Below are 144,179 nucleotides of genomic sequence, written 5' to 3'. Positions count from 1 at the left end.
ACAGGCTATTGCCGTGACTTCATTGAAGATTATGCCGCGACTGCAGCACCTCTGTTCAGGCTGCTGCACAAGGGGTTGGAATGGGAGTTGGACAGCAAGTGCGAGTCGGCATTCGTCAGACTCAAGGAGGATTTGCAAAAGGCCCCATCTCTGGCAGCCATTGACCCGCGGGAGGATTTTTTTCCTGGAGGTCGCAGCAGGCAGTGATAGCCTGAGCACTGTACTCCTCCATGAACTGCATGGCAAGTTGAGGCGGGTGGTGTATTCCTCCCGAGTTCTCACACTGTGAACGGCACCTCCTCGCCACATACTGGGCGGTGAAGCGGGTGCAGTTTTTTATTAGAATGGCACCCATGACCCTCCTGACTCATCACACCCCAACCCAAATGTTGTTAAACGGCCGGATTAAAGATGGCACGGTCAGTAGTTCCAGGATCACCCGGTGGACTCTCTTATTGTCACAAATGGCGCTACGGGTGAAGTGGCTGACTGAGCCACAGCTCGCAGCCAACTTAGTATACCCAGGGGAACCACACCATTGTTCCCTCGAGGGGGTATAGGAGGTAGGTTTTGGTTTTCGGGCAGGGGTGCATCCCACGGGTAGGGAGATGTATGTAGACGGATCCAGTTCCGTATCGGGGTGCATCAGATTCACAGGTTGTGGGATCCGGAACACCGAAGCAGAGATAGCCCTGGCCCTCAAGCTCCCCCACACAATGAGCGCTCAGCAGGCAGAGTTGGCCGCACTGATGTATGTGGTCACACATTCGGAGCGTTTCCCCATTCCATACACCATCTGCTCGGACAGCATGTTTACGTGCACGTCAGTAGTGCACGGGGTATCTGACCATCTGGTCCAGCCGAGGGTACACCTCCTCGGATGGGAAGCCCCTCGCCACAAATCCCCTGTTAGAGAGGATCGTGACTGCTGTAGGAGAGCGCGGGGATAGGGACATCCATAAGGTTAAAGCCCACTCCAAGACAGAGCCACGGGGTGAGGGGAACCAGAAGGCAGACAGTTTGCCCAGAGAGGGGGCTAGGTACGGGGTCGAGTGGGATCCTGAAGGGGAAGGACAGGTGGTAGCAGTCAGGGTACAGCCCCGGAGAGGGGATCCAAGAGTGACCTTGGCCCCAGACCGAGCTACTGTTCAGGCACAGGACCCCCAGCTGAAGACCGCCATAACAGCCCTGGGTATGCAGGAAAGGGTAGAGGGTCCTTATGGAGATAAGGACATCACCTTAAAGGAAGGCATGGTCTTTAGAGGGGACCAGTGGATAGTGCCTTCCCAGCATAAGAGGGAATTCATAGAGGTAGAATTCATTGTCGGGCAATACAGCAGGATATAGATAGGCTGGAAAATTGGGCGGAGAGGTGGCAGATGGAGTTTAATCCGGATGAATGCGAAGTGATGCATTTTGGAAGAAATAAGGTAGGGAGGAGTTATACCATAAATGGCAGAGTCATCAGGAGTATAGAAACACAGAGGGACCTAGGTGTGCAAGTCCACAAATCCTTGAAGTTGGCAACACAGGTGGAGAAGGTGGTGAAGAAGGCATATGGTATGCATGCCTTTATCGGACGGGTTATAGAGTATAAAAGCTGGAGTCTGATGATACAGCTGTATAGAACGCTGGTTAGGCCACATTTGGAGTACTGCGTCCAGTTCTGGTCGCCACACTACCAGAAGGACGTGGAGGCGTTAGAGACAGTGCAGAGAAGGTTTACCAGGATGTTGCCTGGTATGGAGGGTCTTAGCTATAAGGAGAGATTGGGTAAGCTGGGGTTGTTCACCCTGGAAAGAAGGAGAATGAGGGGAGATCTAATAGAGGTGTACAAGATTATGAAGGGGATAGATAGGGTGAAGGGTGGGAAGCTTTTTCCCAGATCAGAAATGACGTTCACGAGGGGTCACGGGCTCAAGGTGAGAGGGGCGAAGTATAACTCAGATATTAGAGGGATGTTTTTTACACAGAGGGTGGTGGGGGCCTGGAATGCGTTGCCAAGTAGGGTGGTGGAGGCAGACACGCTGACATCGTTTAAGACTGACCTGGATAGTCACATGAGCAGCCTGGGAATGGAGGGATACAAACGATTGGTCTAGTTGGACCAAGGAGCGGCACAGGCTTGGAGGGCCGAAGGGCCCGTTTCCTGTGCTGTACTGTTCTTTGTTCTTTGTTATTTGTTCTTTCTAGCTCATGAGAGCCCCGGCGCGGGACACCCCGGACCCGAGACCACCTGGCAGCGGCTGGAGAAGGTAGGATGGTGGCCTGGCCTCCGGGAGGAGGGGGGTAGGGCCTGGGTGGGATTGTGGTCGGTGCAGACTCGATGGGCCGAATGGCCTCCTTCTGCACTGTAGGGTTACTATGATTTCTATGATTTCTAGGAAGTTCGCGACTTTTGTGCGAACTGTTTAATGTTTGCCACGAATAACCCCGATCCCCAAAAGAGGAAGGTTTCGCTGGGGCACGTCCGTAGGGTGGAGGGGCCCTGGCAGTCGGTACAGATCGACTATATTGGACCCCTTCCCACCGCCGCAGGGGGATACAAGTACTGCCTTGTATTAGTGGATGTGTTTTCGAAGTGGGTGGAAGCCTTCCCGTGCCGAACACCCACCGCTGTAGGCACGGCCAAGATACTAGTCAGGGAGGTGTTCTCCAGGTGGGGACTCCCGCCGTTTTTGTGGAGTCGGACCAGGGGAGTCATTTCACGGGGCAGGTCATGCAGGCGACCCTTAAATTCATGGGCATCAGGGCAAAATGGCATCTGGCCTATAACCCCTAGTCCTCGGGTCCTGTATAGAGGTTGAACCGCACCATTAAAGAGAGGTTGCGGAAGGAGACCGACAACTCTCCTAACCGGTGGGTGGAAGTTCTGCCCCTAGTACTCATGGGGATCGGGGCTAGTCAGTCCAGGAGTACAGGATATTCCCCACACGAGCTCATGACCAGACGAGTCATGAGGACTCCGTTTCATGTCATGGTACCTGCCCTGACAGAGGGACAGCTCAGGGAGGTCAATAGGGATATGTTCGCAAAACAGCTGTTGGAACAGCTGAAGCAGATTCACTGGCAGGCAGCCAGTAACATGGGGGCCCAGCAGAAACAGGCTGCTGCTGGAGCCCTGTACAACTCACGAGTGGGCCATAGGAGAGCAGGAAATGGTCCGCAATTTTGCGCATGTGGGGACCTTTGAGCCACTGTGCGCGGGACCGTACAGTATTGTGGACAAGGCCAGCCCCATGGTATACGCTGTTCAGCTCCCCGGCAAGGGGAAATGGTTTCATGCAAGCTCTTCGACCCCACCAGGGCCGGAAAGAGCAAGAAGGGAGTGAGGAAGGGGGTAGCAAGTGAGGAAGCCCCCGTAGAGGTGGAAACAGTAGGGGAAATAGCCGAACCCACCGTTACCCAACAGGTGACAATGTGCTGTCCCAGCTGGGCAGCACCGGAGGTAGCTGCTGCAGAGAGGTTAACGGTGATACAAGCACCCAGCCCGGGTAATTTTAAACTACCCGAGCATCAGCTCACCGGCCGGGTCAACTGCCTCAGTGAGGCCGCAGTTCGGGAGGCAGAGGAAATGGAGGTATCAACTCTGGTATGGGAGTCAGGGAGGGGTCGTCGGAGCAGCAGGGTCTCCAGACCCCCGGTAAGGTGGTCACCCTGACACATAGCACTCGGGACCCGACCCCGCAGCAAAAGGATCCGGGTGCAAAGTATAAGGCATGGGGCACTACCAAGTGCGGCCACGGGTAGCCCAGTCTCCGGAGGGAACGGAGAGGGATTCCGGAAACCCTTTGGGGAAGGGGAGGCCTGGGGCAGTCAGGACTCTCGGCCCTCGGAGGTCCGGACCGGACGGTCGGGCCAGGCAGACGACTGGCCTCAGCAGGGTGAGGATCAGTTTTAAGTTGGCCACCCGGAGACGGGTGGCGGTGGAAATAGATATAGGATTCACGTTCTGCTTGTTTTAGTAGTTTTCCCTGCAGATTATTCTGTGTATGTGATGTTTTCCGAATTGGGACGAGGAGTGTGGAGGTCGGGAACTTCCACATTTTAAAATGGATGCAGGGCACTAGGACCCTGGGGAGCCGGGCTGCGAAATACAGTACCGCAGGCGGCAGCTTGTGAAATTGCACGGCGGCAATTTCAAAAGCGGGAACTGCAAGCGAGGAATACAATGGTGCCCTTCCGTTTGAAGTGGATTCAGGAAGGGTGGGCGGCAATGTGGAGGCAAGGAGGTCTTCTGTTTTGTTTTACAGATAGGTCGTCCTGCCATATGGATACTGAGTATAACAATGTGCCTGGAGATGTGCGAGACCCGCAGACGGGAAATGGAGGAGTGGATGGTATATGGGTGCTCTGGCGGCAGGGCATCCCTCGTAACTACCGGTCAGGGAGACCTGGTGGCCTCGGAGCCGACACGCTACTCCCACGTGGGGAGGTGGCCTGGGTGGCTGTGGACCAACTCGACCAGGGACCCCAGCCACCAGAGCATCACATACGGAGAGGCCTCTGTACTCTGCAAAGATGCAGGTGGCGACTGACCGGGTTAATGTGACTGAGGGCAGGCAGGTGTGTTTAACCTGTAAGGGGGATGTTCCTTTGGGGAGGTGCTGGTGGCTCAGGAAACTGAGCCCGAGCATGAGGGATCGATCCTCGGACTGGGAACGACTGGACAATGATACCTATCGGACCATCACGGGGTCACCAGGAGGGATCACTATATGTTTGGAGAAGTGGTGGGCTTATGACCAGGGGATATATTTGTGCCTATGGGGGTCTGACAGGGTATGCCCACAAGGGGCATCGATCACCTTCGTGAGGTGGTGGCAAGACTCCGGGGGCGGGATGAATTGGGACCGCACTGGGAAGGGGTGCGTAACTCCGTGGGCTGGGATGACTGAAAGCTACCGAACTGTTGGTTTAGTAAAGAGTCCCCTGCCCTCGGCCCAACCGATCGACCCCCACAATTGTCCGACAACCACCAAGGGGCCCGAAAATGGCTTGTGCTCGCCCCCACCAAGAAGGTATTGTACCAGGGGGTACATTACGCTCTTGCCTCTGTTGTGTTAAATTTGACTGAAGTGCGTCTACCAGCAGGGTGCCCTCTCGAGACAGAGCTATTATACCAGGCGTTGTTAAAAGATAAGTGATTAAATCGATCAAACCTCCACAGCCCGAACTGAAACTCGCCAGTTTAATAAAAACCGCTACTATATCCCAATGCTGTGAAGTTTCTGTATGTATATATATATATGTAGGGGTTACCGCATATATATATGCGGTAACCCCTACGTTTGGGGGCCGCTGGTTTATTGCTGTACTTGTTGTATTTAATGTTTTTCCATCCCGCATATTGCAAGGGATTGTTGTAATGTATCTACCTATGTCACCTTTCTCTGTGTTGCTGTATATAAAAGGGGTGTAGCTCAGATTAAGGGGACTCTTCAGGGTACATAGCTTCACGGAGCCGGCAAGGGGCCATATAGCTGTTGAGGCTGGAGGAGTTGCCTACCAACTTTGAAACGATACAGTCCGAGCAAGTCTGGATGTATCGTAGGGGCATCTGTAAGTTTTAGGGCAAATCCTCCATAATGATAGAACCCAGGGATAAGGAAAATGGCCGGCTGGCTGTCAGGCCACATGAATATGCAAGAGGCTGGGAATAATGAGAAGGCCGAGACAGGGATGATCTAATCAACAGGAAACAAAGGAGAAACCATGGCCAGCAGACGAAGAGTAAATAGCCCAGCAGCAAGACAATGAGAACAGAGATCATTCCATCCACGGGCCAATCGAGACTCAGCTCGCTGATGGGATTCCAATCAGGCTGACTCAGGGAACATTGAAAATACATTAAAATATCAATTAAAGGCGGTCCCAACAGTTCCGGCCCTTTTGTTCCAGTCAATGAAAACTACCAATGATCAGAAAATGTTTTGTGTGACAGAATGACTTGTTCAGGTTTTAAAAAGGGACAAGCAAGCTCTGGTCTCTCCTCTCTCCACTCTCTTCTCCTGTTCCTGCCTGCCTGTCGTTCGTCTCCAGCACACAGCCCGAAGCCCACTGAGCAATTTAAACTAGGATTGTGAGTATCCTCCGGTAATTTGCGAAGTTCCCGAGATCATCATAGTGGATGAGGGTTTGGGGAAAGGGGGAGCGGGGGGGGGGGGGGGGGGGAGGGGGGGATTTTGCATGCACCTTTCATAGTTTAAGACACTGGTGAACTTGTGTAAAGTAAATTTTAGTGTTTTAGTCTTCCTTCCACAGCTATCGTCTTATAAAGCATAAGGCATTGTGTGTTGTTTTCCTGGTGTTTGGTGATCTTGACCTTGATGTTTTAACAAATATATATAGATATCTTTGACTTCCATTGGAGTCCGTTTTGATCTTTCCAATTTCTCACCAACGATCTCTGACCAAGTCACAATATTAAATATCCCTTACCATAATTCCGGAGTCCAGAACTGAGGGTACTCTGGGCACTTCGAAACCGCCCACTCAGGAAAGGCTGCCAGCAAGTGGATAGGCAGCAGTTTCCTTTTCTCTCTCTTGGGATCGCTACTCAAGTGAAGTAGGCGCAAGTTGCCCGTTGTTCCATGAGCGAGAGAGAGAATCACTCAGGCATTGGTGGGGTTTGCGTAACGGAGAACCAAACCTGAGATAAGCCCACGAGTGGAGTTAAGAAGGGGATCCCGCTACAGTAAGTGAATTCACTTGCAGAGAGAACATTGGCTAAAGCATTGTGTTGGTTTCAGGATTCAGAGCAGGTAAGCAGCTGATGTTCTGATGTCCATATACAGCTGACTGAGCCAGAGGAGGCAGAGGCGGAACATGTGCTACGAGGATCGTTCTTGTGATGAGAAAAGGAAACTTCCAACAGTTTCACTGAAAATGCTCTCGAGTAAGTCTTGACCCATACAGATTTCAAGTTTTAAAAAAAACAGTTGGAGCATCATAACATACCTGGGCAAATATAGGACTTTATAAGAGCCGTTGGTCTGCTTGTGGGAACCGATCACTTGCATTCTGATAGATGGGGGAGGTTTTATAATAAGGATCACGGAGAATACCAAAGAGTGCATTATGCATGGACAGGTGAGGAAATTTCTAAACTTAAGAACTATGCATATGGAAAATGCATCCTTCCTGGCTGCAGTGGGACTGCAAAAGTAAATAGTGTTTCACCGTGAAGGCTCGCCAATGATGGGGTCTCAAGAATTTACACTGTGGACGCTGGGGAGCGAATACCAACTTTGACATCGTATTTGTCCTGTAAAAAATGCAAAGCAGGCCAACTAAAGTCTCCCAGCGATGCTTTCATATGTGGTGATCATGCCCCTGGTTATTGATCACATTACCAGGGAGAAGTTTCTTCTCATGTTATCATAATTTTGTGCATCTTAATATGCACCGTCCTCCCTTAATATTTTTGGCCGAAGGAAAAATACCTCGAGCCTTTTCAGCCTCTCTTCATAGCTGAAACTTTCTAACCGACACAACATTCTCGTGAATCTCCTCTGCAGCTTTTCTAATACAATCACATCCTTCCCATCGTGTGACGACTGGAGCTGCACACAACACTCCAGCTGTGGTCTAATAAACATTTTTTACAACTCCAACATAATCTCCCTCCTACAATATTCTATGCCTCAGCTAATAAAGGCAAGTGTCATTTCCCAACCACGTTATCTACCTGTCTTGCAGCCTTCAGCGATGATTGGACATGCACACCAATGCCCCGATGGTCGCTTGTACGTCCTCGCGGCCTACAATCCATTGTATATTCGCTTGCCTTGTTAGGCCTCGAAAAATGAATCACCGCAGCTTTCGACGTTGCATTCCATCTGCCACAGTTCTGTCCATCGGAACAGCCCGCTTAAGTCATCCAGTAATCTAAGGCTTCAGTCCTCATTATTTACACACCATCAATATTCATGTATTCTGCGAATGTACTGATCACCTTCCCCCCGCCCCCCCACCTCCCCATCCCTCAACCCCCCGGCCCACACACACACACACACCCCCCATTCATGTCTAGATCATGAATGTACACGACACGCAGCAACACCTTTCTTTGTATTGTTTATGGATTTCACTTACGGCCTCTGGCCGATATCTCAAGCATTTCAACTTCACCTTTCCGTTCCGTTGTCAAATAATATTTAAGTTGTCAGATTTCAAAGAACAAAGAGCAAATAAATGTCTAACACTGGAACAGGCCCTACGGCCCTCCAATCATCTGCCCATCAAGATGCTCTAACTGGACTTAAAAAATCCTTTCACCCTTATTCAGTATGCTTCCCTCTATTCCCTCCCGATGCATGTACACATCCAAATGCCCCTTAAATGTTGCTACTGTGTCTGCCATCACGTCCTCCACTGGCAGCTCATTCCAGACACACACCAATCTGTGGATGAAACACTTCCCCCACAGTTCTCCCTTAAACCTTCCGGCACTCACAACCTTGAACCTGCTCCCATCCCTTGAAATTGTCACTTCCACCCTGGGAAAAACGCCCCTGAATATCCACCCTGTCTTTGCCTCTCATTATTTTGTACATCACTATCAGTTCTCTCGTCAGCTCCCGTCTTTCCAGTGACTATAATGCCAGTTTATTCAGCCTGTCCTCATATCCAACACCCTCAAGATCAGGCGACATCTTGGTGGACGCTCTTTGCACTGTGTCCAAAGTTTCCACTTCCTTCTGCTAGTGTTGCGACCAAAACTGCATGCAATAATCCAAATGCGGCCTAAACAAGGTTTTACAGTGTTGCAACATGATTTCCCAGCTCTTGTACTCAGTGACCCAGTTAATGAGGGCAAGTATGCCATGTGTCTTCTTAATCACCTTCGTCACTTGTGTTGCCACCTTTAGAGAAATCTGGCCGCTCAAATCCCTCTGTATGTTAATGTTCCTAAGGGTACGCCAATTTACAGTCTAAATCACACGTAAGTTCGATCCTCCAAAATGCTTCACCTCACATTTGTCCGATTTTAACTACCTGCCATTTCTGTGCCCAAGTCTCCAGTTGGGGCGGCACGGTAGCACAGTGGTTAGCACTGCTGCTTCACAGCTGCTTCACAGCTCCAGGGATCTGGGTTCGATTCCCGGCTTGGGTCACTGTCTGTGTGGAGTTTGCACATTCTTCCTGTGTCTGCGTGGGTTTCCTCCGGGTGCTCCGGTTTCCTCCCAAAGTCCAAAGATGTGCGGGTTAGGTTAATTGGCCATGCTAAATTGCCCCTTAGTGTCCCGGGATGCATAGGTTAGAGGGATTAGCGAGTAAATATGTGGGGATATGGGGATAGGGCCTGGCTGGGATTGTGGTCGGTGCAGACTCGATGAGCCGAATGGCCTCTTTCTGCACTGTAGGGTTTCTATGATTTCTATGATTTCTATGGATATCCGATTGTATCCTCTGACAATCTCCCGCACTATCAGCAACTCCACCATTATTCTTGTCATCCACAAACGTACTAATTTTCCTCCAGATCATTTATATATGCTACAAACAACAATGGTCCCTGCACTGATTTCTGTGAAACACCATTGAACACAGATCTCCATTCTGATCAAAAAAAATAGTTCCACCGCTATTCTCTGTCTTCTATGACCAAGCCAGTTCTGTATCAATCTAGCTAACGCACCCCGAATCCCATTTGATTTTAGTTTTTGTACCAGTCTGCCCTATGGGACCTTGTCAAGCGCTTTACTAAATTCCATATTAATTACATCCTTAGCCCTTCCCTCATCAATTATCTTTGTCAGCTCTTCAAAAACCTCAATCAAGCTGGTGAGTCATGACCTTCCTTGAACAAAGCCCTGCAGTCTGTAACTAACGACTCAATTTTATTCCAAATGTGCACATGTCCTGTACCTCGGTTTCTTCTCCAAAAGCTTCCCCATCACTAATGTCAGGCTCACCGGCCTATAATTTCCTGGATTATCCCTGCTTTCTGTTTAAAACAAGGAAACAACATTTGTTATTATCCACTCCTCTGGAACCTCACCTGTGGTCAAAGAGAATGTGAAGATATCTGTTAACCTCCAGCCATTTCTTCCCATGCCCCTCTCCCCAAAGTAACCTGGGATAGATCCCATCCGACCCCAGGGACGTGTCTACCTCAATGCAATTTAGGATATCCAACACGTCCTCCTTGGACATACTAACATTCTCTGTCGCGTTCAAACACCCTGGCGTTAGTATCTGTCATGTCCTTCTCCTTGATGAATACCAATACGAAATGCTCATTAAGGATCTCACCTACTTGTGCTTCCACGCATAACTTCCTTCTATTGTCCTTGACTGGGCCTATTCTTTCTCTTGCTCTTCTCATATGCATAAAACGCTTTTGGATTTTCCTGGACCCTGATGGCGAAATACATTTCACGGCCCCAATTAACCCTCCTACTACTGCATTTGAGTTCCATTCAAATTTAATTCTACTTATCAAGGGCTTCGTCAGTTTTTAGATGCCTAGACCTATTGTATGCTTTATTCTTTTGAATAAGCTTAGAAATTTTCCTTGTCATCCACCGTTCCCGAATCATGCCAAGGCTATCCTTTAGTTTTATGGGGGCATGCCTGTCCTGCACAGAAATCAACTTTAAAAGCCTCCCACATGTCAGATTTGTCACCAAACAGCCGCTCACAATCCACATTTCCCTTTTCCAGTCCAGTTTGTATGTATTTGGCCCTCGTCCACTTAAGCGCACTTACCCGAGGGCCACTCTTGTCCTCACCCCTGACTACCCGAAATCTTATGGAATTATGGTCGCTAAATCCAAACTGCTCCCCCATTGAAGCATCCATCACCTGGCCCAGCACATTCCCCAATGCCAAGTCTAGTGTGACTCATTCCCTGTTTGGATTTCCTGGAGATTTTTCTGCTCCTTCATGTCCTGACGAGTGAAGTGAATGAGTCATGATGAGCCAATATTCTGTGGCAGTCCACAACGTTGGAAACCTTACTTACTAAGATGGTTTTCATGTGCATAGAAGAAAAGAAACAAACAATTATAATCGAAAAGTGTTACTAACTTTCTGAGTCCATTGAAATGGGTGAATGTAACAAATTGTCAGTTTTTCTTCACTAACCACTAGATGCTGAGATATGCCATGTGCATTTAATTTCAGGACATGAGGGCATACACAGAATGAAATTCATTGTCTGATCTAGACAAGTCACCAAATCTGCTGAACTTGCCCTTGGACTGGATTGTCATATTAGGCCCAATGTCATTGCAAAGTGATTGTCGTGCCACCCATCTGTTCTTGGAAAATAACATTTTCCCTGTCCGATCAATTTGACCTTTCTGTTCAGACGATATTTGGGTCACAACCTTTGAAGGCTACCAGAACTGAGTGAATTAAAGGGAATTGGATCTTCACCTTTGAAAAAATGAAAGGGAATCTTTCACTTTCAGTTTATTCATCAGGTTGTGTAAAGAAAAGAGAAGCTGAATTCTACAGAAAAAGGGAACTTTCTGGCTAGTCCATCTCTTTTACTGTCTTCATTGACCCAGTCGTTTATTTTAGCTGAAACTTAACTGCAACAGAACAGGACATCTGACTCAACCATTGTTATTGTTTTTTTTTGTACGACAACAATAAACGACCTGCACAATCCTTCTTTCTGAGGAAGTTTTTTTTTGGTCTTGAGCGATGAATACTTGGAACACGCGTGGAATAGTTTGGTGCGAAGAGAGGTTATCAATAATTTAGAACTGAAGGTGGGTGGGCTGGCGAAGGAATTAAACTGTCTGATACGTTGATAGGGTAGGGAAATTGGCCTTACTTGATTTCTCCATGGAGCAGCGAAACCATCTACTTGACATTCTCTGCACTCCCTCTATGGCAAATACAATCTGTCTAACCTAAGGAGGTCAAAACATACGTAACTGTCCAGCTGCAGTTGCATCAGGTCTATGAAAAATTATGGTAGCAATTATTTACTGTTTTACTCGAATCCACTTGCACTAAATGCCAAAACACAGCCTCCCTTCCTAATTGTTTACTGATCGTGTCAGCTTTAAGTGACTCGTGAACGATTACAACCAGGTCCCTTTGGACATCAAAACATCCTAATCACTCACCAATCAAGAAATGCCCCGAACTTGTACTTTTTTTTCTACCAAGTTGGATAATTTCGTATCTACTCGATTACATCCCTGTCTTTATACTATTCATTTCACTTCCTCATTCTCACTGGCCCGTTGCTTCTCCACTCCTTCTGGGAAGCTTTTGCACCTTTCTCCGTGAAAAGAAGGCACACAATATCGGGTTAGTTTCTCTGCCATTTGACAGCAGAGGAGATACGGTGTCTTTTAACACTGGCCGGGGAACCGATTTGGAAGGACTTATCGCCAATTCCTTCTGCTTGTGATCAAAGCCAATGTCTATAAAACGCAAATTTATTTTGCTATTTTATGGAGTTTTCCTCTGGCAAATTCACTTTCGAAGTATGCGATATGCAATACATTAGTGTTGGATGTTCATAATGAACATTCAGTTGCATTCCATTTTCCCTGGCTCCTTGACGTTCTTCACAGATTAAGGCAAGATGATCACGAAAAAAAAACTAAAAGTTACAATTTATTTTCAGTTTTTTCATAGAATGTCCAAATGCCTTCGATGTTAGTTGCAAATTATTTTATTTCGTTGCAGACATTCAGCTGAACACCAAGCTATAAATACATTTTTTAATTGGCCAGAGAATTATTTTTTCATCAACAATATTGGTAATAGTTTAATGCCAAACCATTCATTTTTGTATTCCTTCATTACATTGGGCAATTTATTAATTCAAAATGACAGTAATATTGCCCACGTTATCACTGTACACGCCACTGACTGATAAATGCGAGGCAGAGGTCAGCGTCAACTCACGACTATAGCTAAATAGTTAGGATGGGAGGAGTGGAACATCACAAGGATGCTCTGTGTGGGCTGTTTAGCCAAGGTAAACACGAATCACTTGTCAATGCGGTTAAATCGCGAGTCCCGGGCTTGCAATATTCACACCAAAGTACCGGGAGAATTAACAAGTTCGGCTACCACAAGCTCTTATATTGCTTCAGCACCAGATGAACTTTCTCGTGATCTTAAATTGGCCTCCTCGATGCTAGTATCTACAGTGAATTCTTCTGTTATGTCCGACACAGCCGCTGAAGCCCACCGCCATTTAATTTTGATCCTTGAGTTTGAAATGTCTACATTTAGAGGAATGTGTTATCTTTACTTAACAAAAAATGAAATAAAATTGGGAAGTGGAAAATTATGCCTGCATCAAAAGAGCAGTTGTAATGGAAGCGAGATGTACATAACCTTTACCTATTCTCAGATTAATATGTTCTAAAATGGATGAAGGGGGCGAAATTCAGATTTTCAAGGACGATTTGCTAAACTTGATTACTTATATCCGCGGAGAGAGAATATACCCAGCGTTTCCAGTCTGGAAGATCCTGAATTGTCATTCAGATTCGTAACATTGGCTCCATTCTCTCTCCACAGATGCTTTCAGACTGTCTGAGATTTCCCAGCATTTTTTGTTTATTTTTCAGATTCTAGTATTTTGCTTTTATTCTTAGATCTGCATTTTTCAACAAATTTGGAAATTAGTCTCCATTGACATTTCATCACATTCCTCAGCTCCTCTCTGAATTTGCTCTGTGTCGCTATATAAATACATGGGTTTTGAAAGCAACTCAACAACTTCAGGAAAGCTCCGCTTTCAGTGGCGATATATGCAGGGGTCGTGCGGTCACCTCGATAATAAACGCTGTTTGTCAGTCTGGTAGTTACTAAAGTCACGGCATTTGTGAACCAGAGCAATATAAACGTGATAGATATGGTGAATAATAAAATTATGGATTTCCTTCTGTTCTCTTTCTGCGAATCGCCGTGATTCCCACTCCTGTGACACTGGAGTCCTCTGCGCCTTCTATTGGCTACAAATATACGTCGGACGGTTAAAGAATTAAAGAAAACGATTAGAGTACAAGGGAGCCAAACCACCCAGGCGCTATGAAACCAGACGTACGCTATGCCCGGACGTGAAGAAAAAAAAGCCACACTTGACAGGCAGCCCCATTGTACCTTGTTAATTATGTGCTGAGGTTCATATGCAAACAAAACCGGGATGTCCTTTAACAAGATCAGGACGGAAGCGGCAGTGACAACAATGGTTGCAGCAGTTTTGGTGCAGTACTTTGTTTTAAATTTCTGGCAACAAATTGCTACACATCGGTCAAATGTGAAGCATACGGTGAACCAAACAGACAAATCGATCGTGACAGCAGTCATATATATATTCGTCCTGCAGACAGGTGTTTGCGACAAGAATGAAAACGGGAAATGATAACTGAATATATAATATATTATTATATTGTTGATAATGACCAGGAGATCTGCTGTTGCCATAGCCACCATATAAGTAGAGATGCATTTGGAAAGGCCGCAGTTTCTCTGGGACACAATACAGATTGTTAATAGGTTTGCTGCAAGAGAGGTAGAGAAAAGAAATAATATTCCAATATCCGATTGAAAGGGATATTCAATCTGCTGAGACTATTTGAAAAATAAATTGTGATCATAACGAATAGGAAGCCTAACCACACATTTACTGAGCTGCTGCAGGTTCCACTCTGCGCTGGATTACAAAGCTGCCGAAAATCCACTGCAATCTTAATACCTTTTACAAATAATATGTCATCGGTATTTTTTTCTGATGAAGGAGAAATTGCGAGGACATGGTTTATAACTTTGATTCGCTAACTATCCAGCATATAATGCTGACAACGGGAGGAATGGTTCCCTGATTCTGTGGGAAATATGAACAGGAGGATTAACAACATTCAGGTTACAATGACTCACCAGGAAAACCAACAGCTGCGAGAATCGGGTAGTAGATCTCTTTCACCAGCAGAATAGCTGGTTTCCCCATTTTCTCTGAGAGTAGAAGGCTCCTGCAGGAGTGGAAAGGCACTGACGAGACAATGGGAGGGAATCTATGTTTATGTATGCAGCAGGACTCGAGGGAGTCAAACCTGTTACCATTAACATTAGTCATCGAATCCGACAGTGCAGGAGGCGGCCATTCGGCCCCATGAGGCTGCACCAGCAACAATCCCTCCCTATCCTATTAACCCCATATTTACGCTGCTAATTCCCCTGGCACGAAGGGGCAATTTATCATGGCCAATCCACATAACCCGCACATCTTTGGACTTTGGCAGGAAACCGGATCACCCGGAGGAATCCCAGGCAGACACGGAAAAAAGTGCAAACTCCACACACAGTGCCCCGAGAATGGAATTCAACTCGGGACCCTGGCAGTGTGAGGCAGCAGTGCTAACCACAATGCCACCGTACCACCCATCATTTAAAAAGTGCATCAGATTAAAATACAAAGCCGACATTGATAGTGGATAATTCATTTACTTACATATAGAAATGGAAGGTGAAACCTTGACGTTCAGGCAACCACCGTTACTGTATGGAAATATTAATGTGAGCCCTTCCATCCAATTGACATTAATCTTAGACACGATCTGGAATTCCACAAGCTGCTGTCAATCCTGCTTCTCAATACATAATGTATGTATGACTACTTCCGGAAAATTTCTGATGGATTTTTTAGAAATTGGCATAGACTTGTGCTGTGTGATACCTTTGTTGTGATTTGGCTATCGAATGGCCATTTACGTCTTCCAGAATGGTATGAAGGGATTCCTGAGTCAAATTGCAAAATTCAACGATTCAACTGTATTCCTTGAGGTTTCATCACATCACCAAATATGTGGAGGTTAGGGTTATTGGTCATGGTAAATTTCCCCTTAGTGTCAGCGGGATTAGCAGACTAAATATGTGGGGATATGGGGATAGGATACTGGTGACATTGTTGTTGGTGCCGGCTGATGGACCAAGTGGCTTCCTTCTGCCATGGAGGGATTCTATGAATCTATCACTTGCTACCCGTTCCATCCGCTAATTGTCCAAACACATACACATTCATCATGGTGACTTCCTACGTCAATTGGAAAGTTAAAAGATCCATTACCAAATTTAATGACATTGAGTTGTCGCTCCCAATTTTCAATATTTTTATGTCTGAAAAAGAGAAATGTATTTTTTAAATTTAAACAACATTTTAATATCCTGATGTACGTTTTCCGGATTTGCACATAGCAATGCTTTGGAATTAATTTACAATCCCTCGAGGCTCCGGGCCAACCTTCCAGGCTTGGCAACACTAATTTGCCCTCGCACAAATCATTCTGACACTGTTCTTCTCGAACAACTTGTGCCGACTTCTTCCTGATCAAGCGGTAATCCAATATCTCTAATCTGCTCCAATCCATAGTCCTCTTCCATACCTGTGTTTTTCCTATTCCTGTCTCTCAAGCATCTCTGATTTTAATCGTTGCAACTTTGCCAGGCATTGTTTCTCTCCATACAGATGCTGCCAGACCTGCTGAGATTTTCCAGCATTTTATCTTTTGGTTTATGTTTCTAGCATCCGCAGTCATTTGTTTTTACCCATTGTTTCACTGCTTTCCCTGCAACAAAGTTACAGTCGCGATGTATCCTTCCAGTACAGAGCTTTCCTCAGTCATGATTGAAATTGTCCCTTGCTAGGCATTGTCATCACATTACTCAGCTTAACCTGTCCCTTATTTACAGTATTCTGTTCATCATAATCCGAGATACAGGGGGTCTCATCACATTCTAATAATTACTCAGACTCTGCAAGCCTATTATCAATCCGATTAACCGAGATCAATGGGTATTAATAGACTCACTAACATGTTGGACAATTACTGACTTCCTATCACACTCCATTAGCAGAATATTTCCATGCTTTTTCGCATTTTTTTACTCTATATATTATCCACATGAGTTTTCACTGACGATATTCTGTGATGCTGTAAAGCACGCTATGTTTTCTATGAGAATGTTGCCTTGAGGAAGATCCCTCTCCCTTTATATACGGCAGAGCAAAGCTAGAACTAACTCCATTCGTTTCCATGGCGAGGGGCGGTCACACTGCAAACAACGTATTTAACAATTCCTCTCATAGACCAACTGCCACAGAATATAGCTCTCAACCGTTTGCAGTGAATATCTTCCATTACTGGCCACGGCACAACAGATCATATTTGTAGTTTCATTGGTCAGCTCAGGGTTTGTAGAGCATTTAGTCAATCACTGTGACTTATTTCTCAGTGTCCATGGCTGAAAGGATATTGTGCTGCGATGTTCACCTTCGCAATATTCACATTTGCACATATGTCTCGACAAGTTCCATCCCCCATGACCCACTCGACCTTTTACATGGTCAATCGGGAACTTATTGGACGCCCTCAGTGCAGTCGCTATTCATTCCCCATGATGATCTATACACCTGTGTTTTGTTTATAACCAATTAGTTGCAAAAATACGACTGAAATTTGAGGCCTTGTTTTTGAAATTTAAAATGAAGATGTTGCCTCCCTTGACCCATATCCTCAAATCCATTGTTGCAACTCCGTTACTGTCTCATATTATTGAGCGACTTACAGAATGCATAATGTTTGACCAGCCTTCGAATTTTCATCTGATAAGTCACCAATTTGTCTTTCAATCGGGCTGAATTTAAGTCTCTCACCATTGTATCGTTCCACCCGGCCTTACATTTTCCTCTTCTCCTATCTCCGTTACTCATCTCACCACCTTCCCCTTCTTTCTCCACAACAGGCTACCACACCATTGCAATATCCGTTCAGTTAGATTATTTGATGCGTCCATAATTTTCATGGACCTCTGAAACATTGATCCTAAGTTTGTTATTTCTAACACATCCATATTTACATCTAGAAATCACGACTGTCCAGTCATTATATTCTCTTCTCGCCATTGATCAGGTTTCTGCAAAATATAAGAATGTGGATGCACAAACTTCTCGTCGATTTAGTTTTGTTTTCAGTATAGGTAAGCCTCGTCTATCACTCACCACTCCACCACACTAGTTCCAAGTACATCAACCAGAGATAAGTTGTGCCTTAATTTTAATTTCGTCACTTCTAACTGTTGACAACTCTGGCAGCGGTGGACTTTCATTGAAACACACCGTGCCTAGGCACATGGTCCCGACCAATTTGGGCGAACGCGAAAGGGGGGGGGGGGGGTGCTCTGCACCTGCTGGCCAGTGCCTGCGAATTATAACTAGTTTACATAGTGACAACTTTCAAGATAGAGGCAATACAGAGAAAACAGTCCTGTGCGATTGGGGCCTTTGCCTTTCAGTGGGCGTCTATATAGAGCCTGTGAGTCAGTTTCTTACAGTCTCACCTCATATCCCAGTTTAACTCTTGAAACCACATCGCCGAATAAAATGAAGCCAATTATATTCCAAGGGCTGTTTCTGGGAACATGTTGCATAAATTGCCTGCAACGTTTCAAATACAACAGTGAACATGTTTGAAAAAAAAACCTCAGAATGAAGCTATTCCTAGACATAGTGATGTGAGTTGATTAAATGAGATACACATTTTCCACGTTAGTGCAATATATGAAGTTCAGGGCTGATTTACCGGACATAGCTCTCTCTCTCCTTCTGCCTCTGGATGTTCCCCCATCCCTCTATTTCATTTTCTCGCTCTTTCTTTTCCTATGCCTTTCATTATCCAACGTGCCCACTATCCTGTTACTTTTAAACTCAATTCATTTCAACCGATAGTTTTACTATTGACTTCAGTTTTAATCGGAGTTCAACTCCTTCTTCGTCTGAATTTGATTGGGAGTTATCAACAAGTCTTCCCCAGCAGTCAGGCAGGACGTGCCAGTTGTTTTAATCCGCTCAGGAATTAGCTGCTGTTGCATGCGAGTGAGAAATGATTTTGATTCATTTCATGCGCTCCCCAAATTTAGTGACAAGAAAGGATGCACGTTCTGACTGTCCGAATATGTTTCGAAGCATCTCAAGGCTGTTGTGGTGCGGGGAATGTCGAGTGAACCGAGACTGATCTGTTTATTGTTCGGCTAAAGCCGTTTGACAAATTGCGACTTCGGTTACTGACATGATGTAGCACTGCACTGCAGGCAGCATTTAAATTATTTTAATAATAATCACTCCCAAAATATTTTAAAATATTTTCCTTCATATTCCTGGGCATAGTGATATGACTTGATTAAATGAGACATATATTTCCACGTCAGTGTTTATAAAAGACTCTCAGAAACAATTGTTTCAAATTCCAAGCGGATAAGAAACGATTCCGTTTTAAAAGCCAGCTCACATTCGGAGCTGCCTCGAATATGGAAATACAAAACTCGCTAACTGAATATTCAGTATTCTGCAGTATGTATTATACAATGCCACATGCCCTCATCAATAGATCAGTGCAGTGCATACCAATGAAATAGTGCAGACTTCAATATATGTTGAGCACATTAGAGTGCTCTCTAATGTTTATCAGGAAATGTGCCCCCTCAGTGTATATTAGAAACAGAAACAGAAACCCTACAGTACAGAAAGAGGCCATTCGGCCCATCGAGTCTGCACTGACCACAATCCCACCCAAGCCCTACTCCCATATCCCTACATATTTACCCAACTCATCCCACTAACCTATGCATCTCAGGACACTGAGGGCAATTTTTAGCATGGCCAATCAACCTAACCCGCACATCTTTGGACTGTGGGAGGAAACCGGAGCACCCGGAGGAAACCCACGCAGACACGAGGAGAACGTGTTACTGGTGGTCATCACAGTGAACGACAGCATTACTGCCACTGAATTTGAAGTATCCAATCAAACCAAAGCATTGTTGTGAATCCATGGCGCATTCGGTTATATTTCAGAATGCCAATTTCAGCTGTAAAAAGTACAAAATGCCAGTTTAAAATGATTACTGTGAATATATAACAGATTGAAAGAAATATTGTTCCATGGCATGTAGCCTTGTAAACCACACCGTGGCCAAATATTACACACACAGGAGGTCATTCATGTCCATGGTGCCTGCATTGCCTCTTTGATAGAACTAACTAATAAGCCCCACACTCTGCACTTTCCCCAAAAGCCTGTCAATGTTTCTGAGATTGTGTTTTGTGAGCTGATATTGACCGAACAATGAAGCAACTGCCTCTCACTTTGGTTCTTTCTCTCTCGCTTCTGACTTCCAAAATATTTGTTCCTCTCCACCGTTCTACCTCGACTGTTTTCCGGATTCCCGGATTTGTTTCAGCATTTCAAAGATTTAATTAAAAATAAGGTGACTAATTGTAATGAAATTGGCTGTCAATTTAAGTGGCGGAATATAGCTGAAGGATTGGGACACATCTTCCTCTTGCTACTTTCAATTCTTTGGGCGTAATTTTACCGGCACATCCGCCTGAGGATCGTATGATTCCGCGCGAGGACAATGAAGAACGTGCCGGTAAAATTCCGGTCAGTGTGTTCACGTTGTGAGCTGTGGATGGAATTGCCTATTTGACTGGGGCCTGCTCTTGTCAGCGAGTGCTGTGTAGAGCCTGTGAACGGTTTTTGCTTTGAGATATTAAAACTACAGTAATATTCATCTCTTCTCCACTGTGATCAATGCATATCACACAGATAATATTACTCCAAAGGTTTGATCTGAAAATATAATCATAGTTATCTCTAGAAGCCTGCTGCGTGAAATTTGCCTGTCAAAGTTGCTACAAAACAAGAGGAATAATATATTAGTCAAAAGGCATGGAATGATTCTGGACAGTGGTATAAATCTGTGGGTGAAAGCTGGCACACAATATTAATTTTGCTTCAGTATTATGTGGTCCCTGGGGGTGTGAGTTCGGGGAGGAAGGTATGGTGGTCTGCGGTCCTATTGTTATACCCTGACTGCCACCAGGTGATCAGATGTTACAAACTATGCACCAAGGAAAACAACCGAGCCCCTGATTAAAGTGGAAAGATTTTATTTAATTTTATTGCAATCTCCAAAAAATATCGGTGTGCCTGCAGCAAATGACATATCCTGGTATTCTGATATATCCAAGTATTGCTACTCTAACACGTGGCATAGGTGTTAATCGTGAATTCACTAATTCTGAGGTTCTGCTTTTCAATTTACATTCTAACTCCTGATATTCACCTTTTAGGACCTCATCCTTTTTTTTAGCTATGTCATTTCTATGGATATTTCGAAGGAGGAAGTGTTGAGCATCTAAATTGCATTATAGATAGACAACTCCCCGCGGCTGGATAAGATCTACCCCAGGTTACTGCGGGAGGCAAGGTAAAACATAGTTGGGGCCTTAACAGATATCATCACATCCTCTTTGGCCACAGCCGAGATTACCTAGGAGTGGAGAATGGCCAATACTGTTCCCTTGCTTCAGAAATGAAGCAGAGATAATCCAGGAAATTATAGAATGGGAGCCTGACTTCAGTGGTGGGGAGGCTTTTGGAGATGATACTGAGGGACAGCCTATATGCATATTTGGGGAAAACAACGAACTAATTAGTGACAGGCAGCATGGTTTTCCCACGGGGAATGTCATGTCTCATCAAACTGATTGCGTTTTTCGACTAGGTAATAAGACAATTGATGAATGACGGGCTGTGGATGTAGTCTATATGGACTATAGGAAGGCGTTTGACAAGTCATACATGGTAGATTGGTACAAAATCTAAAATTACATGAGATTTGGGGTGGGCTGGCTAGATGGATACAGAACTGGCTTATTTATAGAAGACAGAAAGCAGCGGTGGAACGGTGTTTATCAGAAGGGAGGTCTGTACCTACTGGTGCACCACAGGGATCAGTGCTGGGACCTCTGTTGTTTGTAGTATATATAAATGATATGGAGGAAAATGGGGGCGTGAATAGTAAGTTTGCGGATGACATGAAGATTGGTGGAGTTGTGGATAATGCCAGAGATTGTCAGAGAATACAACAGGATATAGATAAATTATAAACTTGGGCACAGAAATGGCAGATAGAGTTGAATCCTGATGCAATTTGGAAGATCAAATTTAGGTGTGAATTATACTGCAATTGGCAGAACCCTTTGGAACAATGACAGACAGAAGGATCTGCGCATGCAGGTCCACATTTCCCTAAGAGTGGCAATGCAGGTGGCCAAGGTGCTTAAGAAGGCATATGACATGCTTGCCTTCATTGGACGGGGCACTGAGTACAAGAGTTGGGAAATCATGTTGCAGCGATATAAAACCTTGGTCAGGCCGCATTTGGAGTCTTGTGTGCAGATCTGGTCACCGCAATATAGGAGGACGTGGGAGCTTTGAAGAGAGTGCAAATAAGGTTCAGCAGGATGTTGCCTGGTCGCAAGGGTGTTGGCAATGAGGGGAGGTTGAATAAACTAGGATTGTGATTACAGGAAAGACGGGGGCTGAGCGGATATCTTATAGAGGTCTACAAGATTATGAGAGGCGTAGACAGGGTGGGTAGTGTAAATTGCAAGGGGGCAAGGTTCACGGTGAGGGGGGAACGTGTAAGGGAGATGTTCGGGGTCAGTTTTTCATGTGGGGAGTGGTGGGTGCCTGGAATACGTTGCCAGAGGAGGTGGTGGAAGCAGACACATTAGTAGCATTGAAGTGAATGGGTACATGAATAGGAAAGGAATCGAGGGATGTGGACCGAGTAAGGACAACAGTTTTTTTTTTAGATAGGGCATCATGATCGGCATGTGCTTGGAGCGCCGAAGGGCCTGTCCCTATGTTGTGCTGTTCTTTGTTCTTTGTTCTTGATGTGTGCCACAATGACTGGCTGTTCACGCTTATCCTCCAGAGTGTCCTTGAGCCTAGCACCAGGGAGGCAACATAGCATCCCAGAGTCGCGTTTGCCACCACAGTAACGCCTATCTATTCCCCTTACAATTGGATGCCCTGTAGCTGTTGCATTCACACACTTTATCCTCTTGTTGTTTGCAGCAGAGCTGACCGTGGCTCCAAAAGTTGGGCTATCGCTGCTTTCTACTGAGGCCATTCCCCCCGACAATATTCAAAGTGATGTATCTGTCCTGCAGTGAAATGGCCACAGCGGATTCCCGCACTGCCTGCGTCGCCCTTTTGCTCTGCCTGCTTGTCAACCATTCGCTTTCTGCGTGTGGTTTCTGAGCTTGTGGTGTGACCAGCTCTCTGTATGTGCATCCCACGATTCTGTCAGCTTCACGGACGCTCCGTAGTGTCCCCAACCACTACTCCATATCTGTAACCTCGGCTTTCAGGAGCTGCAGCTGCAGCCACTTCCTGCACACATGCTCGCCCGGCTGGTGTATTATCACAAATTCTAGACATCATACTTTTGGAAATATGACAAGATCCTGGAGTCAGTTCAGATGAGATTCATTACAATCGTCCAAATGATACAGTTGTTTGGAAAGTGTTGGAAGGTGGAGTGTTCTACCTCTAGCAGAGGAAGTTAAGTGGAGGTTTACTGGAGCAGGTCAAAATGCTGAAAGCATGCTCAAGTAAATTAAAATACCTTTGTTTTTCTATTGGGAGAAGAGGAGGGAACCAGAAGATAGAAACATCCCAAAATAACAAGGAGCATTTGGGAAGACTTGCTTGGACACAGTCGATTCTTTTGCTGCAATTCACTGCCTGAAAGGATGAAGAAAGTAATTTCAACCATAGCATTGGTATTCGATTTTGGTAAATCTAAGATATTAGAAGGTTTCTGGTTTAAGGGGAAACCAAAGGAGAGTGGAGCATTTCCAAAGTTCTCTTACACAGAATCTAAAAATACTACAGTGCAGAAGAGGCCGTTTGGCTCATCGAGTCTGCATCGATGCATGAAATGCCCTGAACTTCTCACCTCAGCCCACTTGCCAGCAATGGGCCCATAGCCTTGAATGTTATGGCGTACCAAGTACTCATCCAGATAATGTTTAAAAGGATGTGTGGCATCCGACTCCACCACCCTCGCAGGCAATGCATTTCAGACCGTCCCTACCCTCTGAGTAAAAACGATTTTCCCTCAAATCACCCCCAGACCTCCCACCTCTCATTTCTAACGTGTGTCCCCTCATAACTGACCCTACAACAGTTGCTCCCTATCCACCCTGTCAATGCCCCACACAATCTTGAACACTTCAATCAGGTCGCCTCTGTTCCAACAAAAACAGCCCAAGCCTATCCAACCTGTAATCATAACTGAAATGTTCCCTCCCAGGTAGCATCTTGGTAAATCTCCTCTGCACCCCCTCCAGTGCATTCACGTACTTCCAATAATATGACGAGCAGAACAGCACACAGTACTGCAGCTGTGGCCTCAACAAAGTTCAATGCAACTCCATCATGACCTTTCTGCTTTTGTAATCTCTACCCCGATTGATAAAGCTGAGTGTGCCATATGCCGTTTTCAACATCCTATTAGCCTGCCTTTTCGCCTTCAAAGATATATGGACAAACACGCCAAGGTCCCTTTGTTCTTTGGAACCTTCCATTGTCAGACCTTTCATTGTTTACTTCCATGTCAAGTTCCTCCTCCCAAAGTGAATCACATCACACTTTTCAGGGTTCAGTTCCATCTGCCACTTATCTGCCCAGTTGGCCATCATATCGGTGTATTTGATTTGATTTGATTTAGTATTGTCACATGTAATAACATACAGTGAATGGTATTGTTTCTTGCGTGTTATACAGGCAAAACATACCGTTGATAGAGAAGGAAACGAAATAGTGCAGAATGTACTGTTACAGTCATACCTAGGTTGTAGAGAAAGGTCAACTTAATGCAAGGTAAGCCCAGTCAGAAGTCTGATAGCAGCAGGGAAGAAACTGTTCTTGAGTCTGTTGGTACATGACCTCAGACTTTTGTATCTTTTTCCTGAAGGAAGAAGTTGGAAGAGAGAATGTCCGGGTAACATGGTATCCTTAATAATGCTGGCTGCTTTGCCGAGGCAGCAGCAAGTGTAGACAGAGTCAATGGATGGGAGGCTGGTGTGCATGATGGATTGGGCTACATTCCCGAACTTTTGTAGTTCTTTGGGGTTTTGGGCAGAGCAGGAGCCATACCAAGCTGTGATACAACCAGAAAGAATGCTTTCTATGGTGCATCTGTAAAAGTTGGTGAGAGTCGGAGCTAACATGCCAAATTTCCTTAGTCTTCCGATAAAGTAGAGGCGTTGGTGGGTTTTCTTAACTCTAGTGTCGGCATGGGGGAACCAGGACAGGTTGTTGGTGACCTGGAAACCTCAAAACTTGAACTTGTCGAACCTTTCTTCTTTGTCCCCATTGATGCAGACAGGAGCATGTTATCCTTTACGCTTTGTATTGGAGGGGAATTTGGCCACACAGTCATCGGTGTATAAGGATTATTGTAGGCGGCTGAGAACACAGCCTTGTGGGGCACCGGTGTTGAGGATGATCGTGGAGGAGGTGTTGCTGTCTATCCTTACTGATTGTGGTCTGTGAGTTAGGAAGTTCAGGATCCAGTCGCAGAGGGAGGTGCCGAGGCCCAGGCCACAGAGTTTGGAGATGAGTTTCATGGGAAGAATAGTGTTGAAGGTTGAGCTGTAGTCAATAAATAGGCGTCTGACATAGGTGTGCTTGTTATCTAGGTGTTCCAGGGTTGAGTGCAGTGGCGTATGCTGTGGAGCTGTTGCGTTGTTGGCAAACTGTAGTGGATACAGGTAGTCCGGGAGGCTGGAATTGATTTGTGCCATGACTAACCTTTCGAAGGTTACAGGTCTTCCTGTAACCCAAGATAATCAATCTCACTGTCAACCACCCAGTCAATCTTTGTGTCATCGACAAACTTACTGATGCTACCCCCCACATAGTCATCTGTGTAATTTATATAAATGACGAACAATGGGGGCCCAGCACGGATCGCTGTGGTAGGCCCCTGGTCACTGGCGTCCAGCCACTAAAGAACCCGTCCGTCACCACTCTCTGTCTCCTACCGCTAAGACAATTATGGATCCACCTTATCAGGTCACTCTGTATCCTATGTGCGTTTGTCTTCTTAATTAGTCTCCCATGTGGGACTTTGTCAAAGGCTTTGCTGAACTCCCTGTAAACTACATCAACCACACTACTCTCATCCACACACTTGGTTACATGCTCACAAAATTCAAACAAATTTGTTGGGCATGACCTCGCTCTGACAAAGCTGTGCTGACTATCTCTTATTTAGACAGATGCAACTGCAAGATGCACCGAATGACCTCCTGAATGGAACTGAATTTAATCTTTAATCATGATAGAATCCTTCCCACTCGCAGCAGAGTCCAGCTGAGATCTCACCAGGATCCCGACATTAGAATTTGAATCATCAGCAGTCAGTTCACCTCGTGTTAAAATCCAGAAGTTGAGCAGAATTATCGACAACAGGAGTGACCGAGTCCTCACTAACAGACAGCGAACTGGAGAGTCGGGAACAGAACAACAGATAACTGTGACACTCTGGTATTTTCAATGACTCTTTATCCCTCTCAGTGAAACGAGTGTCAGGAATGTTTAAAACTAATGTATCCAGGAATAGCATATATCCTTCCGGAAATGATCCAGGTGAAGCTTCAGTTTTAAAGGGTCTCAGTCCTTTCTCGCAGACTGGGACATTTGTTCAGTTCTGATCACAATGAAATGTGAAATGTCCCAAGTGGATACTATGTTCCTGAGATACAGAAAAAGTAACAATTCTATTATTAAGCAACGTTGACGAACATGACATCCGTTTCACTCCCTACAACACTGAATAACTGGATGATGTTACACAGACAGACTGAATGTTATCAGATTAATAATTGTACTTCCCCATCCTAAACATTGTTGTCCAACTCCGATCGTTCCACAACCCATCTGTTCCTGAAACCCTCATCAATGTCTTTGTTTACTCTAGATTGACTGTTCCAATGATCGTCTGGCTGGACTTCCATCTTCCTCCTTACATATATCAGTGTTTATTCAAAATTCTGCTGCCTTGAACTTCACCTCAACCACGTCCAGTTCATCAATCAGCCCCGTGTTTGCTGACCGACACTGGCTCCTGGCCCGGCAATGCCTCGATTTTAAAATACGTATGCTTACTTTCAAATCTCTGAATCAGTTCGCCCATATCATTCTCCAGCTCAACAAATCTTCCAGATTTGTAAAGTTAGTTATTAGTTACAAATTTGACCACTTCCGCCTCCACTGTCGATTTAGCAAAACACTCAAATTGGAGATGAACTATAGCTCTAGTGTCATTAGCACTATCACTTCTGAGGAAACAAATTCATCTCGAGTAAATGTGTTACAGCAAATTACGATCGAAAGATCATAGTCACCCTCAGTGTAACTGGAATCAATTAATGTACAAGAATTTGTGAGAATGAATTGCATGTGTCGGTTTCCCACCGATATAAGAGAAACAGGATCACCACAAATGCTAGTTCATGATCCCACTAGTTCCAAAGCACCAGTGGCCTCTCATGGCTAAGTGTAGCGCTTGCTGATATCGCTGGGAAAAAGTCACCACCAGTGTAAATAAAGGAGTATTAGGAATCCTGAAGATCATACTCTAAGCCAGTTCCAGTGCTATGTGGCGTTCGCACTGTGCGATAATGGGCATCCCTGTTGTTACTGATGTTGGAGAAATACATTCTCGGGAGTGTTTCCTTCATAATATTAGAATGTTTGATTTGCTCCTCGATCTGGAGTAGTTCAGGCAGTAGGAGTGACTTACGGGCCAGTGAACGATACTTCGCTTCAACCACTCTGTCGGAATATTGAGAGATTTTGAATTGTAAACATTCTCAGGGAGGAACACGCAGTATTACGGTCAGGTGAATTACAGTGTACTTTCATTCAGATAAGACTTGCCCTGAGGATGTACTGCCTGGCCTGGAACTTACATTGTACTTTCCCGAATTGAATGACAATTGTACTGCAGCTTTGTAAAACCCTGGTTACACTCCACATGTAGTAGTGTGAGAAGATCTGTGCAGCACACATTCGGAAGGATACATTGGCTTGAGAAGGAATGCAGCATAGGTTGAGAAGAATGAAAACTGGGCTTCAGGGGTTCAACTATGATGAGAGATTATACAAGTGAGACCTGTTTTTTCTAGAATTTAGAAAATTAAGGGTTGATCTGACCGAAGCAGTCAAGATACGAATAGAAAGAGCTATAGTATTCCCATGGTGTGGAGATTTTAGAACTGGGGGGAAAGACTAAAAAGCAGGCTCAGGCCTTTCAGGAGAGATTCAGGAGGATTAGGAAGCACTGCTACGCACAAAGGGTGGCAGAGGTTTGGAACTCACACCCAGAAAAGACAACTTTTAGAAGTTCAGTATTATTTTTAGATCTTTTTTGTGAAGGAAAGGTACTGAGGCCCAAAGGCAGGTATTTGTAGTTAGGCCACATATCAGCCACGATCTCATTGAATAGCAAGAACAAAGAACAAATAAAATTACAGCACAGGAACAGGACATTCGGCCCTCCAAGCCTGCACTGACCATGATTCAGTCTATCAACCAGAAAAGGCTTGATGGACTGCATGGTCTATCCCTGTTCCTATTTTACAACGTTGCTATTATTGCACTGAAGATTGGACCACGTTGTATGGAGAGAATTCGAATATTAAGGCAGCATCTGTTCTTTTCATGTTGCAGTGCTTCATGAGGTGCTTCTGCAAGTAGAATGAACAAAGTATATTTACTCAAAACAAACAAATGTGCAAGTTTAACTATACAATGAACAGTTTAACTTCCGCTCTTAATCTAACACAACATAAAATCAATGTTTTGTTGCCGTTGTTATTTAAAAATGCAATAAAAATGTTAACATGCTATCTTAATCAAACAGCACAAGCTAAACAATTGCATATATCTATTTGTTAAACGACTATAAGTAATGATAATGATGACTTCAGCTAATTGACAACCTGGGGGTTTGATGTATATATAAATGCAGTGTGCACTTAGAGACTTTAGCATCTACATTATTCATCCATTTACACAAGATGGGGAAACCTATTATTCTGTTGATAAAAGAGATTTACTACCCAATTCTAGCAGCTATTGGTGTCCCAGGTGAGCCATTGCAAATTGTTTGTTTTTACTGAGATTTAGCTCTCTCAATTTTTTTGCTACATTTTGGATGAATTAAGTCTACACATCTGTTAATCAAATGCTCGAGTACTATCTAGTTTTCTTTTTTACTTTCAGCAAACTTGGTGACCATTGTGATTTTTTGCCGAGGAAAATGTGGGCTTTCCAATTGTATCTCATTAATCATGTTCGCCATGGTGACAGCAGATCTATTGGTCATGATTATCAATGTAATGATGTATCATACATTCAGTTACAATTTTACACTTTCCTTTCTGCACTTCACTCCCGTGTGTAAGTCGGTGCTGTACATGGCCGCTGTCGCACTCGATTTGTCTGTTTGGTTCACTGTCTTCTTCACGTTTGACCGATTTGCTGTTATTTGCTGCCAGAAGTTCAAAGCAAAGCATTGCACTGAGAGAAATGTAGCTGTGGTTCTAATAATTTTATCTGTTTCGATCATTTTAAAGGATATCCCATTTTTCGTTGAACATGACTATCAACAAATAATTAACAATATGCAGTGGGGCTGCCAGCCAAGTGTGGCGTTTTTGTCATCACCTCAGGGTATAGCGTTCTTCTGGTTTCACATATTTTCGCTTGTTTGGCTTCCCTTTACTTTAATTGTCTTGTTTAATTCATTGACGATTAGACGTATTATATTGGCAAATATAGCCCGAAGGAAACTCAGATCTCACAAAACTGAGAAAAACGCTGACCCAGAGATAGGGAAGCGGAGGAACTCTGTCATCTTACTCTTCGCTGTGTCAGGCAGTTTTTTATTGCTGTGGTTGCCGTCTGTCATTGGCGTTATAATTTCGAGAGTGATAAGCATCAATTCTTATCAGGGTGACCGTAAAAACCTTAAATATATCTCCATTGAAATTGGAACAATGTTAAAGTTTTTGAGTTCCTGTCCAAATACGTGCATTTATGCAGTGACTCAGAGGAAATTCCGAGAGGAGCTTAAGAAGGTGCTGAAATCACCCTGTGCATTGATTATGTGGTTTGCCAATAATGAAGGAGATAAAACTTCCAGCTCGAGGTGAAACATTCGAATTAATGTGAACCAATATGCCAGCTTAAATTGGAATTTTCTCTTATTTTAGCAACATGAAACTCGTTCATGTAAATAATGACACATTTTAAAGGATATCCCTTTTTTCGTTGAACATGACCATTAGCGAATAATTAATAACGTGCAGTGGGGTTGCCAGCCAGATGTGGCATTTTTGACATCACCTCATGGTATAGCGTTCTTCTGGTTCCACATATTTTCACTTGTTTGGCTTCCCTTCACTTCAATTGTCTTGTTTAATTCCTTGACGATTAGACGGATTATATTGGCAAGCAGAGGCCGAAGGAAACTCGGGTCTCATAAAACTGAGAAAAACGCTGACCCAGAGGTAGAGAAGAGGATGAACTCAATCATCTTACTCTTTGCTGTGTCCGGCAGTTTTTTAATGTTGTGGTTGCCGGCTACCATTGGTGTTATAATTTCTGGTGTGGTAACTGTCAATTCTTACCAGGGTGACCGTACAAATCTTAGATATATGGCCACGGAAATTGGAATAATGTTGAAGTTTTTGAGTTCCTGTCCAAATACGTGTATTTATGCAGTGACACAGAGGAAATTCCGAGAGGAGCTGAAAAAACTGGTTAAATTTCCCCATGCTTTGATAATGCGGTTTACTAATGATAAAGGAGGTACAACTTCTCGCTCCAGGTGAAACTTTCGAATTTATGTGAACCAATATGCCAGCTTAGATTGAATCACTCTCTTATTCTAGCTATATGAAACTCATTCACGTAAAGAATTACGCATCTGTATTCAAACTCAAATTGTGTTGACCAACATCGTTGTAGAATAAGGGTTTCCACAGTTCATTGGATGAAAGCTGCAGCCAAATAAAGACATCATGCATTAAAAGTTAAACGTGCGAGTGGTGAAGTAATAGCAGAATGGGATATTTGTTCACAGTTATTTGTTACGTGACCAAAGTGAACTGATTATTTAATTCGGCCATGCAGTTGCTGGGAGGAGATTGATCCAACAAAACGTTTGGAAGTGAGGGTTGAAATTGGAGGGGAAATGGGCCATACTTTGATCTGCCGGGTAGTCTCAGGGGCTGTGATAGAGGATGGGGGATTCAGAAACGGCATACCTTTGTTCAGCCAATGGTATCAAATTAAATTCAGCAACTCTAGACATGATAGGTAAATCTCGGTGTAGGGAAGCGTTTTAAAACATTCACTCAGAACAGAATTGGTAACATGAATGTAAATTATGGAAAGCAATCATACTTTTGTTAATGAACAATTAGATTAAAATTCATTAGCTTTCAATTGCATTCGCAATTTTTAGTGAAGTAACGCAGGGCACTTTTGGGTTGCGGGGAGGGGATGGAGAAGTACGATTGTCAATAGACTAGAACATAGAGACCCAGGGTAATTCCGTGTGCAACCAGTATCAAATCAAACTACAGAAGGTAGCAAAAATTTGAATTCAGTAGAAACCTGGAATTAAAAGTCTATTAATGATCACAAAACCGGTGCCAATTATCGTAAAGTCCATCTGGTTCAAAAATACCGTTTGCGGGAGGAAATCTGCCGTCCTTACCTGACATAGCCTACATGTGACTCCAGACCCACAGCTATGTACTTGACTCTCAAATTTCCTCAGAAATGAAGGGAAATGGGCAATGAATGCTGGGCCCAAGCAGCGGTACCCATGTGCCTTCAAATGGAAACAAATTTGGAATTTGGTTGATTTGATTTGTATGACATTCCAAAAATCATTTAGCTCTATTCTCCACAATAAACTTCTGAGCAACGATTGAACGAGTGGCAAAAATTGGCCAGAATCAACATGGGTACGAAATTAGCTCAGTGTCAGCAAAAGATTGGTTCAGAATTTAGTGGTTGAAAGTGACATTCAGACTGAAGGAAGGTTTATTCAATTGTTCCTCGGGGATCAGTGTTAAAACCCTCCCTCTTCCCGATATATATTAATGTCCTAAACATTGGGGTACAGGGTATAGTTCTAATCAGTGATTACCAACTAATGTTGAGCAAGTATTCCCTGGGTAAATCTGCGCAAGGGAGCACCAGCAAATGGAACTTAGTCATGAAATGTGTGGGGTGATGCATTTTTGGAGGACGATAAAGGAAGGTGAATACAGAAAGCATGTTAATACGCCAGGATGTTCAGAGTTCCAGAGGGAGCAGAGGGATATAGGCATGCATGTCTAAAGGTCCCTGAAGGCAGCAGGACAGGTAGAGAAAGTCGTTAGGAAGACATATCGGATATCTTCCTTCATTGGTGGAGACGTAGATTACACAAGCAGTTAGGTCAAAATGGATGGGCAATATGCAACGAGACCCGAGTGTCACTGTAAACAACTCGCAGAAGGTAAGCATGCAAGTGCATCAGGTGGTACAAAAAGGCACATAATATGTTGGTCTTCAGAGCGAGAAGATTGGAGTGCAGGAGCAGGGTTGCTTGCAACAAAAATACAAGGCCTTGGTGAGGTCACACTTGGAATATTGGCCGCAATTCTCCCAAAAGTGCTGAATTGGCTGGAAAACAGTTCTAAATCCCGACGGTTTTCTCAGTTCAGCTTCTCACTTGAGTCCCCTCACTCGGTGCACTGCAGAGGTCCCATTCATGAATATCCTTAAAAACACAGGGAGGCGTGTCCGAGTTGCGCTGGAGTCTGACAGTTCTGGAACTCTGCGCATGCGTGGTGGTCCCGATCTCTCAGACTCCGCGGTTGCAGGCCAGCCCGATCACTGGCCAGCCCGGGACTATCGCAGTGCTGCCCCTCCAGCACCCCTCCCCCCATGGCCCGATCGCGGCGACCTGAGCAATTCCCGGGCCAGCCCTGACCACAACCAGCTCCCCTCCCCCGCCCCAGACCACTACGATGCATGGCCCACCCTCCCCATCAGTGGCGATTCCCCCACACCCATCACCCCGGCAGATGTCCCACGCTGACCCTTCCGGGATCAGACCCCACACCGGAGGCAGCCCCCACCCCCCTCCCTCGCAGACCAAACCCCCAGCCCACACCAATCGTTGCCCTTCCTCCATCCCAGACCGATCTTATCTGCAGGGTGGCAGTGGGACTCCCCATCCTCACTAACTGTCCCTATGCCCCATCCACAAGAGGCCCCGCCCCATTGGCACTGCCCGATGCCTGGTGGGCAGTGCCAAGGTGACCTGCGCATGTGCATGTTGCTCTTGGGCAGTGCCAGGGGACACATGCTTGCACTGTCAGGGTACCCATGCCAAGCGGGCACCACCCCCCGCCGCCCGACCCCCTGGCGGGTGCCCGTTGCCCTCCCCCCTTCATTCAGGCGGGGTTCAGACTAATTCCGGGTGACACCGCCGGAATGACGTACTCCTGGCGGGGTGGGAGATTGGGACCTGAAAGTTCCCGATAATGACCTGCTAAACATATTTAAAATACATTTTAAAAAGATTCAATTTACTTACCTGTCTTCCCACCGGTTTCCAGTGTGTTCTGACCGGCGACTGTTCGCTGGTTCTGGGAGATGCGCATGTGTTCCCGGCGCATGCGCAAATCCCGGTATAATACCGGCTCTGCGCATCTCCCACCTTGATCCACTAGAAAAGCTGTGGTTCACAATGGGAGAATCGTGGCCATTGTGTGCAGTTTTGGTTTTATCTGAGGAAATGTATTCATACTGTAGAGGACTAAAGAGAATATTTACCAGACCGATTTCTCGGATTGTGGGACTAACATGTGAGGAGAGATTGAGTCCGTTAGGATTATATTTGCTGGTTTTTAGAACAATGAGTGGGGGATTTCATGGATGCCTATAAAATTCTAACAAGACTAGAGAGGTTGGATGCAGGAAGGATGTCCCTGATATAGGGATTGTCCAGAACCAGTGTTCATCATCTGAGGACATGGAGTAAACCTTTTAGGACTGGGATGAGGAGAAAATACTTCCGTGGAGACATGTGAACCGATGGAAATCGCAATCACAGGAAGCAGCTGAGGACAAAACATTGTATGTTTCCAAAAATAAGTTAAATACCTCTCTTGGAACATAGAAGATCAAAATATGAGGCGGGGGGCGGGGGAAGGGGGCGGCGGGGGGGGGGGGGATGCTGGTGGGGGAGAGGCAGGATCAGGATATTGATTTGGATGACCAGCCATGATCGTAATGAATGGTGTAAAAGAGCTCAAATAGTCGAATGGCCTACTCCTGCTCCTAATTACAATGTTTCTCTGTCTGAAACCGTCGGTAAGTCGCAGCTAGTGTTGTGTGTACAGTGTTGATCACCACATTATCTGAATGATGTGATTGCACCAGAAATGATACAGAAAACGTTCACCAGAATGATTCCAGGACTTCAGAATTGCAGCTGTGCAGAAACTCTTTTTAGGCTGTTTTTCTTTTTTTCTATCTGAGAACAGTGAGTGATTTTGTGAAAATTGTCGAGAGCGTCCATGTTCAGATCATCAATAACCTGCCCTGTTCCCTCCACACTGATGCTATTGTTGGAAAGCCACCAACGCCTCTACTTTCTGTGGAAGGTGAGGAAATTTGACATGGCCGTTAAGACTTTCACCAATATTTAGAGATGTAACTTAGAAACCATCCTTTCGCAATGTATCACAGTGTAATATGGCTCTTGGCAAGACCAAGGCCACAAGAAACTACAAAGGGCCGTGAACTAAGCCCAGTCCATCCTGTCCACTTCCCCTCGCCTCGGAAAAGCGGCCACCAGAGCCAAGGAACCCAAGCATCCCCGACACCTTCCCTTTCATGCTCTTTCGTCGGGACAAAAGGATACAAAAGTCTGAAAATACCAACCGATTCATGAGCAGTTTCATCCCTGTTGCCATTCACCTTTTGAATGGTCCTAATATCTGAAGCCGATGTTTTTCTTCACCCAATCTGTAATTGCAGCACTATATTCGATCCCGTTTCCTTTCCTTACCGCCATGAACTCTATGAATACAATGTTTTTTTTTCTGTATAGAGCACAAAGAAACAATATTTTTCATTGTATCCCAATATATGTGACAACAATAAATCAATTCAAATCAAATCAAAAGGCTGACTGGAGACATGAGATATGAGTACAAAATTATGAGGGATATAATTTGGTTAGGTGGTTCGAAACATTTCCGCTTGGCAGAGGGTTCAATAATCTGGGGGTGGGGGGCGGGGGGGGAGCGGTTGGGGGGTTGGTGGGCGGGTTGGTGGAGGGCTCAGGTTTAAGGCAGGCAGGGGATTTAGAGAGGATTTCGTTAAAAAAAAGTTCACCCAGATGGAGGTGGGAATCTGGAACTCGCTGCCTGAAAGTGTTGCAGAGTCGGGAAAATGCGTCTAAGAACAACGTCTAAGAAACAAGGCGAGCACTTGAAACGCCATAACATACAAGGTTACGGAGCAAGTGCTGGAAAATGGGATTAGAATAGAAAGGTGCTTAATTGCCTGCTCAGAACCATAAAGGGTGTAGATACGCAGAGGGACCTGGGTGTGCAAGTCCACAGATCCCTGAAGGTGACCTCACAGGTGGAGAAGGTCGTGAAGAAAGCATATGGCATGCTTGCCTTTATACGACGGGGCATAGAGTATAACAGTTGGGGTCTGATGTTGCAGATGTATAGAACGTTGGTTCGGCCGCATTTGGAATACTGCGTCCAGTTCTGGTCGCCACACTACCAGAAGGATGTGGATGCTTTGGAGAGAGTACAGAGGAGGTTTACCAGGATGTTGCCTGGAATGGAGGGGCTTAGTTACGAGGAGAGCTTGGGTAAACTGGGGTTGTTCTCCCTAGAAAGACGGAGGATGAGGGGAGACTTATTAGAGGTGTATAAAATTATGAAAGGCATTGATAGGGTGAACGGTGGGAAGCTTTTCCGCAGGTCGGTGGTGACGTTCACGAGGGGTCATAGGTTCAAGGTGAAGGCGGGGAGGTATAACACAGATATCAGAAGGACATATTTTACTCAGAGGGTGGTGGGGGCCTGGAATGCGCTGCCAGGCAAGGTGGTGGAGGTGGACACAATGGGAACGTTTAAGACTTATCTAGATAGCCACATGAACGGAGTAGTCTCGTTTGGTCAAGTGTGGACCAGGGAGCGGCACGGGCTTGGAGGGCTGAAGGGCCTGTTCCTGTGCTGTATTGTTCTTTGTTCTTTGTTCAGATGGACGGCACGGTCTGTTTCTTTGCTTTAATTGATCTATTTCTAATTGCATTCCATCTGATGCAATCATACCACGCATGAACTTGGTGGACTACCCTGAAAACTACAACTCGTCATTTTTTAAGTCGTCGATTTGTTTGGAAATTTCACCAACTTTTTTTGATATCTCGACCACGTTTGACGAACTTTCGAGGTTGTTACAATCCTCCAACTGGGACATCATGAGTATCCCTAATTGTAAGGATCCCGCCAGCAGCGACCGTTGACTTCAACTGCTTTCAACCTGACCTCTGGAGTCACTGGCTGGAAACTCCAGTTACTTGCTGTCACATTGAGACTTATATACAGAAAGGTGAAATCCATGCCATCGGAGTCTCTAACTTGTAGTGAGAGGTTTCTTCAATGTCAGCGGCAAGTGACCCGACTGTGACACTCTGCTGACTGTGAAACCTGGCCAACGTTAAAATATCATCCAGTAATGCTTATTATTCTGTGATATATAAATAATTATTATTATTAACTCTATTCATACATGTCTAAAATTCCCACTCAAAACAATAAATAGAAGTGTATGGACGAAATGACTTAATTTGAAAACATTTTTTCTCAAGCTTCTTCTTATTAGTTCTATCGTAATAAATATAAAACGTTCGATAGTACACTTTAACATAGAAAATATCCCAGAGAATTTGCACCCACTATTCCCAAAAGTCCCTTTTATACTTGAGATAAGGCATACACAATGACGTTTTATCTCACAGTCATCTGAAAAGCAAACTCTATTGGAACAACTGAGTGTTCGATCTCGATACTTGTCCAGCAATTTCAAGGAGTTATGTCCATATCTATGATGGTTGCTGGGCTACTGGCAACATAGATCTCGAAATGTTGTAACTCAGGTTCCAAGCTTAAATTCTCCTTCTCAGTGGTTGAATACTTCTGTTGGTGACGATTTAATTTACTTGAGAAATATTGCACTACCTTCTCAATGTCAAGTTCCCATTCTTGCAATAACACTGAACCTGCACCAATGTCTGTGGTATCAACGGCCAGTGTAAGCTGCTTGTCGTGATTGGATGCTGCTAACATGGGGTTTGCAATCAACACAGATGTTAAATGGTTGAATGTCAGTTTGCAGTGCTCCGTCAAGTAAAAGTGCTTGTTCATCCTTCAGAGCTCCATGAGTGCTGCTGACATACTGCTGTAGTTTTCCATGAGTTTAGAGGAGAAACAGCTCATGCCCAGAAATCGTAAAACCACTTTTCTGGTCGTGGGCTCTGGGAAGTCCAAAATGGCCTGTATGTTTGCACCTCATGGTGCCATTTGACCATGTCCCGCTATGCGTCCTCGGTACGAAATTTGGGCCTTAGAAATTTCGCTTCTTGCTGGATTAATGATGGGTCTGGCTTTTCTTTCGGGGTCAAACAGTTTCTTCAGCCCAATCAAATGCTCTTCCCAACTGCGGCTGAAAACCACTAAGTTATCAATGTATAGGACACAATGACTCAGTGCTTAAACCACTCTGTTCATCAGCTGCTGAAAAGTTGTGAGGTTTTCTTCATGTTGAACAGCATAACTTTGAATTGATAAAGCATTTGTGGCGTCACAAATGAATATATCTCGTTTGCCCTCATAATCATAGCGACTTGCCAAAAGCCTTTTGGCAAGCGTATTTTGGTGATGAATTCTGACTGCTTTCGATGCAGTCGACCAAACGTGGAATAGGAAATGAGTCCTTATTTGATACGGCATGTAGTCCACGCTCAGTCTCTGTGTTCCATACAGATTGGACACCGACAATATGTGGGAGCTCCACTCAATGGAACTTAATTTAATAATGTCAATTCGGAGCATATGCACACTTTCCTTCTGCACCTGTGATAACCGAGCTGATCTGAACTATATGTGTGTTCCTTGATGGAAGCGGTGCCCCCCATGTGTCTCTAACCCTGTACGACTTAGGTTATACCCACGCATACATTTACAGGAATGCAGGAACTCTGTCAGCTCGCTCCAGCTCTTTTCTGGGAGATGGCTTAACCAGAGGTTTAAATGTTTCAGTACTTCGTCACTGTCCACATGAATTATAAGGAACTCACTGTCAGAATTTCATTTGTTGTCTCCACTCTACATCCACACTATCAAGACCTCATGCTTATTCTCATATCCTCGAACCCAACACTTCATGAACATGTTCACTTGACACAATGTGTAATTTGTGTGTACCTGGGGTGCATACCAGATAGTTTGCCTCACAAAATTCCCTTTCAGTAATGCACTGCCCACTGAATCTAACTTTCAGGGGTTCTCCGAACACACGAGCATACCCTCTCCAGTTGTAAAACTATGACGCAGCGTCTTCCTATCCCCCATCACTTTCATTGCCTGATGAGCTGCATTTATAATGTTTTCTCCTCACCTGACAGCCCCCATTCAGTCGTTCCCTGAAATTAGCACATAGTCTAAAAATTAATCTTTGACTTTTTATTCAAAAGCTTTTCACAAATTAATTTCAATGTGCACATGCCCATAGACCAATGTGAAACGACTGAATTCGGTAGACTCATTTGGTGCAATGATAATCACAAGTAATTGTGACTAATGCTCTTCGGGAGGGTTTAAACTCATTCAGCAGGGGGGTGGGTACCTGAATTGTAGCTCCGGTGTACAGGAGGTTGAGAATAGTGAGGTCATGTATGAGGTTTCAGAGTCGCAGGAGTGTACTGGCAGGCAGGATGGCGTTTTGAAGTGTGTATACTTCAACGCCAGGAGCATCCGGAATAAGGTGGGTGAGCTTGCAGCATGGGTTGGTACCTGGGATTTCGATGTTGTGGCCATCTTGGAGACATGGATAGAGCAGGGACAGGAATGGTTGTTGCAGGTTCCGGGGTTTAGATGTTTCAGTAAGTGCAGGGAAGGAGGTAAAAGAGGGGGAGGTGTGGCATTGTTAGTCAAGGACAGTATTACGGTGGCAGAATGGACATTTGATGAAGAATCGGCTACTGAGTTAGATTGGGCTGAGGTTAGAAACAGGAAAGGAGAGGTCACCCTGTTGGGAGTTTTTTATAGACCTCCGAAAAGATCCAGAGATGTAGAGGAAAAGATTGCAAAGATGATTCTGGATAGGAGCGAAAGTAACAGCACAGTTGTACTGGGGGACTTTAACTTTACAAATATTGACTGGAAAAGCGATAGTTCGAGTACTTTAGAGGGGTCGGTTTTTGTCCAGTGTGTGCAGGAAGGCTTCCTGACGCAGTATGTAGATAGACCAACAAGAGGCGAGGCCACATTGGACTTGGTACTGGGTACTGAACTAGGCCAGGTGATAGATTTGGAGGTAGGTGAGCACTTTGGTGACAGTGACCACAATTAGATTACGTTTACTTGAGAACTGGAAAAGGATAGGTATATACCAAAGGGCAAGAGTTATAGCTGGGGGTAAGGAAAATATGATGCGATTAGGCGAGATTTAGCTGGCATAGGTTGGGGAAGGAAACTGCAGGGGATGGGCACAATTGTAATGTGGAACTTGTTCAAGGAACAGCTACTACACGTCCTTGATAAATATGTACCTGTCAGGCAGGGAGGAAGCAGACGTGTGAGGGAACCGTGGTTTACTAAGGAGGTTGAATCTTTTGTGAAGAGGAAGAAGGAGACTTATGTTAAGATGAGACGTGAAGGCTCAGTTAAGGCGCTTGAGAGTTACAAGTTAGCCAGGAAGGACCTAAAGAAAGAGTTAAGAAGAGCCAGAAGGGGACATGGGAAGTATTTGGCAGGTAGGATCAAGGAAAACCCTAAAGCTTTCTATCGGTATGTCAGGAGTAAAAGAATGACTAGGGTTAGATTAGTGCCGGTCAAGGACAGGAGTGGGAAGTTGTGCGTGGAGTCTGAAGAGATAGGAGAGGTACTAAATGAATATTTTTCGTCGGCATTCACACTGGAGAGGGACAGTGTTGTTACGGGAGTACTGAGATGCAGGCTGTTGGACTGGATGGGATTGATATTCATAAGGAGGAGGTGTTAGCAATTCTGGAAAGGGTAAAAATAGATAAGCCCCCTGGGCCGGATGGGATTTATCCTAGGATACTCTGGGAGGCTAGAGAGGAGATTGCAGAGCCTCTGGCTTTGATCTTTGTGTCGTCATTGTCGACAGGAACAGTGCCAGAAGACTGGAGGATAGCAAATGTTGTCCCCTTGTTCAAGAAGGGGAGTAGGGACAACCCTGATAATTATAGACCGGTGAGCCTTACTTCTGTTGTGGGCAAAGCATTGGAAAGGATTATAAGAGATAGGATTTATAATCACCGAGAATGTAATAAGTTGTTTAGGGATAGTCAGCACGGTTTTGTGAAGGGTAGGTTGTGCCTCACAAACCTTATTGAGTTCTTTGAGAAGGTGACCAAAGAGGTGGATGAGGGTAAAGCGGTTGATGTGGTGTATATGGATATCAGCAAAGCGTTTGATATGGTTCCCCATGGTAAGCTTTTGCAGAAAATACGGACACATTGGATTGAGGGTGATTTAGTAGTTCGGATCAGGAATTGGCGAGCTGTAAGAAAACAGAGGGTGGTGGTTCATGGGAAATATTCATCCTGGAGTTCAGTTACTAGTAGTGCACGGCAAGGATCTGTTTTGGGGCCACTGCTGTTTGTTATTTTTTTAAATGACTTGAATGAGGGCGTGGAAGGATGGATTAGTAAATTTGCGGATGACACTAAAGTCGGTGGCGTTGTAGACAGTGCGGAGGGAAGTGGCAGGTTACAGAGGGACATAGATAAGCTGCAGAGCTGGGCTGAGAGGTGGATACTTGGTAGTGTGGATGAACAGAGGGATCTGGGTGTCCATGTGCATAGATCCCTGAAAGCTGGCACCCAGGTTGATCGGGTTGTTAAGAAGGCGTACGGTGTGTTAGCTTTTATTGGTAGAGGGATTGAGTTTCGGAGCCAGGAGGTCATGCTGCAACTGTACAAAACTCTGGTGCGGCCGCATTTGGAGTATTGCATACAGTTCTGGTCACCGTATTATAGGAAAGATGTGGAAGTGTTGGAAAGGGTGCCGAAGAGATTTACCAGGATGTTGCCTGGTATGGTGGGAAAATCGTATGAGGAAAGGCTGAGGGGCTTGAAGTTGTTTTCGTTCGAGAGAAGAAGGTTAAGAGGTGACTTAATAGAGGCATACAAGATGATCAGAGGATTAGATAGGGTGGATAGTGAGAGCCTTTTTCCTCGGATGGTGTTGGCTCGCACGAGGGGACATAGCTTTAAATTGAGGGGTGAGAGATATAGGACAGATGTTAGAGGTAGGTTCTTTACTCAGAGAGTAGTAAGGGCGTGGAATGCCCTGCTTGCAGCAGTGGTGGACTCGTCAACGTTTAGAGCGTTCAAGTGGTTATTGGATAAACATATGGATGATATTGGAATAGTGTAGATTAGAGGGGCTTTCGATTGATACCACTGGTCAGCGCAACATCGAGGGCCGAAGAGGGCCGAAGAGGGGGAGGTGTACGACGTACTGCGCTGTAATGTTCTATGTTCTAATTTTTAAAAAATATCCCTTTCTCTCAATCATGAGGGTTGTCTTGGCTCCGCTCTACAGGGACCGCAGCTATTCAAGAAGGCAGCTCACAGACATCTTCTCAAGGAAACTAGGAATGGGAAATAAATGCTGATCTAGCTAGCGACTCCAACATCCCATCAATGAGTAAAATAAATCAAATCTCCCACATAACTCGTGATCATATATGTCAGTGACTGGTGTGTGCTGAGAGCGGAGGGGAGATCCTCAGTACAGGAATCAGTGAGAGTGTTAGCTTCCAGTCTCGGGATCAGGGAGAAGAATACCAGAAATCAGAGAAAATACCTAATGTTTCACATAATATTAACATAATTACTGAAACTATTAATAATGCAGTATTCACTAATAACACCATTAACACAACAAATTGGTGTTTAATATCTTCATTTTTGATGATAACACAGGAGTGTTGAGTAAAAAGATTACTGAAACCGAAATACACAGTGTCCAACAGCCAGTTATTGTCATTACAATCTCACACAGTCTGGTCTAGTGTATGGCCCAGATTCTGTGTTTTATATCCGGATTCCACAGAGCCACAGACTGTAGTTTCCTTCCTTAATCACAGAAGCATAAGATTGTTACGGTGCAGAAAGAGCACATTTAGCTTATCATGTCTGCACTGGCTCTCCAAATGAACATCATGATTTATCGTCATCCCCCTGTCTTTTGTCCATACCTCTGCATAGTGGTTCCGTTCAAGCAATCATCTCATGCGCTCTTGAATTTTGCTTCCACCACCCTTCCAGGCAGTGAATAACAGAGTCAAACGACACTTTGTTTGAGAAAGACGTTCACACATCATATTTGCTTCTTTTGAAAATCACTTTAAATATGTACCTTCTCATTTTTGATTGTTTTAGGAGTGGCGACATTTTATCCCAATCTACTCTGCCCAACCTCGAAATGTTTTGAGCATATTTATGAAATCTCTTCGTAGTCTTCTTCTCTCCAAGACTAACAGTCCCAACCTCTCCAATCTATCATCATAAGTTTCTCATCACTGGAACCATTCTTGTAAACCTCTTCTGCACTCTCTCGAATCCAACACATCCTTCTTATCGTGTGGTGCATGGAACTGTACTAAGGTCGACGAGTGTCTCGTTTAAGATCTTCGTTGTTCTTGCAGTGCATGCCTCTATTAATAAAGCCCAAAATACTGTGCTTTATTATCTGCTCTCTCCACTTGCCCTGCCACCAACAAAGATCTATGCATAGATACATCAAGGTCTTTCTCCTGCTGCACCCCTTTTAGAAAGTTACCCCGAAGTTTCTATTGTCTCCCCATGTTCTTTCTACCAAACTGTATCATCTTACAATTCTCCGCATTGAACCTCATCTACCACGTAACTGCCCACTCCACCAAAGGGTCTATGTCCTCTTAAACTTCTAAACTGTCCTCTTCACAGTTTACAACATCTCCATGGTTTGTGTAATCAGGCATTCTAATATTCTTCCCGGCTCTCAGAGGCGGATTTACACTTCTTAGAGTCACGCGATCACCGCCACTTCTGCCCCCGCCACCCCCCCTCCCCCCAGCCTCCCCCGTCCCCCCGCAATAACGCGATGCCCAGCCCCGAAAAATACCACACCCCACTCGCCAAGTCCACTCCACGGTGTGAACAAACTATGCCAGAATATAAAAGGAGAAGTCAGTGCATGGCCTCGATGATTTTATTTTAAGTTAAAAAGAAACAACATTGATCAAACACATCTCATTTCTTTCGACAGTAAATTGTAGTTTTTGTGATCCCAAGCAAAGTGCAGTCTGCAGACGGGATCAAACTCATCCATTCAATATTTATCTGCTTACACAGTCGTTCTCGACTGTTTTCACTCTGTTACATAATCAACAGTGAGACTATTACGTGAGACAGTTCACAGCATCACCAGAGAGCACTGAAACCACAGGTAGCCACTACTTACTCAACCTGCCCTGAGTAACGAGATTCGCACTATCAGCCTCCTCGGGATTATATATAATTATCTGGGTTTTATTCCTATTTGATGTAAGCATTAATCCCCGAGAAATACCAATGCAGAGAGCTGAAGAAAAAATGCTACTCTGTTGCTATCCACCCCTCTTCTAAGTCGCATTTTAGCATTATAAGTCGATGCAAACTTAAAATAATCTTTAATCATTTACAAATGAAATTGAAAGCCACAGGGCCCTCTGTGAATGGGGTTTCTGCCAGGTGGCAAAGATTCACTCACGAAGCCAATGCCACCGGTACAAAAGACAACTTTATTTTGATCAGTGACCGTTGGGGAAGTTATCTCGAGAGTCACAGATACAGAGTACCGTGCCCGCTCAGACAAGCTCTGAATTATCGGCAAAAGGTGTACATTTTCTTTATCAAATTATCCGCCTTCTCTTCGCATTAAATCAAATGATTCGTAAAATACACAAGTCAATAATAAATACCGTCATGTATTTCAGTCAGTCAGCAATTCGTCCTTCAGTATTGTGGTTTCTATTTGGACCTCAACTCCCCGATTGGTAAAACCTCATTTTCCGCGTACGATGCCTACCAGGAAGGCTATTCTCATGCGTTCGAATTCAGTTCATTGCAAATGCAGATAACAGTTGATACCCAGCGTCAGGAAACTTGCCAGCTGAAGTAAACAATGAACTCCAGTTGAAACATATTTAAATGTATCCTTTTTCTGTCCTTGAACTAAACTAGTTTCCATACGGTTTTTTTTTATGCCAGCGAACATCTTTATCTGGGCCATAATTCCCAGCGACTTCTGTCTCTTGGCTGAAATGGTCAAATTTAAACTGAAAAGATATATCAGAGAAAATTATTAAAATCGTTTAAAATCAATTACTGTTTTGGCATGTATTAAATAACTGGCCCTGTAAGCTTCATACGACAAATTTGAAGTCATTACTCCTTACTGGTAATCTTGTTGATGCCTTAACATCTACAAAAAAAACATGTAAAATAATCGCTTTCCAACTCCTGGAAGATTTCAAACCACACCACTCTCTACTTTCGCTGCCAAGCCATGAATCTTGGAACACCCCCTGTCCTTTGAACACATTGTTAACCGGTCGACGGCGCTATTGGCTCAGAGTTTGGCCATGTGTTTTTTTAAGTTCAATCATGAACTTGATACAATGTTTGTAAACGCATTAGACCACAATCACCTGATCTTTATTGCAAACTCTCAGTCACTCACAAACTCTGAAATCTCCCACACACAAGCTCAAACTCTACCTCACACACAATCTTCTCAATCTCTATAGTTCTCGCATGCACACTCTTAAACACGCCTCATTAAAAAGGCTTAAACAATTCATGTTAAACCTGGTCTAATTGAGCCTCGCTGTGCAGAAACACCTTTCGTGACCACATTTATCTACTGCTGCATCTCCCGAAGTGGGAGTTCAAGATGTGATAGAAAACGCAGCACCTTAAAGTAGTTCCCGAATTGGATGCTGTTCGCATCAGTAATTAACTGGTGCAATATAATTTACAACTGAAAAAAATATCGTTTGTTCTGATTTTCTCCCTTCCCATATCTAATTTAGAATTGACTCCTCTTGTGCATTTACATTTACCAGCCCCAAAGCACCGGTGTTTGTTACTGACCGTTCGCACACTTTTAAAGGTGGGTGCCGTTCTATTTGCTGAACTGCCTTTGGACAATGTTTCCTTTTCCACCTCGTAACAATGAGCACAGATCTCAAAGCGAAGAAACGAAAGGCGGGCCTAGTTATTTCGCAGTGCCCTCCAACCCGTTTGATTCCACCTTCCTTAGAAACAATGTGGGGAAATCGGAAAGGATTTGAATTCAGAAAAAAGGTTTTATCGTTGAGTTAGAGACAAGGCAGTAGCAGCGATGGAAAATAGCCAGCTATAATTTTGAGTGGGTGCATTAAGATCTAGGTACACAATATTCATCATCGTTGACAATCTGCCCATTACTGGCACACATCGAAGAGATTCCTTAACCTGAGCATACGTTCTCTTTGTCAGCCCAAATTAGCGGGCGAAAGGCCCTGAAACTTCAATTTTGAAACGGTGACTGGGGCAGCTCTGAACGCCAATCACTCCAGATTTACCTGAATGGAGAAGTAGGGTTACAGTAATTTAATTGTTGGTGCACTTGTACAGTGATGCCTTTTCCAACCCTGGCGAGTCCCTCGATTCAGTGAATCTGATTTGGATTTCGTTCGGGGTCCAGTTGCCTCTGTATAGACCACCAGTAAGCAAGGGCCACGCTGGAGAGTTTAAAAAAACACATGTGATTGTGATAATTAGCCCCTGACCTGGACTGACCACACAATATTGCCGATTGCTCGGAACAATAGTCATGCTGCTTCGTGTAATAGTGCGTGATTGTTCGAAACTTCACTACACCCAGTGTTTGCTCAAATTCTAAATAACTTGAATGATTGTTAAACAGACACTGTTCCTTTGGTATAGCGCGGAACAATTCATTTTATTTCTGAAAGATCATTGCATCAAATCCTGCAAATTTATAGCAAAATGTCGGTGAATGGAATGCCTGTTCCAGACACTGCATCTAACAATATGTCTGATCTTTTTCCCACATCGACAGAATTGCAAACAATTTTTAATTTAAGTTACAAAGTGAAAGACTTAAAGATCTGAGCAATACCACCTGCATTGTGTTGGAAAACCAATCATGCATCACAGGACTGGAGACTTCGCCATGAACAATACATCCTGAAATAAGCCAACACTCTCTCTGCTCAGATATAGTTTAGAAGATAAACACTGAGATTAAAAGTACGACTTCACACAAACGTAGAGATGGCACAAAACCACTTTTCGTGGGGTTTTTAACCATGTTGCCAACAAGACAGAATCCTAAATGTCACTTAATCTCATACATGCAACGGATACAAAATGGGTTCAGTACCTTTATCCTTATTTCAAGCTCTTTAATGAATAGCCGAACAGCCCTTGGTCTTCGACCTGTCCGAGCCTATATGGCACATGCAGCAGGCTCTTTCTCCAGGGGACCCCCGATAGCCTGCAGGGGGCAGTGTGGGGCAGGCTGCACTCACTCTCCGTCCCGAGGCTTTACTCGGCGGAATTTCAGAATTTCGACTGTTTTTTTAACATAAAGCCCAGTCTAAATGATTGCTTTATATGTCAACATTAAAGCACAACTGTTATTTAAAATCGCCGTGAAAAATACTTGTCCAGAAAGAAGTCATCTCATCAACTGCGGATTAGCTTTTTCCCACTTTAATGGACTCAACCAATCAGACGCCGATCTTGCTCTCCATTGCCTGCAGATAGGCTCAGGAAATGCAATTGAGCCTATCAGCAAACTCAGAGCTCTCAGGCTCTGATTGTTTACCCCACAGACAACGGCCAGCACGAAGTCCCCTGTGCCGAGGCACGACGAGCTTCACTGTAAATCCACCCCTGGTAAATTCACAAATGACACGCAAATTATTCGTCTGGTAAACAGAGAGGAGCAAAGCCTTCGATTGCAGGATGATCTAGATGGGCTGGTTAGAAGGGAAAAATGAATCTCATCCTGAAAAGTGTGAGGTGATGCATTTTGGGAGAATTAACATGGCAAGGGAATACGCAATACGAAGCTCGGAACGACAGAGGACCAAAGGAACCTTGAGGTCCATGTCCAAAGCTCACTGACAGCTACAGGACAGGTACATAAGGTGGTTAGGACGGCATGTGGACAGTTGCCTTTATTAGAAAAGACATAATCTCTAAAAGCAGGGAGGTATTCAAGGCACTGAAATGAACGTTAGCCCACAGGAAGCGAATTGTGCGCAGTTCTGGTCGCCAGAACTGGAAGTGTTAGAGGTGCAGAGGGGATTCACCAGGATGTTGCCTGGCTGAAGTATTTCGGATAAGAAGAGAGCCTGGTTAGGCTAGTGTTATCTTCCTTCGAACAGGGAAGGCTGAGGGGGACTGCTTTGAGTTTTTAGTGGGGTCAATACCCAGGGGCATAGATTTGTGGTCGGGAGAGTAGATTTGGAGGATTTGAGGGTGAAAGAAACACTCAGAGGGTGGTGGGAATCTGGAACTCATCTGAAAGGATGGGAGAGACGATATCATTTTCGACATTTAATAAGGAAATTAGATGAGAACTTGAAACACCACAGCACACAAGACTGCGGAACAAGTGCTAAAATGTTATTAGGATAGAAAAGTGTTTGATTGCTGGCACAGACACGATGGGCTGAAGGGCTTCTTTTGTGCAGTAAAACTCTGTGACCTCCTGCCGTACAAAGTTACCTTGTGCTCTCTCTTTGTAAAATGCTACACCAGTTTTATTCTCCCTCCGATCCCTTTCCAAATTAATTGAATGTATATTTTCGTTTCCCCAAACCGTGGTTATCTTACCCCAACTCCATGTCTGAATATCTGCAGTCAGTTTTCTGCCTTTAACACAGGAACAAAAGAGGCACCCTCAGTAAAGTCACAACAGGGTGATGCACTCATTCTCCCTTCTTTGACATGGGTCACTCCATCCTCCTTCAAAGTTAGGGCTCCATTTTACAGACGGATTTCACTGCCCTCGCCTGGTCCCACTCACACTTCTGCAGTCAGAAATAATCCTGCAATGCCTCATCCTCAAGTACCGCGATCTGCCGTCTCCAATTATTGTATCGTTCATCTTGCTAATTCTCATTTTATATGCTTATGCTTGTTGAACTGATCCAGAAACACATCATCTGGTTTCACATACACATTAATGACATTCTGTCTCGACATCACGTTTCTCGATCTCTCAATTGCCTCCGTGTAATCAACTTCTTTGGTTCGATGAGGTAAAAGGTGGGTGAATTTTGGGAGGCTGTGCTCCCTATATGGGGCACCATTAGATGGTAGTTTGAACAGGGGATATGGTCATCATCCTGTTGGGCTGTTGCTACAACCGGCCCTCCAATCCCGTGTGACTGCACCAGGAGCAGAGACTGCACCAGGAGCAGAGCCTGTCATGTGACCCTGCGTTACTTTGATTGGGCGGGGCCAGCTCTGGCTGCTGTGTGATTGGCTGCTGCCTCCCTTTGTGATGTCACCTGGAGACATGTTTTATCCCCTGGTGACAATTCATCAGTTGTAGTTACTGTGGGCGGGAGGTGGAGTTGGCTGTTGGCACAGGGCAAGATTAATTCAAATAAATAGGACAAATCAAGGAAAAAAAACAACCCAATGTGAAGTGTGTTGATGAAGGTTGGGCACTTGATGTCATATACATGGATTTTAGTAAGGCGTTTGATAAGGCCCCCCATGTTAGGCTTATGGTGAAAGTGAGGAGGTGTGGGATAGAGGGAAAGTTGGCCGATAGGTTAGGTAACTGGCTGTCTGATCGAAGACAGAGGGTGGTCGTGGATGGACAAATTTCGGATTGGAGGCAGGTTGCCAGCGCAATGCCACAGCGATCAGTGCTTGGTCCTCTGCTCTTTGTGATTTTTATAAATGACTTAGAGGAGGGGGCTGAAGGGTGGATCAGTAAATTTGCTGATGACACCAAGATTGGTAGAGTAGTGGATGAGGTGGAGGGCTGTTGTAGGCTGCAAAGAGACATAGATAGGATGCAATGTTGGGCTGAAAAATGGCAAATGGAGTTTAACCCTGATAAATGTGAGGTGATTCATTTTGGTAGGACTAATTTAAATGTGGATTACAGGGTCAAAGGTAGGGTTCTGAAGACTGTGGAGGAACAGAGAGATCTTGGGTTGCCACTCAAGTGGATAGAGCTGTGAAGAAGGCCTATCGTGTGTTAGCTTTTATTAACAGGGGGTTGGCGGTTAACAGCCGTGGGTTTATGCTGCAACTGTACAGGACCTTGATCAGACAACATTTGGAATATTGTGTGCAGTTCTGGTCACCTCACTATAAGAAGGATGTGGAAGCGCTGGAAAGAGTGCAGAGGAGATTTACCAGGATGATGCCTGGTTTGGAGGGTAGGTCTTATGAGGAAAGGTTGAGCGAGCTAGGGCTGTTCTCTCTGGAGCGGAGGAGGCTGAGGGGATACTTAATAGAGGTTTATAAAATGATGAAGGGGATAGATAGAGTTAACGTTCAAACACTATTTCCTTGGGTGGATGGAGCTATTACAAGGAGGCATAACTATAGGGTTCATGGTGGGAGATATAGGAAGGATATCAGAGATAGGTTCTTTACACAGCGTGGTTGGGGTGTGGAATGGACTGCCTGCAGTGATAGTGGAGTCAGACAGTTTAGGAACATTTAAGCGGTTATTGGATAGGCACATGGAGCACACCAGGATGATAGGGAGTGGGATAGCTTGATCTTGGTTTCAGATAAAGCTCGGCACAACATCGTGGGCCGAAGGGCCTGTTCTGTGCTGTACTGTTCTATGTGAAAAAAAAAAATCAAAAGCGAGTAGTTATGGATATGGCGATATTAATTACAATGATACTTGGAAAACTAATTCTATTGAATTTCAGATACAGATTCCCAAATCCAAGATGGAGATGAGCAAGTCTTTATTTTTTCTCCGAAAGATACGAAGGAATGATATTCTCCAACCCAGAAAACAGAGGAGATTGGATCAATGAATATGTTGAAGACTATTTTCGATCGACTTTTGCTGTACAACTGAATCAAACGTTGTGTCAATGGGCAGATGGAGTTAAAGCCACCTATGAGTAGATTGAATGGGAGAGTAAACTCGAGGGGCTAAATGACATACGCCTGTTTTTTATGTCTTATGTCTTTCTGGCATGCTCTCTCCCAACACGCATTCATCTGCTATATCCTACATTTTATACACAGTAGAGACAGTGCCTGAGAGTAATTCAGAGCGTCCTGCTTTTGATTATTTAATTGCTCTCTAGAATCTGTCTGTCGGGCCTCATATTTCTTTCTAACTATAAAATTAGTACCAATCTGGACACTGACAACTAGCTGTTTGACCTTATTCAGAATGTCTGCTGCTACTCAGTCATATCCATCACCTGAAGAGCAGGGGTAGGAGTGGGGGAGCATTGGCAAGATAACATCCTGAACTTATATCGACAGATGCAGGAACACCTCTCTGCTCCCTTAATTAGAGAATCCCATTTCACTGGAATGTGTTAGTTTACCTCCTGCCTCGTATGCATCTGTGCCGTGCATTTTACCATGGACGAAGCTTTGGCTTCATTCTCCAGATGAACAATCATTTTCAGTAATCCTGAATGTCTGTTGTGGGAGTGAGATGCAGACATGTATCCTTGAAAAACTGATTTGTCATTTTTGACTCCTTGGAGGTCAGCCATTCCCAATAAAGACCCAATAAACTGAGCATTTTTGCTTTGGAACAGAGAAGACTGAGGGGACATTAAGTTTAGTTAGATATCAATATGAAGGTCCATTTAAAGATTATTTATTAGCGACACACGTAGCTTACGTTAACACTGCAATGAGGTTACAGTAAAAATCCCCGGAATGGATATGAGGAACCCTTTCTGTTAACAACGGTCAATAATTAGGAGTGGGGCAAGGTGAGGGAGGAGATGTAAAGTATTAGTGGGCAAATGAGGATGATTCTTTTCATCCAGAGCGAGTGAGTATTTGGAACTCTGCTGAAAATTCAGGAGATGCAGAAACCCTAATCACATTACAATCAAGCTCCTTGAAAATACACCTGAATGGCCATGACATACAGATCAAATGCTAGAAAGTGGGATGAGGCTGGAGGCCTTTTTTCTATCAGCACCAATCATTTGGCCAAGTGGTCTCATTCCGTGCTGTGAAATGTCTCTGTTTCTATGAGCATGGAGTATTTTTACCGAGACACCTGCATTCAACTTTTCCTGACCTAAACTCTCACCAAACACTAGTTCAGTTCCCAATACTTCAACTGGAGTCTTGCCCAAGACAACATTCTTGAGATCTTTATGTACATCGCAATTCCATTCCTTGACGTCTGCAACACAGTTCATTCAAGCAGTTTGGTTTATATCTCATTCCATATCACTGTTAGTCGTGACTCAGCAAGAAATACAATCATTTCTGAAGCAGACGGCTATCTATTATCAACACCTATTAAGAATGCTGATTGCCAGTGTCCCGCAAACACACAGCAGAGGAGCAGATTAATCGAGACCTCTTGCCAGTCATCACTGAGAAAACATCAAAGTTTTACTTCACAGTCTATTTCAAAAGGTGAATGTTAGCTAATAAAGGTAAAGTCGCCAGAGTCCCAGATGATCGTAGGCTGGTGGTGATATAACCTGTGGATCACCACACCTTTGGGGGCAGCGCAGTGGCACAGTGGTTAGTATTGCTGCCTCACAGTGCCTGGGACCCGTGTTCGATTCACGGTTCGATTCACTGGATTCACTGTCTGTGCAGAGTCTGCACGTTCTCCCCATGTCTATGTGGGTTTCCTCCGGGTGCTCTGGTTTCTTCCCATAATCCAAAGATGTGCAGGTAGGTTGATTCGCTGTGCTAAATTCACCCTTCATGTCAGGTGGATTAGGAGGGAAAATATGTGGGATTACGGGGATCGGGCCTGGATGGGACTGTTGTTGGTGCGAGCCCGATGGGCCACATGGCCTCCTTCTGTACTGTCGGATACTATGATTGAAGCAAGGGCCAATGCTGAGGAGTCGTGGCATTTATGAATAACCACAGCTGGTAACAGGAATTGAATCCGTGCTGTTGACTTCATTTTGAGTCACAAATCAGCAATCCAGCAAACTGAGCTGAATGTTTGGCTAAATTGCCTGATATTATCCAGTTCCTGCTCAGCCTGGGTTGGGCCGATTAGCCTGACTTTGGTCATTGGCAAGATTTCAGGTCCATTATTAAAGATGAGATCGCGGAGTACTTGAAAGTGCATGATAAAATAGGACTGAGTCAGCATGGCTTCGTCAAGGGGAGGTCATGTCTGAGAAATCTGTCAGAGTTCTTTGAAGAGGTAACAAGGGAGTTGGGTAAAGAAGAACAAGTGGATATGATTTATTTAGATATCCAGAAGGCCTTGGACAAGGTGCCGCATAGGAGACTGTTAAATAAGTTAAGAGCCCATGGTGTGAATGACAAGATCCTGGCATGGCAAAAGAATTGGCTGACTGGCAGAAGGCAGAGAATGGGGATTAAAGGGTCGTTTTCAGGATGGCAGATGGTGACTAGTGGTGTGCCTCAGGGGTCAGTGCTGGGACCACAAAATTTCACACGATACGTTAACGATTTGGAAGAAGGAACTGAAGGCACAGTTGCTAAGTTTGCAGATGATAAAAAGATATGTAGAGGGACAGGTAGTTTTGAGGAAGCGGGGGGCGACAGAAAGACATGGAAAGGTTAGGAGAGTGGGCAAAGAAGTGGCAAATGGAATACAATGTGGAGAAGTGTGAGGTTATGCATTTTGGAATGTGGAATGAAGGCAAAGACTATTTTCGAAATGGGAAAATGGTTAGGATTTCAAAAACACAAAGGGACTTGGGAGTCCTTGTTCAAGATTCTCTTAAGGTTAACGTGTAGGTTCAGTCAGCAGTTAGGAAGACAAATGCAATGTTAGCATTCATGTCGAGAGGGCTAGAATACAAGAACACGGATGAACTTCTGAGGCTGTATAAGGCACTGGTCAGACCCCATTTGGAGTATAGGGAGCCGTTTTGGTCCTCGTATCTTCGGAACTATGTGGTGACTTTGGAAAGGGTCGAGAGGAGGTCCACAAGACTGATCCCTGGAATGTAGAGCTTATCGTGTGAGGAACGGTCAAGGCCTCTGAGTCTCTACTCATTGGAGTTTTGAAGGATGAGGGGGGATCTTTTGAAATTTACAGGATACTGCGAGGTCTGGATAAAGTGGACGTGGAGAGGATGTTTCCACGAGTAGGAATAACTAGAACCACAGAGCACAACCTTTGGCTGAAGGCACGACCTTTAAAAATAGTTGAGGAGGAACTTCTCCAGCGAGAGAGAGGTGGATCTGTGGAGCTCTGCCGCAGAAGGCTGCGGAGGCCAGGTCATTGAATGTCTTTAAGACAGAGATAGATAGGTTCTTGATTAATGAGGGGATCAAGGGTTATGGGGAAAAGGCAGGAGGATGGGGATGCGAAAAATATTAGCCATGATTGAATGTCGGAGCAGACTCGATGGGCTGAATGGCCTAATTCTGCTCCTATGTCTTCTGGTCTAACGTCAGCAACGCTCAATTCAAATCCGTACTGGCTCCTGTGTGAATGAATTGACCTTTTCTGATCAAATCTTCAAAGGACAAATCAGACAATAAATCATCGACTGAAACTTTAATTGATTCAATAACATAATCATCATAACTTCAACATAAAATATAGCAATAATTATTTTTTAAAACACTGTGGGCAAGACTATCCAGCAACATTGGTAACACAATTATCAGGTAGGTAAGTTGCAATGTGAATAAGAGAGGTTGCCAGCTCAGTCTATTAATATCAGAAAACATTGACTCGGTCACTGATTATCAAATTAGAGTTCAGGTCAGTGTCTGAGATTCATTTTGTATCAACTATTTAGGAATCTAATTAATCCAATCAGTATTATGCCTATCCAATTCTGTTGATTAGAGGATAAGTTTGTCTTGAGACTTTGTCCAAAATGGCGGATATCAAATGGGCCATATTTGTACTGAGCCCGATTCTCTTTTCGAGTGAGTGTTGCTTTCACTGCTGCCTCACAGTGCCGGGGATCAAGGTTTGATTCCCTTCGTATCCAAAGATATGCTCGTTCAGTGGATTGGCCATGATCAATGATCGGTGTTATGGGCTGGGGTAGAGCAGTGAGCCTTAGAGGAATGGAGTTGGTGCAGATTCAATGGGCCAAATGACCTCCTGCACTGTAGGGGTTCTAGGAGATGTTAATCCATGACGTATTCTGCCTATTCAATTGGACACAACATATAGTCAGTTATAAAGCATAGAAAGAGGTCCTTCAGTGCATCATTTCTGTGTGAGCCATCAAGCACCAGTTTATTCAAATCCCATTTTCCCACATTTGGTCTATTGGGTTGTATGCTATGGTGTTTCAAGTGATCACGTAAATACTTTATAAATGTTGTGAGGGATCCCGCCTCTATCACCCTTTCAGACAGTGAGTTCCAGATCCCAGTTTAACCTCAAATCCTCTCGATCTCCTCACCGTACCTAAGCCCCCTAGTTACGTATCCTTCCACTATAGGGAAAAGTTTCTTCCGATCTACGCTATGTAAAGCCATCATAATTTTCGACACCTCAATCAGGTCCCCGCTTAGCTTTCTTTGCTCTAAGGAAAACAACTCGAGCCTAATCAACTTCTCTTCATAGCTGAAACATTCCAACCCAGACAACATTCGGGTGAATCACCTTTGCACCACTTCTAGTGCAATCACATCCTTCCAATGGTGTGATAACCAGAACTGCACACAGTACTCTCGCTGTACCCTAACAAACATTTTATACAGCTGCATCATAACGTCCCTGCTATCATATTCTCCTAATTGCAATTATATTCTATGTCTTGGTTGATAAAGGCAAGCATTGTACATGCCTTCTTAAGCACCTTGTCTACCTGTCCTGCTGCTTTCCATTATCCAAGAATCCCTCTGTATTTCCTAATGTCCTACTGTTCATTGTGTATTCCCTTGCCTTGTTAGTCCCCCCAAAATGCATCTCCTCAGACTTTTCAGGTTAAATTCCATTGGCCACAGTTCCGACCATCTGACCAGCACAACTATATCATACTGTAATCTACGTTTTTCTCCTCGCAACGTAACTGAATAGGGCCGATAAAAGGTGAAGAATGGAAAGTCTGCACGGAACCAGTAGAAATGGCAGAGGTGCTCAATGAGTATTTTGCCTCTGTTTTCACAGAGGAGAAGGATCTGGGTGGATGTACTGCGGGCGTGCGGTGGACTTAGAGGATTGAGTATGTGGACTTTAAGAAAGAGGTTGAGCTGGAATCTTTGAATGGCATCAAGATGCATAAGTCGTCGGGTCCGGATGTGATGTATCCCAGGTTCATGTGGGAGGCGAGGGAGGAGAATGCAGAGCATCTGGCGATGATCTTTGCGTCGTCGATGGAGACGGGAGAGGTACCGGAGGATTGGAGGATTGCGGATGTGGTTCATATGTTCAAGAAGGGGACTAGGGACAGCCCAGGTAATTACCGACCAGTCAGTCTTACCTCAGTGATTGGTAAACTGATGGAGAAGATCCTGAGGGACAGGACATATGAGCATTTAGAGAGGTTTAATATGCTCAAGAATACTCAGCATGGCTTTGTAAAGGGCAGATCGTGCCTAACGAGCCTGGTGGAGTTCTTCGAAAATGTGGCTAAACACATTGACGAAGGGAAGGCGGTGGATGTGGGGAATATGGATTTTAGCAAGGCGTTCGATAAGGTCCCCAATGCAAGGCTTCTAGAAAAAAGTGAGAGGGCATGAGTTCCAAGGGACTGCTGCCCGGTGGATCCAGAACTGGCTTGCCCAAATGAGGCAGAGAGTGGGTATAGATGGGTCTTTTTCGAAATGGAGGTCGGTCACCAGTGGTGTGCCCCAGCGATCTGTTCTGGGACCCTTGCTGTTTGTCATTTTCATAAATGACCTGGATGAGGAAGCGGAGGGATGGGTTGGTAGGTTTGCCGACGACACGAAGGTTGGTGGGGTTGTGGATAGTCTGGAGGGATGTCAGAAGTTACAGAGGGGCATAGATAGGATGGAAGAGTGGGTGGAGAAGTGGCAGATGGACTTCAAACCAGATCAATGCGTCGTGGTCAATTTTGGTAGGTCAAATGGGATGAAGGAGTACAATATAAAGGGAAAGACTCTGAGCACTGGAGAGGATCAGAAGGACCTTGGGGTCCGGGTCCATAGGACTCTAAAATCGGCCCCGCAGGTGGAGGAGATGGTTAAGAAGGCGTGTGGTGTGCTGGTCGTTATCAATCGAGGGATTGAGTTTAGGGCGGCACGGTAGCACAGTGGTTAGCACTGCTGCATCACAGCTCCAGGGTCCCGGGTTCGATTCCCGGCTCGGGTCACTGTCTGTGTGGAGTTTGCACATTCTCCTCGTGTCTGCGTGGGTTTCCTCCGGGTGCTCCGGTTTCCTCCCACAGTCCAAAGATGTGCGGGTTAGGTTGATTGGCCTGGTTAAAAAATTGCCCCTTAGAGTCCTGGGATGTGTAGGTTAGAGGGATTAGCGGGTAAAATATGTGGGGGTAGGGCCTGGGTGAGATTGTGGTCGGTGCAGACTCGATGGGCCGAAAGGCCTCCTTCTGCACTGTAGGGTTTCTATGATTTCTATGAGGAGTCCGGGGGTAATGATGCAGCTATATAAGACCATCGTCAGACCCCACTTGGAGTAATGTGCTCAGTACTGCTCGACTCACTCTTGGAAGAATGTGGAAAAGATTGAAAGGGTGCAGAGGAGATTTACAAGGATGTTGCCTGGATTGAGTGGCATGCCTTATGAGGATAGGCTGAGGGAGGACGGTCTTTTCTCCTCGGAGAGACGAAGGATGAGAGGAGACCTAATAAAGGTGTATAAGATGTTGAGAGGCATAGATCGGGTGGACTCTCAGAGGCTTTTTCCCAGGGTGGAAATGTCTGCTACGAGAGGACACAGGTTTAAGGTGCTGGGGGGGTAGGTACGGGGGAGATGTTAGGGGTAAGTTTATCACACAGAGGGTAGTGGGCGTGTGGAATCGGCTGCCGTCAGTGGTGGTGGAGGCGAACTCAATCGGGTCTTTGAAGAGACTCCTGGATGAGTACGTGGAGCTTAATAGGATGGAGGGTTATAGGTCGGTCTAGAAGGTAGGGATGTGTTCGGCACAACTTGTGTGCCGAAGGGCCTGTTTGTGCTGTAGTTTTTCTATGTTTCCATGTTTCTAATTTACCGCTCCAGCACTTTTTATGTCATCTATGAACTTACTGATCATACCTCCCACATTCACATCTCGATCATTAATGTACACTATGAACAGCAAGGGACCTAGGACCGATCCCGGCAGTCGGTTACCACAGGACACAAGTTGCCAGTCACAAAAGCAACCTTTGACACTATGCCTCCTGCCACTAAACCAATTTTGGATCCAATTTGCCAAATTGCCCTGGATCCCATGGACTCTTAACATCTTGGTCAGACTCCCACGCGGGACCTTGTCAAAAACCTTACTGAAGTATATGTAGACTACATCAACTGCATTGGCCTTACCTACACACCTAGTCACTCCTCGAAAAATTCAATCAAATTAGTTGGACAGAATCCAGCCGCTCTAACACAAGAAGAAATGGAGAGTTCCCTGGTATTTGCAAATACATTTTTCTCTCAACCTGCTGCTCTGGTGAGAAACTGACATTAGAAATTAGTGGCTTCCCAGAAACATTTCAATTTCCATTTCAAGGTTCTGAAACACCAGTTTTATTCAAGTGACAATTTATTTTCCATCCAAATCCCAGCTGTGAATGCCGCTGGCAAAGTCACTATAATTGTTGACTCAAATTGCCCTGAGATGTTTTGTTGGGCCATCTGCTTGAATGATTGATGTGACTGTGTGATAAAACTAAGAACAATGGGCACTTCAGAGACAGCTAACAGTTAATCACAGTTTGCAGCAGATCATTTATTCAGAGCAATAATGTAGCTCAAGCAACTTCCTTCTCACTGAGAAACAAATTTTGTGGGAATAAACAGGGAATAATGTTTATGCATGAAATAAGTCAGTAACTGTTTACATCTTATGTCATCGCACTGCCAAATAGGTAATCAGATCACAATTCCACAATAAACCATGAGCTTTCATGTACAAAGTATTATTTACTTAAAGTAACGTTACAAATCTCTCAGACTGCTTTCAGCAGCCACAGGGTGATTGACACCAATTCCGGGAGACCCCTGGCTATTCCAGGAGGACTGGCAACCCATATCGAAGACCATACATGGACCCTGTCCATTGACTGCAGTGTAGTTTACACTGGGTCACTCAACTTCCACAACTTGTTGCACTTTCAGCAGGCGGGTGACAGCTTTATTTGACACACTCCAGTTCCATGTGTCATTCCAGTTATTTAGAGACTCAGCCTTCAGTGTGTAAATGCCAGCAATACCAATAGGGCTGAGTCTGAATTAAATACATTGTTTCAAAAACTTGTTTTTATAGTTAGGGACGACAGAAATACAGTGATGCTTTCATTCCAATGCCTCAGTTGCACAATCCACTGGAAACCTACCAACGGGGCACTTTCCCAGGGTCAACCCATAGAGTTGTTGTTTGTCCCGATTGTACGGTGGGATCTATCTCGTCTGAACAGGCCAGGTCCCCATCCTGAACCCATACAGGTTCACTTCCCAGTCGGGTCACTGGGCATTGATACTGAGCAGAAAACTGGGTAACTTAACCTCAAACGCAGGAATACTGAGTGCAACTGTCAGTGTCTCACTGCAGCCCAGACTGAACCCCACCCTGGCTCCTTCCTGTGTGTAGATTTAGCCACCGCCCCACTGGGGAGCATTGAGCCCCTGATATCCTGCAGAAGCAGTGCTGTGCGGCCGGGCGGCTGAGTCACGTGACTCTGTTGCTGGGCATATTACGTAACAATGGGAGATGACAATCATTCAGCACGAACTGGAAACTGGGAAACGGCAGAAATGATTATAAACTGAAAACTTCACACCGTCACTCAGTCCCTGTCTGGATCCCTGCAGTGATGTCAAGTGCCTCTTCCCGTTTGGACTGAACCAATTCCCCTGCAGTCTGTAACCGATTAAATATTGAACAGAAAGGAAACAGATTGAACAATCTGCAAATACATAAAGATTGGAGTTAATACTTTAACTACAATTACAGGCAACTTTTATGATAAACGTGTCCAAATTGCATTCATATTTTATTAGTTAAATAAGAAATTAAATACTCACTCAATCTGCTCCAGACTCCTACAGGTCAGTATGAGGTGGCAGAGAATGGAGACAGACTGGTCTGTAAAGAAGTTTGATTGCAGGTTTAGAAACATCAATAACTGGTTTGTACTGAGGGCGGAGGCAAGATCCTTTGCACAAGAATCTGAGAGTTGGTTCTTTTCAAGACTGTGGATCAGAGGGAAAAGTAAGAGGAATCGCAAACATCATAAATAGTTAAAATGTGGACTTTAGCTACCAAATGTAGACTGGGATAGTGGCAATGTAAAGGCAGGAGAGAGGCAGAAGATCCTAGCCTGTGTTCAGTAGAATGTTCTACAGCAGTATGTGTCCTATCCAACAAGAACGGATGCACTGTTGGATCTCTTTTAGGAGAGGAGATACACCAAGTATATCAAGGATCAGTGGAGGAATATTTGGGAGACTGCAATCATTTTATTAGGTTTTGGATGACAGTAAAAAATGGAATTGATTTACCATTGTCACATGTATTCTGATACATTGAAAAGTATTGTTTCTTGCGAGCTATACAAACAAAACACACCGATCATAAGAGTACATGGGGAGAAGAAAAGAATAGGGTGCAGAATAGTGTTGCAGTTACCAATAGGGTGAAGAGAAAGACATCTTGATATGTGATAGAACCATTCAAAAGTCTGATGGCAGCAGGGAAGAAGTTATTATTCTGTCAGTTGGTACGTGTTTTCAGACTATTGCATCTTTCTCCCAACGGAAGAAGATGGAACAGCAGAAAAGGACAATGGGCAATTCAGAGCAATTCGGGGAGAGGCGATTTCAATGAGACAAGAACAAGGTTTGTTCATTTCGCCTGAAAGGAAAGTTTGGTTGGTAAAACTATGGCTGAACAATAGGCCACCTTAAAAAAAATGTTTCAGGCACAGGATATATTTCATTCAAAACGGAAAGTAAGGACAAACAAAGCGAGAGTTAACCGGATGAAGAGAGATATAAATTAAGATAAGGAAGAAAAAGTGTGTTTATGACATGTGTCAGGGAGAAAATGCATTCAAAAATCAAGAGGAACACAGAAGATTCAGGAGGAGAGTGACATAGCACATTAGAGAAGGAAACAGGGATTATGACAAAAGACTGAGAGCCAACATAAAGGGGAATCCGAAGTCTTCTATCGGCAAATAGATAGTAAAAATATGGTAAAAGAAGGACATTAGGGGGCTAAATTCAATTTACTCTGGGAGGCAGCAGCATGGCTTAGATAGCAAATTAATAATTTGCTTCTGCTTTTCTAAGGAGGTAATTGGTGATGAAATGCTGTCCTTAGTCGGGTTCAAAATTGATAAAGAGGAAGTATGGGAAGTTGACAAGGCATAGGGACTGAATGAGATGCATCCGAGGATGTTGAAGGAAGTGAGAGTGAAAAAGGCAGGGACACGAGCCATGATTTCTCAGATTTCTCTGGATTCAAGGTCGGTCCCAGAAGACTGGAACATTGCAAACATTACATTCTTGTTCAAAGAAGTTTGTAATGATAAGCCTTATAATTACAGGCCAGTCAGTTTAAGTTCAGTGTTGGGGAAGCTTCTAGAAACACTTATTCGGGATAGAATTAGTAGTCACATGGAAAAATATGGGCTGATTAGTAAAAGCCAGCATGGACTTCTAAAGAGAAAATTCTGTTTAACGAACTTGCTGGAGGCTTTGAAGAAATAACAGAAAGGATCAGTAGGGGTAACAGTGTTGATGATGTTAATGCTGTTAATGCGGTGCATATGGACTTTCAGTCGGCAATTGATATAGTGCTAAAAAACAGATTTGTGAGAAAAGTTAAAGTTCATGGATAAAAGTAGTAATGTGGATAGAAAATTGGCTGACTCGTAGGAAACTGAGAATAATGGTCAATGGGTTTTTTTGGGTATGGAAGAAGTTTTGTAGTGGAGTTCCCCAGGGATTGATGTTGGGACTCTTCCTTTTCCTGATACATATTAACCTTGAACTTGGAGTACAGGCGATAATTTCAAAGTTTGATTGTGACACACAACTTAGAAGCATTGTAAACTGTGAGGAGGACAATGCAGACCTTCAAAAGTACATAACGTACCAATTGGCAAGCAGGAATATTTTATAAAGCGGAGGTTGATGCCCCTTTGCGAACTAACACCAAAACACTCAAAGAGGAGTACCTCGCCTCATAATCTGTAAAAGTGTGAGAGAAGGGGTGTGACCTGGTCTTCAGTAACTCCGAGTGGTTAAGTACAAAATAAATTCCTGATACTCACTAAAATCAATACGCAACAATTATTTACCTATCGAACTGTGAAAAAAGTAACTAAACTATGAGCAAATTGAATAACTCCCTCCTAAGTATTCCCCAATAAAACACGATTCTAATGGAATGCTGTTCAGATAAATACAATTCCGATTCATTAACAAAATAGAATTTAGTCACTCTCAAAATTACAACCAGGTTTGGCATCTTACGGAATACTCTGGACCTTCTCTGTTGATTCTTCTCTCTGGAACTTCTTTCTTCTTTGGTATGTTTGCTATTGAGATGGTGCTTTCTCTAACCATAGATGAAGTTATGAGAGCCAGTGATTGTCACTCACTCTCTAGCTGTTATCTCAGGCAGGTGGCAGTTGTTCTTTCCTCTTAGTTCCACTGCCCCCTTCTTTTATACACCTGATGACATATCAATATTTCCCACAATAGGATTGGTCCTAGGTTGTCAAACCATCAGATTTAAATTTAATAGGTTTTTGATATCTGAGTGCCTGATTTAAATTGATTAGCTAAATTCGAAAACCTGTTGTCTTGGTAAAAACGGCTGCTGGCCTTTCAATAGAAATGTTTCAGTTTGGGGTTCGCTATGTATTGCATTTAAAAATCTCTAAGCACAGAAAAAGCACCACATTTTAAAGGGACAACACAATGCTTTCCAGTTCAGCATTTTACAATTTTACAAACACCAAATTCAACTATCTACTTCCCCCCTCCAGTCTACAGTCAGACTACCCAACTTTGCAACAGACAGTATAAAATAAGGGGAACAATTTTAAAACAGTGCAGCAGCAGAGGGACCTGTTTGTATATGTGAATGGACAATTGAAGGTGACAGGATAGAGATAGATGGAGAGTAGTTAATATGGCATACAGTACCCTGGACTTTGTAAATGAGGTATAAGTATAGGAGCTAGGAGATTATGCTGAAGATATACAACACACTAGTTAGACTTCATCTGGAGTACTGAAACAGTATTGGGCACTCCCCTATAGGAAGGCTGTGACCACATTGGCAAGAGTGCAGAAAAGGTTGACTGGAATGTTTTCAGTTATGAGGTTAGCTTGGAGAAGTTGAGACTGTTCTCCTTGGAGAGAAACTGCGAAGAGAGATTTGATAAAAGATGTTCAAAATCACGAGGAGGCTAGACAGAATCGGTAAGGAGAAACAGTTCAAACTCATAAAAGGATCAAAAACGAGAGCATACAGATTTAATATGATTTGCAAAATAAGCAACTGTGATGTGAGAAAAAGCTTTTTCACAAAGCAAATGGTTAAGGTCTTGGATGCACTCTTTGGAGGTGTGGTGGAAGCAGGTTCAATCAAGGCATTCAGGAGGGCATTAGATCAGTATTTGAGTGGAAAGTATCTGAGAAGTTATTGGGAAAAGGCAGGAGAAAAGCACTCAGTCAGAATGCCCACTTGGAGCATCATAACAGACACAATGCACTGAATGGCCTCCTTCTGTCCAATGCCAACCCTTAAGAAACTGTCAGACAACTTGCTATTATCAACAACATTGCGCACAATGTGGTACTTACTCCAGTTTCTGTATTTTACTGTCTGGATTCGTCAGAGCCTTAGACAGTAGTTTAACTCCTGAATCACCCAGTTGATTATTTCTTAGGGTGAGAAAGATCAGTCACCTGTTTGTACTAAGAATGGAGGCGAGATGCTTGGCACAAGCATTTGTAAGTAAGTAATTATACAACCTGGGGATCAGAGGGAGAAAAATAACAGGAATCATAGTAAACATTCAGTATTCTGAAGATCATTGACAATAATAATGCAAAATGTGATCCATTCAAGAATCACAGCTTCCGGTGAGTCCGGGTGCTAAGGGTTGACCCATAATGCCATTAGGGAGTGAATTCCAGGATTTTGACCAGGCGACAGCAAAGGAATGGCAATATATTTCCAAATCAGGGTGGTGAGTGTCTTGGACAGGTGATGTATGTGCTATGAATGCAGCCCTGTTTCTGGCAAAAGCATGCATGAAGTGCTGCATCGAGAGATTGACACACTTCATGGAGAGCCACTTCCAAATTTGACGGTTAACATTAGACCTTTAATTTTTTATTGATTTCACATTTCAGCATCTGTGTGCTGGGATTCAAATCAAGGGTCCAGAGCATTATCCTGGATCTCTGAAACATGAGTCCAGTTTAATATCACTACATCATCGACTTCCCAGTTTGCTGTTGATATATACCAAGAAAAGTGCTCATACCGTACTCGCCACTGAGGAACCCCACTGTCCATCCTCCATCTGAAAACTACCTTTCACCCCTACTGTTTATTTCCTGACACTGAGACAACTTTATACCTATGCTGCCACTGTCACTTTTACTGGATGGACTTCAACATTTCGACCAAGCTAATTACGTGCCGATGAATAATTAACGGCATTTTTTTGTTCAATCATGGGACATGGGCTTCGCTGGCAGGCCAGCATTTATGGCCCATCCCAAGTTGCCCTTGTGAAGGTGGTGGTGAGTTGCATTCTTGAAACGCTGCAGTCCACGTGCTGTGACTTGAGCCACAATTCCATTAGGGAGACAATCCCATTATTTGTGTGGCACGAATGTCATTTGCCACTTGTCAGCCCAAGTCTGTATATCATCCAGATTTTGTCGCATTTGAGCATGGACTGTTTCAGCAACTGAACAGTCACGAATAGTGCTGAACATTATGCAATCGTCAGCAAACATCCCCAATTCTAACCTTATGACAGAAGGAAGGTTTTTTGTGAGAGCAGCTGAAGAGGATTGGACGTAGGACACCACCCTGAGGGACTTGTGCAGAGATATACTTGCACCTCCTCTAATCAAATGGGGGTGATTGAATTTCAGGTAAGCTCTTTCCTTCATTTTCTTGTTTTATCCACAAGCTATCGAGAGGGGATGGCAGGCAAGGCAGTGCAATGTTCCTCCTGCAGAATGTTTGAGGTGAGGGACGCCGTCAGTGTCCCTGCTGATTTCACCTGTGGGAAGTTCACACATCTCCAGCTCCTCAAAAACCGCGTTAGGGACCTGGAGCTGGAGATGGATGAACTTCGGATCATTCGCGAGGCAGAGGTGGTCATAGATCGAAGCTTCGGGGATGCAGTTTCTCCGAAGTTTGAAGATAGATAGGTGACGGTGAGAGGGGCTGGGAGGAAGCAGGCAGGACAGAGATCACCTGTGGTCGTTCCCCTCGGCAACAAGTATACCGCTTTGGATGCTGTTGAGGGGGACGACGTACCAGTGATAAGCCACGGTGACCGGATCTCCAGCACAGAGTCCGTCCCTGTGCCTCAGAAGGGAAGGGGGAAGAGCAGGAGAGCAATAGTCATTGGGAACTCGATCGTGAGAGGGACAGATAGGAGGTTCTGTGGCAGCGAAAGAAACTCACGGATGGTAAGCTGCCTCCTGGGTGCCAGGGTCATTGACGTCTGGGCCGTGTTTTCATGATCCTTAAGGGGGAGGGGGAACAGTCAGAAGTTCTGGTACATATCGGTACAACGCCATAGGTAAGAGAAGGGACGGGGATTTAAAACAGGAATTTAGGGAGCTCGGGTGGAAGCTGAGAGCCAGGACAAACCATGATGTAATCTCTGGTTTGTTGCCGGTGCCACGTGCCAGCGAGTTGAGGAACAGGGACAGAGTGCAGATAAACACGTGGCTGCAGGGATGGTGTAGGAGGGAGGGTTTCAGTTACATGGATAATTGGAACACATTCTGCGAAAGGTGGCACCTGGACAAACAGGATGGTTTGCACCTGAACCAGAGGGGCACCAATATCCTGGGAGGGAAATTTGCTACGGCTCTTCGGGGGTGTTGAAACTAATTTGTCAGGGGGATGGGAAAACGAGCTGTAGTCCAGAACCAGTGTTGAGTGTAGTGAGGTACTGAAGAGGATATCAAGGTGGCAGGACTGTACCGGAAGGTGGGTTGAAGTGTGTCTACTTCAATGCAAGGAGCATCCAGAATAAGGTAGGTGAACTTGGGGCGTGGATTGGTACTTGGGATTGCGATGTTGTGGCTATTACGGAGACATGGTGAGAACAGGGACAGGAATGGTTTTTGGAAGTTCCGGGGTACAGATTTTTCAGTAAGAGTAGGGAAGACGGTAAAAGAGGTGTAGGAGTGGCATTGTTAATCAAGGTTAGTTTACCAGCTGCAGAAAGGCAATTCGAGGGGGATCTGCCTACTGAGGTAATATGGGCTGAAATTTGAAATAGGAAAGGAGCGGTCACGTTGTTGGGAGTTTTCTATAGTCCCCCAAACAGGAATAGAGATGTGGAGGAAGAAATTGCAAAGCATATTATGGATAGGTGTGGAGGTCACAGGGTAGTGGTCATGGGTGACTTTAACTTTCCAAATATTAATTTGAACCATTATAGGTCGAATAGTTCGGATGGGGCAGTTTTTGTACAGTGTGTGCAGGAGGGTTTCATGACACAATATGTGGGTAGGCCGACAAGAGGTGGGGCCACATTGGACTTGGTACTGGATAATGAAACAGGCCAATTGTTAGATTTGTCCGAAGTGGTACAGGACAGAGGGAGAGATTCTCAGCAGGAGTGCTGAGGGTGAGTAAAGTGCTGTGAATTATTTATTTATTTAATCCGTTTTTTCGCGGGCTTTTTTCAAGGGTTTAAACTGAAGGAAGTGGGAGTAGGCTGCAGGGGATTCTGGGAGATTGTGTTTTTTGGTACAAATGTCACTCGATACAACGGGCAGCGTCGGGAGCGGGCTGCGGAGTGAGTGGGAAGCTGAGTGAAAGGTGTAAGGGCTTTGGCTCACAGGGCTTAGGCAGAAAGGGCGAGCAGGGGTGAGTTAGATTCATTTTTGCTGTTTCTACCTGGGACTGGCAAGGTATCTTGAGGGGATGGGAGTGCAGGCAGTGCACTGTTACTCTTGCACTATGTTCGAGGTGAGGGACGACGTCAGTGTCCCTGCTGATTACACCTGTGGGAAGTGCACCCATCTGCAGCTCCTCCAAAACAGTGTTCGGGAACTGGAGCTGGAGTTGGATGAACGTAGGATCATTAGGAAGGCAGAGGTGGCCATAGACAGAAGCTTTAGGGATACAGTTACTCCGAGGAACGAAAATAGATGGTTCACGGTGAGAGGGGCTGGGAGGAAACAGTCAGTGCAGTGATCCCCTGCGATCGTTCCCCTCAGCAACAAGTATTCCGCTTTGGATACGGTTGAGGGGGACGACATACCAGTGGTGAGCCGCAGTGAGAGGATCTCCAGCACTGTGTCCATCTCAGTGGCTCGGGAGGGTAAGGGGGAGAGCGGGAGGGCAATCGTTACTGGTGACTCGTTAGTTAGAGGGATAGATAGGAGGTTCTGTGGCAGCAAAAGAGACTCGAGGATGGTATGCTGCCCACCGGATGCCAGGGTCCGTGACGTCTCGGACCGTGTTTTTCGGAATCTTAAGGGGGAGGGGAAACACTCACAAGTCGTGGTACACATTGGAACCAACGACACAGGTAAAAGAAGGGACGGGGATTTAAAACAGGAATTTCGGGAGCTGGGCTGGAAGCTGAGAACCAAGACAAAACATATGGTCATTTCTGGTACGTTACTGGTGCCACGTGATAGCGAGTTGAGGAACAGAGAGAGAGTGCAGTAAAACATGTGGTTGCAGGGATGGTGTAGGAGGGAGGTTTTCAGGTACGTGGATAAGTGGAACACATTCTGGGGAAGCTGGGACCTATACAAAAAGGACGGGGTGCACCTGAACCAGATGGGCACCAATATCCTGGGAGGGAAATTTGATACGGCTCTTCAGGGGGGTTTGAGCTAACTTGTCAAGGGAGTTGGAAAATGAGTTGTAGTCCAGATGTCAGTTTTGAGTGTGTGAGGTATTGGGGAAGGTATCAAGGTCAAGGGTGGGTACTGACAGACAGGAAGTTGGGTTGACGTGTGTCCACTTCAATGCAAGGAGCACCCGGATCAAGGTAGATGAACTTGGGGCGTGGATTGGTACGTGGGACTACAATGTTGTGGCCATTCCGGAGACGTGTGTAGAACAAGGACAGGAATGGTTGTTGGACGTTCCGGGGTATAGATGTTTTAGTCAGTGTAGGGAAGCTGGTAAAAGAGGTGGAGGAGTAGCATCGTTAATCAAGGATAGTTTAATGGCTGCGGAAAGGTACTTCGAGGGGGATCTGCACACTGAGGTAATATGGGCTGAAGTTAGAAATAGGAAAGGAGCGTTCATGTTGTTCGGAGTTTACTATAGGTCCCCAAATAGTAATAGAGATGTGGAGGAAGAAATTGCTAAGCAGATTATGGATATGTGTAGGGGTCACAGGGTAGATGTCATGGGGGAATTTAACTTTCCAAATATTGACTGGAACCTTTGTAGGTCAAATAGTTCGAATGGGGCAGTTTTTGTGCAGTGTGTGAAGGAGGGTTTCCTGACACAATATGTGGAGAGGCCGACAAGAGGTGAGGCCACATTGGATTTGGTACTGGGAAATGAACCGGGCCAAGTGTTAGGTTTGGTTGTGGGAGAGCACTTTGGAGATAGTGACCACAATTCGGTGTCTTATGTTATTGCAATGGAGAGGGATAGGGCCGTACGGCAGGACAAGGTTTACAATTGGGGGAGACGTAATTATGATGTGATGCGGATTAATCCGGGATAGTCAGCACAGATTCGTGAAGGGCAAGTCGTGCCTCACACATTTGATAGAACGTTTTGAGGAGGTAACTAAGTGTGTTGATGAAGGTAGGGCAGTTGATGTCAGACACATGGATTTTAGCAAGGCGTTTGAGAAGGTCCCCCATGGTCGGCTAATGATAAAAGTAAGGAGGTGTGGGATAGAGGGAAAGTTGGCCGATTGGATAGGTAACTGGCTCTCTGATCGAAGACAGACGTTGGTGGTGGATGGACAATTTTCGGACTGACGGCAGGTTGCTAGCGCAGTGCCACAGGGATCAGTGCTTGGTCCTCTGCTCTTTGTGATTTTCATTAATGACATATAGGAGGGGGCTGAAGGGTGGATCAGTAAATTTGCTGATGACACCAAGATTGGTGGAATAGTGGATGAGGTGGAGGTTTGTTGTCGGCTGCAAAGAGACATAGATAGGATGCAAAGCTGGGTTGTAAAATGGCAAATGGAGTTTAACCCTGATAAATGTGAGGTGATTCATTTTGGTTGGATTATTTTAAATGTAGATTATAGGGTCAAAGGTAGGGTTCTGAAGACTGTGGAGGAACAGAGAGATCTTGGGGTCCATATCCACACATCTCAAAAGGTTACCACTCAAGTGGATAGAGATGTGAAGAAGGCCTATATTGGGTTAGCTTCTATTAACAGGGGGTTGGAGTTTAAGAGCCGTGGGGTTGTGCTGCAACTGTACAGGACCTTGGTCAGACCACATTTGCAACATTGTGTGCAGTTCTGGTCACCTCACAATAAGAAGGATGTGGAAGCGCTGGAAAGAGTGCAGAGCAGATTTACCAGGATGCTGCCTGGTTTCGCGGGTAGGTCTTATAAGGAAAGGTTGAGGGAGCTAGGGCTGTTCTCTCTGGAGCGGAGGAGGCTGAGGGGAGAATTAATAGAGGTTTATAAAATGATGAAGGGGACAGATAGAGTGAACGTTCAAAGACTATTTCCTCGGGTGGATGGAGCTATTACAAGGGCGCATAACTATAGGGTTCGTGGTGGGAGATAAAGGAAGGATATCAGAGGTAGGTTCTTTACGCAGAGAGTGGTTGGGGTGTGGAATGGACTGCCTGCAGTGATAGTGGTGTCAGACACTTTCGGAACATGTAAGCGGTTATTGGATAGGCACATGGAGCACACCAGGATGCTAGGGAGTGGGATAGCTTGATCTTGGTTTCTGATAAAGCTCGACACAACATCGTGGGCCGAAGAGCCTGTTCTGTGCTGTACTGTTCTATGTTCTATGTTTTAGGTTTGTGGGAGGGCACTTTGGAGATAGTGATCACAATTGGATGTCTTTCATTATAGCAATGGAGAGGGATATGGCCATAGTGCAACGCAAGGTTTATAATTGGGGGAGGGGTTTTATGATGCGAAAAAGCATGAATTAGGGAGCATAGGATGGGAACAGAAACTGTCAGGGAAAGGCACAAATGAAAAGTGGAGCTTGTTCAAGGAACAAATAATGCGTGTCCCTGATAGATATGTCCCCGTCAGACAGTTAGGAAATGGCCGAGTGAGGGAACAATGGTTCACAAAAGGGGTTGAATGTTTTGCCAAGAGGAAAATGGAAGTGTATTTAAGGATGAGAAAACAAGGTTCATTTGGGTCGCTTAAGGGTTACAAGGTAGCGAGGAATGAGCTAAAAAATGGCTCAGGAGATCTAGGAGGGGGCATGAGAAGTCCTTGGCGGGTCGGATCAAGGAAAACCCCAAGGCTTTTTAGCCTGATGTGAGAAACAATAGAATGATCAGGGTGAGGTGAGGGCCACTGAAGGATAGTAGTGGCAAATTGTGCATGGAGTCAGAAGAGATATGAGAGGCGATGAATGAATACTTTTCTTCAGTGTTCACCAAGGAGAGGGGCCATGTTTTTGAGGATGAGAGAGTGATACAGACTGATAGGCTGGAGGAGGTAGATGTTCTGAAGAAAGATGTATTCACAATTTTGAAAAACCTGAGGGTCGATAAGTCCCCTGTTGGGATAGATGGGATAGATCCTAGGTTGCTTTGGGAGGCAACGGATGAGATTGCAGAGCCTTTGGCTTTGATCTTTGGGTCCTAACTGTCTACGGGGTTAGTGCCAGAGGACGGGAGGTTGGCGAATGTTGTTCCTCTGTTCAAGAAAGGAAATGGGAATGACCCTGGTAATTATAGGCTGGTTAGTCATACTTCGGTGGTCGGTACGTTAATGGAAAAGGTCCTGAGGGATAGGATTTATGAAAATTTGGAAAGATGCACCTTAATCCGGGATCGTCAACACGGATTCGTGAAGGGTAAGTCTTGCCTCACAAATTTGATTGAATTCTTTGAGGAGGTAACTAAGTGTGTTGATGAATGTTGATCAGTTGTTGCCGTATACATGGATTTTAGTCAGGTGTTTGATAAGGTTTCCCATTGTCGGCTCACGAGGACAGGAAGGAGGTATGGGATAGAGGGAAATTTGGCCAATTGGATAAGTAACTGCCTATCTCATAAAAGACAAAGGGTGGTGGTGGATGGACAATTTTCAGACTGGAGAACAGTTACCAGCGGCGTACAACAGGGAACAGTGCTGGGTCCTCTGCTATTTGTGATTTTTATCAATGACTTGGTGGAGGGGGCTGAAGGGTGGGTCAGTAAATTTACTGATGACACCAAGATTGGTGGAGTAGTTTATGAGGTGGAGGGCTGTTGTAGGCTGTGAAGACGGGAACGGGTTAATGAACCTTGTAATACTTAGAGATTTGTAAACGTCATTGTCGAACTTGTTTTCATGCATCCAAAAACAGATAAAAGAAGCAGCTGTCTCTGCTGTTGTACACAAGCTTATGATTTTTCCAGCTAATTATGTTCAGGAATGTGGCTAACCCAGCTAGTGTAAGCTAGTATCCATTTTGTGTTCTTTTATATTATGTACTTCTGTTTAACACAGTGGAGCTGACATGCATGCCTTCTGTGATTGGATAATAGATACATATATATTTATTACATACTATTCATCCTTACCAATATAAATTGTTATATAGGCCCCTGTACTTCAGTTAACTTGTTTGTGCAAACTTATAATCTTGTATGCTGGATAAACAAACCACAGATGTCCGGAGAGAACAGATAGTCGCAGCCTTGAGATGGCTACAATTACACGGACTACACAAAGGATGGAACCGCCAAGGCAGCAACAATCATGAGAAAGTGCGGACGTGACAAGGGGTGAAAATATATGTATAAATATTTCCTCTTAACTTGTATTCGGCGAGAGAAGTCTGGACACCGCGTTAGGAATCGGACTTCTCCCACAAGCTTGTGAAAATAAACCACTGTACTTTGACTCACGACTGGACTCAGCGGTTTTATTTACCTGCAACAAATTGGTGCCCAAACCCGGCATCTGTTCATGGGTCCGGTCGAATGGCCACGATCGGGACACCGGAAGAGAATACCGAACTTAATAGGTTGGGTCAAACTACAGTCGGTGATCAGCTGTGATGAGAGAATGTGAGGGTGAAAGACGTCGGAACTGAGCACATACGGAGAAGGAGGCAATTGACTCGAACACACAGCCTTAGGCCAGCTGTTAAGAGGGGAAATCCCCCACGCGATGGTCAGGACCCTGAAGTGGGTGTAGAGTCTGGAAAAAGGTTGCCTGAGGTGTGATGTTCAGATGTGAGTGAGAAAGAGACTATCTGAGTGATCGCCGGGGTAGAAGGAAAAGCCTTCATGTAAAAGCCGGCTTAATAGTATATGCGCTGGTACGGAGGGATCTGATTACCCCTGACAGGTATCACCGGACTCTAATAAGAGCGACCTCGGAGGGGGAGAACGAGAAGGGAGAATAGAAGACTCCAGGTGGTGAGTATAAAATTGTCGGTATTATGCCGGGATCACAAGGAAAGTGTGGACCCCCGGGATCCCTGATAAACGAATATATGACGAAGAGGGAGATACTCACTAAACAGATGATAAAAGTGGGGTGGATTTCATTCCACCCGCCAGACCAACAACGGAAATGGTTGGAAAAAGCAAAGAGAAACAAGACAAAGAAGATAGGAGTATTGTTAATACATCAGTTAGCTGGACTAATTGAGCAAGTAGTCGCCTCTACAAAAACGTGGAGTAAAGATAAAGAAAAGATTAGAGAGTTGTAATCCAGAGTAAGGGAACTGTAGAAACAAAACCATGTGTTGGAAGAAAAGTAATGGAGAGGAGAAACTGTTCCTCTACCTCGTTATGAGTCCACGCAACAGGGACCAACCGGTCCTCCAGAGGAGTGGGACGTGCTAGAACACAACTTAGCGCCAGTAACCCGAGGGGGAACTGATGTGTAGTCAAAGGCACATTATAAACCCTTCACCCCAGGTGAGAGACAGCAAATAATGGCTTCCCTCGGTATATTACAAGCTAGAAGCGCAAACACTAAATTCTGGGAAGAATAAGATACAATCTGGGTGGGACACCAATTACACCTGAGAGACCTACACCAGCTGGTCAGGGCAGCCTGTCCACCGGATAATTGGAGGCAGGTAGCAGGTGGTACCGCCACTCCTCCAGCACAGGATTATAGTGGGGGACGGTGGACACATGTAGTCGCCCCAACATCAGAGATAGATGCTCAAAAGGCACCCTTCACCCAGTTTAAAGCAGAGATTCAGAGGGTATTAGGGGATGCTCCCAGTAACTGGACCAGAATTACCCCAACAAAACAGTTGAGAACGGAATAATGCACGTAGAAGAGGGATCAGTGTATGTGATAATGGGGGAAACCCTAAAGCTTGGGAAACGTTGAAGTGGGAATGTGAGAAGCATGAGAAGGACAAAAGAGATAGAGCAGAACAAGAGAGGCTGCAAAGAAAAAGACGAGACCGAGAAAAAGGGTTAGAACGGCATGCCGAACAAAGTAAAGATAAAAAAACAGAGGTATCTGGCTGGCCAATGTTGTTCCAAAATACCGATGTCGATGAACAGGAGGAGGAGGATTTGTGGAATAGACCCAGTGCCGCTGGGACTCAAATCAGGTAAAATTGGTTGGTCTGAAGCGTGATACACCAACGAGGGGAGTAAAGACTTAAAAGAAACAAGCAGGCCCTGACTCTGTATGGCACAGAGAGAGAGAGAGAGAGGATGTAATTGTGCGAATGAGAACCTCATGTGGTGGAATAGGGTATAGCAGGTCAACGTGAATTGCTTCTCTGTCTGCAAGTTTAATAAATTACTTTCCCCCAGTTGACATTTTACGATAGTGCAATTGAGAGCAGGAGCTGTTGAAGCCTGGAGTGGAGTGATTGTTACAGGCAGTGGATGCAGTGTTTTGCACCTTTGTTTAGCCTCGGGGGGCTGGGGAAGTGTGAAAACTGTTAAAGATTCAAGTGATAAGATTTCTTGAATTTACTGCTGTTTTGAGTTTAATTACAGTTTGGAAGAAAGAAGAATAAAAGCGACCGTCTTAATCAACGTTCTGTATTCTCTTTGAATGTTTTACTTTCTTTAATGTTTTAATGTTAAAAAGGATTTAAACCTTGGAAGGAACCATGTGCTCTTTCCTTTGTCATGAAGAAGAAATTATAAGAGACTTAGTTGAGAAGTTAGGAGAAGAAAATAAGTAATTTTGGGGAGAAGTAGAAAAGCAGGAAAAAATAATGAGGTGAATATATTGTCTGTGAGTCAGTTTGAAGTATATGAAGTTAGTGAAATGAATCGTAGTTCTGATTACTCCAAGTTCCAGCAGGAGATTAATCAATTAAAACCTCAGTTGTCAATGCAGATAAGCGTGTTGTCATTAAATATTTTTAACCTGCATTTGTTGCCAAACATTGCTAAACTTTGTAACACCAAGAATTTTTGGAACTTGTGTTACCATCAACTGGCTATCAGTCATTTTACTAGTTCTAAATAACATTTGGACCAATGTGAAATTCAAGGCTTGTATTATGTTGTTTCGTTAACATGCGACAAATTACATTGATGATATTTCTGACTGGCCCATGCAAAGGAAAACCTGATTACAATACGAATGTCTGGAGACCAACACCAATGCAAATTGCCCAGTTAGAATGCAGTATTAAGCTCCACAGAATATAGTGATGTACGAACGTCTGATAGTTTGGTATTCTGTCACTGGTTAAAATTATGTACTGCTGTTGGAATCTCATGTGCCATCGATTGTTCAAGGTTTCGCAAATATAAAAACACTGCAAAGCTTAAAACCTAGCCAGTTAAGAATCAAACCAAAACGTTTCTAATCAATTAGCTGGTATGTATTGGACCTACTTTGATTTTGATTTGGCGCCTGCAATTTTCAGAGAGTGCAGGGGTTTAGATCCGGAGCTCAGTTTAAAAATGGAAACGGCTAAAATTAAAAGGGTTTGGATATTACAGTTATGATGTGTAAAGCGGCATGATACACAACTGTTGGATTATTTTACGGATTATTAAACAGCGTAAGTACTGCCATATAGACCCGAGAATAAAATCAAATTCTGGAAAGCCTTAACCAATTTTATATAATATATATTGTGTATTAATAAAAACATAATTCTGTCGGAGAAAAGGCTATTTATTCCAAGCAACATGTTGGTGCCAGGCATTTGAATGCCCTTCTTTGTATGTAGCACGCACGCAAACAAATGATCAAATTAGATATAATGGAAGAGTACGTCACATAAAGATCGGAGCTGTATGGCACGTGATTTTAATGGGGAAAGCGATGTATTTTGATAGGATTATATACAGATGAATGGATGTCCAGCTGCAGCCAAAAAGCCAGTGCAAAGTGTTATTTGATTCACACCAAGTTTTCTATGGAAGGGGGATATGTCATTAAATGTATAATGCACTAGCGAAAGCCATACAAACATCGGGAAAAATGTGGACAGAGTTATTGCCCACTATTCTAATAAGATTAAGGGCTATCACAAACTGACAACCGGATTAACCCCTGATTAACTAATGACAGGACGGGCGATGCAATTACCAGAAAGAATCATAACAGGTGGGACCGAGGTACGTCCACTAAATGATAAAAACAGGAGATCTGTTTTGGAACTAAGCACCCAACTAAAAGGGATGCACAAATTGGTAAAAGACAATCAGGAAATAAGAGACGCAGAGAGAGAGCTTGAAATGCTCCCTGACGTCCCAACACCGGGAAGTCGCATCCTAGTGAGAACACTACCTGGAAAACCTGGGTTTGCCCCCAAATGGAAAGGCCCCTATGAGGTTATCATCAGTGGAGACACCTGTGCCTGCATAGATCTGCAAGGCAGGGGCGCCTGGAAACATTGGACTCAGTTGAAAGAATACACTGGCACCCATTTTAAAACATATCATGTGCTCAATTCACAATACGTTAGTCGGCTGACCTCCAAGCAAGCTGAATGGGTTTGCGGGAAGTTGCACGCGGGCGATATCGCCTTTGAACCATTGTATAACGGTCGCGCGGATTATTAATAAGTGATAAGATGCTTCACATGCTGCTTCTGACGACCCTGGCCCTGTTAGCCATAACGGGAAAGTATAGATGGAATTATGAGGATTCGGCGTGAAGCACAATGAACATCGCTGTAACAATGAATCTGTCTATTGTATGAACATCTTTGTGTATATGCCTCATCTGTATGCATCACAATCAAATCTGAGCAAGTGCTGTGTCTGTTCACACATTCCCACGCACGGAGGAAAGGGAGGAAATCCTTTATTCACTCTCCCTTTATCAGCTCGGGAAATGATAGAATGGATCTTAAATCAGAATGGAACCCAGGAACGGACAAGGAAACTGACATTCAAAACCCCATCGGGAACCAGCATGCAGGTTACGTTTAATATCAGCAACAGTGATGTTGTTTTAGGGCTAAGGGCCGGAGGGTGCACTCTATCGACCTTTAAGAAACATTACCAACCCAGCTATGACAGATCAGATTCCCCACCCTACTTCTTTGTGAAAAATCAACAAAGGGGATCGATCTGCCTGACAAGAAATGGAACCATACCTGTTGGCCGGAGCTACTGTATACAGCAGACTAATGTCAATAATGACACTTGGGCCATGGCACAACAGGTCACAATCCAATGCCCCACAGCCACTGTCCCGGTTAGCCTCTCCTCTGCTTATGTGAGCAGCATGACTGCATATAATGGTATCTATTTTGTGTGTGGAAACAATGCCTACCCGTGGCTTCCCTGGGATTGTGCAGGATCGTGTTATTTAGCATATGTGGTGCCCTATATTCACCATTACACTTACTTCCGGGATCACCCTGTGACACACCTGCTTAGGGCTAAGCGAGCCATTAGTGAGACAGAACACTTCTTCATGATAGCCTATCCACTTTATGGGACGGCAAAGGCAGCACAGGAACTGATACGAATGGCCGAGACCCGAGACAAAATTGCAAATGAGACAAAAGACGGGTTCGAGGAGGTGAGCACGGCCATCTCTGAAATAAGAGCAGAGGACGTAGCTACTCGGACAGTGGCTTTACAGACCCGGTTGACACTCGATTATGTGCTCGCCTCCCAAGGAGGAACATGCGCTATAGTTGGCTCCGAATTCTGAACGTATATTCCAGATGCTTCGGAGAATATAACTCGCTTGGCAGTTCGTATTAAACACGTGGCGAAAACAATACAGAATGCGGGGAGCCAATATCACAATTATAGCCCCCCGGGCTGACTGGGGCAATGGTCCGCGTCGTGGGGTTCAGACCTAATGCATGGATTGATTGTATTAATTGTAATTGCTTGCTGTGTTTGTTTGGCATTATTGAACGCCTGTTGTAAAACGGTAACAGCGCGGATTATGCCGTGCGCAGGTGTACAGGCAGAGGGGGAGACATTCTGCCAAAGGAGCGAGGCCCATATGTTGACAACATTTGGTTCTGCATTGGTCATGGGGCCATGCCTGGACCTGGCCCGACCATAGGTGGGGAATGAAGACGGGAACGGGTTAATGAACTTTGTAATACTTCGAGATTTGTAAAAGGCATTGTAGAACTTGTTTTTGTGTGTGCAAAAACAGATAAGAGAAGCAGCTGTCCCTGCTGTTGTACACAAGCTTATGATTTTCCCAGCTAATTGTGTTCAGGAATGTGGCTAACCCAGCTAGTATAAGCTAGTATCCATTTTGTGTTCTTTTATATCATGTACTTCTGTTTTACACAGTCGACCTTACATGCATGCCTTCTGTGATTGTATAATAGATTCATATATATTTATTAGATACTATTCATCTTTAAATCAGCCCCTGTACTTCATCGTCGAAATCATAGAAACCCTACAGTGCAGAAGGAGGCCATTCGGCCCATGGAGTCTGCACCGACCACAATCCCACCCAGGCCCTACCCCCACATATTTTACCCGCTAATCGCTCTATCCTATGCATCTCAGGACTCAAAGGGGCAATTTTTAACCTGGCCAATCAACCTAACCCGCACATCTTTGGACTGTGGGAGGAAACCAGAGCACCCGGAGGAAACCCACGCAGACATGAGGAGAATGTGTAAACTCCACACAGACAGTGACCCGAGCCGGGAATCGATCCCGGGACCCTGGAGCTGTGATGCAGCAGTGCTAACCAGTGTGCTACCGTGCCGCTTCAGTTAACTTGTTTGTGCAAACTTATAATCTTGTATGCTGGATAAACAAACCAGAGATGTCCAGACAGAATAGATAGTCGCAGCCTTGAGATGGCTACGATTACATGGACGACGCAAAGTACGGAACCACCGAGGCAGCAATAATCGTGAGAAAATGCGGACGTGACCAGGGGCGAAAGTATATGTCTAAATATGTGCTCTTAACTTGTATTCAGTGGGTAGTCTGGAGAACCACATTAGGAATCGGACTTCTCCCACAAGCTTGTGAAAATAAACCACTGTACTTTGACTCACGTCTAGTCTCAGAGGTATTATTCACGTCCAACAGGCTGCAAACAGCCATTGATCGGATGCAGACCTGGGCCGAAAAATGGCAGATGGAGTTTGCCCCTGATACGTGTGAGGTAATTCATTTTGGATGACAAATTTGAATGCGGATTACAGGGTCAATGGCAGGGTTCTGAGGAATGTAAAGGGACAGAAAGATCTTGGGGTTCATATCCACAGATCTCTGAATATTGCCACTCAAGTGCATAGAGCCGTGAAGAAAGCCTATAGTGTGTTAGCGTTTATTAACAGGGGGTTTGAGTTTAAGAGCCGTGGGGTTATGCTGCAACTGTACGGGACCTTGGTGAGACCACATTTGAAATATTGTGTGCAGTTCTGGTCACCTCACTATAAAAATGATGTGGAAGCATTGGAGAGAGTGTAGAGGAGATTTACCATGATGCTGTCTGGTTTGGAGGGTAGGTCTTATGAGGAAAGGTTGAGGGAGCTGGGGGTTTTCTCTTTAGAGCGGAGGAGGATGAGAGGCGACTTAATAGAGATTTATAAGATGATAAGGGGGATAGATGGCGTGGACGTTCAGAGACTATTTCCTCGGGTGGATGTAACTGTTACTGGGGGGCATAACTATAAGTTTCATGTTGGGAGATATAGGAGGGATGTCCGAGGTAGGTTCTTTACTCAGAGAATGGTTGGGATGTGGAATGGACTGCCTGATGTGATAGTGGAGTCGGACAATTGAGGAACTTTCAAGTGGTTATTGGATAGGCACATGGAGCACACCAGAATGATAGGGAGTGGGATAGCTTGATCATGATTTCGGACAAAGCTCGGCAGAACATCGAGGGCTGAAGGGCCTGTACTGTGCTTTACTGTTCGATGTTCTATATCCTGGTGCTGAGGTGACTAACCCCCGTGGAGAGTTTGCCTCCTGATGCCCACTGAAATCAGTTTTGCTAGGGCTCCTAAATGCCACTCTCAGTCAAATGCAGCCTTGAAGTCAAGGGCTGTCACTCTCACCTCACATCTGGAACTCAGCTCCTTTGTCCATACTTGAACCAAGGCTGTAATGAGGTCAGGAGCTGAGTGGCCATGGAAAAAACCTGGGCATCACTGAGCAGGTTATTGCTGAGCAGTTGCTGCTTGACAGCACTGTTGATGATCCCTCCCATCACTTCACTGATGATTGATAGAGGACCGATTGGGCAGTAATTGACTGGGTTGGGATTGTCCTGCTTTTTGTGAACAGGACATAGCTGGGCAATTTTCTATATTGTCAGGTAGATGCCAGTATCGTAACTGTACTGGAAAAACATGGCTTGGGGAGCGGCACGTTCCGGAATGCAAGTCTTCAGTATTATTGCTGGAATGTTGTCAGGACCCATTTCCTTTGCAGTATCCAGGGCCTCCAGCCATTTCTTGACATCACGTGGAGTGAATCGAATTGGCTGGAGACCTGCATCTGTGATGCTGGGGACCACTGGAGGATGCCGAGATGGATCAAGCTTCTGGCTGAAAATTGCCTCAAATGCCTTATCTTTGCACTGATGTGCTGGGCGCCTCCATCATTGAGGAAGGGGGTATTTGTGGAGCCTCCTCCTCCAGTGTTTTGTTTAATTGTGCACCACCGTTCAGGACTGTATGTGGCAGGACTGCAGAGCTTAGTTCTGATCTGCTGGTTGTGGGATCACTTAGCTCTGTCCATCACTTGCTGTTTTTGCTGTTTGGCAAGCAATTAGTCCTGATTGGTAACCAGCTTGACAGCTCATTTTTAGCTATGCCCGGTGCTGCTCCAGGCATACCCTCCTGCACTCTCCTTTGAACCACGGTTAATCCCCTGGCTGGATGGTAATGGTTGAATGATGGGTACGCCGGGCCATGAGGCTGCAGATTGTAGTCTGCTACTGTTGATGGCCCACAGTGCCTCATGGATGTCCAGTCTTGAGCTGCTAGATCTATTGAAATTTTATCCCATTCAACACAGTGATAGTGCCATAAGACATGATGGAGGTTATTCCCAATGTGGAGGCAGGACTTGGTCACCACAAGGACTGCGATGGTCACTCTTACCGAACACTGTCAATAACAATATTGTGTGTACAATAATGAACATAATTTATCATTAAGCATGTTATGTACAATGATTATTGCTATTGACATATGTGTCCTGAACACGGGCCTGAAGTTCTGGAATTCCGTTCCTAACATTCTCCACCTCTTTACCTCTTCCTGATCTGAAACAAACAAATTCTTTGATTTGGCTTTTGGTCACCTCTTCTAATCTCTCCTCATTTTCCTTGGTGTCACAATCTATTGGATAATGCTCCTGGGAAGTGCCTTGGGGAGTTTTACTTTACTAAAAGTGCTCAATAAATGCGAGTTGCTGTTGCCATTAATAACACTGTGACTAATAGTAATGATACAGTACAGCGTTAGGCATCCCATTTTCATAAACACAGTTTCAGTATTTTCCAGTGGGGTTTATCAGAGCCATGGACAGTGACAGTTTGTTAGGTGTCTTACCAGCAATTATCTGCTTTTAAGCACATAGGATTTCAAGTTTAAAATCTATAACAGAATGTATAAAGTTCATAAAAATGTACAGTGCAATACCACATGTGGTAATGATAATGTTCTAAATATTTAATTGCTTCGTCCATCCAATTACTCTGATGTAGGTTTTGAGAATATTGTTAGATAATTTAAATGTTTCACTCAAGAACCTCTCAATTTGTTGTAACCCAGATTCAGACCCATCAGTGACCAGTTTGTACTGAGAGGGGAGGTAAGAAATTGTGACACTGTTACGACCCAGCCTGTATATATGAGAGAGAAACATTACAGGAGTTAGAATAAATCCATGGTTTGATTAATAATAATAATCGTGATGATAATGTGCAGTGTTTATTAATGACACTATTACTGATAAGTAAACTCTTTGAAGGACCAACGTGCACTGTCAGTAAAGGGCAGCCGATAGACACACTATACTTAGATTTCCAGAAGGCATTTGACAAAGTGCCACACCAAAGCTCATTCTGGAACATACAAGCTTAGGGTAAGGGAAACATATTGGCTATGGACAGAAGGTTGCTTGGCTGGTTGAAAGGAGAAAGCATGCAGAAATGAGTCTTTGTCTGATTGGCCGGATGTGACAAGTAGAGTCACACAGGGCTGTGTCCTGGGGGCTTCCACTTTTTACAAGTTAAATCAACGGCTTAGATGAGGGGACGAAGGCATGGTAACTAAATTTGTTCATGACTCACGATAGGTAGGAATATATGTTGTCAAGAGGACATATGCAGGACCAAATAAATAGATTGAATGAGTGGCTAAAAATCTGGTAGATGAAGCTCAATATGGGAAAATATAAAGTTGTTCGCTTTTGACAGGATGAATAAAAAGGATGAATATTATTTCAATGGAGAACAGCTGCAGAATTCCGAGGTACAGAGGGATAGAAGGCGTTCGAGGGCATGAGTCACAAAATATTAGTACCAGGTACTGTAAGTAACTTAGAAGGCGAATGAATGCTTTCCTTTATTATGAGAGGAATTGAAAATAAAAGTAAGGATATTAGCTTCGCTTATCAGTTAGACTGTATTGCGGATATTGCATGCAGTTCTCGTCTCTTCATTTAAGGAAGGACGAACATGCATTGGAGGCAGTTCAGAGGAGATTTACTGGGTTGATACCTGGAATGAGCAGGTTGTCTTATGAAAAAGATAGACAGAGTGGGCTTACCTCCACTGAGGGGGTGACCTGGCTGAAATATATAAGATGCTGAACTGTCTTGACAAAGTAGACTTGGGGGAACTGTTTTAAAATTAGGGTTTTCCCGTTTGGACATAGATGAAGACATTTTTTTTCTCTCTGAGGGCTGTGTTAAATTGTAACTCCCTGCCTCAAAGTTTTTAAGGCAGAGGTAGATTCTTATTCGGCAAGGGAATTAAAAGTAATTTGGGTAGTTTGGAATGTGGATTTCAAAACACAGTTCAGTGGTGTCATAGAGATACATAGCACAGAAACAGGCCCTTCAGCTCAACTTGTCCAGGTCGACCAGTTTTCCAAAACTGGACCAGTCCCATTTGCTGGCGTTTGGCCCATATCGCTCTGAACCTTTCCTATCCATGTACCTGTCCAAATGCCTTTTAAAAGCTGTCAGTGTACCCACCTCTGCCACCTCCTCTGGCAGCTCATTCCCTATACACACTACGCTGTGAAAAAGTTGCCCCTCTGGTCCCTTTTAAATCTGTCCCCTCTCACCTTAAGCTTGTGCCCTCGAGTTTTGGACTCCCAAACACTGGGGAAAAACCTTAGCTATATCTATGCCCCCTCATGATTTTATAAACCTCCATAAAGTCATCCCTCATTCTCCTCCGCTCCAGGGAAAAAAGTCCCAGCCTGTCCAGCCTCTCCTTGTAATTCAAACATTTAAGTCCGGCTAACATCCTTGTAAATCTTTTTAGCACCATTTCTAGTTTAATAACATTCTTCCTATAGCACGGCAACGAAAACTGTATGCAGTCCTCAAAATGTGGCCTGACCAACGCGTTGTATAGTTGTAACATAATGTCACACTCCTATATCCAAGGTGCTGAGCGATGAACGCAAATGTGCCAGACAGCTTCCTCTTCACCATGTCTACCTGTGACGCGAGTTTCAAGGAACTATGTGCCTGCACCCGTATGTCTCTCTGTTTGACAATATCCCCCAGGGCCCTATCATTAAGTCCTCCCTGGTTTGTCTTACAAAATGCAACACTTCGCATTAATCTGAATTAAACTCCAGCCGCCATTCCTCAGCCTGCCGACCCAGTTGATCAAAATGCCGTTGTAGTCTTAGACAACCTTCTTCACTGCCCACCAAACCACCAATTTTGGTGTCATCCGCAAACTTAATAACAATGTCTCCTACGTTTGCATACAAATCGTTTATACAGATGACAAACAACACTGGACACAGCACCGATCCCTGTGGCTCACTGCTGGTTACAGGCTTCCAGTTTAAAAATCAACCCTTTACTACACCCTTCTGTCTCCTAACGGCAAGCCAATTTTGTATTCAATTGGCTAGTTCTCCCTGGATTGAATCTTGCTGACCAGTCTATCATGCAGTACCTTGTCAAAGGCCTGATGAAATCAATGTAGACAACGTCTACCGCATTGCCCTCATCTATTTTCTTGGTTAACCCTTCAAAAGACTCTCATCAAATTTTGAAGACACATCATTCTATGCACAAAGTCATGATGATTATCCCTAATCAGTCCTTAACTTTCCAAATGCATGTAGATCCTGTCTCTCAGAATCCCCTCCAACAATTTACCCACCACTGACGTTAGAATCACCTATAACTCCTTGCCTTTTTCCTGACGCCTTTCTCAAATAATGGCGCAATATTTGCCTCACAAGGGGCCTCATAGGGGCCCCAGAATTTATTCTCTCGCTTCCCACAATGTCCTGGGATACATGTGATCTGGTACCGGGGATTTATCTACATTTGTGCATTTTAAGACCTCGAGCACCTCCTCTTCTATCATGAGGACGCTTATCAAGACATCACATTTCCCCGAGTTCCCTCGCTTACATGTCTTTCTCCACGATAAATACTGTCAAGAAGTATGCGTTTAGGACCTCACCCATCTCCAGTGGCTCCACACATAGAGAACCTCGTTGATCTTTCAGGGGGGCTATCCTCTCCCTAGCCCTTTGCCCTTAATATTCTTGTAGAATGTCTTTGTATTCTCCTTTAACTTATCTGCCAAATCTGTCTCATGTCCCTTTTTTGCCCTCCTGATTTCTCTTTTAAGTGTATTCCTACCTCCCCTATACTCCTCAAGGAATTCACTGACGCCAGCTGCCAATACCTGACATATGCTTCCTTCTTGTTATTCACCATGGCGTCAATACCTTTCGTAATTCCGTGTTCTCGACTCTTGCCAGCCTTACCCTTCACACTAACAGGAACATGCCTACACTGAACTCTTGTTATCTCGTTTTTGAAAGCTTCCCACTTGCCAGACATTCCTTTCCCCACAAAAGCCTCTCCCAATCAACTTTGGAATGTTCCTGTTTAATACCATCAAAATTAGCCTTGTCACAATTAAAAAGGTTTGACTTGTGTTTCAGTCCTATCCTTTTACATACTATTTTAATACTGATAGAATACAGGTCACTGGTTGCAAAGTGCTCCTCCATTACCACTTAAGTCACTTGCCCTGCCTTTTCCCCCCAAGAGGAGGTCGGGTTTTATCCCATCTCTAGTTAGATCTACATATCGATTGAGAATGTTTTCCTGACTATACATGACAAGTCTCTCCCCATCCAAGCCTTTAACACTATGGCAACCGAACTCTATGTTTGGAAAGTTAAAATCTGCCAGGATTACAACCGTATTACTCTTGCAACTCTCCGTGATCTCACAAAATATTTTCTCTTCAATTTCCCACTGACTATTGGGGGTCCTATAACACAATCCCATCAAAGTGATCACCCCCTTTCTTATTTCTCATTTCCACCCATATAGCCTCACTGGATCATCCCTGAAGAATGCCCTCTCTAAGTACTGCCGTGCAGTTTTCCCTATTCGAAAACACAACTCCCCCTCCTCTCTCACTTCCATTTGTTTTCCTTCATAGCATCTGTATCTTGGAACATTGAGCTGCCAGTCTGGTTCCTCCCTCAGCTATGTTTCTGTAAGAGTTATGATGTTCCTGTCCCATGTACCCACCCATGCCGTCAGTTCATCTGCCTTACCTACTGGACCTCTTGCATCAAAATAAATGCAGTTTAATTGATCAGCCTTCTCTCGTTCCCAACCATGTCCATGCCTGCCTTGTCTATTTATCTTACGCTCTTTAAATTCATATTAACCTCAACGTCCCCTTTTGTCTCACCAAACTGACCCCCTAACAGATTAGTTTAAACCCTCCCAAGTAGCTTTAGCTAATTTCCCCGCCAGCATATTCGTCCCCCCTCCAGTTCAGGTGCAACCTGTCCCTCTTGTACAGGTCACCTCTCTCATGGAATGGTGAAGCAGGTTCGAGGGGCCAAATGGCATATTTCTGCTCCTGTTTCATATGTTCCTATGCAATGTGCACTGTCAGTTGTTAAAAACACAGTCTCTCTCAATCTTGTACTTACTCCAGGTTCTGTATTTTACAGTCTGGATTCGTCAGAGTTTGCAGACAGTTCTTTCACTCCTGAATCTCGCAGTTGATTTGAGCCCAAATCCAGATTTGTCAGTGGCTGGTTTGAACTGAGAGCGATCTGGCACAAGAAACTCAGAGATGATTATTATCTCGCCTGGAGATGACAGATAGACAAACCAAAGGAAATCTGGGTCATATATGTCAGAGGTGAAACTGGAAATGCATGGGGTTACATAATAGACAGTACTGCATCCGTGATGTGGTTCGGCTTGAATAGACTTGAATATCCAGTGTTCCTTTAGCCAATCGAAATGTTACTTTCTTGATTTGGATCCCTGCCCATGTCCAATTTCACCCTACTATTTAATATTAATATTATTACTGACATTAATAATACAATGTCTGTTATTATGAGTAACAATATTCCTGATGACAGTAATTTACAGTGTCAAACATTCATGATTATAAACATAATCACACAGCGTGTTACTTAATTCAGCTTCTGTATGTTGCAGTGTGGATTCCTCAGAGCCACACAGAACAGTTTCACTTCTGAATCTCCCAGGTTATTGTGACTCAGTCTAATAGAGGGAGGAAGAAACAGTTGAAAATGGGTTAATCTTTCAACAGCGAGCAGAGAAAGAAGAGCTGGATTTATTTTGGGGTCTAAAACCTAGGACGGGTGGGAAACTGCTTATTATGATATTTATGCGGAGGTATCATTAATTATCATGAAGACGGCTTTGCAGTTCACTTAGAGAGAGTGGGGTGAGAATGGAGGTGGGTCAGATGAAGAACAAAGAATACAGCACAGGGACAAGCCTTTTGGCCTACCGAGCGTCTGCTGACACATGATGTATTTATAAACTAAACACTTTTTGCTGCTACACGATCTGTATCCCTTCATTCCCTGCCTATTCATGTATCCGTCAAGGTGCCTCTTAAACGTTGCGAATGTATCTGCTTCTACCACCTCCACTGGCAATGCATTCGAGACACACCACCCTCGATGTAGAAATGCTTGCCTCTCACATCTCCTTTAAACTTTGTCCCATTTACTTTAAACCCATGTCCCCATATAATTGAAATTTCTACCCTGGGAAAAAGAATCCAACTACCATTATATCCATGCCGCTCATAATGTTGTAACCTCTTTCAGGTCGCGCCTTCAGCTCCGAATTTCAACTGAAAACAGACCAAGTTTGTCCAATCTCTCCTCATAGCTCATACCCTCCAAACTAGGCAACATCCACTAAAAATACTTCATACAGTATTCTGCAAACAAGTCAAGGTCCCACCCTAAATCCTCGCACTGTACTGCTCTACAACTATCCTAAACCTTCTCAAGTCATCCTCTCACTCTGAAGGTGCTGTTGACTGTCTGTCTTGGTGTCCTCTCACATTCTCCTCAAGGTGCTGAAGGAGAGACTCATTTAGACACACACAGCAGCCATCACGGAGGCTGCTGGTTGTCCTGAACGAGAGATTTGTGTCAAAGTTTCTGCAGCGCCAGAGGCAAATGAAATGTTGCAGGGAAGCCAGAGGCCTGGTATGGACATCGTCTTGTCTCATCATTACTGAGCTGGAAGCCTTGAGGGAGAGGAGGGAACACCCCTCTTGGAGCATGCCATCTCATCATGCAGCAGGTTTACCACTTTGTTCAGCGTCATTTTTCTTCACCTCGTTTTCATCCTTCTCTCTCTCAGCCTGCTGCCCCCCCCCCCACCCCCGCCGCCCCCCCCATTGAACTGTCTCCTTCCAATGCATTACTGTCCTCAAGATCCACACCTAATATAGAACATAGAACATTACAGCGCAGTGCAGGCGCTTCGGCCCTCGATGTTGCGCCGACCAGTGGTACCAATCTAAAGCCCCTAATAGGAGAGCATGTTATGAAAAGTGCAACAGACTACCATAACAATAGAGACCCCTAAAATATGGTATTGTGGACGTCCATCCGACTGGCCAGGCGCTGGAATCACATCTTCAGAAGCTCGATTGCCCATTCAGTGGCTTTTCAAGCAGTAGGGACACTGGTTCTATCACCACTGTACCTCTTTCAGAGGCTCCCCCAAAGGGCTCAATAACATCACTTCATGGGATATCTGTTGTCCTCTAGGACATACATTTGGGAGTTTCAAGTGTTGAAGTGGAAATTCTCCGGCTTCCTAACTGTGAAAGATAGGTTCTACAAAATTGTTCCCTCAATGTAACAAGCATTTAGTTACGAATAACTGCATGCAGTATATGGCTGAAACCTGGGATCAGAGAGCAGTTGGTACAACTGCTGATTCTTCTACAAGTCCGCCATTACACAGAAAAACTGTTCAGTATTGACACATAATTGCTTTCAGTTTTTGTGACCAGAGCATATACAGGAATTCGATTATTAATAGAATCATGAGCAATATCATTAAGCAGGTTTTAAGTTGCTGTCCTCCCAGAACTCTTTGTCTCATTATTCGTACCCTTGTCTTGTCCTTTGATGTAACAGAAAAAGGACGGTGACTCCTTCATCTCTGACCTTGTCTGGTCTTGGTCATAGTGGCCGAGTTCATCTTATCAGGGCTTCTTGAGGTCAGGAAGCCTGACCTTCTCTGGTCTTCGTTATGTCTTAAATTATGTGGAGTCAGCTTTATCAAATCTTACAGGGATCTGGCCTTTTGAAATAGTTTGGTCAGCGTTCTTACATTATACCAGTGAGTCGAACAATTTTCCAGTATGCTACTGCTTAGTTCATAAAATTTCACACAAGTGGAATTTCAAAGACATTTTCCTCGGGTGGATGGTGTTATTACAAGGGGGCATAACTATAGGGTTCGTGGTGGGAGATATAGGAAGGATATCAGAGGTAGGTTCTTTACGCAGGGAGTGGTTGGGGTGTGGAATGGACTGCCTGCAGTGATAGTGGAGTCAGACACTTTAGGAACATTTAAGCGGTTATTGGATAGGCACATGGAGCACACCAGGATGATAGGGAGTGGGATAGCTTGATCTTGGTTTCAGATAACGCTCGGCACAACATCGTGGGCCGAAGGGCCTGTTCTGTGCTGCACTGTTCTATGTTCTGTGTTCTAAGTGTCATGGCAGCTGCCAGGAAAGCGTGTGCACACATAGAGGAAGTATATGGTCACAGACCAGTTGTGTGAAGAGGGGATGGAAGGTCTTCATGCTGATGTACCTCATTGGCCAGTCAGTTCGTGCCTGGATCAATAATAAGTGCCCTCAAGAAATAGAGGAGAAACCCAAAGCAAGGCTACCAGTTACTAAATGTCTGTGCAGTCCAGCATAGAGTGAATCTGTGAACTGTTAGATGGAGTGTTGTACGCCAGTGTGCGGAAGGTCACCAACTGATACTTGGAACCAGCCAGCAATGAAGAAGCTCAAGGCCACAATGATTGCGATTAGTGATGTGACGTCTTCAGCAATGAGGGCCGAAATGTTTATGACCATCTGTCTGCAGCTTCACATTCTCCATCATCAGTGGGGCTTGAGCATGTTCAAATAACTCCATCTTCAGTGATAGCTCCTCTGTTGACGATTCTGAGACTTGCCTTCCTGCCCCTCTTTCCTTTCTTGTGCCCTTGTGATGCCCAGGATTGAGTCCTTCCTGCACAAGGCAGAGCCTTTCTCCAACATTGGACAACTGTGCCCTCATTGCCAGCTGGAACCTTCCTTCTGTACAGCTGGTGACCCAATTATTCTTGGCAGCATTTATAGAATCCCTACAGTGCAGAGGGAGCTCATTGAGCCTGCACCAACAATAATCCCACCCAAGCTCTATCCGCACAACCACATATATTTACTTCATCAATCGCTCTGACACTAAGCGGCAGTATAGAATGGCCAGTCAACCTAATCAGCACATCTTGGACTGTAGGACGAAACTGGAGCATCTGGAGGACATCCACGTAAATATAGGGAGAATGTGCACATTCCACAGAGTCACCTGAGGCCAGACCTGAACCTGGACCCCTGGAGCTGCAAGGCAGTAGTGCTAACCACTGTGGTGCCGTGCCATACTCGCAATAATGGTTATCATTTGATATTAATTCCAGATTTTTATTTAATTCTACTTTTACCACCTGCTCTGGTGGGATTTGAACCCAGGACCCAGAGCTTTACCCTGGGCTCAAAAGAGGAAATGCTGGGGAATCTTAGCGGGTGTGGAAACATCTGCAAGGAGAGAAAAGAGTGACGTTTCAAGTACAGATGAGGCTTTGTCAAAGCTAAAAGGCATTGAAAGTGGGAGAAAGTTATACTGAGGGGTGCGGGAATGAAAGAGGAGTCACAGCCACAAAAACAAGGAGAAAGGCTGCTAATGACAGTCCATAGAGAGAATAGAGGTGTGAAAGTCCAAATGGCAGAGAAGCTGAAATCAGAGGGTAAGCAGTGACAGATGAAGATATTGAGGGAGGGGGAGATGGGTGGAGGAGAGGTAAAATTGAGAAAAAGGGGGAAAGAGGAAGCAAAGGAGAAAATATAAGAAAAGGGTAGATTAAATCGGGGGAAAAGAAGGGGGAAAGAAAAATAAACAAAAACAATAAAGAAATATAAGTTCGAGAACAGTTACATTTAAATAAAATGAAAACAAAGGGGTCGAGGTGGGGTAGATCTAATCATCTGAAGTTGTTGAATGCGTTATTGTCACCGGAAAGCTGTAGCATGACTCGCCGGAAGATGACCTGCTGTTCCTGCAGTTTGCATTGAGCTTCACTGGAACTTGCAGTAGGCCAAGTACAGACATGTGGGCATGGGAGCTTGATCGTGTGTTAAAATGCAAGCATCGGCAAGGTCAGGGTCCTGATTGCACACAGTACGAAGGTGCTCAGCAACGCCATCACCCAGCCTACGTTTGGTCTCTCCGATATAGAGGAGACCGCATTGGGAGCAGTGAATGCAAAAGACCAAAGTGAAACGCTGCTTAAATTGGATTAAGTGTTTTGCACGTGGGATGATAAGCATGGAAGAAGTAAAAAGGCAGGTGTTACACCTGCATTTGCACGGCAAGGTGCCATCCGTAATGCGAGAGGTGTGGGGTATAGTGGAGGAGTGGACTGGGTTAAGACATAATAACATAAGAAATAGGAGCAGGAGTCGGCCATCTTGCCCCTCGAGCCTGCCCCGCCATTCAATAAGATCATGGCTGATCTGAAGTGGATCAGTTCCACTTACCCGCCTGATCCCCATAACCCCTAATTCCCTTAACGATCAGGAATCCATCTATCCGTGATTTAAACATATTCAACGAGGCAGCCTCCACCACTTCAGTGGGCAGAGAATTCCAGAGATTCACCACCCTCTGAGAGAAGAGGTTCCTCCTCCACTCTGTCCTAAACTGACCCCCCTTTATTTTGAGCCTGTGCCCTCTAATTCTAGCTTCCTTTCTAAGTGGAAAGAATCTATCCACATCTACCCTATCCAGCCCCTTCATTATCTTATAGGACACTATAAGATCCCCCCTCAGCCTTCGAAAGTCCAACGAGTACAAACCCAATCTGCTCAGTCTCTCCTCATAATCAACACCCCTCATCTCTGGTATCAACCTGGTGAACCTTCATAGAATCCCTACAGTACAGAAAGAGGCCATTCGGCCCATCGAGTCTGCACCGACCACAATCCCACCCAGGCCCTACCCCCATATCCCTACATATTTTACCCACGAATCCCTCTAACCTACGCATCTCAGGACACTAAGGGCAATTTTAGCATGGCCAATTAACCTAACCCGCACATCTTTGGACTGTGTGACGAAACCGGAGCACCCGGAGGAAACCCACGCAGACACGAGGAGAATGTGCAAACTCCACACAGACAGTGACCCAAGCCGGGAATCGAACCCAGGTCCCTGGAGCTGTGAAGCAGCAGTGCTAACCACTGTGCTACCGTGCCGCCCTAATCTGCACTCCCTCCAAGGCCAACATATCCTTCCGCAAATACTGCACACAATACTCCAGTTGCGGCCTCACCAATGCCCTCTACAGATGCAGCAAGACATCTCTGCTTTTATATTCTATCCCCCTTGCGATATAGGCCAACATCCCATTTGCCTTCATGATCCCTGAGGGAACTGCTTCTGCGGAATGCGAACAGTGAAGGGAAGATGTCTTTTGTGGTGGCATCACACTGTAGTTGGCGAAAATCGCAGAGGATGATGCTTTGCATGTGGAGGCTGGTGGGGTGAAATGTGTGAACAAGGGGTCTCTATCCTTGTTTTGGGAGGGAGGGGAGGGGGTGAGGGTGATTGGAAGTCGAATCAGCTTGGAAGTCACCAAAAGTTACAACACATTTCAAAAAAGGAGGAAAAGAGAAATAAGTTAACAAGCCAATTAGCCTCTTATCAGTCATTGGGTACATTTTGATATTTGTTATTAAGGTAATCTTAATACAGCAGTTAGAAACGAATAATATGATTGGAACAATTCAAGATAATATAATGAGAACAAGTCGATATGGTTACTAAAAGGAAATCTTTTTTGACAAATTTATTTGAGCTTTTTAGGAATGTAACTAATACAGTAGATGAAAGGGAACCAGGAGAAGTAGTATGCCTGAGCTAAGTGGAGATTGACAATGATGTCATGGATACAAGACAAAGGCTGTGTTAATGGTGCAATTAAAGACTAAAGAGGGAGCAGGTAGTGCCATTATGGTAAGCGAGAATAACGTGTTGATAGGAGAACGAAGGTCAGCGTTCATTGAAAGAACAAGTGACAAATGGTCCTGTAGGAGACAGGAAGGAGATGTTTACATTGGAACAAAAGGGCTCATGAAGTTGGGGGTAATCTATTAACATGGATAGAGGATGGGGTCAAGATGGTAGGCTGTCAATTGTGGAGTGCTGAAAGGATCAGTGCTGGGCCCTCAGCTATGTACAAGCCATATTACTGAATGAGGGAAAAAGATAGGAAGTGATATTTGCTGATGATTCCAAACTAGATAGAAAGGTAAGCTGTCAGGAGGACATTAAAAGGCTGCAAAGAGCCACAAACAGGTTAAGCGAGTTGGCAACAAAATGGCAGATGTGGTATAACGTAGGGAAGTGAGACGTTATTCACTTTGATGACTATTGTTACTCGAGAGGCAGTGCTTGTGAGACTAACGGGACTGAAGGTAGACAAGTCCCCAGGCCCGGATGGAATGCATCGCAGGGTACTGAAATAAATGTCAGAGGTAATTGTGCATGCGTTAGTGGTTATTTTTCAAAATTCACTGGACTCTGGGGTAGTGCCGGCTGATTGGAAAACGGCTACTGCTACGCCGATGTTTAAAAAAGGAAGTAGACAAAAGGCGGGTGACTACAGGCCGGTAAGCTTAACGTCTGTCGTTGGGAAAATGTTGGAATCCATCATTGAAGACGAAATAGCAGACCATCTGGATACGAATGGTTCGATCAAGCAGACGCAGCATGGATTCATGAGAGGAAAGTCGTGTTTGACGAACTTACTGGATTTTTATGAAGATGTGACTAGTACAGTTGACGGAGGGGAACCGGTGGATGTGGTGTTTTTGCATTTCCAAAAAGCGTTCGATAAGGTGCCTCACAAAAGGTTGCTGTGGAAGATTGGGGCACATGGAGTTGGGGTTAGGGTGTTATCGTGGATTGGGGATTGGCTATCCAACAGGAAGCAGAGAGTTGGAATAAATGGGTGCTTTTCTGGTTGGCAGGTGGTGACTCGTGGCGTGCCGCAGGGATCGGTACTGGGGCCTCAACTGTTTACTATTTACATAGATGATCTGGAGGAGGGGACTGAGTGTAGGGTAACAAAGTTTGCTGAGGACAGGAAGATAAGTGGGAATGTGAATTGCGTGGAGGAAGTGGAAGGTCTGCAGAGAGATTTGGATAATCTGAGTGAGTGGGCGAGGATCTGGCAGATGGAGTCCAACGTTGGCAAATGTGAGGTTATTCACTTTTGAAGAAATAATAACAAATTGGATTATTATTTAAATGGAAAAAAATACAACATGCTACTGTGCAAAGGGACCTGGGAGTCCTTGTGCAGGAGTCGCAAAAACTCAGTCTGCAGGTACAACAGGTGATCATGAAGGCAAATGGGATGTCGGCATTTATCGCGAGGGGGACAGAACACAAAAGCAGAGAAGTCTTGCTGTATCTGTACAGGACATTGGTGAGGCTGCAGCTGTAATACTGTGTGCAGTTTTGGTCCCCTTATTTGCGAAAGGGTATATTGGCCTTGGAGGGAGTGCAGAGAAGGTTCACCAGGTTGATATCGGAGATGAGGGGTGTAGATTATGAGGAGAGATTGAGCAGATTAGGTTTGTACTCGGTGGAGTTTAGAAGGCTGAGGGGTGATCTTATAGAGGCATATAAGATAGTGTAGGGGCTGGAAGAGGTAAAAGTGGAGAAACTCTTTCCACTTAGAAAGGAAACCAGTACTAGAGGGCACAGCCTCAAAACAAAGGGGGGTCACTTGAGGACAGAGTTGAGGAGGAAAGTCTTCTCTCAGAGGGTGGTGAATCTATGGAATTCGCTGCCCAATGAAGTGGTACCTCTTCGAATATGTTTAAGTCACGGATAGATGGATTTCTGATCGGGGGTGAATTAAGGGTTTTGGGGAGCAGGTGGGTAAGTGGAACTAATTCACTTCAGATCAGCCATGATCTTATTGAATGGCGGGGCAGGCTCGAGGGGCTAGATGGCCTATTACTGCTCCTATTTCTTAAGTTCTTATGTTCTTATGATAAGAATAGAAAAATATTATTTCTAAAAGATGCAAAATTTGTAAATGTTAACATTCAAAGTGACATAGGAGTGCTCGTACAAGGAATGCATGCATGTTAGCATGCAGGAGCAGCAAACAATTCAAAATGCTACTGACATTTTGTAAGGGGTTTGGAGTACAAGAATAAAAAAATCTTGCTGCAATTGTACCGATAAGTGAGAACACATCTGTGAAAATGAGTTCAGTTCTGGAATCCCCATTTAAAAAAGGATATTCTTGGATAGGATGCAGGACAGCAAAAGTTCACTAAACTGGTCCTTGGGATGAGGGAGTTGTCCAATGATAAGAGGCTGAGTGAATTGGGGCAATGTTAGAAATATACAACATGGACACCGGCCTTTCGGCCCAGCTCGTCCATGCCAATCGGTTTCCTGAACAGAACTCGTCCCATCTGTCTGAGTTTTGCCCGCATCCTTTTAAACCTTCCCTCTCCATGCATCTGTCTTTTAAATGTAATAATTGTACCCACCTCTAGCAGCTCATTCCATATACACACCACGCTCTGTGTGAAAAACTTGCCCCTCAAGTCCCCTAAAATATTTCCCCACTCACCATAAACCTTTGCCCTCTAGTTTTGGACTCGTCCGCCTGGGGAAATGATCTTGGCTATTCACCTTATCTATACCCCTCATGATTTTATAAATCTCTCAGGTCACCCCTATGCTTCTGTGGAAAAAGTCCGCGCCTATCCAGCAAATCCTTACAATTGAAATCTTCCAGTCTGGTAACATCCTTGTAAATCTTTTTTCACCCTTTCAAGTTTAATAACATCCTTCTGCTGTCAGGGCCACCAGAATTGTACACACTATTCCAAATGTGGCCTGACCAATGTCTTGTACAGTTATAACATAACTTCCCAACTCCTGTACTGAAAGCTCTGATCGATGAAGGCAAGTGTGCCAAATGTCTTCTTCACCGCTCTGCCTCCCTGTGACGCCACTTTCAAAGAACTACGTCCCTGCATCCCTTGGACTCTTTGTTCGACAACACTCCCCAGGGCCCTACCATTAACTGTGTCAGTCTTGCCCTAGTTTGTCTTACTAAAATGTAACACCTCACATATATCTGAATTGAACTCCATCTGCCATACCTCGGCCCACTGGCCTTGTTGTAGTCTTAGTTAGTCTTCTTCACTGTCCACCACACCACCGATGTTCGGTCGTCCGTAAACTCACTGGGCAGTTTACAAGAATGAGAGGGAATCTCACTGATTCTCTGGTCACAGAATTTAAACCACGGGCGCTCAAACCCACGGCACGTACCAATCATGTAGGACTGAGATAAGGAGCAATTATGTCACCAAAAAGATTGTCAACGGTCCATTGTTGAATGCATTTAAGGTTGGGACAGACATATCTTGGGTACCACAAGGAATTAAGGGATATGGGAAGCAAATGGAAAAATGCAGCCTGCAAATGTGCTCAGTCTGGTCTCATTTCCTAATGATCAGAATTACCCTCCGAAAGCACAGTGCTGACTCTGCCAAGTTAAATAAATTTGTCTCATTTCTGCTGTTCCTTACTTCCTGGATTTTACAATTAAACAATTTTCTGAAATTAACTGACGAAGCTGTACTTCATAAGTCTACACATTATGTTAATCTGTACTAATACCTATTCTAATACTAATACCTTGGGGCGAGTTATATTGTCAACCTGTGCTCACTGTTTCGATAAAATCCATTCCCCTGGATATTATATAAGGAGAGTTTATTCTGTCCTGTTACAAAGTTGAAAAGTCCCGTTTCCCCTTGTTAATAGGGGAGGGTTGCTGCCCACGTTATTCCCCATTTACTGCTTTTGTTATATTTCAAGGGAGAGGACCTGGTAAGATTCAATGCAGAGTTGATCGGCCGAATGGTCTCCCCCTGCCCTGTAAGGATTATGTGATTCTATAAATTTCCCTACTCAAGGTAGATCCTTTGATATGGATGGATTATTGGAAAACATTGTTGTATATCAATGACAATTTTACTGGAGACTGTCCATTACGTACTAAGGATACGTTCTTCCACAGATTCCTGGAAATTCTTCCAAGTTGTCCAGTATGAGTCTGCATCATGGGTATAAATGAGTCACAGGGCAATTTGAACATTTAAAATAGCATCAGAGACCTTAATTTAATGAATGGCATTAGGAGCAATTTTAAATAATAAGACCTGGAAACAGTCCCTTGACATAATTTTCGAACTTTAAATATTTCACCCTCCACTCTAGAAACCATTTGACAATTTATGATGACATACAAGACTGCTGTTCCATTGTCATCTTTATACAGGTTATTGTTGAGGTGGTAAGTTGTTACTGTTTATATAAATACATTGATTGGCACTGGAATATAACATGAGTATATCGATATTCTGCTTTCCTTGTAAATACATATCGTTAATTTTCAACATAATTGTACCAACAAATTCTCAAATAACCGCCAAGTGCGCCAATTAGCAAATTGCGCATCATTCTTATTCCTGGCTTCATCATTTTACACTTGACTGCCTATTTTGTAAAGATTTTCAAACTGCCTCTCTTCAATTAAAAGGTTTTTTTTCTTTTGTAACAATGAGAATTCCACCAGTGTACCAACAAGCAGTTACCTCAACTCCTGGCATTTGTGCAGTACGGGTCTTAGCCGTTGGAGTCCTTCAAACTGAATGAAGCAGAACTCTAGATCGAGGTGTTCTATTGTATAACAGAGTCCAATGACATGAGACAGGGTTGCACAGTCAATCGGAGTCAGTCGCAATTCATGAAATCAAAGTGTTTTCACAAATTCCACTGTGGCTTGAGCCAGTGCTTTATTCTGAGACTCAAATAGGTAGTGAAAGGTAGGGTCACTGTCTGTGTGGAGTTTGCACATTCTCCTCGTGTCTGCGTGGGTTTCCTCCGGGTGCTCCGGTTTCCTCCCACAGTCCAAAGATGTGCGGGTTAGGTTGATTGGCCAGGTTAAAAATTGCCCCTTAGAGTCCTGTGATGCGTAGGTTAGTGGGATTAGCGGGTAAATATGTGGGGGTAGGGCCTGGGTGGGATTGTGGTCGGTGCAGACTCGATGGGCCGAATGGCCTCCTTCTGCACTGTAGGGTTTCTATGATATGAAATGTGTTCAGGAGTTTCTTTTTACCAGTTTCACTCTCTGTGTTTCCATATTGCTCTTCAAACTTCTCCTTCACCCAGTCAATCACTTGGCAGATTGTCTGATGAAACAATCGATGCAGAAACTTCTCCAAGGGCCGATCTGCCTTTTGGGAGGAGAGACCAGCAACAAAACGGAGAAATATCTAAAATCGCCCATCTTCCTTACTGTGGGCTTCACTGAGGAGTTTCCGGGTGTCCCCAGGTTTTGGAGTCAGGAATTGGGTGAGTGCAACTACAACCTCTTGGATGCTGAGGTATGGGAATGTATAAACCACACTCTGCACAGAATCATCTCTCTCCAAAAGTTCCACCAGGAACCCAGACATGAACTGGGAAGGTTGCAGATTGCACTTAATCAAATCTTCATTTCTAAACACAATGTTCTGCTCTGAGACTCCTGTGAATGCCATCTCACCAAGCTTCAGTCACACATCACGGGGGTTTTCAATCTCTTGACTATGGTTTTTCAAACTGTTGCAAATATAGTCGCAATATAGTTGGGTGATGGTCTTGGGTACTTGCTGGCTTCTGCTGTCTCTTTGGGTAAAGAAGGGACCAAGTGACAGACCGAGGATCCAGTAGGAGGGAGGGTTGTAGCACATGGTGTACAGAATCTTGTTCTCCTCCACGTGTTTGAACACAACTGCTGCCACCTTCTGATCGTCAAAAAACATGTTGAAATGTTCCTTCCGCTCATCACCAACATATCCCAGGATTTCAGCCCAGACACTGATCTCAGCCTTTTCCAATAAATGTAAATCAGCGGGGCGGCTGGTAACTAGCACTGAACATCCTGGGAGCAGCTTGTGCTGTACCAAACTGGACAGAATGTCAGACACTTCACACCAGCAATCAGGATCTGTGCACTTGGACTGATGTTCTGCATTTCTCCGATTGTCAGCAAAATCAATCCTGTCCTTGAATTCATCTAAACTATCAAATATAAACATCAATCCATCTGGGTTCTTCCAGAGCTCTCCCAGGGCATTCCGAAAGTAAGGATACTGACCCAATATCAGATTCCTCAAGTTTATCTTGCAGTTAATAGTATTCAAATCCGGGAATTTAAAATAAAAAACAAATTGAAAACGTGAGTATATTTTCCCTGTGGCCCAGTCAAAAATAATCTTTTTTACCATTGTTGCTTTTCCAATTCCTAGTACTCCACTCACTGCTGCTGAACTCGCAGATTTGAATTTTCTCCAGAAAAAGCTGCTCTGGAAGAATTGATCAGTTCGGATTGTTTCCAGTTCTCTTCGGAGATGTTTATTTTTCCATTCTTCATGGTCTCGACCTCTTGCCAGCAGTTCATGTTCTACAAGTGTCCGATCTCGAAATTATAGTTAGCTCAGCGTATCGATCAACTAGCTGGAAAGTCTGAATCTTCTCCTTTATAAGGATAGTGTTCACTCTCAGTGTTTCAGTTTGTACCCAGAGAGTCTCTTTGTGTTTCTGCTGAACATCTTCAATTAGAACAGACAAAAAGTGGTTCTCAATGTTAATTGTATTAACATAACTTCTTAAAACTATTTTGCTTAAGAGATACATTTAAATTAATGAATTCTCACTTAATGGAAAGATCACTTGAAATTGAACGAAAGCTGAGAAAACATCAAACTCTGACATGCTTCTACATACGCCAAACACAGCTTTCGATGAAGATGATACTTTCTTTCTCTTGGCGAGTCCTATCCAGCGTGCCCTCATTATAGACATTAGAAATTCACACTTGATCCATTAGAGTATATACTAGTTTAATGTTCGAATCTTTCAGTGTCATTTATATTCTGCATCAATGGGAAACAGAGCACTGGACATTGTTAAGCGTTCAATATACAAATTGCTCGGAAGCTGAACTGCCACTAGAGCAGACCTTTTGCAGGTTACCTGGGATGTTGTGTGCAATGAAAGGGGAACTAAACTTATGGGACAAAAAATGTTTAATATGACGTTGTGATAGATTTCATTACAATTATCTGAAGTCATATTAGTATCCCAGCTCCACTACAGCTTATCTGCTGATAAAGCCTTGGTCATTTCATTCAGCTCGGCTCCGTCTGTACTTGCCTGGTCTTTTCTTTCAACGCTTTGTATCTGAGTCACTTTTTTTCCAATGCATTAGGGGGAAGACATCATATTGAACATCTTTTGTCCCATAAGTTTAGTTCCCCTTTCATTGCACACAACATCCCAGGTAACCTGCAAAAGGTCTGCTCTAATGGCAGTTCAGCTTCCGAGCATTTTTTTTAGATTGAACGCTTAACAATGTCCAGTGCTCTGTTTCCCATTGATGCAGAATACAAATGCCACAGAAAGATTCAAACATTAAACTAGCATATTCCCTAATGGATCACGTGTGAATTTCTAATGTCTATCGGAGAGTGCAAAGGTAACCCTTACGATCTGCCTCAAGCACTGCTCTTTAATCCTGAGCACAAAGTGTCATTGAGCCACATCAGAGGATTATATTAAGGTGAACCTGCAAATTGAATTCCAAAAGAAGGTTTCACTGTATATCAGGACACTGCCTGGCATGTACGGGGCTTTGCAATGTGTGAGTATCCTGCCTGGTGTGGACGAATTTTCAGTGTATCAGGATCCTGTCTGGTGTAGAGTCTTCAGCAATAGTAATCAACACTTTGATGAAATGAAATAGTGGTGATATTATTCTTGCTCGACCTGCCAAAAGGAAGTTCTTGTCCCAGGGTTCCTCATGGCAGGGGTGGAGGAGATGTGCATGCTTTCCCTGGAAAATGCAATTGACACCGACAGGACCAGAAGATCCCTACGCCAGCCAACAACAGATTGCCTCTTTTCGCCGAGAAACATGACATGGCAGGCAATGTATTGCTGGATATTTACAGGCCGTGTCAGAAATCAAATAAATTTGAACCTCCATCTACAGAAAATTGTTGAGAATTTGCAGCCATCCCAAACAACCAGGAACGCTGATTCCCTATCCTTTGACTGTCTGGCCCCTAAATATTGACGTACTCTAAACACGATGTTAAAGTGAACATTTCTGAGTATTTTAACACATGTGAGTTTCCAACCACAAATCCACATCATTCAGACTGCCTGACTACACCCACACCTCAGCTGCAGCTCAAACTCTCATGTCTTTGTCATCTTGAGATTTGAGTTGTGCCAGGGCCTGACTCAGCCTCACTTAATATAATTCATAAACATATCCGACCTAAAACTCTGTTTTCTATGCCCTAAATTGCACGAAGTCCCACTCACCCATCACCCCCGTGCTCACAGATCAACATTGGTTCACATATGCGAAATTGTTAAGTTTTAAAATTCCCATCATAGCTTTCAAATCCTTCCAACCCTCCCTAGCACTAACTTTCTCCATCCCCACAGTCCTCCCAAGTCTCTGCACTTCAATTTTAGCTGCTCTCGCAACACTGCTGCTAATTAATTAATCACCATGGCCATGTCTTCTTCAGCTACTCGGACCTATGGGCCCGAATCATCTTCCTAAATCTCTCCAAAATGCACTTTAAAGGTGTATGTTAGGCCTGTCTTTCACACAGCCCCTCCCCCACCCCTGCTCTGATACGTTGAAGGGACAGGATTTTTTTTAAGCGCCAGATAATGTGGGCATTGCGGGCTGGGCAAGCATTGTATTGCCCATCCCTATTTGCTCTCGAACTGAATGGTTGGTGAGGCCATTTCAGAGAGCATTTAAGAGTCAATCACATTGCTTTGGATCTGGAGCCGTGCGGGATTTAGGCATCAGCGAAACAAGCTGCAGCTTAGGGCCTCACAACATTTCAGAAGGTTTACAATGAAGAGAACATTTAAGAGTGGATATCAGAAAAGAAAAAGAAAGCGCCAGCTTGAAGAGCAACTCAAAATATCACCAAAATTACCAAAATCTAAGAGGGAGATCAAGCCAGCCAAATGATAAATATGTAATCAGTAAATGCATTCATTTGAAAATAATTTGTATTTTTGGATTTTTCACTTTAAATGCCTTGCCATTAAATAATTAAAAGGCATAATTATGTTTTCATTTTTTTTGTGGCGACCCAAGGTCCTGTTTTGGTATGCACCTTTGTGACACCTTTTGGTGTAACATTTTAACAAGGGGCCTCCATGTTTCATATAGCTCAGGGCCTCACCAAGTCTAAATCAGGCACTGATCTGGAGTCACAAGTAGGACAGACCAGATAAGGTTGGCAACTTTCCTTCCCTCGAGCATATCAGTGAACTGTTGCTATCCTCGACCTTTACTATTCTATCCATAATTGGACCGCTTAAAGTTATCTTTAGTCCCAAAATTTAGGCTCAAGCAACTTCACAAATGTCCTCCTCTGTCCACTGCATCTCATGTCGCTGCAAAGTTCCAGCTAACACTTTGGATGACGGGAAGGGAAAGCGAAAAAAATAAATCAGGCTTTAATTTTTCACAAAAGGCTCTAACACTGCCTTCTTTAGCTCGTATTATATTGTATTTGTAAATCTCCTGCCAAATACGTTGGAATATTTTATGAGGTTAAAGGTGCAATATAAATGCAAAATTGTTGCTTTAAATATCCATTTGACCACTTACCTTTTAGGTGACCGGATACTTCAGATAAACCATATGCAATGTCCATATAATCAAATGGATCAGAACCTGTTTAAATCATTTAGATTTCATAAGGTTCTTGAAAAAAATCTACAGTTATGGAACCTGAAATTGAATTCATTGTGACATTTTACTGTACCAAGTTCCTGTATTTTTTCCAGTATTTTATCCAACTTTGGAACCCCATGCCGCACTTTGACAAAGGATTCCCACGTCACTCTTCAGGCCCGAGAGCCTTTCTCCATCACCAGGTTTAGGGGAAGTTTGAAACTGTCTGCCCGGTTTGCCTTCTCCGCGAGCTCAGTGACTTTCTCGAAAGAATAATAATGAATATATTGAGCGGTGGTGTGGAAGATAAACTGAGAATGAGAAGGAAATGATCTGCTCAGAGACAGCATTTTCCAATTGGATTGAGCACAGAAGGTAGTCACTGGGCTGGCACCTGATCCATGGTGAAAATTCTGTAAATATAAAATTGAATCATCAATGAGAAATAAATTCGATGAGAGTAAAACCGAAATACATTGAGATGTGTGAGAAATCACTGCAATCTGCAGTATTTTTATGATAGATTTTCAATGTCCATCATTATCTAAACATCAGATTTGACAATATGGTCCACTTGTCTCTCACTCTTGATTCCTGCTGTCACACTTTGTGACTTACTCAGAAGTAAAACAGCAGCGAATCAGAACTCAGTTGACAGGGAAGGACAATTCTGGAAGTGAGAAAAACAGCGAGGAACTCGAGACATTAGCACTTGCTAATCTAAACAATCCCAGTTCATTTATTCACCGGGAGAGTCAAGTAATACGATGAACGGTGGAATCCAACCTATTCAATCAATTTTCCCCATGGTAGTTGAAATATGTTAAACCGTTATTTTGCAGATCCACAGCCAGTTTGAAACCTCGATAACTCGGGATCTAGGTCCAGTGTAGCCAACATCATCAGCTTACAATCATAGAGCTTTTACTGCTGTTGAAATGTGCAGTTACGGTATCAGCAATTTTTAGAAAAATGCTTCAAAGATTACAATTTTTTGAAACAGGCAGAGGGTGGAGTTTTACCGGCATGTCCGCCCGATCCCGCCCAAGGCCAACGGATAATGCCATTCTCCGAGCCTTGATCGCCCCCAGAATTGGGGCTGGTGTGTTGGTAAAATTCCAGCCAGGAGGTCAACATGGACTAAGCAGCTCACATCACCTATCTTGTGGATTCGACCCACCCAAATGGATCAGACTTCAGGAGGATTCACAAAGCCACTTGGAGTTCAATTAAACCTCAAAAGGAACATGAATAATATAAACACCAGGCAAGTTAATTTATTTGGAAGAATGGTACAAAACATTTGGGGCAATGGCTTGCCTGCCAATGTAATTGAAAAGGGTAGAAAGCTGCCCAGCGGAGCTGAGTCGTCTTGAAACAGTATCAGAGCAGCATTGAATAAACCGCTTGCCTCAGGGAGAGAAAGAAAAACATCAAAACCAGCTGTCAGACTGGTGTAATTAAACAGGCCACACAAAAGTGAAACAAAGCACCAATCTCTGTTATCCTGTTCCAATTCTAAAGCTCACCTGTGAAAGCAACTCTGGAAAGTCAAGAAACTTCACAAAGCATCGTAACTGCAGGGACAATTGTACAAACTCAATCTTTCGCTTCAACAATGCAACACCTCAACATCAAAATTACAGGCCTGCACCGAACAATAAAAATGATACAATTTAAAGAACTCTTCCTTTAAATCTTCATTCACAAATAATATATATATATATATATATGTGTGTGTGTGTGTGTGTGTGTGTGTGTGTGTGTGTGTGTTCAGAGCAATAGTGTGAATTAAACTAACTCTTTATTTTGAACTAAATATGTTTCGCTGCTGGGTTATTTTATATGGTACGAGTTCCTGCTCATCTGCAACTCCATTGTGTAATTCATCCCGCTTTACTTCTCTATGCTATTCAGAGATCACAGAATCAGTGCAGAAGAGGCCCTTCGGGCCATGAGTCTGCACGGATGCATGAAATGCCCTGACTTGCCTATTAAATTGCACTTGCGGGCACTTGGCCCACAGCCTTGAATGTTATGGCTTGCCAAGCACTCATCCAGGTACTTTTTAAAGGGTGTGAGGAATCCCGCCTCCACCACACTCCCAAGCAGTGCATTCCAAACCGTCACCACCCTCTAAGAGTAAGAACGTGTTTCCTCAAATCCTCCCCAAACCTCCCACCCCTCATTTTTAACTTGTGTGCCCGCGTAACTAACCATTCAACTAAGGGGAACAGCTGCTCCCTATCCACCCTGTCAAAGAACAAAGAAGAAGAAAGAACAGTACAGCACAGGAAACAGGCCCTTCGGCCCTCCAATCCTGTGCCTCTCATTTGTCCAACTGGACCACTCGTATGTATCTCTCCATTCCCAGGTTAACAAAGAAACAAGTCCATGCCTCTCATAATCTTGAACATCTCAAACAGGTAACTTCTCAACCTTCTCTGCTCCAGTAAAAACAACCCAAACCAATCCAACCTCTCTTCGTAAAAAAAATGTTCCATCCCAGGGAGCAGCCTGGTAAATCTCCTCTGCGCCTCCTACAGTGCATTCACGTCCTTCGTATAATGTGGCGACCAGAACTGCACACAGCACTCCAGTTGTGGCGTCATCAAAGTTCAACTCCATCATGATCTCCCTGCTTTTTGTAATCCAAACCCCGGTTTTTAAAGGCGAGTGAGCCATATGCTTTTTTCATCAATCGATTAACCTGCCTTTCCACTTTCAGAGATCTCCGGACAAACACGCCAAGGTCCTTTTGTTCTTTGGAACTTCCAAGTGTCATTCCTTTCATTGTATACTTCCTTATCACATTTAGTCCTTCCAAAACTCATCACCTCACACTTTTCAGGGTTAAATGACTAACTCTACATTTTAACTGCCTCCCTCACTCCTGAAAGTCTGATTGTAGGACTTCAATACCAAATCAATCATAGAATCCCTATAGTTCAGGAGGTAGCCATTTGCCTCATCAAATCTGTACCAACCACAATCCCACCCAGGCACGATTCCCCTAACCCCACACGTATATCCTACTAATCCCCCTGACATGAGGATCAATTTAGCATGTCCAATCAATGTAACCCGCACTTCTTTGGACTGTGCGATGAAACCAGAGCACCCGGAGGAAATCCACGCAGACACAGGGAGAAAGTGCATACGCCACACAGACTGTAACCAAGGCCGGAATTGAACCAGGGTCCCTGCTGTACATATTGCGACCACAACTTCAGGCTCTTCATCTATAGTCTGCCTCCTAAATCACCACTCCATGATTTTCTTAACCCAGAACATCCAAGAGGCACACTGACGATGACAGATTTACCGGTTGTGCTCTGAACTATGGAAACATAGAAAATAAGCGCCGGAGAAGGCCACATTTAGCCCTTCGAGGCTGCTCAACTGCCATTCAGTATGATCATGACTTATCAATCAACCCAATCGCCTGTTCCCACCATTTTGCCATTTCCTTTTTTTCTCCTTTGCCCCAAGAGCTATATCTAACTAAATCTTGAAAACATACAATGTTTTTGCCTCAACTGCATCGTGCGGTCGGGAATTCCACTGGCTTACTGCTCTCTGAGTGAAGAAATTACACCTCAGCGCACGTCCTAAAAAGGTTTACCCTGTATCATTAGACTATGACCACTGGGTCTGGACTTCCCCGCCATTGTCAACATCCTTCCTCCATCTACCCTGTCGAGTCCTGGTAGAATTTAATAAGTTTCTATGAGATCCCCACCTCATTCTTCGGCAGCAGGTATAATCCTAACAGGCTCAATCTCCCCTCATACGTCCCACCATACCAGAATCGTCTGGGAAACCATCTCTGCACTTCCTGGAGAGCAAGAACATCCTTCCTCAGAAAAGGAGATAAATCTGTACACAATATTCCAGGTGTGGATTTACCAAAGCTCTGCATAATTACAGCAAGATATCCTTGCACCTGTACTTGAATGCTCTCGCTATGAAGGTCAACATATCATTTGTCTTCTTTGCAGCTGCTGTACCTGCATGCTTACCTTCAGTGTTTGGTGTGTATGGACACCCAAGTCTCGTTGCACATTCCCCTCTTTTAACTCAGAGCCATTCAGATAATAATCTGCCTTCCTGTTTTTGCTACCAAAGTGGATAACCAAACATGAATCCAGATTATAAAGCATATGCCATGCATTTGCCCACTCACTGAATTTATCCAAATCACACTGAAGCACCTCTGGATCCTCCTCAGAGCTCACTCTCCCAACCAACTTAGCGTCTGCTGCAAACCTGGAAATATTACATTTAATTCCCTCATATACATCATGAGCATACATCGTGAGTATCTGGGGTCCGAACAGCGATTCCTGTGGAATCCTATGAGTCATTGCCTGTCATTTGGAAAAGGATCGGATTATTCCAACCCACTGTTTCCTGTCTGCCCACAAGTTTTGCATCCATCTCAATACACTATCCACAATCCCATCTCCTTTTATTTTACATGCTGTTCTTTGACGTGGGACTTTGTCGTTCTGAAAGTCCAAATTAACCACATTCACTGGATGCCCTTCATCAATTCTACTAATTGTATCCTCAAATAATTCCAGATTTATCAAGCATGATTTCCCTTTCGTAAAATCATGCTGGCTCTGTCTGATTCTATCACGGTTTTGCAAGTGCTATGCTATAAAATCTGTGATAATGGACTTTAAAAATTTCCCCACTACTGACGTCAGGCTGACTGGTGTATAATTCCCTGTTTTCCATCTACTTCGATTTTTAAATCGTAGGATTGCATTAGCTAGTCTCCAATCTGTAGGAACTGAACCAGAGTCTATAGAATCTTGGAATCTGACCACCATTTCTGGAGCCACTTCCTTAAAAACATTGGGAAGTAAATTACCGGGCCATGGGGATGTATCGGGCTTCATTTATCGGCCTCCTCTTCGAGGAGTTAACAATGAAGTTAGATAAGGGAGAGGCAGTGGACGTGATTTATTTAGATTTCCAGGAGACATTTGACAAGATGCCACATCGGAGACTTTTAAAGAAGTGGACATGGTGTTAAGGATAAAATCCTGGTTTTGATAGAGGATTGGTTGACTGGCAGAGGGCAGAGAATGAGGATAAAGGGGTCTTTCTCAGGATGGCAGTCAGTGACTAGTGATGTGCCGCAGGGGTCAGTGCTGGGACCACAACTTTTCAGAATATATATTAACGATTTGGAGGAAGGAACTGAGGGCACTGTTGCTAAGTTTGCAGATTACACAAATATATGTTGAGGGACAGGTCGTACTGAGGAAGCAGGGGGGCTGCACAAGGACTTGGAGAGGTTAGGAGAGTGGGTAAAGAAGTGGCAGATGGAATACAATGTGGAAAAGTGTGAGGTTATGCACTTTGGAACGAGGAATGGAGGCATAGACTATTTTCTAAATGTGAAAACGCTTAGGAAATCAGAAACACAAAGGGGCTTGGGAGTCATTGTTCAAGATTCTCTTAAAGTTAACGTGCAGGTTCAGTCAGCAGTTAGGACGGCAAATGCAATGTTAGCATTCCTGTCGAGAAGGCTAGCACACAAGAGCATGGATGTACTTCTGACTCTGTGGTAGGGTCTGGTCAGGCCCAATGTGGAGTATTGTGAACAGTTCTGGGCCCCATATCTGAGGGACTATGTGCTGGCCTTGGAAAGGGTCCAGAGGAGGTTCACAAGAATGATCCCTGAAATGTAAAGCTTTTCATATGAGGAATGGTTGAGGACTCTGGGTCTGTAGTCGTTGGAGTTTAGAAGGATGAGAGGAGAATCTTATTGAAATGTATACGATACTGGGAGGCCTGGATAGAGTATACGTGGAAAGGATGTTTCCACTAGTAGGAAAGACTAGACCCAGAGGGCACAACCTCAGGCCTAAGGGACGATCCTTTAAAACAGAGATGAGGAGGAATTTCTTCAACCAGAGAGTGGTGAATCTGTGGAACTCTTTGCCGCAGAAGGTTGTAGAGGCCAGGTCACTGAGTGTCATTAAGACAGAGGTAGATAGGTTCTTGATTAATAAGGGAATCAGGGATTATGGGGAAAAGGCAGGAGATTGGGGGATGAGATAAATATTAGCCACGATTGAATGGTGGAGCAGACTCAATGGGCCGAATGGCCTAATTTTGCTCCTATTTCTGATGGTCTTTAAAGCCATCCGTTTCCCCAATACCATTTCTCTACGAATATCAATTTCCTTTAGTTCCTCCCTCTCATTATAAACCCTTTGTTCCCTAACATTTCTGTTATGTTATTTGTGTCCACCTTTGTGAAGACAGTACCAAAGTATGTATTCAGTTTGTCAGCCAGTTCTGAATCCCCCATTATAAATTCCCTTGTTTCTGACTCTAAAGCACCCATATTTGTCTTGACCAATCTTTTTGTCTTTACATACTGTGACAACCTCCATGAAATCCATGGAGAATCACTGATTGATCTCCCTGTGTGGCTCATTGTGTATGTGATCCCCTGGTAACAGGTGGTGGCCTGCCCAGTTGGAACTCATTACCTGAGCCTTTTATATTGCAGAACTCAACAGCAGTAGTTTGCATTTCATATTGGCACCGGGACCCCGACCCCGACCCTGGACCTCTCTTTGCTTGAGTGCCTTCCCCAAGCTTGTGGGAGCTGAGGATACCGCTTCTGCAGTCACATCAGCCGATGTCCTTCCTACTGCTTCATTCGCCTACTCTGTAAATGCATTGTTATTGATAGATTTAGATCATGGCTGCCCCTTCCATTTTCCTTGAGCTCACTCTGTGTCCCAAGAAATTTGAACCTTCTCTCTCCTGCTCGAGCACTGCAGCTGCATATGGATCTTTCTCATGTATCACTCTTCAAACAGTGCACCCAGAGAGAACCACCTTGAAGCTTTGGATATTAGTTTTGTGCTCAAGTCGCAAAATACACTCTCGCTCCAGAGTGTTCTTCCATCTGGCATGAGGGAGGTAACGTAACACTCTGCTATTTGTGTCTCACCTAACTCTGCCCCACCCCGCTCAAGGCGTCCTCTTGCTCCCTGCTGTCATGGAGAAACTGCTCTGAGTTACGGTCTCAGTCACCAATGCCAGGAATCTATTGGATAGCTCCTGTACTGAGGCTCCCTCCACCTACGACTGTGTTACTCCACTCCTGTGCCTTTAAGAAATGTGTTTTAATCGTGTTTCTCCCCAGTTCTTTTAAGACGGCCTTTCGTGCTTGGTGCCGAACTGTATGGCTGGATGTCCTTTTATTACTGTTTAAAGGACGGCACGGTAGCACAGTGGTTAGCACTGCTGCGTCACAGCTCTCAGGACCTGGGTTCGATTCCCGGCTTGAGTCACTGTCCGTGTGGAGTTTGCACATGCGCCTCGTGTCTGTGTGGGTTTCCTCCGGGTTCTCTGGTTTCCTCCCAAAGTCCAAAAATGTGCTGGTTCGGTTGATTTTCCATGCTAAATTGACCCTTAGTGTCCTGAGAGTGGGTAAACATGGATTAGTGGGTAAATGTGTAGGGATATGGGGGTAGGGCTTGGGTGGGATTGTGGTCGGTGCAGACTCGATGGGCCAGATGGCCTCTTTCTGCCTTGTAGGGTTTCTATGTTTTTAATTGATTTTTTTCACTTTAATTCTGGGCCTAATGTACACTCTTGAAGTTTACAACTTTTTGGGAATGGTTGGGAGGGAAGAATGATTGACAGGTTAGTTGGGATAGTTTTCTTTCCTCCACAAGATTTCTTACTTTCAGTTTTGGTTTCTGGCTGGTTAGGTGTTTGCACTCCAGACTGGATGTAGTGTATTGTCTCCCTCCCTGGTTTCAGAAATTCTGGCTAGTTGGAAGCAGCTTTTCTGGAGAGAAAACTTGCTGTTGGTGATTAACTCGCTCGGGGCAAGCAGTGGCACTAACTCCACATCGAGGTGTGCTGGGAGCTACAGCACAAGAAAGCCAGTGTTTTCAACTCTCTACCCAAAAGTAATTCACAGCAGGTTTTGCAAAGCTGCAATTTCTAGCATCGTGTGACCATTCTTATTTTCTGTGCTCAACCTGGGATGGGTGTATGTTTCTAAGAAGGTGTGTTTGGTTGGAACAGTACATTGAGTTGTTAAGGTTTATACAATATCAAGGTTTTGTTTTTCTAGTGTGCAATTGGTAAAAGTTCTTGGCAGTTTTCTTTCTATGTGACAACTGTATTGTTAAATAAATTTTGTTTGATAAAAGTGCCCTCGTGTGTCACTTGAATCATACCTTAAATCTTATGCTTAACCATGCCAAATTCAAAGTGGAAAACTTACAGTCCAGGCTGACTTCATAAAGAACATTGGAGTTTTTAACCTGAATCATAATAGTGGGTGGCATAGTGGTTTGCACTGCTGCCTCACGCACCTGGGACCCAGGTTTAATTCTGGCCTTGATGTTTGCACTTTCTCCCCATGTCTGCGTGGGTTTCCTCTGGGTGCTCCGGTTTACTCCCACAGTCCAACGATGTGCAGGTTAGATTTACTGGCTATACTAAATTGACCCTACTGTCAGGGGGATTAGAAGAGCAAATGTGTGGGGTTACAGCAATAGGGCCTGGATTGGATGTGGTTGGTACATACTCGATGGGCCAATGGCCTCCTTCTCTACTGTAGGGATTCTATAACACACTAGACAGACATTCACTTTTCATTTCACCTCTGCCTGTTCCATATTACCGTGAGAGCTGTGGATCTACCTGCCCTGCTTCTCATTCTTGTTGAAGATCTTGGAACTTCTTCACTCTTTGAACATCAGCTGTGGTGTTCAAATTTATTCCTAAATTCTGATCCTCTGTGAAAAATAAGTGGGAAGGCAGATGTTACCCTGCTGAACACGAATTAAGTTCCCTGTCCCCTCATCGTTACAACAACTCGAGTGTTATGACCAGCTCTTTACATTAGATGTGAACAAGCAGCTGCCGAATGAAATCCAGTGAGTCACACTGATCTCCATAGCCCTGTTCCAGATGTGGTTCCCTGAGTCTGGACTGGGGGTATCCATTCATAAGAGTTCAACACAGTGCAGGGTGAAACCAGATTTGTACCCAAAATGGGAGAAGACTCTTTGAGGCAATCAGAATGGGGTTATCATTAAAGGATCATTTGCTCTGTTTGCAGCACTGCATACATTTTAACAACTAATGTGAATTTAATATATCTGAATTTGATTATTTGATGTTAGATTCACAAATTATCAGAATTTATCTACTGGCAAACAATATATAACTGGGTGCACTTCCTCTGACCTCTCTGGGAAATGACAATGTTTGTTAATGGAGATGTGTCCTGGATAGTGCATTGTAATAACACATTTGATACAACTGTCATAGTAGCAGCATCAGATTAATGAGCACTGTAAGAGATCAGGACATTTACCTCAGTTAAAAATCATAAACAAAATTTGATGCACAAATCTTTTTGTGCAATGTTGATTTGTGGAATATTTTCTGAATTACAATCATAGAAAACACCTTAAATATGTAAGCAACATGTCTGTCTGCTGTTTTACAGTAATATTCCCTAATTGTGTGTGATTTGGAAGGAGGGCAACTTTTAGCCCATGTCTGCTATCAGGGAGAACAGCAGCATGGGTGGAAAATCCAGAGGCAATCAATTTTTGTAATTTCTACTTTTCCCTTTTTTATTCAGAAACCATCTTGTCTGACATGGCTGTGTAGTACCATGAAAGGTTCATCAATATTAACTTGTTGCAGAGATGCAAGTTGTTCTTGGTATGGTTTAACAAAAACAGAAAATGTTGGAAAGCCTCAGCAGGTCGGAGAGCATCTGTGGGGAGAGAATAGAGCCGATCTTTTGAGTCTTGATGTCTCTTCATCAGAGCTGCTCTGATAAAGGGTTATCGAGATTCGAAATGTTGGCTCTATTCTCTCCCCACAGATGCTGTCAGACCTGCTGAAGATTTCCAGCATTTTCTGTTTTTGTTTCAGTTTCCAACATCCATAGCATTTTCCTTCTATCCTTGTTCTGGTTTGTTTATTTTCTAGTGTGAGAGAAGTAACAGGGAACTGAATTTTATATTGACTTTAAGCTAGATTATGAATTAATGCTGGAGAATAACTTTAATTTCAGTTCACAGAAATGACTGTCCCAAGACTGAGTTCCTTTACATTGTAAGAGTTTTAACAACACCAGGTTAAAGTCGAACAGATTTATTTGGTAGCAAACATCATTCCTTTACATTGCCAGTGGGTGAAAAGGATGGACAGACCTTCGAACATAAGAACATGAGAACTAGGAGCAGGAGTAGGCCATCTGGCCCCTCGAAACTACTCCGTCATCGAGTAAGATCATGGCTGATATTTTCGTGGACTCAGCTATACTTACCCGCCTGCTCGCCATAACCCTTAATTCCATTACTGTTCAAAAATGTATCTATCCTTGCCTTAAAAACATGCAAGGAGGAAGCCTCAACAGCTTCACTGGGCAGGGAATTCCATGGACTCACAACTCTTTGTGAGAAGAGGTTCCTCCTCAACTCAGTCCTAAATCTGCTCCGCCTTATTATGAGGCAACGCCCCTAGTTCTAATTTCACCCGCCAATGGAAACAACTTCCCTGCTTCTATCTTATCTATTCCCTTCATCATCATTTATGTTTCTATAAGATCTCCCCTCATTCTTCTGAATTCCAATGGGTATTGTCCGGGTCTACTCAGTCCCTCCTCATCAGCCAACCCTCTCAACTCCGGAATTAACTGAGTGAATCTCTTCTGCACCCCCTCCAGTGCGAGAATATCCTTCCTCAAGTAAGGAGACCAAAACACAGTACTCCAGGTGTGGCCTCACCAGCACCTTATACAGCTGCAACATAACCTCTGATATTCTGTTTTTAAACGCCATCCTTCTGGCAATGAAAGACAACATTCCATTTGCATTCTTAATTACCTGCTGCACCTGCAAACCAACGACTTGAGATTCCTGCACAAGGACACCCAGGTCCCACTGCACAGCAGCAGGCTGCAATATTTTTTCCATGCAAATAATAGTCAATTTTGCTGTTATTCCTCCCAAAATGGATGACCACACATTTAGCAACATTGTACTCCATCTGCCAGACCCTTGCCCCCTCATTTATATGATCTATATCCCTTTGCAGACTTTCAGCGTCCTCTGCACACTTTTCTCGGCCACTCATCTTAGTGTCGTCTGCGAATTTTGACACACTACATTTGGTCCCCAACTCCAAATCATCTATGTTAATCATAAACAACTGCGGTCCCAACACTGAACCCGAGGCACACCACTAGTCACTGATCGTCATCGAGAAAAATATCCATTTACCACGACTATTTCGCCTCTCCCTGAAGATCACATGGTCTGGAATGGGGGGGTGGGGGTGAGTTAATAGGTTGTGATGAACAAAGCATCGTAGCTGTGAGGGACAGCTCGGTGGATAGGATATTGGTATGTAGATAGGCTGGAAAATTGGGCGGGGATCCTGGATTCAGGATTCAATCCTGGACCGGGGAGCGGCGCGGGCTTGGAGGGCCGAAGGGCCTGTTCCTGTGCTGTATTGTTCTTTGTTCTTTGTTTTGTTCTTATTCGCTTTCTGTTAGTTAACCAATCCTCTATCCATGCTAATGTATTACCCGTAAAACTGTGCACCTTTTTCTTGTTCAGCAGTCTATGGTGCGGCATCTTGTCAAATGCCTTCTGGAAATCCAGATACACCACAGCCACAGGTTCCCCGTTGTCCACTGCGTTTGAAATGTTTTCAAATAATTCCACCAAATTAGTCAAACATGACCTGCCCTTCATGGACCCATGCTGCCTCTTACCAAGGGGACAATTTATACTCAGATGTCTCGCTATTTCTTCCTTAATCATAGATTCAACCAAATTACCTACTGTAGAAGTTAAGCTAGCCAGCCATAGTTGCCCGGTTTTTGTCTACCTCCTTTTTTAAACAGTGGCATAACATTTGCTGTTTCCCAGTCTGCGGGAACCACCCCAGAGTCCAGCGAATTTTGGTAATTTACCACGAGTGCATTTGATAGTTCCCCCGCCATCTCTTTTAGTACCCTGGGATGCATTCCATCAGGGCCACGAGACTTGTCTACCGTCAGCCCTATTAGCTTGCCCAACAGCACCTCTTTTGTGATAATTATCGTTGCTAGGTCCTCACCTGCCATAGCCTTCCTGTCATCAATTTTTGGCATGTTATTTGTGCCTTCCACTGTGAAGACTGACATAAAATACCTTTTCAATGCGTCAACCATTTTCTAATTTCCAGTTATTACTTCTCATCCTCTAAAGTACCAATCTTTACTTGAGCCACTCTTTTTTTGTTTCATATATTTGTAGAAACTTTTGCCATCTCTTTTTATATTCTGAGCTAGTTTACTCTCATAATCCATCTTACTTTTCTTAATAGCTTTATTCGTTGCCTTCTGCTGACCTTTAAAGATTTCCCAATCCTCTAGTTTCTCACTAATCTTTGCATACAAAGTGGCAAAAATTAATGGAAAATTAATCTTGCTTTATTTTTTTCAAAGTGTCAGGCTCAGGCAGAAAACTGGCATGTAGCTCTCCAGCAGCACAGACTGCCTTTCTCCCCAGATCTCGAGCCTCTTGGAATGAAGAAAAATAACTGGGCAGGGTTACACATTGTTGGTGGGGCCTGAAAATAAAATTGATGAAATAAAGTAAAATGAAATAAAATAATTTGCAATTCCTGATTTCTCCCAGCCCTTGCTGGTGATGTCATGAAGTTTGCGACCACAAAGGACGAGAACTTCATTTTAATGTATTTCAATATTATCCAGCCCCCGCCACATGACCGCCCCCCCCCCCCCCCCAACCACCCGCCGCCTCTCACTGCGCATTCAAACCTTACCAACGTTATGTCACATCAGTGAGGTTTACAATAGCTTTTTAAAAATTAGATTCAGTCAATGGGATTTCTCCAGGAACTCAAAGGTAAATATAGCCCCCGTGCGAGGGTAGTGTGTCTGGCACAGATTTGCACTACGATGTTGGCACAATGCGAACCTATGCCGATACAGGCCCTTGATGGGACCCATCATTGGGCGGGAGGTTCTAGTGTGTGGTGGGGGGAGGACGTGATCAGTGAGGGGAGGAAGGGATCAGTGTGGGGGAACTTGCAGGCATGGGTATAGAGTGGGATGCGGGGGAGGGACAGTGACTGGCAATAACTCCACGGTGGTGGGTGGGGGGAAGCTCTCAAAGATCGTGTGGTTGAAGATTGTGCCAAGGAGGGTAGGAAAGCCCCTATTTCCTCCAGTGAGGTTGGGGAAAGTTTTAAATAAAACGCACTTCAATCTCTGGAGCCAGCTTTGCCAGGTCTGTTAGGCCCCACCCCAACAGCGTAAATCCCATCCACAGACCAGTGGAGGGCAGACTCTGAAATTCCCCAGTGTAAAGTGAAATGTCCTCAGTAACAGTTCGAGTCCATCTCACGGAATAGCTTCATCTTCAGTCATGGGGAAAGTAACAAACTGCGGGAAACAAATGAGGAAAGGGTTCTGCAGCTCTATCAACCTTACCTTGATCAGAACAGGGATTTTCGATCCCTTGATTTCAGCGTAGATCTCAGAAATTATATATTGTTGGTACTGAAACAACCAATCAGCAAGAAGTTCATTTTGTGACAAGTCATACATTGTGAATTTGACTTGTTTGCTGCTTTGACAGAAGCTGCCCTCTGTGAAAGCTGTTTACAGGCCTCAGGATGGATTTCAATTCAAATGTCCCGCACTTGCTTCAGAACAGAGTGCAGCCTTTCTGTTCTGATCGAATCCAACTGGTGTAAAAATGCACAACCAGTTAGCAATGAACAAAACGAGGTATTTTACTTCATTTCAGGGGAAGTTCAGCAAAACTGACTCTGTGAAACATAAATTGTTCCCTTCCCATCTGGGATATTTTGTGCTAAAATTCGTACCAAATTCCTAATATATTTAATTTGAGCCAGCAGAGTGTCTTGTCAGTACGTTGAGGGAAAGGCTGTCTCTGCAAATAAGCATATGAACCATTCGGTGCTCAAATGAACTACACCTTAACATCAATTGTTGTGGTTACCAAAGGTTTGAGTACTGACTTTCCACATTTAGATGTATAATTTTTAATTTGCAGCAGGTACTTTGCATTCCTGCACTGTAGTCGGTAGAAACGGTGGATAGTCCATGATTTCAGAGTGAGTATTAGACTGCAATAAACATAAAACCATAATCTGATTTGAGGTACAAGGCATGGATTGTGATATTATATTTTACTCTTTAATTTCGTCACTATGTGTCACCAGGATTCACTTGGGCAAAAGGCGGAGCCGAAAGTAACAGCCCACACAATCCCACTGCCCCAATATTTATCTTCCACTGAACTCTTTCCTTTTCCACTTGTTCCAATCTACCGCTGTTTGCTATTGTAACGAAAACAATAGATAGGTCAATTTCACTAACTTTCTTGGTAAATGGATCCGGAGTTAAGAATTGTACAGCAGTCTCATGGTTGCATCTTTCTCCCAACATGTCTCCTGCCTAAGAAACCTTCACCCCATGGGGTGATTCCCTACTGAGACCCCCTTGGTCCCCCAGGCCAGATTACCCTCAATCTGGAATCACCCGACATTGTCTTCATTGATCTAATCAATGAAGGAGGAGCAACAGCAATCACCCGACAACACATCAGATTGAGGGATCATGGCTTTTAATCAAAGAACAAAGATTTCAGCACAGGAATAGGCCCTTCGGCCCTCCAAGCCTGCATTGACCATGCTGCCCGACTGAACTAAAGCCCCCTACCCTTCCAAGGACTATATATCCCTCGATTCCCATCCTATTCATGTATTTGTCAATACGCCTCTTAAAAGTCACTTTCGTACCTGCTTCCAGGTCCTCCCCCGGCAGCAAGTCAGTTGATGCTATAAGTGGTGATTTGGAGAGTATGTTTCTTTCAGGATCTAATAGACAGTGCGTGGGAGTTAAGAGTCCACGTGAAAAAAATCAACATAATCTAGTACACAGATACAAGAGATGATCAATGGGAATAACTTTGATGGCCAGTTAAACATTCCGTTTCTTTAACACTTTGTTGAAATCAAATAAATAATTCCAGCAGCTAATGAATGGAGGCTGATTAATTGCCATTTTTCTCCACCCGAGTGAAAGTAAAGAAAGCTTACAGATCCTCATCGGAAGAAGAGGCTAGGAGTTGATTATATGGCCCATTGAGCTTCCTCTGCTATTCAAAAGATGACGGCTGATCTGACTGTGGCCTTAAGTTAAGTTTCCTTCTTGTCGTCTTTACTTTGTGACTCGATAGTAGGTCAAAAATCTGGCTAACTTTGCTTTGAATTAATTCAGTGAACTAGGCTTCAGCCTTCTCTTACATAACAAACTCCTCCTTGTCTGTCTTGCATCCCCTTATTTTGAAACTCTGTCCCCAGTTCCAGATTTCCTCACATAAGAAAACACATTTTCAATCCTGTCATGCTCCCTCAATGCTATAGGCATCAATAAGATCACCTTTACTTCTTCTAAACTACAACGAGTATTGGCCCAACTTGCTCAATCCATCCGCAAAGTAAAAACACTTCCTCCTTGAAATCAACCTAATGAAACTAGAACTCTATAAGACCATAAGACCATAAGACATAGGAGCAGAAGTAAGGCCATTCGGCCCATCGTGTCCACTCCACCATTCAATCATGGTTGATTTCAACTCCATTTACCCGCTCTCTCCCCATAGCCCTTAATTCCTCGAGAAATCAAGAATTTATCAATTTCTGTCTTGAAGACGCTCAACGTCTCGGCCTCCACAGCCCTCTGTGGCTATGAATTCCACAGACCCACCACTCTCTGGCTGAAGAAATTTCTCCTCATCTCTGTTCTAAAGTGACTCCCTTTTATTCTAAGGCTGTGCCCCCGCGTCCTAGTCTCCCCTGTTAATGGAAACAACTTCCCTACGTCCATCCTATCTAAGCCGTTCATTATCTTGTAAGTTTCTATCAGATCTCCCCTCAACCTCCTAAACTCCAATGAATATAATCCCACGATCCTCAGACGTTCATCGTATGTCAGGCCTACCATTCCTGGGATCATCCGTGTGAATCTCCGCTGGACCCGCTCCAGTGCCAGTATGTCCTTCCTGAGGTGTGGGGCCCAAAATTGCTCACAGTACTCCAAATGGGGCCTAACCAGTGCTCTATAAAGCCTCAGAAGTACATCCCTGCTTTTGTATTCCAAGCCTCTTGAGATAAATGACAACATTACATTTGCTTTCTTAATTACGGACTCAACCTGCAAGTTTACCTTTAGAGAATCCTGGACTAGGACTCCCAAGTCCCTTTGCACTTTAGCATTATGAATTTTGTCACCGTTTAGAAAATAGTCCATGCCTCTATTCTTTTTTCCAAAGTGTACAACCTCGCACTTGCCCACGTTGAATTTCATCAGCCACTTCTTGGACCACTCTCCTAAACTGTCTAAATCTTTCTGCAGCCTCCCCACCTCCTCAATACTACCTGCCCCTCCACCTATCTTTGTATCATCGGCAAACTTGGCCAGAATGCTCCCAGTCCCGTCATCTAGATCGTTAATATATAAAGAGAACAGCTGTGGCCCCAACACTGAACCCTGCGGGACACCACTTGTCACCGGTTGCCATTCTGAGAAAGAACCTTTTATCCCAACTCTCTGCCTTCTGTCTGACAGCCAATCGTCAATCCATGTTAGTACCTTGCCTCGAATACCATGGGCCCTTATTTTACTCAGCAGTCTCCCGTGAGGCACCTTGTCAAAGGCCTTTTGGAAGTCAAGATAGATAACATCCATTGGCTCTCCTTGGTCTAACCTATTTGTTATCTCTTCAAAGTCTAGGTATGGTCTCAATCCTCCATTAGCACCCCTAATACCATCCAATTTTTTGCAGTAATCTTTGAAGACACCTCATCAAAAGCCATTCGGAAATCCAGATATGCATCTCTTGGTTCCATTAATCCACCTTGTTTGTTAGATGTTCAAAGAATGCTGAGAAAGATTTTTAAAATTCATTCATGGGATGAATGAATCAACATCAAGAGAAATGCCAGGAGCAACAGCATCAACCTGACATTGCCTTCATTGATCCAATCATGGCTTTTATCAGAGTCAAAGAACAAAGAAAATTACAGCACAGGAATAGCCCCTTCGGCCCTCCAAGTCTGGACTGACCATGCTGCCCGACTGAACTAAAGCCCCCTATCCTTCCAGGGACAATACCCCCCTACTCCCATCCTACTTATGTGTTTGTCAAGACAACCCTTAAAAGTGACTATCGTATCTGCTTCCTTGACCTCCTCTGGTTGGGAAGTGCTATGGAAGACCCTGTCAAAGATGGCTGTCCAGCGAAATTCATCAACATCCTCCAACTCTTCCACAACAAGGTATCATTAACAGTCCTCACTGATGGAAAGAAGACAGAAACCTTTGAGATCAAGACAAGAGTCAAGCAGAGATGTGTCATGACCTCCAACCTTTTCTCCATCACCACCATCCCTCACCTTGTCCAATTTAACAAACTGAGGGATAAGGCTCGAAGGATAGCCCCTTAAAGGGGAACCATCTATAAATGAAACAAGGCATAAATGAAGCTTAATTTATCAAAAGGTGATTAAAAGGTCAATAACACACTCCAGTCCCTGTGGTGCCGAACAGGCACGGTAGGTCTCAATGGCAGCTGTGGATGTACAGGACACATGACCAGTGACACACAGTTTCTTGAGTGGACAATAGTACTTATTAGCAAGTGATTGCTGACGCAGGAGGGGGAGTATATGTCACTGGCTGGGCCAGCATTTATTGTCCATCCTTAATTTCCTTTAAACTGAGTGGCTCACTGGGCCATGTCATAGTATACTTAAGAGCCAAACACATTACTGGCTCATTCCTCCCTGGGTCACACAATGTCGGATCTCACTCGCTCAATCCTCCCCAGATTACACATTGTCCGATCTCAGTGACTCCATCCATCCTGGATTACAGACACGATCCACAGCAGACGCAATCTTCCTGGCCCTGCACTCAACCCCGGAACACCGAGATAACAATGACACCTATGTCAGGCTCCTATTTATTGAGTACAGCTCAGCCTTCAACACCAATATTCCCACAAAACTAATCTCCAAATTCCGTGGCCTGGGCCTCGTCACCTCCCTCTGCGACTGGAACCTGAACTTCCTGACTCACAGACTATAGTCAGTAAGGATAGGCAACAACAGCTCCTCCACGATCATCCTCAACAACGGTGCCCCACAAGACTGTGCTAACAGCCCCCTACTATACTCCTTATACACCTACGACTGTGTGGCCAAGTTCCCCATCAATTCAATTTTCAAGTTTGCTGACGACACCACCGTAGTGGTTCGGATCTCAAACGATGACGAGACAGAGAAGAGGAATCAGATAGAGAATCTGGTGAACTGGTGCGGCAACAATAATCTCTTCTTCAATGTCAAGAAATCTAAGGAGATTGTCATCGACTTCAGGAAGCATAAAGGAGAACATGCCCCTGCCTACATCAACGGAGACAAAGTAGATGGGGCGAGAGCGTCAAGTGTTTACGTGTCCAAATCACCAACAACCTGCCCTGTTCCCCCCATGCTAACACTATAGTTAAGAAAGCACACCAACGCTTCTAATTTCTCAGAAGACGAAGCAAATTTGGCATGTCAGCTACGACTCTCACCAACCTTTACAGAAGCTCCATAGAAAGCATTATTTCTGGTTGTATCACAGCTTGGCATGGCTCCTGCTCTGCCCAAGACCGGAAGGAACTACAAAAGGTCATGAATGTAGCCCAAACCATCATGGAAACCAGCTTCCCTTCCATTGACTCTGTCTACACTTTCTGCTGCCTCGGCAAAGCAGCCAGCATAATTAAGCACCCCACGCACCCCGGACATTCCCTCTTCCACCTTCTTCCGTCCGGAAAAAGAAGCAAAAGTATCAGGTCGCATACCAACTGACTAAAGAACAGCTACTTCCCTGCTGCTGTCAGACTTTTTAATGGAATTACCTTGCACTAAGTTGATCTTTCTCTACACCCTAGCTATGAATGCAACACTATACACCGCACTCTCTTGTTTCATTCTCTATTAACAGTATGCGTTGTCTGTATAGAACCTAAGAAACAATACTTTTCACAGTATGTTAATACATGTGAATATAAATCAAATCAAATCAGTCTGATCTCATTGGCTCTATCCTCTTTTTTCAATGGTCTCATTTCTAATTTACCCCCACCCAGATACAAACTATAGCCATACAAAGCAGTGGTGGGATTAGGCCAGCTGAACCCGAGAACCTGCTGTCTATTTTTTCATCCAATTCAATCAAATCAAGTCCAATTCAGACTCTCAACAAATGAGAGATCCCTGATCCAAGCTGACAAGGCAGGACTCTCACCTCCTGTCATGGGCCTCTTGAGGATTCTGAGCCTTCACCGCCGTTGACTCTGTAACCGCTGTCGACGTAGCGAGCGAATAATGTCATTTCAAACTGAAATTTGGGTCCAACGGCGGGCAGTGCCAGGTGGGATTTCGGAGCGGCTCCTCCCTTTTTATTGACTCATTCGCTGTGAGCGGGATTTTGACCGAAAGACTCGCTGTGCCCGCGCTCAGAATTGGTTAAATTGGCATCCTCAACCCTTCCCCCGCCCTCAACAATCCCCCCTCCCCTCCCGTATCCATCTGTCCCTTAATCAGCGCCTGCTCAGCATCCCTGCCCCTTCGCATCCCCCAGCAACTCCCACACAGCAATTTCCCCCTCAACACCCACTCTCAGCAATCCCCCTTCAGCATCTCCCCCCTTCAGCACCCCCCCCTCCCCCCCCCCCCGCTACCCACCTCAGCAAAGCTATCCCAGCACCCTACTGTGGGGTAAACCGAGGTAATCGATACTGTCTCAAGTTCGACAATGCAAAATTCACGTGGCAGATATCTTTGTTTAAAGGCCTCATCATTTATTTAAAAATAAAAGACAAGTTGCTGCAAGGAGATTCACCAAGAAGGTTGAAGCAGCTCCAGCATAGAGCAGCAACACCTCTCTGATTAAGCGACGTTACATTCAAAAGCAGATGAATGTTGCTTTTCTTATCAATTCGTCCTGCCTCATGTTACCTTAAAATCAATTACATTTAGTATACATACATCAACATAAATCTCTGTCAACCCCCTCAGCCAACTGCAATTTGCCACCCAGCATAATGATATCTCATTTGTCCATTCAATACGGGTGCTTATTCGCATCTTGGTTCATATCACTTCCTAGTTGCTTTGTTGACGATAGAACTCATCAGAGCTGTCGAAGAGAATGTTCCCACCGGAGCATTGCCAAACTGGATAGACACGTGATCCCAAGCCCGAACATGTATCCATTCTATGTCCAAACAATGAATAGTAAAAAGTCTCAAAACACCATGTTAAATCGAACAGGGTTGTTAGGTAGCAAAAACCAAAAGCTTTCGGAGCGCTGCCCCTTCATCAGGTGAGTGAGAGTTCTGTTCACAAACGGCATAGAAAGACACAAACTCAATTTACAAAACAATGATTGGAACACGAGACTTCACAGGTAATCAAGTCTTAAAGGTACAGACAATGTGACTGAAGAGAGGGTTAAGCCCTGGTTAAAGAGATGTGTATTGTCTCCAGCCTGGACAATTAGTGAGATTTTGCAAGCCCAGGCAAATCGTGGGGGTTACAGATCGTGTGACATGAACCCAAGTTCCCGGTTGAGGCCGTCCTCATGTGTGCGGAACTTGTCTTTCAGTCTCTGCTCAGCGACTGTGCGCTGTCGTGTATTGTGAAGGCCGCCTTGGGGAATGCTTACCTGAAGATCAGAGGCCGAATGCCCGTGACCACTGAAGTGTTCCCCAACAGGAAGAGAACACTCTTGCCTGGTGACTGTCGAGCGATGCTCATTAATCCGTTGTCATAGCGTCTGCATGGTCTCCCAATTGTACCATGCCTCAGCAGAACCTTTCCTGCAGCGTATCAGGTAGACAACGTTGGCCGAGTTGCAAGTGTATGTACCATGAACCTGATGGATGGTGTTCTGTCGTGAGATGATGGCATCCGCATCGATGATCCAGCACGCCTTGCAGAGGTTGCTGTGGCAGGGTTGTCTGGTGTAATGTTCATTGTTCTCCTAAAGGCTGGATAGTTTGCTGTGGACAATGGTCTGCTTGAGGTTGTGCGGTTGTTTGAAGGCAATAAGTGGGGGTGTGGGGATGGCCTTGGTGAGATGTTCGTCTCCATCAAGGACATATTGAAGGCTCCAGGGAAGATGTTGTAGCTTCTTTGCTCCGGAGAAATGCTGGACGACAAATTTACATTGTCTGTACCTTTAAGACTTGATTACCTGGAACGACTTGCATCCCAACCAGTCTTTTGTAAATTGAGTTTGTGTCTTTATATGCCCTATTTGTGAACTGAACTCCAACTCACCTGATGAAGGGACAGCGCTCCAAAAGCTTGTGGATTGCGCTATCAAATACACCTGTTGGACTTTAACCTGGTGTTTTGAGACTTCTTACTGTGCTTACCCCAGTCCAACGCTGGCATCTCCACACCAGACAATGAAGGCCTGTGCAATAAAGTTGCAATATTTGTTCCCTCATAAATAACTTCCCAATATAGATTCTGATATCTAACAGGGTTTAAGGCCTTTGGTTCTGAATTCTTTGCCTATATTATCACCTTGCAGCATCTTTGCTTTTGGCTGAAGTGAACAATACTTAAAATACATTTTAAATATCAGCATATATGTTTTAAATTCATAATTACTTGTTCATTTCTCTTACTGCATTCAAATATGTGCAAACTATTCTCCCATAAGCATATTAACTTGTTTTAAGAATATTTTACCTATTTTCTGGTAGTCATGTCAGTGCCTTTCATGCATACCGTCTGAAAACATTATTAACTGGTTAGAAATCTTTCACATTATCACCCCACCATCCCGCCAATCCCTCTCCCATATGTAATTGCCCCTCAGTAACTGCCTGCTCAGCAACCCTACCCATCAGAAACCCCCAACTCCACCCTCAGTATCCCCCACACGCACCCACCACCCCCCCCCCCCCCGCCCCGCTCCCCGCCGCTATCCCTCCGCCACATCCACCCGTTGTCGGATATCCCAACTCCCCAGCATCCCCCCCTGCATCCGCCCACGCCTTGACAACTGTACCCTCCCGCATTCACCTGCCCTTGAGCAATCCCGTACTCAACAACCCCGGCAATATCTCCCTTCAGTTATCGCCCATTCAGCAACCCTACCCTTCTGCAAATCCCCTCCGCAACCCTTTCCCTCGGCAACCCCCATTTGGCAACCGCCACTCAGCAAACCTCCCTCAGTAACCAGGGAGAGGCGATGACCTAATGATATTATTGCTGACCTATAATCCAGACACACAGCTAATGTTCTGAGGACCAAGTTTCGAATCCTGTGATGGCAGGTGGTGGAATTTGAATTCAATAAAAAATATCTGAAACTGAGAATCTACTGATGACCATGAAACCATTGTTGATTGTTGGAAAAACTGGTTCATTAATGCCTTTTCGGAAAAGAAATCTAACGTCCTTACTTTGTCTGGCCTCCATATGACTCCAAAACCACAGCAATGTGGTTGGCTTTCCACTGCCTTCTGAAAGCTCACCACCACCTTCTCAAGGGCAACTAGGGCTGGGCAGTGAATGCTGGCCAGCCAGAAATGTGCCAGAAATGGAAAACAAAAACTCCCCCCTCAGCAATCCCCCCTCAGCAACCCGCTCAGCCATTCGCTCTCGCATCAGCAACCTTCCCCTCCCCCCTCTCAGCAATCCCCCCGAATTCCACAGTGAACTGTCCAGATTGACACTGTTACACAAAAGAGATGGATACCTCTGTGCGGCCCAACACCATGGTGTGTGTGAGCATGACAATCGGTTAGAAATATATCTGTCTCAACCCCGTGGCTGCCCCTCTGCTTCTTTCTTTCCTCCTCATCCATCTTCCCACCGTTTCTCTCTCCAGGTCTCTCTCAATCCCCCAGACTATTTCTCATGTCTATTGAGTTGGTCTTGCCACTTCTGCCTTTCTTTCTGTTCGTCACCTTTCTATTTCATCCCATGTGGCTGCCTCTCATCTTTTTTCTCCGAAGTCACCTTTGCTTTGATCACTTTCTCTCTCTTCCCTTTTCTGACCACCCCCACCCCCCATGTTTCTTCCTCTCTCCCTCACACTTGTGTGTCAACCCGAACCCCTCCATCTCATCCTACTCTCCATCCCCATTTCAGTTTCGTTCTACCCTGCACTATCTGTGTGTTTGTCTGTTTCCTTTCTTTCACCTGATCAATTTTCCTGTTTATTTTCTGCCTTCCACATCTGCCTGCCCTTGTGTTCCTCAGTCAGTCTGCCTGTCCCCTTCCCCTATGATTTCCCTCCACTAATTGGTCTCGCCACCATTTACTTTTTGCACCGAGATCTGGCAGATTGTTATCTTGGCAACGCAGGAAACCGTTCAGCAAAAATAACTGAAAACCGAAAGAGCAGAAGCAACATCACATGTGCTGAGACAGTTCAAAAGGTTCCCACTGAACATTCAGCTGGATTTAGTTAATAATGAAGCTGCGATCCCAATAAAAGACCGTATACATCGCTTAGACCTGACCCTGTAGATGGACTGAATGTACATTCAGTACCTGCTGTCCAGCATAATACAACAAATCATCTTCAGAAATGCATCAATAAAATAGTCACATTCCTCGAAATAGCCCTTGTCACCTCTAAATATCTAACTGTCTTAAATTACCTAAACTTGTATCTATTAATGGTCACCCTCCCAACAGCGAATGAAGGACTGAAATTAGTGAAAAAAGTTATGGAAAGAAATTAATGAAAATAATAGGTTTGCTGCACTCCTGAAACATGAAAAATGAATAAACATGATTCAGTTAATGTCCAAAGGTACAAGGGAAACGAGTATTTAATTTCCTCCTGAAGGAGGTGGAAGGAGCACATTAGGTGAGGGAGCAAATATGAGGCCTGAATTTCATGCTGAGGTCAAACATGAAACCAATAAATCGATATTTGGTTTTGGTTATTCAAATTTTCTATACCTTATGGATCAATAAAATGGTACATCACATTGTTTGTAGTTCTAAGCATATTTCATGATTTAAAAAAAAATAATTGGTACTAAATTTATTTTTAAATCCTAAATACCTTTAGAAAACAGACACGTTTCACTTGAGACTCTGTTTTGATCTCACTTCACATTCCATTACACAGTTTAATGTTGTATAATGCCTCTTGTTGGTCAGATTCTCCCAGGCTATTTCACACTATTTCCTACCTTTCTGTATATTTTCTACAGGACTGGTGATATAGAGTAAAAATGACTTTCTCTTACCTTTCTCCCCTGTCGATCTATGCAAGCCTTTGAATGGGAAGGGTTCTCTCTCGTTGGTGCACTTGCCAAGGTTCACTTCATGTTGTTCCTTGGTCTCCAAGCCCTGTCTCCGAAGAGATATGGATCTTTCTCATCTTTCACTGGGAGATCTAGTTATGTGATGACAGAAAATAAGATAACCATTCACTGTGTGAATTAGAATGACACTTTCCTCAGATCCACAATCCAACCGCCTGAGCTTCCAGCAAATATCCAGTGTTTGGATAGCAATGTCATAACCTATATCTACTTGTCTTATTTTCAGTTTTTACGACAATTCCTTGTCCAACTGTCACATATTGCCAGCCCCAGCCATTCCCAGTCTTGCCAATCCTGGTTATTTCACACACAACACAGTTCCTCCAATGCTGCAAGTTGTGGTTTTGACACTGTAACTCTTAGTTATCATAATGTGACAGCAGTTCTGTAACCGATACTCTCTTTTGAGTTACTGAGAAAGCAAGAGGACAAGTGGCTACTGGGATTCTCTGTGGATTCAAATTTTAGCCAATAAACGCTGTTCGATTTTGACCCTTTCCTCAGGCCCACAGCCTGTCATTCGGGGCATCCTTCAGATCTCAGAGATCCAGATCAAAACATGCCGTTCATTGCCTGAGAATAAGACAGACCAGTGAGCGTTTTCTGCGGGTAACACAGTCTGATCTCACTGCAATCCACTGGAGAGTGGAGAGTAATCTATCACGTCACCTGGCTTGTGCCTTGCAGATGTCTAGCAGGATTATCCCAGATGTGGAGATGCCAGCGTTGGACTGGGGTAAACACAGTAAGAGTTTTAATAACACCAGGTTAAAGTCCAACAGGTTTATTTGGTAGCAAATACCATTAGCTTTCGGAGCGCTGCTCCTTCGTCACTCCACCTGATCTCCGTCTGACGAAGTAGCAGCGCTCCGAAAGCTAATGGTATTTGCTACCAAATAAACCTGTTGGCCTTTAACCTAGTGTTGCTAAAACTCTTACTAGGATTAGCCCAGTCAGAAGGCGAGTTACTCCTCTGAGGACTCCCGACCTCTGATCTATTCCTGTAGCCTCATTATTTATCTGGCTGCTCCAATCAGTTAATGATCACGGGTAACTGCCAGGATGTTGACGGTAAACACCGACAGGAGATGTTTAGATTTTCTGCTGTTGCAAATAGTCATGGCGTGGCATTTGTTTTGTGTAAATGTTACTTCCCACTTATCAGCTGCCACGGAATTAAATAGTGCATCTCTGCTGGTGAAACGACACGTGACATGCAGTGATGTTGGCAATGTTTCACAGGCTTTCGGGGCTCTTCCATCTTGGATCTTGAACAAGCAAAATCTCCAGAATAAACCTGCATCCTGTTTATTACAAAATAAACATAAGTCCTCATTGTGTTTCCCTTTGTGCGATTTTCTGATTAATATGTAACATAAAGAAGAAAACTGCTGCTGAGGATGGAATACTAAGACAAAGGAATAAAATAACTTTGGATAAAGGTAAATTACTGCCGATGCTGGAATCTGAAACCAAAAGAGAAACCGCTGGAAAATTTCAGCAGGTCTGGTAGCATCTGTAAGGAGAGAAAAGAGCTGACGTTTCGAGTCCAGATGACATTTAACAAAAGGTCATCCGGACTCGAAACGTCAGCTATTTTCTCTCCATACAGATGCTGCCAGACCTGCTGAGATTTTGCAGCATTTTCTTTTATTGGAAAAAAGAACTGGATCGATCAGAGGCAAGGAAAACAAGTTGCCAGTGTAAACAGTGAGCGAGGAATAAACAAAAGTTCACAAACTTATTTCGCATCGAAAGGAAGCGGGTAGATTCCCAAGCTGTGGAGAACACACACATTGTGAAGCGAAATGGGCTGCAGGAACAGAAATTCAGATCACATCAATCAAAGGTCTGTGAGTACTTAAAGAAACAACTACTCTGGAAACAAGGAAGAATTCCAGGGAAAAGAAAATATTTCCATAGCCAAATAAGGATTTTGTTTGCATTGTACATTGAAGGATTGCATCTGGGTGCTGGTCACTGAAATGGTGGGAAAAGATGGGGCGATGGATGCATTTAATGGGGACTGTGAAACTTGGAACTCATATCAAGAAAGATTTCAATGCTACCTTCAAGCGAATGAAATACCAGAGAACCTAAAAGTTAGAGCATTTTTCAGTTTGGTAGGGCAAGAAACTTTTGCATTGTTATGAAGTTTCATCCATCTAGCAAAGCCAGGATTTAAAACTTTAAAGATCTTCGGGGATTATTTCTCATTGAAGTCAGTCATTATTTCAGCAGGAATTAGGGTTTGCCACAAAAGCCAGGAGGAAGGGGTAAGCATTTCACAGTGTGTGGCCACCTTATGAAGGCTAATTATGAAGCTAAAAAATAGTTTTCACAGATATGAGGCAGGTTGAAAATCCACAAATGGAGAAAACGAAAAAAAAAACCTGCAAAAATACAGGCATGGCATGGATACACACAAGTTCAACATTCACCGGAGAAAGCTGGGGTAGGGAAAATAAGTGCAAGACTTGTGGAAAAGGGGAGCATGTTGCAAAAACATGCTGGACACAGCAAACTTCACCTTCACCAACGACATGTAAGGACAAAAAAACAGTGAGGTCTGCCAGAAAAATCGACAAGTTGACAGGCAAAGACCACGACACCTTGGAAGGTAGTGGGCTGAAGCGTCTTATCTTTACGGGATGATTAGCAATGCTTCTGGTATTCCCAAAACTCTTTGGTAACCAAGTCAGAATGGAGTGTGATACTGAGGCTGTCATTTTCGTTGACATCTGAGACAATCTATAACCAGAAGCTAAGACACCTGCCATTGAAACCACCTAATATTATTCTGAGGATGTACACTGAAGAGGTTGTAACACTAAAACAACATTTTTGTCTAAAAGTGGAAGTGAATGAACAAACAGCAGAGATGTCTCCCCATGTTTTGTCATGTGGACATTCATGCTTTAGCTGGCATTGCTTGACGGGGAAAAATTAAACTCAGCTGGGGAGTTGTAAATTTACTCATCGATACTAAGAATGACCAACAGCAACGGGAAAAGTGCAAAATTGTATTTGAAAACTCACCGGGCTCAACGACAGGAGTTGAAGCCAAACTTAAAATTGAGCCAAATAACATGCGAAAATGTCTCAAAGCCAGGATAGTCCCAGATCAATCTGACCAAACATTGAAGAAGAATTGGAATGAATAGTCCAAACAGGAGAAATGGATCAGTTACTACAAGTGATTGAGCTACAAATATCGTGCCTGTACTAAAATCTGTTGGCTCAGTAAGGATATGCAGGGATTTCAATACGACAATTAACCCAGTATTGTGCAGTGATCAGTGAACACTCCCATTGATTGAAGATTTATTTTCTGGGATATCTGGAGGCCAGAAATGTACTAAAATGGATCAATCACAATCATACCTACAAAAGAATGTGACTCCTGAATCACGTCCGTTACTCACAATCAAATCTTGATTGATTTTTTTATTTTCAAGGACGTGACAAAGATGATGGATAAGGATATTCTGCATGGAGTTTAGTAAGGTTTTTGAAAAGGTCCGTCGTAGTCGGTTCATCCAAAAAATTAAGATGCAGGAGATCCACGGTGACTTGGCTGCTTGGATTCCGAATATGGCTTGCCTCTATAAGTCAGAGTGTAGTGGTGTTTTCCTGGCTGGATGTCTGCAACCAGTGTTGTTCCTCAGGGATCCGTACTGGAATCTCCATTTTTTATACATATATACACATTACTTAGATGAAAACGAAGATGTGTGGGTTAGTAAGTTTGCAGATGGCACAAGGATAGGTGGAGTTGTGGATGATGTGGAAGGTTGTCAAAGGGTGCAGCGGGAGATAGATCAGTTGCAGACATGGGCAGAGAAAGTTGCATTTTAGGGGATTAAATGTTAAGGGTAAATATGCAGTTAATGACAGGACACTGAACAGCATTGATGAAAAGAAGGAGTTGGTGTTCTAGTCCATAGCAGAGGGTATGAGCTATAAGGAGAGGCTGAACAAACTAGTGATTTTTTTTCACTGGGGCAGCAGAGGCTGGGAGACACCTGATAGAAGTCTAAAAGATTATGAGAGGCATGGAAAATGTTGAAAACCAGAATTTTCTTTCCCAGAGTTTAAATTTCTAATACGAGGAGGCATGCACTTAAAGTGAGATGGGAAAATTTCAAAGGAGATGTGAGGGACAAGTGTTTCCACAGAGATTGGTAAGTCTCTGGAACGTGGTTCCAGGGGTGCCGATGCAGGCAGATATGAGAGGGGCATTTAAGAGACTTTTAGATAAGCACATGAATATGCAAGGAACAGAGGGATGTGGACCAGGGCACGCAGAAGGGAGAAGCTTAATTTGGCGTCAGAATAAAAGGTGGAGCAATGGGTCTGTTCCAGTGTTGAACTGTTCTATGTTCTATGATAGAGGAGACTGTCAATTGGGATAACATCTACACTGGCTCAATTCCAGTGATCCATGGATCAAGCTTGAGTGGGCAAGGTGGTGTATGGTGTTATCTGGATGATATGCTCAGCACAGGCTCAAGTGAACAAGAGCACTTGAAGAACGTAGCAGCCACACTGAATATCTGCGAAAGCCTAATCTCCTGGTCAAAAAGGATAAGTGCGATTTCTTCAAGACATAAACTACTTGGTCGCTTCATTGATAAAGATGGCTTGCATAATGAAGCAAAGAAGATGATAGCAATTTTAGAAGCACAACATCCTAAAAATGTCGCACAAATTGGGCGGCAGTAGCTAGCATTGCTGCCTCACATTTCCCGGGCCCAGGGTGACTGTGTAGAGTTTGCACATTCTCTCCAAATATGGGTGGGTTTCTTCCAGGTACACCGGTTTCCTACCACATTTCAAAGATGTGAAGGTTAGGTGTATTGGCCATGCTAAATTGCCCCTTAGTGTTCCAAAATGTATAGGTTAGATGGGATGAGCCGTTGGAAATTTATGTTGTAAAAGGGATTGGGTGGGGGAGATGGCCTGAGGCAGATACTCTGTGACAGAGTCAGTGCAGACTCGATGAGCCAAATGGCCTCTTCTGCACTCTACGGATTCTGTCATTCTAAGAAATTTGATTGTTTCGAGGTTCGATTAACTATTACAGTACGTTTTCCAAATGTAGCAACAATACTAAAGCCATTACCTACTTTACTATATGCCAAAAAAACAGGGCACTGAACAAAAAAATGCAAAAAACTGCATGGTGAAGTAAAAACAAACCTCAAAGAAATCAGAGTTAAAAGTTCTCTTCAATCCCAAACTGAAAATATTACCTGCTTGACATGCGTCTCCCTAAGGGGTAGGGACAATCCTCTCGCTCATCATGCTGCTGGGAGAAGAGAGATGGATGGTATTCGCCTCCCAAACCCTCAAATTAAGCTCAACTGGGAACAAAAGCTTTGCCCATCGCATTCAGAGTAAGAAGATTTCATCAATCCTTTCCGGGTGTCATTTTACACTTTTGACAGATTGCTGACGCTTGACAACAAATTTTGGGCTTCGAGTATGTTACAGAGATTTTCGTTGATATTATCTGCATACCAACGTGATATTAAATTTGTCCATTGGAGGAACATGCAAATGTGGATGTTTTGTCAAGATTGCCATTGCAAGTCAAGCAATGAGTGGTTCGTGGTACCTTTACGTTTGAAGTACAGAGATACACAAGGTATGATCTGTGATGGGGACGTTTATGGAAATGGTCCTGAAGAGAACAATGACAGAAAAACAACATAACAATCGAGGATTCAAGCCCTACATCACAACAATACTTAAGCTCGCAGTCCAGAATAGAGTTTTAATCGTGGTATCAGAGTGATTATTCCTCCGTGCCCACGAGGAAAATTCCTTGACCAACTCATGAGGGAGAATGAAGGACCTGGCATGTAGTTATTTTTGGTGGCCAGAATGTGATTGCACTGGAGGGGATGCAAAGGAGATTCATCAGTTTGCTGCCTAAGATGGAACATTTAAGTTATGAAGAGAGGTTGGCTAAGCTTGTGTTCCTTTCATTGGAGCAGGGAAAATGCCACACGCTGCGACAACGGATGAATGAACACCGCTCGACAATCACCAGGCAAGACTGTTCTCTTCCTGTTGGGGAGCACTTCAGCGGTCACGGGCATTCGGCCTCTGATATTCGGGTAAGCGTTCTCCAAGGCGGCCTTCGCGACACACGACGGCGCAGAGTCGCTGAGCAGAAACTGATAGCCAAGTTCCGCACACACGAGGACGGCCTCAACCGGGATATTGGGTTCATGGCACACTATTTGTAACCCCCACAGAGTTTCACTGGCTGTCTTGTCTGGAGACAAAACACATCTTTTTAGCCTGTCTTGATGCTCTCTCCACTCACATTGTTTTGTTTCTTAAAGACTTGATTAGTTGTAAGTATTCGCATTCCAACCATTATTCATGTAAATTGATTTTGTGTCTTTATATGCTCTGTTTGTGAACAGAATTCCCACTCACCTGAAGAAGGGGCTTAGAGCTCCGAAAGCTTGTGTGGCTTTTCCGACCAAATAAACCTGTTGGACTTTAACCTGGTGTAGTTAAACTTCTTACTTTCTTGTATTCGTCAGGGTCGCCTGACTTGAACGACTTACACCTAGACTTCAGCTCGCAGTGGATATCCCTGCTCATCTATGATTTTTAGTTGTGAAACATGCGGATTTGATTCTTTGGCACACAGTTTTCTCCGCAATTACGAATGAAGTCACCGACTGTGCTGCTGTACTCGTTCAGGCTGGTTGCAGAGGTTTTAAAAATTGATCAGTCCACTAACTCCAAGCAGTCCCGTAGGAGATCATCCAATTCCTCAGACTAACATTTCAGGACTTTCTTTGATAGGTTCTCCCACTTCAGTTTTGCTTGTAAGCCAAGACCAGGAGCATAGCCTTGTGGTCTGATGTGCCAAAGTGTGGGTGGGCAATAGAGCGGTAGGCATGTTTGATATTTGTGTAGTCGTAGTCCAGGATGTTTGGACCTCTGGTGGATCAGGAGACGTGTTGGTGGTAACTTGGTAGTACGCTCTTCAGCTTGGCCTGATTCAGGTCCCCAGCCACGATGGACAGCGTCATGATCTTAATTAAAGGTGTCAACTCACAGTTCCTCGCATTGAGCCACGTCTACCACGTTTCTGTGCATTCTGACAACGTCTCTATGTCCTTTCAAAGTTCCAAGCCACTCTACTCATAGATTACAATTTTACCATCTTCTCTATCTTTCTCCACATTTGAAATGCTTCCCAACGCACAAAGGTCTACATCATAGCACATTGCAGGAGAAGCAAGGGTTTCAATGCAGAGATATGTGGAACTACACCACAAATCTTGCTTGAGACCAAAGCACCCGCTCAATATTATATGTTTCATGACATTCAGAAAATTTATAAGCATTTCGCTTGAAATCTATAAGAAACAACTTTTGCATTAGTCTTGTGCTTTTATGTTTCAACTGTCTTTTGGATGTCCAAGTAAACCGCATCAGCAACATTGCCCCCATCAAATCTTCCTCCTCTTCTCTCGCTTTCTTTCTCTCTCTTTAGGCAAACTCGATGCTGTCTCTCTTTCATTGTCCAGAACTTGACCACATGACGACCAAATATGTGGCAAATTATAGTTTCTAGAAGTTTTCCCACTAATCTCCCAAGCCTTCACATCTTGGACACTACTGGGCAATTTAGCATCGCTAATCAACGTAACCTGCACATCTTTGTGACTATGGGAGAAAACTGGAGTACCTGGAAGAAACCAACGTAGACAGGAGGAGAACGTAAACAATCCACACAGACATCACCCAAGGCCGGAACTGAATTCATTTCCATGCCGCTAACCATTGTGCCACCCTGCCACTTGACCCTGGGGTGCATCTCATCTGCCTCCATTTACTTTGCCAACTTCAATTGCAGACAGATTGCCCAATACCTTATTCAGGTGAATTTTAAATGACTACATTTCTTCATATGTCACCGTGCCTGGACAGTTTCTTCAACCTCGGTAAAAGCAGATGCAATATATTCATCGACTATCACAGGGACTTCCTCTGCCCCCACGTGCAAATCTCCCTTTTTGGTTCCTAAATAGCTCAGCTCCTGTTACAGGGGACAAAGGTGCGACAGATCAGGGATTTGATCCGAATAGAGATACTAATCATGATCAGCAGGGAAGGGTTATTTGTCCAGACAAAGTGTGTCCCCTTGTGTCGGAACCTCCACAAGCGTAAAATAACTGAAGGCATTCAAAGTGCTGGAACGGGAATTGAAATCCACTGGAAAACCTTTGACGTTTCTTTTACTCGTTCGTGGGCATGTGGTGTTGCTGGCTGTCCAGCATTTATAATGACGTGGGGATGCCGGCTTTGGACTCGGGTGAACACAGTAAGAAGGCTCACAACACCAGATTAAAGCCCAACAGGTTTATTTGGCAGCAAATACCATCAGCTTTCGGAGCACTGCTCCTTCCACTCCATCTGACGAAGGAGCACTGCTCTGAAAGCTTATGGTATTTGCTACCAAATAAACCTGTTGGACTTTAACCTGGTGTTGTGAGACTTCTTACAGCATTTATTAGCCATTCCTCGATGCCTGAGGGCATTTCAGGGTTCAACATTGCCGTGCTATGGAGTCACGTGTTGGCAAGACCAGGTAAGAAAAGCAGATTTCCTTCCGTGGAGGACGGAAGTGAACTTCACTGTGTATTCCAACAATCGACAATTGTTTCATCAGTAGATTCTTAATTCAATATATTTTTTATTGAATTCAAATTCCACCAGCTGCATGCGGGCTGCGATTCGACCCCGGGTTGCAAGCCCATTAGCTGTGTTTCTGGACTAATGGACTGTCAATAATACCACTCAGCCATCGCCTCACCAATTTGAGGCAGCTGTTCCAAAGTCGATGCACTGGGAGCATCAACTGGGAGGATCGAAAATAAGGAAGTTTAGCTCGAGTTAACGTCATGAGTCGGGCAATGGATTTCCGTTGAGGAAATGTCACTTTGCGGCAGTGAGGATCTCAGCTAATGTATACAGCGTATACCCATAGCCTTGAAACACTTCTAAATTAGCAGCAGGGTAGAGTTCATAGCGTGAAAAATAACACATTTAATTGTGAACGAACAACCGTCTGGGCAAAATAGTCGAAGCAGAAGTCATCATTATGCAATCGTTTTTGTAGACATAAATTACGCATAAAGCCAAACGGAGGCTAAGCAGAAAGAGTTAAATAGTTGGGGCATATTGATATGCATTCTGACATGCCCGAGGAGGGTCAGGCAGCATTATCATATCGATGGATTGGCACAGAAAACGGAGTCTGACAGCAAACAGAGCGTGGAAGATGGGGAGAAGATGATAAGAAGAAAGATAGATTTAAAAAAACATTGTTTGTATTTGTGTTCAATATTTAGACCCGAGTACCTTTTACGTACTATGTCTCATCCGTGGCCTCCGTCAGGTATAGAAGTGGTGCACTGGCTGCAGTTGAAATAGTTAGTTAGTGCTCCTGACTTGAACTGGTCGTGCTGTACTCGGGTTCATTTGTTCGCTTTGTTCAGAACATATAAATTTAGAAATGCTGTCAGCTACCAGACTCTGTAATTTGTCACACATGATTGAGGTTCCTTAAGCTTGTTTGGATGATACGAGGGGCCTGCAGTGTGGGTGAGCTGATTGGCATTGACAGTGATTCTGAGTGCTCGAGTAGGGGGAAGCACGTACGAACGTGGTGCTACAAGAGTAGTTCAGTGAGGGGGATTGACACTGTTCTCTGCAGCAAGGGACAAGGGTCCTGTGTTGCTTGCCCTAATTTTCGATACGGACGGATAGCATCGAGAAACGTAAAGAATTCCAAGATGATCAGCGAAGAAGCAAGTGCTATGATTTTTTGAGACCGAGCGATTTTACAGAAAGTTTGTATCAAACTTCAGCAGCATGGTGGCACCTTTGACAGATTTGTTAAAGAAAACACATAATTTAGGTGGACAGAACAATGCCAGGAGGCAGAAGGGAATCTAAAAGCAGTGTTAACCACCACACACGTTTTGGCTCACCAGACTTCCTGAAAACGTTCTAAGTCACAATTGATGCCAGTAATGTTGGGGTTGGAGCTGTGCTGTTTCAGGAGGGTGATTGTGTAATTGAAAGGCCAATCGGTTATTTTTAGAAAAAAACACTCAGTATCCACCAGATAAAATATTCCACCATTGAAATGAGATATTGAATTTAATAATGGCCTGAAACCTTTTTAATATTTATATTGTGAGCAATGTATTGGAGACGATTGTGCACACCGATCTCAACACTTTGACATTTCTGGAAAGACGTCAGGACAAAACATCACATTATTTCGTTGGTGCCTCATGTTTCAAACATTGAGTTTACAGATGGTGCATGAAACTGGTTGTGAAAGTATTATCGCCAATGCTTTATCGCAAATTTTTTAAAAAGCCATATTTTCATGATGGTGCTTCATTTTTTTTAAGGGGGTGGTGTTACGAAGTTAAGTTATTGAAGTTGCAATTTGATGTTGGTAAAGATGCAAAAATAAATTGTGAAAATACGAGAGGAAAAATGAATATTGCGGTGTCCCCTGAGAAGCTGGTGTTTTGTTTCAGTGCTTGGACGTTTAGAACGCAAAGTACACACAGAGTCCAGCTGAAACATGTATCAAAAAGTGAAGCAATAGTCTGACAAGACAACCGTTTTTTGGTATTTAACCCAATCAATTTAGGCAGGAACTTAGCGACCAGGAACCTGTACAATATGAATTTGATGGTGTTGACAACATGACAACATCAAGCCAAACCCATTGTAGGAAAATTCATAGGGATCACAGGCATAAAAGAAAACGTGGGATGGGGGGGGGGGGGTGCAGAAGAGAAACAGAAGAACTGCCACATCTCAAGCCTCGAGAGAGAGGGAGAGAGCAGCTCTCAAATCTGCCACCTTCAGATATCTCTTAAAAAAACGCACAATCGAATTAGTGACACATATCAAATCAGAAAGAACATTCAGACAGAGGAATCAACAGTAAAATTCCAAAAGACTCTGAAAGACAACAACTTGGTTGCATTTTTCAGAATGACTGAATTATATTCTGATATTCTTTTGTTAATGAATGAATATGATATTTATTTGGGCAGGATTCCATTGGAAGTGCATCTTATTTGGTGTGTTACTTGTAAATTCAAAGTTCCCTGTAAGTTAAATAAATAAACTGTTAAGTATTAATTTTAAAATAAGAGTCAGGTATTTCTGTTAGTTAACCACGAAACGTTACTGAAGAACAGTTCACACCTTCCCACACACTTTTCACATACTATGAGGTGAGGCATACCTCTTTGGGGGATTTGGCGTTAATTCTCAAAAGGGGGTCATCAAAGAACAAAGAAACGTACAGCACAGGAACAGACCCTTCGGCCCCCCAAACCTGCACCGAACATGCTGCCCGACTTAACTAAAAACCCCAACCCTTCCGCGGACCATATCCCTCTCTTTCCATCCTATTCATGTAGTTATCAAGGCGCCCGTTAAAAGTCACTACCGCATCCGCTTCCACTACCGACCCTGGCAAAGAGTTCCAGGCACCCAGTACTCTCTGTGTAAAAAATCTGCCTCGTACCTCTCCTTTAAACGTTGCCCGTCGCACCGTAAACCAATGCCCCCCAGTAATTGAACATGAAAACATCAGATCATCTGCATCGTAACATGGACCATTCAGGCGAGGGAAATATTACCTTCCTTTCTGCTCTACCCTTGCCCCCATAACCTTGTACATCTTAATCTAATTCGGCCACTGTAGAAAACAACTTGAACCAAGTCTTTTGCACGCAGAAACACGCGTCAACTATGACAGTTTTATTCCTGCGATTGAGGCAATTGTTTTTCTAGCTTCTCTTAGATCCTAAGCGGGACCGGGTCAGAATTCTCACTAAGACCCATGCAAACCACGTCAACAACACTGCCCGTATTAGTCCTCCTGGTTACCTCCTCAAAAGATTCAAGACATTTTGACAGACAAGAACGTACTTTAACGATGCAAGCTTATGGAGTGAGTCTTGGAAATTCAGATCGATGAAATAAACTGATGCTCCTTCAGACTGCTTCTTCCTTTTAAGTCTTCAAATGATTGTAATGATTTAAAAATAATCGAATTTCTGCAGGTAATGTGATTCCAATGCTTTGATAGCTCACATGGAGATAGATCACATACACTCTGCTTTTCTGGTGGTGGGGAATGATATGGTGAATGAGAGAAGTGGAAAAGTCCAAATCAGAGCTCAGCTGTTCAAGTGTGATGTCAGGAAACATTTCCTCACGCAAAACGGAGTAAACATCTGGAACTTTGCCTCTTCTCAAAATGTGTTGCAGTGGCAGTTGGTGATTTTAAATTTGTGTCTGATAGATTTTATTTGGTACAGGAATTAAGGCTTGCAAAATCAAATAAAGTTGATGGAATTCATTTCCTGATGAGCCATGATCTCACTGTAGAGTTGCAGAGGCTCAAAAGGGTCCAACTGACTTCCATGATTCCTGTGTACCAGACCTGAAGGAGATTGGTTGGCTTCGCCTCCTCTACCTGTGTGTGAACTGCAATGTGTTCTATTATTTCCCATTTCAAGTTTGATCAATCTTGTATGATCTGTTTTTTTCCAGTGGAGACAATCTGATAACTGTAGTGCGGGGAAATGTAGTAAGTAAACATACCAAAGTTCATTGAATGGGTGCTAATGTTCTTTGCATTGTTGATTAGAAAGCGGAGATCTACGGATGAAAGACAAAATACATTCCTACTGCATTGTACTCATCAAATACTCTCAGCACAGATACAGAACAGATTTGGTTACAGAGAAAAATCCCCTGAAAAAATTCCCACTGTGAACTCGAGAACAGGTCAATCAAGGGATTACATAAAGCCACACCATGCCAGCAAACAATTCCATGCCACAGGGTATAGGAACAGAATAAATCAGTCACAACAGCAGCAATTCAGAGACTCCGGTTGAGGGACAACAAAACAGGTCTTAATGACTTCAAATCGGCATGTACACACGGCTTGAAGCTTTGTAAAATAGTCAGCGGTTGAGAGGCATACATTGGAGCGGTAGAACTGAGAAGGTTGAGGGGAGGATGCGGCCGGTCGAGATGGGGTGTGGTGGCGCGGTGAAGATTAAAGGCGTTTCAAGTGGACCTGAGATAGGGAGGCAGACAGAGGGAAGAGGTAATCAAAGAGGAAGGAATGGAGGGTAAGTATGGCGAGCTACTAGAGAAAGATAGATGGGCGATTGGTCGTGGCGAGCGTTTGGGAGTAATGGACAGTTACAAGCAGTGGGACAACAGGGGAACCGGGGTTAGTGGGAGGGGAATAGGATAAAATGTGCGAAATATGAAACGAAAGTGGGAGCCTGTGAGGGAGAGGCAGATAGCAAGAGAGCGGTCGTGGCATAGCGGGAGAGGGCTGAGCCGGCCTTGAGGCGATGAGCGAAGCGTAGGCGGATGAAAGGGGAAGTGGAAGGAGGTGGAAACGCAGCCAGAATGGGAGTATGGGGTATTCGGGCACTTGTGCGGGATGTAACTGAAGAAGGCCTGAGACAGGTTTAAGACAAAGCATGATCAAGATAAAGGGCGAGAAAGTGAGTTGGAATGAGAGAGAATTAGGGAGAGATACGGAGGGAGGGAGAGAGAGAGATGGAGAAAGAGAGAGGATTAAGACGAATCAGAGCGTTTGTACAAGAGTAAGAAGGAAATAAGATGCGAACAAATCACCGAAAAGGAAAGAAAAAAGTGGGAATGGTTCGTCATTCGGGATGAGAAGGAGATTGTCGAGATAGAGAGAGCTTTGCGTCATGCAGGAGCTTACAGAGTTCGGAAGGGTTCGGCAGTTTGAACACATTACAGGGGAAGTTATTTTTCTGGGGCTGCAGACGTTTAAAACGATGTGCAGGGGCGAGGACTCAGAGGGTTTTGAAGGAAAATGTGTTTTTACATCGAGATGTTGCTGGCTTGAAAGCCAGAACAGTCCGGATTGTAAAGAGGATGTTTGGTCAATCGGACTTCGTGTGGGTTTAGTTTCAGAGTTTCTTGACTTCGAGGTTATGCAGAGTAGAAAGCAAGAAACTGGGCAGAATGGTTTTGGAGTGGTTGAGCCTGGAGGAAACAATGGAGTGGATGAGAGCTAATCAGCGAATACACGGAGTCAGGAAGACAGTCAGGAGGCGTTAGGGAGATGAACAAAGATGGCAGTTCCAACATGTGTTTAGAAGCTCAACTCTGGGTCAAATATGAACAATTTACAGACACGTTAATCGGAAAACATTTCAGCGGAGAGGGATGGAGTCGCGAGCATCCACAAACGACGGCAAATAGTTCTCCTCCCAACAAATACCCATTTTTCTCTTCCACATATACACCAACGCCCCAACTCCGTTTCAGGCCTCTGCTACCCACAGGAAACCCTGGGTTGTGCATGTCCATTCGTGATCTGAAAAACACTTAACTACAGCTTGTATCGAAAGGGGGAGACGATGGAGAGAGAGATTGTCAGTTGTCAGGCGGGAGACATACAGGGGATACGATTTCGAAACGGTGTTTCTCTAATTTATTTAACAAATAGGTAAGTACTACATAGAAATAAACCGATCATTTCCCGTGTCTGCAGCGTTTTGCTTTCGTCATGAAACGTTTTCCTTCCTTTTTTAAAGTATTCGAGGAAATGGAAATCGAAACAGACCAGTTGTAGTGGTAGTGCCGTTGCAGCGTTCCCCATCAGGGAACGCTCTGACTATTCTCCTGGCTCTTTGACATCCGTTCCTCCACAGGTCAATTTTTGTCCATTTTTCCCCGCTGTCTTGACCACTCGACTCTTCCTGCAAATTTAGTTCTGGAAATCCACATGCCTCCTCTCGTCATTGCCCCGCTGCCCTTTGCTGTCAGTTTAACGGTTTCTACAGTTACTGAAGGTCATCTGGAAAGTTATGTTGTTTTCAGACCGCTGCTCATTGTTGGGTTCGGTTACTTCTGCTCAGTTTTTTAGGGTCTTCCGAATGTCTGCACTTGCTCATGACTCACTGCTGCTCCATATATAAGATATCTGCAGCGATTTTATTTACGATCCCCTCTCTCTATGTTTTCTTACCAATCGTTAAATCACTTTGATGCTCCTTAAAACTCCAGGTACTTTCTTTCTAGTCCTCCTACCGCCAAATCTTACACTTTACAACTAAATATTTGATTTGCTCTCAATAGTCTGTTTAGTAATTACTTTTAAATGGATGTGTTCTTTACCTGCTCTCTGAATTTGGACTGAGTCGACAAACAAATGAATGTGTTCGTGCTGCAACTTGAATTACGCAATATATATGCAAGGTTTTCAAAAATATAAGAAGAATCATGATCTGAAAGTTCATTTACATAAAAAAATAAAACATACACGACAGAAAGACGAAGCTGCCAGTTATGGTGGCAAGCAGAATCATGGATTTCATTCTACTCTCTATATCTGGGTCACTGTGAACGCCGCCCCCCCCCCCTCCGCCCCCCCACACACACACACACACACACACACACACACACACACTTGCTTACACTCCTCAGATGTTTGCGTAGTCGACTAGTAACTAAAACGTGTTTGACTGAGAGCGTTGAGCAACAGAATTAAAACAAGTGATATCAATGGGGTTAAAACCTTTTCTAAGGTCCCAAGTCCAATCCAAGCAGGTTTCTTTAAATAGCTTGAGTTACTCGCACAGCGCAATGGTACATTATGGATGATTCTTTTCGGTTGAAATCTAAGGTGAAAGGGAATTTATTTTTTGAAACTGAACAAAGGGCTGGTTGTTGCTAGTATCACATCCGTTGTTTCCTTTGCCAACCGTTTAGATTTAAGTTTATTGACAGAAAATGGCGGCAAATCGATCAGAAATGAAAGTGACAGTGACCAAGAAAGAGCAGTCAATGGCTGCACGAGAAGTGCACCCCGAACAACACACACCGGGGTAATCCACGGAAAAGTCATTGGTAAATAATAGTCATTGATTCGCTGGAGAACGACCTCAGTGAGAATGATCAGCAGATCAGGTATTGCCACAGCCACAAGGTAGCGAGTGTTGCAGGTTGAGAGGCCACATTATCCATTGGACAGAATAATGATTTCCACTAAATTGACTGGAAAAGAGAACTGTAGGGTTTCTATGATTTCTATGATTTCTATGAAAATATTTGGAATTACTCACAAACATTGTTTCTGACAACAGGCAGTAAGGACTACAGCGTAAAAATGGTGAGGCTGGAATCGTAACAGAGCAGAAAGAATCTCAAGCATATGTCAACCTCTCCAATGAGTGTATGTCCTCGTTTAACAGATGAATGCTTGGGGAAGGCAACATATATCTTTCAAGACGCAAGTCGGAGTGTTTAACATTTGTTTTTACGAGGAAGCTAAACCATGAATATTCGAAATCTTTAGCTGTCCTCCACTCACACCCCGGATCGGAATCTGCACAGGAATCTACGCAGGACATGGATCACGTTTACACTAGGAGACCCTCCTCTCATACAGAAAACGGTCTGTCTGGTAGGCGACCGCTCTGAAATGCAAAGAACTTTGGTCATCGAGCAACAGTCAGTCCTTCATTTTTCAGCAGCAGACCCGAAATCAGCGTTGAATGCAGTTTTTTCACCATTTTTTATTTGCCGAACCATAAATCACTATAACTTGTTATGTTAAAAGTCCAACAGGGTCTAAAGTTTTCGAAATTCATTCGCATTCCCTAATTTACTTTTCTTGTAATTACTTTATTTTCCCCCAACAACATCAATCAGAGTGCTTGCATTAACTTTTTAAGGGGCATGTTTTTTATGAGCAAGGCGACCAATAGACAAGGTACTAACTGAAACCAATTTGGATGCAGATTTGCAAAACTTCATTTGCTGTCGACACTTAACTGGAACACAAAATATAGCAAGTATTATGTAGAATATTTTCCTGACCAACTGAATCGGCCGATTTATTTTTCTGTCTGAAGTGAATCATTCCATTCGTGCAGCAGCCAATTAAACACGGAGGTCATATATACCCACTGTATTAGTTTTATGCACAGGAATATTGAGATTGTACAATTGTTCAAATTGTTTTTCTTAAATTTTGAATAAACAGATTACAACAGCTGAGTTATTTCCTTGATGAATATAGAAACGCTGTGATTTCATTATTCACCAAATCACCTCCTTCCTCCCCAAAAATGGAAAATTCTGATCATGATCACATGCAATAACAAACTGTCGTTGGAAGCTGTATTAAACGCAAAAAACGTAACACTATGAGCCCCGTTTTTGGATCGCATATTGTTTCAATGAATGGCCTTCACACTTCATCACCATTTAGTAATTCCTCGCGTCAGAGTGCACTCTTCACGCTATTTCTTTACGTTATGGAATGTGGCTTCTCTCTTCATCTCTGGGAATTCAGTTTGTCATTTGGCCCACTTTGTTCTTCCTTTCTCTTTGCAAGGTCGACTCACCAATTCTCAACCCTTGTTTCCCTCATCATCATAGTCCTGCAAATTTTCCCTTCAGTCACTTTTTCAATATATTCCCAGTTGAATCTGATTTCACCACAATCCCTGGCAGTTCAATTCAGGTC

General features: G+C 44.1%; 1 pseudogene; it reads right to left on the bottom strand.

Moving 5' to 3' along the window:
• Positions 1-59,332: 59,332 nt before the first annotated feature.
• On the bottom strand, positions 59,333-115,716 carry LOC144505375 (NACHT, LRR and PYD domains-containing protein 3-like; annotated as a pseudogene).
• Positions 115,717-144,179: the final 28,463 nt, after the last annotated feature.

The sequence above is a fragment of the Mustelus asterias genome, chromosome 16 (genome assembly GCF_964213995.1).
Source record: "Mustelus asterias chromosome 16, sMusAst1.hap1.1, whole genome shotgun sequence".
Classification (NCBI taxonomy): domain Eukaryota; kingdom Metazoa; phylum Chordata; class Chondrichthyes; order Carcharhiniformes; family Triakidae; genus Mustelus; species Mustelus asterias.
This window is presented reverse-complemented; position numbering and strand designations above follow the sequence as displayed.